Genomic DNA, 115,222 nt, shown 5'->3' on the forward strand with positions numbered 1-115,222 from the left:
GCATATGCACTTGTCTTATCCTTGGGAGCTAATATTTAATTCAAGCTATAAGTCAGAGTTTCGGGCTATATTAAAATTTAGGTAAAAATTTGTGTGAGACGGTCTTACGGGTCGTATTTTGTGAGACAAATATCTTATTTGGGTCATTCATGAAAAATATTACTTTTTATGCTAAGAGTATTATTTTTTATTATGAATATCAGTAGAGTTGACCTGTCTCACAGATAAAAGATTCGTGAGACCGTCTCACAAGAGACTTATTCTAAAACTTATTACATGTTTTACAATTCATATTTTTAGATAATTATTTGAATATCACAACAAAACTGAAATCGGCCACCGCCTTTGATCGTTTGGTCGAGTGGCATCATCATCCTTCTCAATATGAGATGAGGTCATGAGTTCGAAACTCATCAATCATCAACTCGAACTTTATTTTTGAAAAAAAAACTTAAATCGACCCAATAAGTTTTGTTGTGTCATTCAAGACAAACTTCTATCATATCACCTCAAGAAGGAAAAGCAAAAGATATATAATGAACTTGAGAAGACATAAATTGATGAAAACGCTAGTAGCTGAATTTTGGAACTGGTGAAATAGATATAATCATGTTTTTCAATATTTTCTTTCAAAAGCGTGGGCTCCCACTTCCTGGTCAAATTCAATATAGGATATGTTAATTGTCTCACATCGATCGGATAAAATATCTTGGAGTTGTATATATGGGTTTGCACAATCCTCCCACTTAGAGCTAGTTTTTGGGGTTGAGTTATGTTCAAGTTCCAATCTTAACATGGTATTAGAGCTCAGGTTCCACCGTTATGTGTTGGACCACCGGTTCTGCCCATAGTTGGGTCATTTGTAAACTTCACGCTCCAGATGTTCATTCCTGGACGTGAGGGAGGTTGGATAAAATACCTGAGAGTTGTATATATGGGTTTGGACAACCCTCCCCTAGAGCTAGCTTTTGGGATTGAGTTATGTCCAAGTTCCAATCTTCACAGGGTCACTCCCATTTCATATGTAATATTTTTTATCAAAAAAAAAAAACGTTTATCCAACACAAATCATGCTGGAACTACTTGTTCGTTTGACCTGCATGCCGAGAACACGAGCACTCCTGCTCAGAATTTTGCGGCACGTTCTCAAGATCTTGGGCTTGGGCTTCTACTTTCAGCAACAATTCAGAGACCCACTTATTTGGGAACATGCGTTGCAATTCAAGAATCCCTTCACCGCAGCTGCCACTCTCCGGGGGTGGGCAAGGGATGGCACCTGTTTCCGTAGATTTCCATGTATATTTGAACTCGCTTACATCCTTGGTGACAGTATCAAACACTTTACCACAAGTCTTATCGAATTTAAATCAACAGGATCCCTGGTATTAGTATTGCAACAAGATGTCTTTTCATTCGTGGAAATATTATCATGCATGCATCCGGCTTTCTGAAGAGTATGATATTTCCTTAGCACCTCCTCGTAGAAAACCATCTCGAAGCTCACTGCAACAAGTGAGTCACAGGTTGTACAAACACTGAGGGCAAAGTTAAATGAATTTTGAACTCAATCTCTTTCCAAACTTAAGATTTTTGTATCAGATTGATCATGAATCAAAGACAATTTTGTTTTTAATATTACTTGTATGTACGATGTCCCCATAAAATAAAGCCTATATTGTTTTGTTTCGAACATACAACTAATATAAATTTCGACGATAAAAAAATTTGGTTGTGTTAAAGTGTTAACATATTTCGTCAAGTACTAAGTTAATAAGTAACCAAATAAAACTTAACTGAGTTCCAAAACTTATTCAAGTCTAGCAAATTTTTGGATCTTTCAGCATATCTCGTTGTTTGATTATCCAAATAACGTACTTTTAAGTATTTTTCTTCTCTTATTCGTATCATGCCTTCAACCTCTCTCATTTGATATTAATAAAATGTTGTATTTATAGTTTTAAAGATACAACCTTTATAAATTTTTTTTTTAATTTCCTAAACTCTGAGGGTTGAGAGGACTCGAACTTGAGCCATTACAGGGAGAAAGTGGGTGATACCATTTAGACCAAAGCCCGATCTCATAAAATAATGTTTTTAACTGTTGTGTTGAACGGGAATTAGTGAAGATTTGTAAATTGTATAAATAGTGGCGTCTTGTCTTGTCTTGTCTTGTTTTGTCTTGTAAATTGTATAAATAGTGACAAGGTAATTAACACAAAAACAGAGCAAGTTTACTTCAAAGAACCCCATATCGAAAACAAACACAGAAACAAGGCAAATGCATTATTATTGCAATACATTCGGATAATGACTAACAGTAGGATTATGGGTATACACTACGAAGCACCAATCAACTTATTGTTCAGATTCATACCCTGAAGATTTCTGACTGGCTAAAATATCTTTTTCAGGTCGTCTTAGCTTTTTGTGGCGACGGGAGTAACTGCACAAGACAAGCAAAATAAATTCAGCATTGAATAAAACAAACGTATCACATGAAAAATGCTCTCCATTTTTATAAACACGAGTAATGTGAAATGAGGGCTTTGCCTTTGCCGGCATACATTTTGAATCTATTTTGATTGATTGATAAAAAAATAATTATGGTAATGTATCCTGGCGCTACCATCAAGCGAATTTTCAATATCCACTTTCAAAACTATTTGCCGTTTGAGATTGTGGGAGGGTTGCCACTTAGAGTGGAAACTTACCCTCTTAATTCTCTTCATACTCTCCAACAAGGATCAAATGTGTAGTTTTTAAGACTCTGTCAATTGTTTTTGAGCGGCCAGCAATGTTCTCATAAATATTAGGAGAAGGTAAAGCAACACTGATGTTTTGGCTCACTGGGCATGAGGTTCCCCCTCAGAGATTGGTGATCTACTCAAATTTGACAGGATCCGACTTCAGTTTCTTAATATTTGTTAATTAGTGGTAGTGATTTTGTCAGTAGCCGGCGGCGCTTTTTTTAATTTTTGGAGATGTTCTAATCCACTTAGATCATGTACTTTTTTGGGCTTCGTTTTAATTTACAAGTACGGGTTCGTGCCAAACCTCCACCTACATGCACATGGCTTTTTCTAATAATCAAAACAATATGAAGCAGAAAATGCATGCAAACATGTCACTACAAATAAAATACCTGGTAGCAAGAGATGAGAGAGCTTGTGAATCCAAAGGCACCAGTTACGCGTGGAGTAATTTTCTTGGGTGCCAGTTGAAGCAAGCCAGCCGCAACGACCAAGTCCATTACTGCTTTAACAAGGGATATTGACCTATCGTTGGATTTTTTAAGCTTCCTTCGATATTCTTCATTCTGCAGTGAAACAATCCAAGAAGAAGCACAAAAGAAGGTATTAACAACAAGAATTCAAGGTTCAAACAGTCGAGTCATACTGACAGGTGTCCTAACAGCAAACCTTATATTTATTCGTATTCTTCAGTTCCTTCTCTAATTTCTTCATTGAAGAAGAAAGCCTCCAGATTTCCCCTATCTGAGTAACAAATAGAAAATTTAAATAAAACTTATTCGTAGCTTTGATAATGAGTAACATTAATATCACATTACAAAACTATAGCAGAGTTGGCAATGAACCTCAACCAGGGATGAGCAGAAAGAAGCACCCAACCATGAGAAAAGAGATATTCTTCCAATGAGTTCAAGACGTTCTTTGTCCTACATAACATAACTTCTTGTTGACTCCTACTCAAAATCACCCCCATAAATGCGAAAAACTAGAGAAGTTTTAAGACATACCTTGTAGATTCCTGTCCTACCCAACCATACAATTTGATCCAGAAACAGGAAAGTGGACAAGAGCGCATTTTTTGACTGAAATAAACAGGAGTAAAACACCAACGGGGATTAAGTACAAAGATCATAAAGTAGAATAAACAATACCTTTCCTAGGAAAATTAGAGGAAGTGGAGTTCCTGGAGCGCTTGGACTGATGAGAGCATGTAGATCATTGATAAACTACAAAAAAAAAAAAAAGCATCCTTAAGCCATGCATGCAATTAAGACACATGATCAAAATAAATATCAGCGACAGGAATTTTATATCCAACCCACATCCAAAGAAGGGAATGTTTATGCAGACCTTAAACAAGCGAAATACTTTTCGAGCCAAGCTGGTTGATTTGTCGACATTTTGTGCAGTGCCAGGCTCTCCATTACTCAAGAATTTCGAACCATATTGTATTGCCCGGCATATCTTATCCCTAGCTTCGGCCTTGTTCAGGTATAGTATAGCAAGAGCGAGCTCTGTTCTGGCAACATCTAAAGAACTCATGCTTCACCTTGAACAGCTGAAAAGGTAAAATCATAACCGACTCCATCACATTTACGAAATAGCAGGCTGAGGGGTGGATCTAGCAGTGTCTGATGCATCAATCGTCCCATAACCAGGTGTGAAGTGCAGTGCGGTGTTCATACAGATAAATAACATCTTATCGAATTCAACAACTAGTATGATCAATCTTAACCTTGTTTTTTTCCCTTCTTTGTAAGTACTTAGAACACAAGAATGAAGCAATTAGAACACAAGATTGAAGCAAATTCAACCATTAGTCGATTCTTCTGTCAATAAATCATTTCAAATTTACTTATCTAATCCATGTTTAGAAGCTTATTTCATATCTAATATATTTGTTTTATAAGTAGGCAAAAGGTTTCGATGAGCATAAGACATAGGGCAAAAAGATAATCACACTTCATGGGAGCCAGCAGCCGAGCACGCACAAAGAAAACTCAAATTTTATATATACTTCTCTACAAAAATAAATTCCCCAAAAATACACTAACTCGCTCCCCTTCTCCCACTTTTGGTTGAAAGTGACAGATACTCCATGATCGTTTCATCACTAGTGCCTCCAAAGTTCATGAAACGAAACAAATCACAGATGAATCATAAAATAATCCAAGTATAACAACAGAAACCCATTGACTTGCCCTAACAAAACACAAAACAAATAATCGAACAGCAGCAATAATTAACGCAGTTACGATCCACTATTTGGCAAAAGATCCAGCAAGAGTCGGTGGCTCACTCGTAAATATTTAAGCCCATAACATTCAAACAACAAATCTAACCAAAAGCATACGTATTACAAACATCCCATTCTACGAATCTCAGATTTATACGAATCAAACCGACCAAAATCCATTAACGCAAAAGAGATTCAACAGTCATACCTGAAGTAAAGATTTGGCAATTATACTGCGGGAAAAATCCCAAGAATTTCTTTTTATCGTGTATATGCTTACAAATATAGAAGGGGGTGGCGATCATTACCGGGGTTTGTGCCGAACCCTTTTCTTGAAATTCACAATATACATTAATTAATTTATATTTTTTGTTCACACCGAGCCGTCGGTCTTGTCGTGAGAGCGGTGGCGGTTCGCGGCTACCTCTTATCGTAATTCCACAACAATTCTTTTTTTAAAAAATTATTAAATGTTAATGATAATTCGTAAATATTAGTTAAATCATTAATTTGTATTATTTTCAAGCTGTAAAAATAAATTTTAGCTCGATCAAAAATTTATTATTAAAATTGCAATTTGGATAATTTGAAATATTGAATATATGTATCGTACGTGGACAGGACTAATACGGATAAACATTTCTTTTATTCCAATCTTCCATAGATATATAAATTATATTGATTTAATTTTACAAAACTAGTATTTGTACGTAAAGTAATTGAAACGAAGTATGGTACGTTTCTTTCCAAATTAATTTGGATTCAAAGTTTATAAACTTTGATGATAAAGATGGCTTTGGTCAAGTAGTAGTCGAAATGATTACGATACTTATGTAATGGTCTCACATATCTATATTCGTGAAACGAATCGATTTCATTCATATATGCAGAAAAAAATAATAAAAATCATATTTTTTTATCCAAATCAGCATGTATCACACAATATTTTTAGTTAATATTTTTTCTTAGTATAACTAAAAATATTGATGTTTTTAAATATTTAAAAATAATATTTTTCATTCCGTCTCGCACATATCATATTACTTATGTTTTAATTAGTTAAAAATTATAATAGTTTATTAATTAGAAGAAATAAAACTTCACTGGGTTGAAATTTAATTTATATAAAAGCAATTCAAACGGTATAAGTTATTGTTTTTGTTTATTTTTATGGTAGTATGTCGTTTTCAAACTACATTCATCATCCCTAACACATGCATTATTATGCAAAATAGTGTTGATTATATTTCTAATTATAGTGCAACACATGGTGTATTTAAATCAAATCCAGTATTACAACATTAAGAAACGTCCATGTAACAAACCTTATCTTATTCCATATTATACCGTTCTTTGAGTTAGTCTATGCTACATCGAAAGTAACAATTTTAATTTTGTTTACATGTATTCGCTATAACAAACCTTATCTTATATGATATTATATCGTGTGCCATTGAACGAGCTTATGTTACACCGAAAGTAACAATCTTGGTTTTCATATAAGATGCTCGCGCGAAACAAAAAATATGGATTTCATCAATAATTTTTTTATTTTGTAGTGAGATATTCTTGCTAATATTACGCATATGGAATTCTACTCTCGGTATAACATAAACTCATTTTGTGCCACTTTTCTTCCAATATCGCAGTACAAACACCAACTTAAACGTGAGAACTACTTACTCCGTTGATTGCATCCATTGTGTGCCACTTTTCTTCCAATTTCGACCTCTCTGTTTGAGCTTAGAGTCAATTTTTATTGCTAAATCGATGAGACCATAATTTTATGTATTGCTCCAAGAGTAGCATCAAAATTTTCATTTTTATGGTTGATCATAACATGTCTGAGTCCGAGTGGCACACAACAATGCTCGACTCGGGTTTATATCATTAACGCATACACATATACTCGTAGTTGATCTTTCTACTCGAGCAACCGCTGCTGTCGCGCTAAAAAAATAAACGATTTTAGGTTCATTAGATGAGGTGTGCAATGTATCAGATAAAATCCTAATGATGGGAGAGGCAAAAACACAAGGAAGTTAATTTAGCAATATAATTTGAGGATTATTCCTTTGTACACTGAAGAAACATTGATGAGAGTTAACGAGCTTATATGCTGCTTCTCAGCTCATTCAATTGTCATCGATTCATGTCATTCAGAGAAAGAAAAATTAGCCAAAGACCAAAAAAATAGATTTCCATTGTACAACAACTTCCCCTCCTCCTACTTCCTGTTAAACAAGCTTTTCAGTTTACCTCGTTCTAATCGTTCGAGTAGCTTCTTTGCACCTGGGACTCCCATTTCCGTAAGTTTCTTGAGATAACCAATCGCCCCGTATGAAACCATCAGTTTCTTACATTTCTTGCTCGAGGAGAGCAACGAAAGGCAAGATACGGCATATTTCTTGGCTGTGTTGTGAGGGCTTGGATCAAGTAGGGCCACTAAATTTGGTACACTTTTATTGTTTCTCTTAACTTCTCGACAATTATGGGAAAGTGTCATCAAGCTCGAGATAGCTTGTGCAGCGACTTCCCTGGAATTATTCGCTTTAGCCTCCAGCATTTTCACGAGAAGAGGAATACATCCAGCTTCACCAATTGATCGTTTTGTTTCTGTCGAACTGCAAATTCGACAAATTGCAGATGCAGCTTCTTGTTGAGCACCTAGAGAACCAGATTTCAGTACGTGGACCAACCTCGGGAGAAGGCCTAAAGAAACCAAAACTTCAATGGAGACTGATCCAACCAAGTTTCTTAGCGCCCCAACTGCAGATTCTTGAGGCAGTTGGCCGTCTAAATAAGCTAAAAGGCTCCTTAGCCCGCCTTCTGAGACGACAGATCTTCTAAGATCATCGTTGCTTGAAGTTACGTTATGCAAACATTCTGCTGCATACTCCTTAGATCCAAGCAGAATCCCATGATTGAGAACATTGATCATTGCCTTTACGATTCCTTCTTCAGCGAGTACTTTCCGTGTCTCTGGCACAGCCGAAATATTTTTCAAGGTACAAGTTGCAGCAGCTTGTGAAACTGAATCACCAGTTTGACAAATTTCAATCAATGGCCTAACTCCACCATGCCCAACTATGGAACGAGCTGTTTCAGCTGACATGGACAACCATTGGAGGGAAAGTGTAGCCTTTTCTTTGCCCACGGCACTACCAGATTCAACTAGCCTTATAATGGGTGGAAGAACACCTTCTGATACAAGCCAATTCTCGCAAGCCCCGGATTCTGCAAGTGAACAGATGACAGTTACAGTTTTTTCTCTGATTCTTGGAGAAGTGGCGGTAAGCAGTTGGACTAAAGCTGCAATATTACTTCGTCCTACGACGGACAACACGTTTTTTTCGTCATCTTTCATGGCTTCCACAAGCCTATCAACAGCTTTATGCTTCGCCTCTAAATGACCAATCTGAAGCCGAGCAAGCAACTCTCGTATATTTCCGCAAGTTGCAGTGTCAAGTTCTGTTGAGGCAGCACTTGCTGCCACTGATGAAAAAGTAACCTCACCGAGTACTCCGGTTTTGATCAGTAGCCCACAATCACGTAAATTTAAATCGAGTTTGCCAGCCAATGCATCAAGATCACTTTGCATACGAAGCTTACCCTCGAATGTCTCTTTCACACACAACTCCGCCAATTCAATTGCTTCCTTTAATGTATTAGATATAGCCTGCAATTGCTCTTTACAAAGAGTATTCTTCGAGAAGCAAGGGTGACTAGATAAGTCCGATAATCGACCTGGAATTGATTCCAACTTCGTGATTATCATCTTCCACCGCCCAGCAAACCCCTTAACTTCCTTTGCCTTCTCTAACGCCCTCGGAACAAGTCCTTGCGCTTGTGATAGTGATTCTTCTGTTGAGAGGGTGTCATCCATGTATTCTTGTCCTCCATGTTCAATCATGATTCTAGTATGATAAGAGGATCACTTTTCTACCAGAGCAGTAAAGGACTGAAAAACCAAAAAGACAAACAAACCTTAATAAAGATATCCCAGATCAAAACATTGCAAACAAGCAAGGGCTTTATTAAACATCATAAATCCTGTCCATGGATCAATATACTTTACTGATGCAGAAAATTCAAAATTTAGAAGTACAAAGATGAGTGAATCTTGCATACAGATGAACTGTAAGGCAATAATAAGCGAAAGAATTAGATTCCACAAATATTAAAAACTCTTTGATGGGAGATGAATACGGTGTTAAAAGACTTAATTTTTCTCATAAAAAAATTTAAAGTTGGGAAGTAGTCGTATTAACCTATTATTAAACAAACAAAGGCTTAATAATTAAAAATGGCGACTAAAAAAATACAGCGGTGGGGCGGATTTATGATTAGGGGGCTTCAAGAATCTTGCACAATCACAAAATGTTCGTGTACTGAAATGAAATCAGACAGAAAATACGAAAATACCAAACAAAAACCCCCAACAACTTTCTCAATAACTTTTGTCACAAAATCAATGGCCATAAAAATTAATGCCATCAAATTACTTAAATCAGACAAAACAAAAAAGACAATGATGAAAAAACGAAGAAGGGGCTGGGTGAAAATGAAAGAAAGAAACTTTTTACAACAGCAATCACTAAGATACTAACAAGTTCAGTGTGACAATATCACCCTTCACCAAATATATGTAATGTAATCAGAAACAACACAATATATCCACTGCTAAGGGTAGAATCGCAATAGCAAAAGCTTGTAACTTTACTACACAACCACTGAATCGGATCTTCTAGAAGATAATGACTTGCATTTTTCTCAAAATTTAATGCACTTCCCTGCAAATTTAACTAAAAATCCATTTTAGCTTCATATTCATACACACAACAGATAGGGAAAAAGTCTTTGCTTTGAAGAGAAGGTAGGGGTCTCCATCTCCAGTTGTAAATATACAAGAAGTGTATATGAATAAATTTCTGATATGGGCCATTACAAAAAGGTTTAAATCATAAGAAATTGGTTCAATAAATACATATATGATTAAAATAACACATAGCAACCTTAAATTGCTTTGTCTTTTGCCTACCATTCAAGGCACTCAACACCTTTAATTTCCAGCTACCAAGTTAGTGCGTCTCTACTGGTTCTGTAAGCAAAACTCACGGTCAAAAAATCAACCCACAAAATGATAGATCAATCAGTACCCAGTACTCATCTTGATTACGAATAAAAATTTAAAAAATCAGGGAAATGTGAATATTTTACCCACAAACCACCCCCCCGTCCCTCTTTCTTTCCTCGTCTGTCACTCTCTTGAAACAGGTTTTCTGAAAGAATAAGTATGACAAGACGACTTAAAAGATCAATCTTTAAGAGAAAGAAATTAGTAACAAGTGGCTACAACCTTTTCTTTACACAAAGGAACCTTAATTACTTGAAACCCACGTGTCTCCCCCTTTTGTGTTCAAAGAGAATCCTAATACATATTTTTTCCGGAAAATTTTTTTTTCCAAGACTTCAAACTTAAGATGTTCAGATCAAAACTCCAGCCCAGAAATTTAACATTTTTCAATAATATTTGTTTACGATTTTCATAAAATAGAAACGAATTTTCCTTCAAGACTCGAACTTTCGAAATCCCGACAAATCCATGATCGATTCAACCTTGTAACAAAAAAGAAAAAAAAACCTTTACACAGAAACACGCACTCTTACACTCTCACGGGGGTGATCACACAAAATGGATAAAGAAAGGAAATGCCCGGAAAATTATACCTTTTCAAACAAGAAAGCTGAAATATTTTAGAACAAAAATCTTTTTTTTTCGTCGAACAAAAGTGAACCAAACCCAAGGAAAATGGAATCAATACGAGAATCTTGAAATGAGAAGTCTCGGCCAAGAGTAGTCAAGTTGCTTTAGTGATTCATCCACCCAATTTTGAAAATGGCTTGCTTCCCCAATTCCAAGTTGAACGAGAATAGCGAAAGTCATAACACAACCAGACAAAGTCCCTAGAAAGCGAACAAACACTCGGATTCAAAACCCAAAAAAAATTCAAAACCCAAACCCATTCTCTCTCTCATGTCGAAGAAATTGTCAGAGCTGTCTCCAGTATCACCTGTCTCTCTCTAGAATTTGCTGTATACAATGACATTAAAACTCAAGAATGCATTTGATAAACTAACGAGTGTACGCTGAGTTGTGGGTTAACCGGGGTTCGGACAAGGGACGATAAATGTCGAACAAATTGAGATATCGGATGGCCTGGATCAGGTGGACTGATGATCCGACCGTTGAGATTGATATGACAGGTTTATCGTGCCACATGTACTATTTCTTCAAATCTTTTTACAACTATATATATATATATATATAATATTTTTTTATGAGTCGGATTAGATAGAATATTCTTATCACAAAATTGATTTATCTCACAAAATTATATCTCTAGTATAACTTCCATTATTTACAAAAATCTTGAGCAAATGATTGAAAACTAAAAATGATAATTTTTGTAAAGTGAAATTGGGCAAATCTGATGGTTGAATGCCAACTCGGGTTTTGGGTATTTGGGTCCACGGACCCGGCAACAGCCAGCAGTAGGTCCGATTCAAGGCATTAATTCGGAGTACCAAATAACTTTTTATAACGGAAAAATCCAATAATCTTCCAAGAATATTACCAAGAGACAATGGAGGTTGACACAGAGACATCACCTTCAGTACAAGAACTCGTGTCATCCTTAGAGCAAGCCACCCTAATGGCACGACGAATCCCAGCCACAGCCGACCCATACCAACTCCACCAAATCCGCTCCACCCTCCTCTCCGCCCACCGGCGCCTCTCTCTTTTCCTCAACCAACAACCATCGCCGCCAGCAAACTCGGTTGCCTCCGCTGCGGGAGTTGCCGGTGATGATAATGATGTTCAGATGGGTGATGAAGAAGATGAACAGAATTCCAGGGCTGCTACGACCAGTACTGTTGCTGTTGATAAGGTTGAGGAGAGGATGAGGGATTGTTTCATCCAGAATAAGAGGCCCAAGAGGGCGCTTTCTCCGTCAGCGGAGCAGCGGCGGAGCTGGGAGAATGAAGGTTTGAGGGATGGTGCTGTTGTGGCGGAGTATGATCCTTATACCACTAAGTTAAGGTCCCTTGATCTTATTTATCAGTTTCATGGTTGAAGGAGGTAGGAGGTTTTCTGAAAATCCCTTGATTAGCAGATCTTGTATTATAGATTTTCATATGGTACGATTTCTTGTAAAATTTTGGAGCTTATATCTTACATGCAATACCATTGAATATAAAAAAATATAATAATATAAATACAGGGATAACAGCTCAGAAATTTCGGGTTTGTGATCTATAAGCCTTTGATAATCAAAATTACCAGACAAATACAAAAAGTCCTGAAACAATTTCATGCCATTCACTGATTAATTTCCCAGTATATAATCTATACTTGCAAGTGTTCATACAGTAACCACGGGTAGCCGAACAACAAACTGTGTTAAAACCCAATAATAGTTTCTAGCTTCTACACCAAGCATCAGCGACACAGTCGACACGGACCACAACTTATTGGCTCATGTTCCAAATTTCCTATTTTTCCCCGTTGATGGAGGCCGAGAGAACCAACACATGCCAGCATCCCGTATGTGAAAATTAGACTGAAATAATATTTCGTTTATAGGTACTAGACCGAGAAATGCAGAAATCCATTCTGGTGTAGCACTTGTGGCGCACTCAGATCGACCGTCCCAAAAGATTTTCAGATGTAATGAACTTATCAAATGAAGCCAGTATCATTTATGTCTTCACTATAAGGTTATGCAGCTTGACGAAATCTTCTAATGTGAGCTCTTCTGGTCTTGACTGTGGAAGCGATACAAATCGAAATGGATAATGACAAATCAGAAATGCACTTCAAATCATTCCTTGCACTTAGTATTTTGACACATGGACAATATTTAGTTAATGTAGCCGATGATAGATTTGTACTAAAGAAAACTGGTGTCGAGGTATAAATATTACAAAATAGAAAATTGAAACTTACAGTAGCTGGAAGACCAGCATTACATAAAGCAGCTTCAATATCAGGAGGCGAGCATATGTGCTGAAGCGATTTTCTCAGCATTTTTCGCTTACCGTTGAATGCAGAATTCACCTGATACCAATATTATATACAGTATGTAAATGTGACAATGTGAGCTTAATCCTCAAGATGCGGAAGGAAATAGATGTAATAGCACAAAGTCTTCAGGGTGGGCAATATGACGGGGAAAACATAATGTAAAGTCTGGTATAACAGGATAGAACCATTGAGAAGAAGCTTCTGATAGACGACACAGGAGGATAATCTTCAGTTTGCTTTAGTTTAAACGAAATAACAGCTGCATCGACCTACCAAATACAAAAAAGATCGGGTCACCAGTCCGTGATTACCGGAGCTTAAGCCAAGAACACGCTTCAAAAGAAACTTGATTAGGATAAAATACCACTGCTTTTATCTCATGGAATCGTTTTTGTTGAATACTAGGGAACGTGTTTGGATGCATAAGTTTTTCGATCAAAAGGGTCTTTTCTATTGAAAAAACTGACGTGTAACGCAATAACACTTTCCCATGAGCCAGAAAATGTGATTTGGTGTTCTGCATGAACTTTTCAACTTTTTCTTAAAACAAAAAGTAACTGTTTTCCACTGCTATATCCAAACATTCAAATGGCTTCTGTTCCTTTTCAATAAAGCACTTAAAAAACCAAGCTTGATAAAATGTTTTCTGAATTATGGTTTCTATAATCAAACTGACTAAGCACTTCTAAGCAGAGCTTTTTTGAGTGAATTTTATTTTTTTTAAATGCAGATGCAGCTTCGTTATGGATAAGGTAGTATACAAAGAGATCATTTCAATACCCACGTGGAAAACCATACAAACATCCTTTTGCTTAAATAAAACAGTGCTTTTGCTCCAAAAGCTTCTGTAAACTTGATCTATGAACATAATGGATTTCAAGCAGGTTAGAGAACAGCTGGAGACCACAAACTTTTGGCAGGCCCATCATTTATTCAAGAAAAAAGACTTACTTTAGGTTGGGGGAAGAAATTTGTTCTTGAGACCTTTGCTATGTATTCTGGATCTACAAGTAACATGTGATATTAGATAAGATCTGAATAAGAAAAATAAGAGAAGACTGTGACAGACTGCCAAAAGTGACCATCCCCCCACCCCACCCCCCCAAACATGATATTTTTATTTAATATGTATTTTTTCTTACAATCGAAGTATCACCCATTTCCCTTGAATTTCTAGGACCACCCTTGGTCAAGAGGCATAAATCAAGGTCAGGGATACAAGTGTTAAAATTCATAGCATGAGGGGACCTTTAATATTTTTGAGGTATTCTGCGAGCATCAAGATCGTTGACACGATACAGATTCATTAACTTTTTCCTTAATATATCATTTCCACCTACATCTAATGATCTCTCTGCTTAAAAAATAAAGATTCAGAGAGTGGTTTCTATGTTAACAAAGATGATGGCACTCGAATAGTACAACACTTAAAACACTACTTCTTCTCAATGGAGTGCCTGAATCACCTGAATAGAAATTGACAAATATATTAATTGGCCGATAGGCCGATGAATTGATAGAAGAATCCACCAGACGCAAGCCCGCTTCATCCTGAAAAATTACGAAAACACAAATAGAATCAATCACTTTGCACACCAAAGAGCAGAGCTTTTCTGAATAGGCATACATTCATACATACAAGTAAATAAGCACATACAACTCGCAGACCTATGATACGTATACAGCTAAACAGATATAAAACAAACATAATAATGGTGAAAGTTGAATAGTAGCAACCTTGAAAAAGTATTTTTTTAAAAATGAAATATAATGCCATATCTATTTTAAATTCCATGTGGCTAACATTTCGAGCAGATTCCTGCTTATGATAGCAATAATTTGCGCGTGAAATGGTTTCAAATAATATGTTTCCTAATGTTCCATACCTGAAGTAAAAGAATAACTTCTGAGAAAATGTCACCCATCGGAAGAAGTTTTTTCACCACATCAGTACTAATGTTGAATGGTATATTGGCAACCACCTGCACAGTAAAAATTTGGATGGATTAACCGCTTGACATTCCAATCTTAACAGGAGAAGATTATACTGTAGATACTATAGGTAGCATTTGCTGCTTACATAACTGGTGGCAACAGTGTGATTTGCGATTTCAATATTTTAAAAATGCAAACATAATGTTCCAATCATTGTTCATGGGTTAATTGTTGATCCCATATAAACACGTTCACCTAACGCACTGGAACAGACAGAGGTATTCATGTTATTCCTGTAAACAGTCAGACTTCCTACCTTGGCAAAAAATGGCTCTCCATCTGAAGGACTTTCACTATGTAATAATGTGGACATGTGAGACCGTATATGAGATCTTGCAAAATCCTCTTCCACAACCTACAAAGTTAAATACATCAGTTTTACAGCTATCAAGTCTCTGTACTACATGAGGAATTGATATTTCATTTCACAGAGATAAAAAGTAACTTTTTGTAGCACGAAAAGAGGTTTTATTAACAACTGCCTATGTTGGCAGTGTATCATCAACCGGTTTGGATCCATCTATGAATTTGTGATTTCAGCTCATGAGAATATTGCATTTAGATGTGATTCAGAATTTAAATTCCGGATTCTTATCATATTTGTCTACCAAGTTTCCCAAATTTAGCCCTCCAGACGAAGTCCAAATTATTATAGAGAATAAATAATTTCCTAAGCGAATTACTTAAAAGAAAATTGGTGTACCTTCACTCGGTTTATTCCGGCAAAACGTTCCCTCACCAGCACAGCCATATATGGATCCTAAAAACTCAACAAAGCAAGAGCTCATACGGCAAAAACCAAAATGAGGAAAAAAATAGAGTTTAAAATTGATTAAACTTCCAATGTTTGGATGCTCATCGCATATTGGTAAGCAAATTGGTTTGTCCTAATTAATACACACGTTCACTACTCCACATTTCCAACTTTCAAAAGTTTTCATTCCTCCATCAAAGCTAACGTAGTAATGTCCAACCGATACAATAAAAGTACTCTCGCAACCTAAAATTGCTACTCCATTATATCCCTACCCTACACAGGTTCAGTAAACTTAGCCTATAAACGAAAGCAAGGCATATATGTCAAAACCAGTACCTCCATAGCGAACTGAGTAACTTGCCAAATGATCATATTACAGATGATCGTATTTCCAGCATAAATGTGGTATCTAGGGGAATGAATAAAGTAACTATCAGTCAAAGACCGCAAAATTCAAACCTTTTCAATAGCAAGAACAGTTGCACCGGCATTCACAAGCACATTAGTCAAGGAGCCAGTCCCTGGCCCGATTTCCAGCACTATATCCCCTTCTTTCACATTGGCTGCCGCGGCCAGCTCCTCATTTATCGAAGCATTCAACATATAATGCTATAAAACAAGAAACCCGACATTTTCCAGGAGGAAACCCAGATTAAAGGAATTCAAAAACAAAAAGAAATATTACAAGTTCTGTAACTCTTAACACGGGTACCTGGCCGAGGGTTTTTCTGGGGAAGCGGCCTTTGGAGTTGAGTGCTTCAAGGGTTGAGTGGTAATCATCTTCTTTCCTTTTGGCATTCTTTTTGGGGGTAGTGCAAGCTAGTGAGGTTAATTTTGCAGTGGTGAGGCAATCGTGCAATGACGGAGAAGGCGAAGCCTTGAGCTGAGCGAAAGAAGGCGTTGGCGGGACAGAAGACAAGATTGCAGTCATGCTGCTCCCTGCTGATAAAGGTCGAATCTTGGATTCTTGGTGAACTTTTTTTTTATTTTTATAGAAAAATCTTACCGCGCTATTAATATTCACAAAAAAAATATTTCTGATAAAAAAAAATGAGATAATTATATGTGGTTTCATTACATAGGCTAATATTGGTAATGGTCAAAAGTGTCTCAAATTAATTAGAAAATCATTTTACATGTCATTAATAAGACGATATCTTGAATTTTGTGAGATAGATGTTTTATTTGGATCATACATAAAAAAATATTAATTTTTATATCAAATATATTATTTTTTATTGTAAAAATGAGTAAAGTTAATTTGTGTCATGAATAAAAATTTATATGACGAAAAAATCAAATGACAATATTAAAAAAATAAATTATTTTCAAGCAACAAGTATAATGGGCTTCCATATTTTATGGGCCAATATATAATGAGACCACTCGTCAAGAATAGTAATATTGGCAAATTGTGATAAAATCTTTCATTCTATTTTTTAGTCAAATGGAGACAATGAACTTAAAATGTATATTTGAAATCATCAAATTCATTCAAATTCTTCCATCCAAATTTAATTTGGACATTCACCACATAGCATCTGATTCAAATTATTACAAAATGAAAATATGATACTACCATATATATAATAACATCATTACATAGATTTGACTAAATGACATTAACATCCCAATAAAAAAGACGTATCTCGAGTTCGAGACCTTTACTTATAATCCCTTGTCACAAAAATCGCAAACACAAACAATAGCATCGCGCCGTAAATTTGCTAATTTGTCAACTCCCGGCTAGCTTCAGAATCAATTTAGCTATCATGACATTAAAAAAAATAGTTATGTTACCGTAATCACATGCACTATATANGAAACATCCATGCCTCTATGTGCAATTTGTCATTTTCCCCACATTCATCTTCTCTTTCCAACTATATATACAACACTATCCCATTTCATAAATCTCACCCACACATCTCCATCAGTGAAGCTACAAATTTCTTATTTCACTTACAATTTTCAGGAAAGAACATTGTGTTTGTTTTTCCTTTAGAAAAAAAAATGGGTCAATCACATAGTCCCCACACAATTTTTTGAAGCCTTCGAGAAGATTTGGATCAAAGGCCATTAATGCTCAAAGATTTTCTCAGAGATGATCATAGCCATTCTTGTTCTTCTTCATCCTCACCAATCGGTTCTGATCAGTGGTACCCTGTAAAAATATCTCGAAAGTCAAATGACCCGTCAAACGTACAACTCTTGAGCCGATCCAAATCGGCTGCGATGCGGACCATCTCCGCCTTCCACAAGGTGGTTAACTTAAATAGAGAAAACGGAAAAGAAATCTAAGAGATGAATTTCATTGCTTGATTGATTCTCAGTTTCACGTATACATTTATCCTAGATCCAACAAATAAAAGATTGACACCTAACCCCTGTTTGTTACAACTAATCAAACAATATTCTGTTACATTGAGTGATGGGCTTCTTCATGGGCTTTTAGCACTTTGGGCTTTCTCTTTCATTGATTTGGGTCATACACTTTGTGGGCTTGTTCTGGTAGATGGGCTGTTGTTCTTCTCCTTTAACTTTCCCCCGCAAGCTCAGCAGGGGATGATCTTCCACTCTGAGCTTGATTCTAAGATTATTGAACGTGAGAGCAGACAATGGCTTAGTAAACACATCAGCAATCTGAGCAGAGGATGGAACATACTGAACAGAGAGATCTTTGAGCAACACCTTTTCTCGGACAAAGTGAATATCTAGCTCCAGATGTTTAGTTCGAGCATGTAGTACCGGATTGGAACTCAGCGCAATTGTGCTGATGTTGTCACACCACACGACTGGTGTGCGCTTTAAAGGTATATGTAGTTCAGATAAGAGAGATTTAATCCAAAGTAACTCGGCTGTTGCATTAGCAAGACTACGATATTCAGCTTCTGTGCTGGAACGGGAAACAACGGATTGCTTTTTAGAACTCCATGAGATCGGGGCTTTGCCAAGGAACCAACAAAATCCAGACATGGAACGGCGATCATCAGGATCACTGCCCCAATCAGCATCACAATAGCCTTGCAGAGAAAGATCAGAGGAGGCTGTGAGAGAAATGCCAAACTGAAGTGTGCCATTCAAATATCGAAGAATGCGTTTTACGGCCTTCCAATGAGAAATAGATGGAGATTGCATGAACTGACAAACTTTGTTGACACTGTAGGCTATGTCAGGACGAGTAATCGTCAAATATTGAAGCGCCCCAACCGTACTCCGGTAAAGAGTAGCATCAGAGAAATGCTCATCATCAGCTGAAGATAATTTAACACCAGTAGCCATTGGGGTAGGAAAAGGCTTTGCATCATTCATCTTTGTACGAAGTAGCAAGTCTCGGGTATATTTAGATTGTGTTAGAAAAAGCGAACCGGAGGAGGACTTGACCACTTCAATTCCCAAAAAATAAGATAATTCACCAAGATCTTTGAGAGAAAATTGACCGTTCAATTGTTGGATGATGGCATCAAGTTGAGTCTTGTTATTACCTGTGATTAAGATATCATCGACATAGACAAGAACATAGAGAACTGAATTAGCAGTGAGTTTAATGAACAAGGATGCATCAGCTTTGGACTCAACAAATCCCATGGATAGAAGAGAGTGACGAAGTCTATCAAACCAAGCTCGCGGAGCTTGTTTGAGACCATAAAGAGCCCTGTGCAGTTTACACACTAGATGCTTGTTTGGATGAACGATCTCGAACCCTGGAGGTTGTGTCATGAACACTGTTTCAGATAACGTACCATTTAGAAATGCGTTATTGACATCAACTTGCTTCACATTCCATCCTTGGGAGATGGCAATAGTTAACACAATTCTGATGGTGGTCGGCTTAACCACTGGACTAAATGTTTCAAAAAAGTCTAGCCCCGGAGTTTGAGAGTAACCCTTAGCAACTAGTCGAGCCTTATGCCGTGCAACTGAGCCATCGGGATTGGTTTTAGTCTTGAACACCCATTTACAGCCGATGAGAGGTGTACTCAAGGGAACCTCGACTAAAGACCATGTATGGTTTTGCATCAAGGCAGCATATTCAGATTGCATAGCAGCGCACCATTCAGGACGTGATTGAGCATCTTTGAAGTTTAAGGGTTCAGAATCTGCTGAGGTGGTAGTTACCAGGACCTTGGGTTTGTAGATACCATCTTTAGCACGAGTGATCATGGGATGGTGATTCACATGGGAAGGAGAAGCAGTTGCCACTGGAGAAGGGGGAGCAAAGGAAGTATCAGGGGGCAGTGTATGTGTTTGAGAGTTTGTGGTAGAAGGTGATGAGACAGTAGGCTCAGGAGAGATGGGAAGAGATGGGGGTGATTGAATATGCGGTAGGTATAAACAAGAAGAATCTGAAGTGATGTTAGTAGAGATGGAGCTGTTAGAGTTTGAAGAAGCAAAGGGAAATGTGAGTTCATCAAACTTTACATGTCTTGAAATATAAACTCTTCCTGAGCTGTTAATGCATTTATAGCCTTTATGAAGATCACTATACCCAAGGAAAGTGCATGGAGATGATCTAAACTCAAGTTTGTGAGCATTATATGGACGAAGGCAGGGAAAACAAAGGCAACCAAAAGTACGAAGAAGAGAATAATTCGGAGCTTTGTTGTAAAGTTTCTGGAGTGGAATTACTCCATGGAGGCCTGAAGTGGGAAGCCTGTTGATAAGGTAAACAGCAGTGGAGAATGCATCTTCCCAGTAAGAAAGCGGTATTGATGCATGAGCAAGAAGTGAAAGTCCAGTTTCGACAATATGGCGATGTTTGCGTTCAACAAGCCCGTTTTGTTTAGATGTGTAAGGGCAAGAAAATCGGTGAATGATACCACAATTTTGAAGAAAAGGGGTCAAACATTTAAACTCCCCACCTGAGTCAGATTGAATGCACTTGATTTTCTTATCAAACTGAAGTTCAACATGTTTCTTGAAACGCATGAATATTTGTGCAACTTCAGATTTAAGTTTAAGAAAGTATATCCAAGTGTAACGGCTATGAGCATCAACAAAACTTAGGTAATACCGAGAACCATTTCTGGAAGTGGTATGAGCAGGTCCCCATACGTCACAACAGATTAATTCAAGGGGCATAGAGACAGTAGTGTTTGAAGAGGAAAAGGGTAATTGATGACTTTTTCCAAGTTCACAAGCATTGCAAAAATCAACAATCTCATTTCTGGAAAAAGGAACATTACAAGTACGTAAAATTTTCTTGACTACAGCGAAAGTGGGATGTCCTAGCCTAAGATGCCATTGTGCTAATACTGAAGAGGGACGACGATCAGTGAGTAACTCTTGATCTGAACTATTGGCTGGAGGAAGGGCAGAGTTGAAACAGAGTGCTTGTGAGGAAGAATTTGAGACTGGCTTCCCAAGGTCAAACTTATAGAGACCTTCATGCAAAGTTCCATGGAGGATGATTGCTTGTGTCGCTAGATCCTTCACAAGACAGAAATGAGGATGAAACTCAAAGAAAACATGATTATCTTGAGCAAATTTGCTCACACTAATAAGATTTTTTGTTATCATAGGAACTCTAAGAAGATTAGTTAAAATGAAATCTCGAGAGGAAGAAGGGGAGGATAATTTAGACTTGCCAATGTGAGAGATGAACAAACCTGCACCATTTCCCATGTGTATCTTACCATCTCCAGTGTACTCGCTCTTAGTGGAAAGATTGGAAAGATCATGAGTAACATGATGGGATGCTCCAGAGTCTGGGAACCACCATTCTTCAGGTGAGGATTCAGATTTAGTGGTGGTAAAGGCAGCTGAATAAGCTTGAGAAGTGCGAGGAGGTCCGGAAAAACGCTGAGTTGGGACAAACTCTTTGTCAAACCTGTGGTAACAAATTTCAGCAACATGACCCTGAATCCCACAAATTTGACAGGTTGGTTTGCCATTGTTAGTGAACCATGGTTTTCGACCTCCTCCTCTACCATATCTTCCTCTTCCTCGGCTTCTTTGTGATGAAGGAAAGGACTGTCGTGTAGGGGTTTGATTGTCTATTTTCCGTTGCTGGGGAAATATAGCAGTGTTTGCTGTTGGTGGAGATGTAACATTGAGGTTGTGAGAATCGAGTCTCCCTTCATGAGACATGAGAAGTGCACTAGCTTCAGAAAAATTGATAGAATCAGTTTGGGAGGTAATATGCACTACAACCGAATCATACTCAATTCCCACACCACCAAGAATATGTAAAATTTGATCCTCATCAGAAATGGGATGACCACAAGCAGCAAGTAAGTCCATGAAACCTTTCATCTTACTAATATAATCCTTCATTCTCAAATCCCCTTTTTTGAACGTTTGCAGTTGCAGCTTGTAATGCATCACCCGAGCCTTTGAGCGTGTAGCAAAAAGAGTGGACACCCGAGACCATAGCTGAACAGAAGTATCACAGCCAATCATTTGGGCTTGAACACTTTCACTCATGGATGCCAACAGGAAAGAAAACAGGAGTTGATCCTGACGGCACCAAGCAATGAATGCTGGATTAACAATTTCCGAAGCTCCATCACTGAAGATAACACGAGAAGGAACAGGGGGATGAGTTGAAATGAAACTTTCAAGACCAAGTCCTCTTAGTCCAGCTAAAACTTGTAGATTCCATAAGAGATAATTTTCATCTGTTAGTTTAACAGAGTTGATCTGATTTGCTGGATTTACGAGTATAAGATTTGGATTGGGAGAAGCAATATTCGGTGACGATATGGAGCCAGGATCAAGAGAGGCGTCAGCCATTTCTTGAAGGCTCTGATACCAAAATAGAGAAAACGGAAAAGAAATCTAAGAGATGAATTTCATTGCTTGATTGATTCTCAGTTTCACGTATACATTTATCCTAGATCCAACAAATAAAAGATTGACACCTAACCCCTGTTTGTTACAACTAATCAAACAATATTCTGTTACATTGAGTGATGGGCTTCTTCATGGGCTTTTAGCACTTTGGGCTTTCTCTTTCATTGATTTGGGTCATACACTTTGTGGGCTTGTTCTGGTAGATGGGCTGTTGTTCTTCTCCTTTAACTAACTTAGTTAAGATGATACCATTTGCCACCAGAGTGAAGGATAAAAATGACATTTCACGAGATTTCACGGAGCTCAAAGTCAAAGTCAAGGATATTTTACGATGGACTTCGTTTAGGGACGTGGTCGTGGACATATCTACACAGTTAGATCATTTGACCTCGACCACCATCGTGGACTCAAGTAGTCGTCGTAGTAGTACCAGTGATTCGTACTCAGGATGCACGAGTTCTAGCTGGAGCCAAAGTGATTTAACAGCAGAAGATTTACCATTTTGGTGCTGTGAAAATGAAGAGTAATGCAATAATAGAGATGATATGTTGAGGAAGATTCCCAAGGTGATTTCTTCTTTATTTTTATTTGGGGGTAGGAGACAAGAACATTATATTATTCGAGGTTCTCTGCTGACTAAATTTTATTTGTAAGAATATTTGAGATCAAATGCTAACATTTTAATTTGTTTGACTTCTAATTTGTAGCTGGCTAAATTTTTTATCACAAAATATAATATAAATGACACGCCGTTGTGTGTGCAGGAAGAATGGCCATTTGAAGAGAGCGATCAGCAAAGCTCAATTTCAGTGCTTCGTGATTCTTTTTTCCTTGAAAATGAAGGACCCGTTAGTCCTTATCATACAAGCCTTTCCAACACGAGCTTTCTACATTCGGAAAGGATAACAGATGAAGTTGGAGAGAAATCTAAGAGGTTACTGAGTCAAGTAAAGGAAACAGATGGTGAACCCCATGATGATCATTTGATGCTAGATTTCTTCGAAGACGAGCTTTCTATATTCGGAAAGCTCGACGTTTAGAGTTTGATGGAAAGATTCTAGAGGTTGCAAAGTCTTGGAAGAATGGAGAATGTAAGGAGTTGTTTGAGTGGGAATTGGAGGATAGAAGAGATGCTTTTGTTAGAGATATGGAATGCAAGGGGTTCACCTTCAAATTTAAATTAATTTTTATAAAAATAATTTATTTATTTAAATAAATAATATTTTTCGTATAAAAATAGTTGTTCGTTGTTAAAAAGCTTGTAGAATTTATTTCATTTTAATAAAAATGTATTTCGAAACGTAACAACCTCACACGTGTAGATTAGTAAATCTTGACCTACTTGCAGCCAATTGGGGTATCGACACTTGGCCTGCATGCTGGCATGGCTTTTTATTCTTCCGCCCAAATCTTTATATTCCAGCCACTCCACTGAAAAAGAAGAAGAATAAGGTTAATCGAACACACTCGTAGCACCGAAGAGTTTCGAGAACAATCGATGGCTGATCCTGAAAGCAGCGTCCCATTTCTGAGAGGCGAAATGGGTGATCGAAAGAAGAGGAATGAGCGGCCGAAAGAGCCGTGGAAAGGAGAATTCGCGAAGAGCATTGTGTACGCTGGGCTTGATGCCATTGTTACATCGTTCTCTCTTATTTCCTCCATCTCCGCCGGCCGCCTATCTTCTGGTACTGTTGCATACTTCAAGCTTAATTCTAGTTTAATTTGCTCCTTTAACAATTCATCTCGATGAATCTGGTGTTTGACACTTTGTGATTGTTTGACGAATATTGCAGTGGATGTATTGGTTTTGGGAATTGCAAATCTGGTGGCGGATGGGATATCGATGGGATTTGGAGATTACATGTCGACCAGTACTGAGAGAGATCTCGCCGCGAACGAGAGGTCCCTCACGGAGTGGGATGTGGAAAACCACCGGAGGCTTCAGCAGCAAGAATTGCTCCACCGCTATCAGGAACTTGGGATGGATGCTAATGATGCGAACACGGTATATACGTATATGCACACGCCTTGTTTACTCATTTTCTTGCACGTTTTATGGTTCATCCACGATATGATGATGTAATTGCAATGCTAGTAACAATCCCCTCTTGTTGTGTCAAGGTTGTGAACATATTCGGCAAGTATAGAGACATGCTCGTAGACGAAAAAATGGCGACGGTGAAAGGGATGCTGGCGCCGGACCAAACAGAGAAACCATGGAAGAACGGCCTCGTAACATTCGTGGCGTTTCTTATATTCGGGTCTGCTCCAATCTTGTCCTTCATAATCCTCATCCCATTCACTCACAACCAGAACGTTAAGTTCGTTGGAGCCTGCATTCTTTCGGCTGTGGCCCTCGCTCTTTTAGGCACTGCAAAGGCAAAGATCGCTGGTCAGAACTACTGGGTCTCAGCTGGCATAACAGTTTTCAACGGGGCTATTGCTGGTGCCGCTGCGTATGCAATCGGGTGGACTCTTAGGAATGTGGCTGGATTGGAAGAATGAACTTGTTTTCTTGGTTTCATTTTTCTTGTGCCGATGATACATGAACAAGGCTGGTCTTTGAGATATTCCGAAGAAAATCAACTATATATTTTGGTCTACACTCGAGAATTTTCGATATTTGAACACGCACGTTCTTTGTTTCATGAGATTTAATGTCGGATATCATTCGAAAATCATGGCAATACATGTAAAACAAGTGCACACATGATTACGTGTATGCATCATGCACGTTATTCTGACTAAGACGAGAAATTACTGGAAATATGCAACTTTTTCCATTGAAGCTAACATCCAAATAGTTTCCAAATCAAGATGAATAATGCAGCCAAAACTCAAAACATACTTCTTCAAGTAACGATGAAACCTCGTAAAGCTCGTTCTCTCTCATTGATATTGTTCTTAAGGCACTCAAAAAGTCTTCGGGAAAAATAAGTTTACTGGCATAAGAGGGCATGTTGCGGTGGCCACTCCAACTATAATTGCAACCTTGACCATCTGTCCCCTTGCTATTAGAGTCTCCAGATGAACTTTCAGGGAAAAAAACCATTGTTTAGCAAATTCCTAGGCAAAAGACATCTCCACTCGCAATTCTATATAAAAGAAGAAAACAATAAACCTGTTGGAGTTATCGAAGTAAAATCTCAGAATGTTAATTCGATTGGATTACTTCAAGAGTTTGGAATTTGTGCCTTCAATTCATTCTTCTACAATTAAAATCTTTAATAGTTAATAACTTTCTCATGCATGTAAAAATTTGAGCACCGTAGAGCTTGTCAATATGAGATTAAAAAACTGGAACACTATCTTGACCTGTGCTTCAAGAAGCTGCCTTTTGGCCTCAGATAAAGGAACGTCAGAAATAGCTTCCAGAGGATAATGAATCTGTACCATAGAAAATATAGGTTTCTATCAAGCATTCCTAATAACTACTGTTGGTAAAAAGTAATTAAAGAACAAATATAGGAGATAAATTACCATAAGATAGTCATCTGGATTATCCTTTATAAGAAATCCATACAAGTACAGCAATTCCTGCATCAAACTCGATTTGATCATGGAATGTTGAAAAAGAAACAGAAAATTCCTGATTCTCTTGCTGTATTCTGAATTTCTGGTCATCCATCTAGAAATGGTTAGTTTCACAACAAACTACAGCATCATAGCTTTTGTTTCACCTTTATCAATATTAGTACCCTCCTACAAAAGAAAGCTGTAAATTCTTGAATACAAAATGCGAATTATTTCTTTTCAATCATTTATGGAAGCATCAGAAATGGTAACCAAATTATTGCCTCTCCCGACAAACAAGATACCTCACAAATTAACAGAGGTTAGATTACAGGGCCCCATTGAGAACAAATGCAGCAAAACTCTCTATTCAAGTCTTATAAGAGAAAAGCAAGAAACATCATGCACATTATTATAGTTCAATTCAAGTTGTTATTTCACTCCTTGAAGTGAATAGCAAATCTGGTTTTTCAAAAGTAAATACACATTGTCTTTCCCTAAATAGATAGCAATTTCTGGTCATAATGCACTGTTTACTAAATTTCAATAAAAATGAGAATATATTTTATGCTCCACTTGAAGAAGAAAACAGGTAAGTGTTGTAGTTTGTATCCAGTTCTCATAAAACAATTTAAATTAACCTGCGTGAACAATGTTAACGTCTCCGGGAAAATTCGGCACAGAAATTTAATGTACCTCGTTTCCCTTTTTACCATAACTGATAGAAATCTCATTCTCGACTTGGAAATTATTTTTCCCAACTGAAAACAATCATTCTGTCAGCTACACGGAAATCAGGAGAAAAAAATAAGAGGGAAACACAATTAAAAAGGCACCATATGTCAACAATAAAAAAATCGGTCATCACAATCTGCATTGATAATTTCTAAAATGAGTAATAAAATCATAATCGAAAGAATTTTGCACATAGCAACTCAAAGAATAGCAATTGATTTGGTAAAAAGAAAAAAAGAAAAGTAAACTTTTCCAATTTTCTTATATCGAGAAAAGAAGCAAATAACAGTCACTTGCCCAAGAATCAAGCCTCGGTTCGTCGATTCCTACCTGAAAGTAGGTACATGGAAAAAGGAATTCCGGTTGTTGATCCAGTTCCATCAACTTCCCAAGTTGCAGCAGCTTTTAAGTCTTCAGAGCCAAGTATGCAGAATTAAGAAAGAACGGCAGCAATCAAGATCAGAAATTTCCAAATTATACCAACTTGATGTATAAGGTGAGGATGAACAAGAAATTCACATTCAATACGGAATTCATATTATGAAAGTAAAATAAGTAGAGGGGTAAATGAAAAATTTTGATGGGGATGGTAAATCACTAGCTTCGAGATATAGCTAAGAAAGCTAAACAAACAGTAGTTATAGGCGGCAGAAAATTGTGAAATTTGTTGACAGATATTTAAAATACACATATTTCAATTAGCAGTCTGCAAATAATGGAAAAATCATCTAAGCGGACATATTACTATGATTGCAAAAACCAATTCCAGGGACGAGACCCTCAACCCATAGATTCTCTCCTTCTAAAGTGGAAGCAACTGTGAAACTTGGCTAGCAGAGGCATTTACGGGGAGATCTGATTCAATTATGAGAAGGTCAACTCTAACATATTTTCTTGGAGAATGAGAAGAAATTTTACAGAGATAATATACAGGTGGAAAGTGCAACCTAACTTTTTCCACTTTCTATATTAACCAACTTTTTAACAGAAGCATGTTCAGAAGTTGCACCAGGTTCATGCTGCTTGTTTTGTCTTGCTCTTCTGTAACTCTTGGAAAAACACATGCATGTGGAAAGGGAATATTTAATGCCCTAGCCCAAAATATAGAATTTGCCCTTTAAAGACATCCACTTTGCAATATCAGTAGCCAATAACAGGAATCTTGGTCGTGTATAACTAGCAAGCTGAGGGAATCATACCAAAGGAAGTCTTCAAATCTCACTTCACTGCCAAAACTGAAAGAAAGAAAGAAAATTGTGAGCAACGTTTGACTAATCTAACAGCTAAGTACACAACTCGAAAAAACATTAATACTCCATTAGTACGGAAGTGTAGAACACACTAGTATAACTCAGAAGCACAACGGTTAAAGAACCATCATATAACTAAAATTCCATTTTCCCAAATATCCAATTGATTTTTTTCCAAACCGACTGTATAAATAACTTCCGATTATGATCACCTTGTCCTTCAATAACTCACACAGTTAAGAAGTTGAACAGATTTGCTGTATCAACTCCCTTAGTTTTTTTAACCTTCTTTAAAATCGATTAAGGATCGCTAACATTTGATTCATGTTTAGATAATTTTACACGGGTTATTCCCACTGATATTTGAGCTCACGTGGTTTGTTTCCCTCTCCCTTTCGTTAACTTAATGTGGAATTTATGCTCATATTTCTGAACCTTATGGTTTCTTATTTATGAAGGTGATGTATTCCTTCACTTTCCATAAGTGCCAAGCATTATCCAACAAATGTTTGTCGGGTTTACCAGTATGTGAGTTCCCCTCTAATTTGCTAACTGAACAAGCTATTATGAATCATAATTCTTTGTTGTTCCATTTTATATGCTAAAACAACGTTTCTTTGCAAGTTATAGAGTTTTAATGCACCTTCCTGAATTGCCATCATGAGCCAAAAGCTTCTCCACCAATTTCTTCACTTTTCCTTCAAACAGTGACTTCAAAATTTTCTTCTGCAATACAAACCTATCTTCAGTCTCCTATCCTGAATTTTATATAATACAGAACATCAAAAGAAAAAAAATAAACATGTGCAAAGAGGTTTAAAAAGTAATTTTATGAACTCGAGAATGTGCTGAGTTTCATTACGGTGCATTACAAGGTGATCATTTATACAAACTGAGTAATGGAGAAGTGTACTTGAAAATCCAAGAAATTAAAGCCGAACAGTTGCATGACTTACATGAATTAGATGATACCTGCATTTCAGTAGCACGATGCAATGTGGTTCCTCTCAGCTCCAAAAGGTCATCTTCAGAAAACCAAAGCGGATTTCCAAATGTATTAGGAAGCATATCAAGATACCTGAAATAAGGATCACAAGTTGATATCATCATTCAAATTAAAATCATGCCATTAAAGACTTTTTTCAGCAGCTTTCCACTTCTTGTAAAAGAAAGGAGACGATAATAAAATTTTCTGCGCACGGCTTCCAATAAGAGTTCTTTCGTAATGTTCCACCATAAGAAACAGCATTATCAACAATCGATCATCTACACCCCCTTCACCAAGCATTGCCCTGCATTCAGGTCCAAGTAAAGGATCTTGTAGCACCCTCATAGGAGTAATTGCTAAATCAAGAGGAACCACCAGCAGAATTCCTGAATTCAGAGCAAGAAATCACACGAGTAAGTACCTCATCTTGAATTTCAACGTAATGATAAATAAAAATGATATCTGTTCATTTACTCGTTTACCCGAAAACGGTATTGCAATTGATCATAATTAACATGTACATGCCATTTGATTTATGAACTACACGTATCATGATTCATGCGAGAGGGAATATGCTGCGGCTTTTACACCAATTGGTTTTCAATCTAGAGTGGGGGTATTATCAGCGCAAAGCCGAATATCTCTATTCAAAGTTCGAGATACTGACTTCAGAAAATTCCCAGTTCCCCAAAGGATTGGAACTTTCATGTTTTAATTAATTGCTTTTCATGATGGATTCCAAGATTTGAACCCTTTTGATCCCTGATTGTTTGGGACTCAAAGAAAAAAGGTAAATATTCAACATTATCACCCGGGATGGATTTTATCCAATGATGAAGTCGCAGGTCAGGCAGAAGGAGATTATAATTGTTGAAATAATATTATAATACAGAAAAGTTTCGAAATTTTCTTCAACTGCGAGAGATTGTCAGCTTGCCTCTGTCCTTGACATTTGTTAAGTGCACAGCAATGAATTTAATTCAATTTAATTTAAATTCGCTAAAACACAGATTACCATCAGGAGCAACATCAGATGAGAAAACTCCAAAACCTTTGCCCGAGCCACAATATTTGATATCACAAGCCCGTAGCTCCACTCCATTCACCTGAATTCAAATGCCAAGTGAAATGTTTCTTCAATTAGTATTATATCACGAACAAAACTCACAAAATCAAAAACAAGAACATAAAACATTGGCTGCTTGAAGAGATATCAAAGGACGTTTAGCCACTGAAGAAAAAGCTCAAGCTTTGCTTCTTCTGAACCCATTGCTGAGGACACGCGACGGTGGACTCCGGAAAAATAAATAATTAAAGGATTTAAATAAATATGTGCTTTTCCAAATTGCAAAATGGCACTCAAGGTTATATAAATATTAATTTTGAACCCATAATATTTTTACTTTATAAAGTACTCAAAAAATTAATTTTGAAAATTATAATGAACTTATTTCTATTTTTCTAAGTGTAGAAAGTCATATTTAAAAAAGACACAAAAATTTTTAATTTTTTTAAATTTAAATGTAATTTTTTTTTTAGAAAAAAAGAATATTACGATTTGGAAACATCGTTACATTTCCCACGTTTCCAAGTCGTTTTTGGCATAATGCAGTAAAAAAGGGAAGTTGAGTCACGTAATACCATAGTGGTCACCCCTTTCTTGCTACCTCCCAAAACCTATAAACCTCCCATCTCTCCAACTTCTCGCCATCCCCTCCGGCGGAGCCACCACCTCTCCATGACGGCAGACATCACCCGGAAGTTCCCATCAACCGTGCTCTTTATTCTCACCCTCCTCCTGATACTAACCACGTCGACTATCCATGGAGATGGAGACCATGATCATGTCTATATCAGAGGAAACCAGCTGACGAGTCGGGCTTGCGAAGAAATCTATGTTGTCGGAGAAGGAGAAACGTTGCACACCATCAGTGACAAGTGCGGCGACCCTTTCATCTTGGAGCGGAACCCTCAAATCCATGATCCCGACGACGTTTTCCCGGGGCTTGTAATCAAGATCACTCGGTTTTCCAGGTCCAGGAAGCTGTAATATTATTGTAGGTTCGTTTTCTTTGCATATGACTATGGGGATTTTAAATCAGTCGCCTGCAAAGAATTGTTGCTCGGTTTCTTAATTCTGGTCTTTCTAAATCGTGTTTGATTCATGAAAAGTCTCCTTATCTAATTTTTCTCTTCTTCTTTTTTTCAGACAAGTGCTCAAATTTTACATGCTTTTTGGATTTCTTGAAAATTTTAAAACGGTCATTAGTCTATAAATAAAATTAAACTCCCTCGTTAGATACATAAGTGGTCGGAAACTGAGTTTTGGGCCGTTACTCTTTTTTAACAACCATAATTTGGTCATTTATAGTGTTTTCTTGTGGTAGCTTGATCTCGGACGATTAGGAAATTAATTTTAAAATCAGAAATATTTAAATATGCGACCTGATTCAAGAAAAAATATATATACAAAAGTTGTGAAAATTTAAACATTTTTTGAATATGGCGATTTTTCATATTAATTATTGCAACGCAGCTAGTTTTTCTTGCTTAATTCATGAAAGTCATTGGAATTCACCCATGCCCAGCCAGCCTGTTTGACAGCCGCTCAATTTCACATCATCATATGAAGTATTAAAATCAATTGTATAAATCACACAAACATCTTGTTTGTAAAGTGAGAGAAGTATTGTAATGACCGATCTCATGAAAAGCTCTCGTACGTCGAGTTGTTGACGTTTTGCCGTTTGATGAGGTTGATTAGGTGAGTCGTAAAAAAAACACCATATCTTAAAAGTATGATATTGTTTCTGCTGGGATATAACTGACAGTAAGAAAATAATAAGACTAATCTCGTAGAGATATGAGACAACACTAACAGTAAGACACGTCCATCCTCGGAGTAGATTTAACAACTTGATCCGTCTGCATCTAAGTAGATGCACCCTTTCATGTCCACCAGTCGCTTAATATGTGACTATGTGCTTCCACAAATACAATAAAACAAATTTACATCTTGACTAAACAATTATAATTTTTAGCCAACTCTAAATGCTTGATTGTAACAACTTCAATATGGTCAATATTATTATTAATGGAAATAAATATGTTACCTCGTAGCTGTCGAAATTCTGGCACGCCATGGTTACAAATTTCTTAAAATTTGGCCAAGTTTGGTTTTTATGTACATTCTTAAGCCAGACTAGTCATTATACGTATTTTTGTCTGCACCAATAGTATGCTCGTGGTGTCCTAAATCTTTTAATTTAATATTTGGCATATATATATTTTACAAGCCAATTTCAAATAATATTATATTATTTTTAAAAAATATTATGTATTTAAAATATCTCTATAAAAGCATTCCTTTTAGTTTTCATCACTCTCAAAAAACATATTATCATTTCATGAAATATACTATATTTAAAAATTTTAACATTTAAAAAAAACCTGAACACATTAATTATGACATGAAATATACGATAAAAATATCTTATTCAGAATGTAAAAGGGAAAAAAAAAATTTTATATTCTCCAATATATAAAAACACGTTTTTTGAAATTTCACTATGAAAAGATTGGCAACAAAATGAAACACTATTTCCTTCTTTTGAAATATAAACTATACATAGGATATAAATATTAAGAAAATTTAAATATAAATTATAAATTAAGAAAGTTTTAATTTTTAATTTTTAATTTTTTATAAACACAATTTGGGGTGAAGGAGACTCCAACCAACCATATCTCCTACATATAGAAGAAACCATGGCATCGAACCAATAGCTTTTGACGAAATAAATTTTTTTAAAAAATATTTTAGTGATAAGTCTATTTTGAGTCGCGAATATGTTAGATCCGATCCGTATTTAGAGTGAAAAGTAATATTTTTTGACATAAAAAATAATATTTTTTCATGTTTGAGTCGAATAGGATATCTTTTTATAATATTAACTCGCGAGACAATCTCATGTAAGTGTTTATGTTTAAGAAAAGAAAAAAGATCTCACCAAGAAACCAATAAGAGACTAGAATCGAAGAAATCATAAATTCTTAAAACTTATTAAATAATAATATTATTTAAACGACTCGATTTACATAGAGTAAATTGAACCTTGTTTGAATTATAATTAAAAATGAAGCAATTCACAATGTTTGATATCATAAATATAAAATAATTAAATTTATCATGGCTGTACTGCTAATTTATTTTTTTTACCATAAAAATAAAGAGAATGAACTTTGCTTAAAATTATTACCAAATAAGAACCAGAATTAAAATGATTAGACTAGAAATTGAAGGTTTCAAAAAAAGAAAGAACTAGAATTGAAATTTCCAATTTTAGAAACAGAGTATGAAGTACGAATAGTAAGCATCCATTTATTTTTTAATTTTTATTTTTGTAATGAATTTGACTGAACGAACGCTTGATGACAAGAACACAATGACATGCACAACTATGAAGTTTCTTCGAGACTACTGAACAATATAACGCTGAGAATCTAAGAACAAAGAACAGGAACACAAGAATTACGTGGTTCGATCAATACGATCTACATCCACAGAAGAAGGAAGAACAATATTATTTGATTGAAATCCAATTACAAGGATTTAAAATACAACTCGAATAACCCTTCAAGATCACGAATGATTCACTCTTGTATGTCAACTTTTGGTTTATAAGTGTATACACTCTTGAATCAAACTAAAGCTCTCTAGCCTCGTCTCCAGAACTCTTCATGTTGATCTTGATGCAGGTTATCTTCTTGTTGCTCAACTGTGTATCTTTCTTGTTTCAACTAACTCAACCGAATCCCTTTTATTTTCTATTTCTTCTGTTTTCTTGACTCTTGCCAACCAACTTCTGTTAAGTCCACACACTGGTCCATATAGCCGTGATTCATGACTCACATTAAGTCATGCATTGACATGTAAAAGATTGACCAACACATCTGAATTACATTTTTCATATAAGAAGAGAAGCCATCTATTTTGGTTAGCAAACTTGTAAAGTGGTCTACTCGATATTTGATCAACATTTTGCCGAACGAACCTGTTACACAAAGTTTTTCAATTCAATTTATTTTAAGTTTAGATTTTTTAGCTTCCAGCAAACATGTAAAGTGGTCTAGTCGATATTTGATTAATATTTTCTTGGACGAATATATTACACAAATTTGTACTATGGAATTTATCTTAAGTTTAGACTGATTTTATAATATATTAAATTAACTCAAGAGTTTGCTAAACTTTAGTATATAGCCTATGCAAACATACGACGTCACCGACGAGTAATAATATCTGCATATCACGTCACTGATTTCTTACAAGTTCGTCGTATAAATACGCGCACACATATCAACAATGAAAACCCACTAATGGATTCGATTATTGCACTGTCGTCTCGCCTGGGTCTCATTCAATACCTTAAAAGATTCAGAGTCAACTGCAATTAGGCGGTGTCTAGGGTTGCAAATTGCAATTGTATTGGCATAAAATCCTGTGGGACAGAGCTTAAATTGCTTGTTCTTCGTGGAGATTAACTTTTTGTTCAAATGGATTCTTACAAGAGATGGGTTAGGAGGAACAGAGATTACGTGCATTCCTTGGAGTCATTAGCTAATGTAAGCCTGCTGAACTTTGTTGTTTTGTTTTATTGCTGAACTTGCCCTCTTGTTCATCAACCACCCGAGTATCTTTGTTTGTGTACTTGTTTTTCTTTGGAATACGTGTGAAATCATTGAAGTTTGAGGGGCCGCAAACACGCTGGATACCCCTTATGAGCATATGATGATTGGTTAATGCATAAATTGTTTTTCTGAAGATTTTTATGCAGGGAGCGTTTGTGCTTCTGCGGTCACTGTGAAAGTCCTGATGTTTCTGAAGTTAATAATGATTTAACGAATAATTTATATGATCAGATGAATTTCTCGGTGGATATATGAGTAGCTGCCTGCCTGGCCACTATTGCATTTCTTGTTTAAGTGGTACTATGACAATTTGAAGCTAAATCAGTCATTTATTTAAGTTTGACTTACAGCTATGACCTTTATGAGAAGATGTGGATAACTTCGCGAGAAGTAATCACAGATACCATTTGAACTCAATCCTTTTGACGACTTGTGCTCATGCATGGATTTCTTCATCTATGTTGCATCTCAGGACTGAAGTCTCTTTCCATGGCTTTTTCGGTTTTTTGCAGTATATTTATGCAATTAGTAATGTATTGAGTATTCTGATCAGGGCTTTGGATTTGATTGCATCTATGCAGTTTATTCTCTTATCTGGAATGTATTCGACCACGTCCTTTCTATTTTTATTCATATAATTTATTTCAATTGGAAATGTTAAATTTAGTTCATCTGTTGAAGATTGTTGGAAATTCACTCTCTTGGGCTTGTTTGAATGGTATTTCAGGGATTAACCTGGCTTCTTCCTGAGAGGTTTTCGGATTCGGAAATTGGACCAGAAGCAGGTTTTGTAAAATTTTGGTAACAGTAGCTTCTCGCCGCCACTCCATGATGTGTTTTTATGCATTCAATTTTATTATTTTTTCAGCCCTTCAAAAATTAGTTTAAAGTTTACAACTTTTCATAATAATTCATCTTTCAATTTCAGGATATTCTATAGCCTCAGTGTTTTGAATTCAGTATATACACTTCATTACAATATAAAATTGTTTAAAAAGTATTTGGGGTAGCAATGTGCTTCTGTAAATATTTGATAGCATGATCCCCATATATCCTGGTTTGTTTTATTGTGTGGCACACCTATCGAGTAAATTCGCATATCATCACTATCATCATTAATTTATTTGCAATTCTTATTCCCATATGCCATTTGACTTTATTCTCATACTTCCATCATAAAAAATCCAAAATTTTATAGTTAGTCTATTTGCAGCAGGTGACAATTGAGTTCTCGATTTCATAATTGATATGTTTTGGTTGATAATGTTTTCTACTGCACATTTACAATGTTGTGCACTCTAGTAGTTTGAGGGTAACTTTGGCCATTGGTTTAATCTCAATCAGCCACAGTGATATATGTAATTATAATATTTTTTAAAAAAAACTCTAACCTTATTGCCTAAAACTATTTTTTATAATTTTAGCTTATGTATGGATTAGGTGTTGATGTTTTCTGTCACATCTTTTACAATTTTTCCTGCAGTGACATCAATTCTGGGCATGATTACTGCTCTCAATGAACATATAATCGATACCACCCCAGCGCAGACTCGTACGGGGGGTGGAGAGCCTTTATCTTTCCCATTTTCATTATGCATAACTTTGCTCAAGGACTTGGAAACTCTTGTTGAAGTTGTGGCGCAACAATTATATGGCGAAGAAAATAAATGGAATTTCATTGCCATAACTGAAGCTACCAAGTAAGCGCCTCATATTTTGTTGCTCTTTCTTCTAGATAACATTTATGACTGTTGATAGACTGTTCTTGACTAATCACTTAAATTACAGGGTATTGCTTAGATTGGCTGTGTTGCAAAAGAGTGGATATAAAATGCTTTTGCATGGTGGGGAGAGTACAAATGATGGTAGGGACACTGATGATTTTGATGCCCGCAGAAATGAGTTTGCATCCAATCCTGGCCAGCGCGGGGTTTCTGGTGTTTTAAGCAATAATCATGGACAGGACCCATTTAATCTTGAAGGGAGGGCTTTGTTTGCATTAAATAGATTCGGCGAAAATGCCCGTACGGTTACTGGCCCGTCGTGGTTGCACAGGGTTCAGCACCAGGAGGCGACGATGGAGCCTCCGAGTAATTTTTCTCCCTACACCCCTTGTTGCTGTTGGCTTACATTTTGCTACTTTTAAGCTAAATTGTGTTTTTATTTCATCCCAGCGACCGTGTCAGAGACACCAACTCTCTACACCTTGTCCAAGAAGGGTACTCCTGGGGGTTTATTTTTTATGGGAGAAGTACTGTTTATCTTAAGACCTCTCATTTATGTTTTGTTAATAAGAAAGTATGGGGCACGGACATGGCTTCCTTGGCTTGCTTCATTGGTAGTGGACCTCATCGGAAATGGAAGTAGTTCATTGGTCTCAGTTTTGTGGCACAATAGCAATGTTTTTCATCTTTCCAACCTTGAAAAACATGAGGTTAGATTTTCAATTTTGTTGATGTGTTTTGTCTTTCTTTTTTCTCTGGTATCTAGTTTCTTTATCTCTGTTATGTGTATAATCGACCTTACTTGTGGCACTTTCTCAGAACTACAGTGTTTGGAAAAGTTTTTTGTGTTTTTCTTTTTCTTATCAATCTGAATGGAAGAGTGAAGACAGAATATGCGACTTCCAGCACACTAGTGAGATTCTTTGGTTAATAAATTTATAGAAAGTTGTATTTTCGTCCTCTCTTTAGCATTCAAGAAACATATCTGGCTGTCCCTTCTAATATTTACTGGTTTCACGTTTCTTTCCAATATGTTTTGATGTCACATTGACGCTGTGGAGCAACGTGTAAGTTTCATGGCTCTCCAAATTGATTGACTAGTCTTTCTTCAGCAAAAAAAGGAAATTTGACTGACTAGTCTTTTGGATTTGAGTCTTCTATTTACAGAGTAGCAAGATTTATATTAAATTGAGATGAAATGTAATGTGATTCTCCAATGTTGTGAATGCTCCCGAGTGGCTAGAGGTGATATGTACTTCACCTCTGTAATAAAAAAGGGCTAAATTTTTTATTTCTGAAAATGGGTGCAGTTGAAAAGACGGAAGCTGCTATGGGCGCTTTATCTCATGAGAGATCCTTTTTTCACAAAATATACCAGGTAACACCGCAACCTGCAGAATATTTCTTCGTATTTTCCTATTCCCTCGTTTCATCCACCTCCAAAAATTACATTAATGCTCTTTAAATCCTTCAGCCAAAGACTCGCTGGCACTCAAAAGCTACTAGAACCGGTTCCCATCATTGGCCCTCTTACTGGTATGCTCAGCTCTTTGATTACAGTTTCTGCAAGTCGATAATACTCGATTTTTATTATAAAAAATTGCTTTGATATTTCCTTAACATGCAGAGAAACTTGTTGAACTTCTTGTCGGAGCCCAGACACGATACACTTACATGTCTGGATCATGAGATCAAGTTTTGGCCGGAGTTCTTTTCATTTTGATGGTGTAAGTTTTCCTGAAATTCTGTCCATTAATATATGAGCTGGTTATAATAAGCCTAGGTTATAGTGTCTCATACATATGGCTATCAATATTCGTCATAAATAGTGTATTCGAGCAATGTCTGAACTCTTTGCGCTGTATCAAATTGTTGGTTTCTTGGGGATTGCGTCGTTCTTCTGTTATTACATCTGCACACAGCGGAGATTGGAATACAAGAGAATCTGAAAGGAAGACAAGTAGACCTTCGTCCTATTTGCGACTAAAATGTTTGCTTTAACTTTCTGTCACTCACATTCAAATGTATGGGTGTACATTGAGGACAAATTTGGATATAGAAGTTCTCATTTTAAAAAATCATTTAATAAGTACAACTTTTTAAATGTTTTTATAAAAAAAAAAAATACTAGTGATTTTGACGTTTAGATAAATATTGAAAAATAGTAGCAGAATCCAAAAAAATTAAAGCTTTTAATAAATCACTCAAGTTTTTATGAAACTATATTTGTAACCAAAACACATCTTTTTTTTTTTTAAAGAAGCAGTTTTTTTCTAAAAAAATATATATTTTAGTTTATTGGTTTCTCCAATCAAATATATTCTAAAGATTTGCTAGTGTTTTTATGACCAATATGGGAAATGAATAGAAGCGGAAAAAACATTAGGGAAATCAAAATTTTAAATTTCAACATCAATTAAAATTAGAAAATTTTCAGATTGTTGGATGTGTTTCATAATTTTCTCTTTTCTTGGTGTTTCCAAAACATAATTTATATTATATCCCATCTTCTATTATTTTTTTTAATAAGACCGTTAAAAATTATTTTCTTTTATAACTTATGAGACTTTATTATTTAATTACTTAGTTTTATGACATTTTTATATGATGCAATTTTAAAAACACAAAATCCTCTAAATAATTGAGCTATAGAGGATGAAAATTCTATATAATCATTATTTTTCGAGAAATGATAAAACCAAAAGAAACATATTAAATACATAGATAGCAGTGTCGCAAATTGTATTGAATGAAATATGTTGGAAGCCTTTGCATGTGGAAAAATAATTGACTGAACAAACATTTATTTAAAATAAAAAGAGACGGAAACTTTGATATATCATAAGCGAGGAATTTACAAGGTGGGGATAGTTGCTATGTAATAATCTAGTCCAATCCGCATTTGGGGACATCAGTTAGGAACATAGGGCTCAAACAAAGTCACACACGGATTGGAGTCATACTGCATTATTTCTGCAGCTCGTTCGAACTCTTCTCGCAGGACTCTAATACTGTACTTGTCCACAACTCTACCAAGATCATGGGATACCTCGAATGGATCCTCGATACATATCAGGTGGCGGTCATTACCGACCCTTCTAGTCCAGTCTTTAGCTCTCTTGCTGCAAGGGAAAAAAAAAAACAAAACATGATCAGTTGTTTTCCCAAGCTTCAAGCCAAGTTAATGCATCCTCGTTTTTTTCTCTCCAATGACACGGAGAGCGAGTAAAGTTTCACCCCATGACGTTAGGAGACTGGCCAGATCCGATATCCTTTATTTATCACACATTGAACCGACACTTGACATGGTGAGACAATTACCCCAAGATGTTGCCAAGCAATCAATTCTGTTAGTAAATAACCTCTTTTTAACTAAATGGAGCACGTGTAGGTCTAGAAAGTGTTTCTCACCTCAGAGTGCATCCCATGCGAATTGATATAACATCATTTGCATAATCATGGCAATACGCCCAGTAAAAGAAAAAAGCCCACACCAACTGAGCAATACTTTCTCCATTCTGGTCCCCGAAATTCGAAAGCTTTTCCACTTTATCAAAGTAAGCATATTCAACATTGTTTACAGTGGCAGAATAAGTAACATCCATCGCCTGTCAAATTGGAAAAGCTCATGAGAGTTAAGTAAAAAATTCACGTTATGTGCAAGCAATCATCAACAAATAATATGCGCAAGCATCCATAGCCTGTCAAATTGGAACAGCTCATGAGTTGTGTAGAAAAGTCGGGGCATATCTGCAAGCCAAAAGATATGCCATTCACACCTCACGACCAGAATGGGGCCATTCTGTCCAAATCATATGAGAGAGAGGAAAATGGAAAATGCGGATATGTAGTAGCTGGACAAGTATTAGTGATAAAATGATAATCTAGAAATTTTCAGATTGCTCCTGCATATACTCAAGTGTTAATAAATATTATGGACTTTCTTAACAAAATATTAAACATCATGAAAATTCGAATTATACAGATAATCATATACAAATGAATATCAGAAATTCACAGACATGAAAAGAAACAAAACATGTTTGAAGGTACAGAGGCCGAAAACGGGAGTCAAAAATTCAATTTCAAGTATAATCACACCTGCAAGCATGGGAGAATGGCAGGCCTTCGCTGTTGTAAGAAATGAATGCACATCAACACATACCTGGTAATATATACATACACAAGGAATTAGTCAAACACCAAAGGGAGGCATAGGTAGAAAATGAAGAATATTGAGGTAGTCAAAGATGGCTTACGCATAACTCGACAACGTTCCTTGGTATGTTTCATTGACAGCACGTGATTTAGCCCAATGTTTCACAATGAAAGCCAGCTGTCGGAGTCTACCATCTATGTGAGCATAATCTCGAAGCAGCTTCGTGTTAACAACTGCCAGAACGTTGTTCACACAAATGTCACATGAAATACCAGTGTCTGGATCCATCAGCTTAACTATAGGGACTCTAGCACGGGTAAGTGCCTGTATATAACACACAGATCGCAAAACTAAGACACTTATCCAAGGATAAGACCTACATTTACGAGAACATGACATCCATAACAACAAAATCTAAGTAAAATAGATGGGGGAGATTATTGACCTGTACATTCTGAAAATTGTCAGACTTCAAAATATCAGCCAATTTTAACAAGATCTCACATTTGTCAGCATTCTCATCTTCCATTGCAAGGCAAATATCAAGATCGCTTTTTGAAAATCCAAATGAGTTGGCACATGATCCATAAAGATATAATCGAGCCTCAGGCCATTCCTTAATAACAAGGTTCTCCAATACTGTCAACAATTGTTTTTGTTTGACCTTTTCTTCCTCAGATGGGATTAAAGATTCATAACGAACTATAAATGGCACATTCAGCCTGTTTATGTCACTTCGACATGGTGTCAGCCTTTTCTGATTTCTCATTCTCTGACCCATAATCCACTGTCCTCTCTTGTCAGATCTATAATCCTGATCATAGAGAGAAAAAGCGAGTTGGCAAGAAAGGAAAGTTTGAGCATCTTGGATAGTTCCTCGTATACAAATATGATATTTGAAAGCTCGCTCTAGAAAACATATAGCAGAAACTTATTTCCATGGCCTCATATAGTAATGTAAAGGTTGGGGTGTCTGACCAGAATAAATATTAAACACCAACCAAAGAAATAACTGGCAATAATTAAAACGTCATGGTATAACAAAATTTGATGAGAAAGAAATATGTTTGCTTGTGTTCAGTCATTAACACTAGAAACAACATTCAAAGAAAAGAAAGACAACCGTTGATATCCGTGCACACTCAAAATATAAGCACAACAAAATAAACATTACCTTGTCACGGACAAAAGTTGCTTTATCACTCTTCTCATCAGACTCATCCCCGAGTCCCAGAGAACTTACAAGCTGATCCTCTAAATCATCCATCTCACTCCCCCTCTGATCCTTACTCATGTTAACCGACCCACTGTTCCTCGATTCTTCCTGATCATCTTCATGAAGCCCCATCATTGACCCCTCGATATCAGAAACTGAAACAGAGTGAAAATTGCTACCCGCCGGCAATCCGGGGGAATCAAGTTGATTGCTACATTTATCAGTCCCGCTAAAACCACCCAAACTACCCTTACCCTTGACCCCATTATGGTTTAAAGTCCTCCTATTTCCATACTCCCCGTTTCTCGGATCCTGCATCTTACTTGAAAATCCTTGCGGCTGTGGCGCCATGGCCCTATAGTTTCCATTATAACTTTGCTTCCCCCGGTTATTACCATTAACTCTTCTTTCGTTCTCGAAAGCCCTCCGTCCATTAGAATTTCCACGTGTCATTCCATTGACTTCGGCTGAATTTCCAATAAAATTATTTGATCTTCTATCCATCCCAAAACCCTCCATAAGATACGAGTTTCCAAGTTTTCCCCTTTGACCAAAGCTTTCATTCATAGCATCCCCTCCTAAACTGGCACCATTGCGTAGCATATGGTGATTTACCGATCCAAAAATTAAATTTTGCTCTGGTTGATAAGCTGGGGTAGGTTTCGAATTGCCAGCAGTAAACCCTGATTTTCTCATATCCTCACCGTGCGATGAACGATTCAACTGTACACCGTATTGATCCGTAGAGTGATTGTGTCTCCGAGGTGGAGATATAAAATCAGGGTTTAAAACAGTGTTTGCGTTAGGGTTTTGTGGGAAGAAATTGTGTGGAGCGAAAGGTGGTGGTGGATTGTTACCCCATGGACGATAAGGTAAATCTCCACCCTTGGATTGATACGGCAGCTGAGGCATGGCAAAATCCGGTATCGTAGAACCCACCGACGCGACAGCCGGGTCAAGCGAGAAGGCTTGTGAGGACTGCGGAAACACGTGAATTGGCGGGCGAGAATTCGATGGCTTGCGGAGGAGTTGGAGGAGAAACTCGCCGCCATTCACGGGCTGAGCCGGCGGCGCATCGCCTCCGTTCATGATGGTGAAAGAGTCGTCTTTGGGTTTAGGATGCAATCGTCAGCGTAGATTTAAATTTAATATCTTTATTATTGCGTTGGCAGACTATTTATAATTAAAATCCCAATTGCAATTGAATTGGGATTCTTTCTTAAAATTAACTAATAATCGTTAAACTTACTGATCCTAAATTTCATCTTAATTAATTGAAAATTTATTATTTAAAATTAGACATTATCAAAATTGTTTTTTAAATGGTTTATTCTCCATAATAATATAATCGCATTAGTATCAGAATTCCACAATAATATTTTTGTTATATTTATATTTCAGTTTATTATTTTATTATATTTTTTTATGGATTTTTTGAATCTCGCTTAAATAAAATGATAAAAAATTATTATTTTTGGTTCTTTAAAAGATGATGTATAAGAATTCACATATCTCAATAACAAAAAAAAAAAAAATGATTTATATATTTTTTGATATATATATATTCTTAGTTTTTTCTTTAAGCAAAACTAAAATAATTCGTCATTTATAAATAATAAGACAAAAATTTGTGTGAGACGGTCTCACGGGTCATATTTTGTGATACGGATCTCTTATTTGAGTCATCCATGGAAAAATATTATTTTTTATGCTAAGAGTATTACTTTTTATTGTGAATATCGGTAAGGGTGATCTGTCTCACATATAAAGATTCGTGAGACCGTCTCACAAGAGATTTACTCAAAAAATAATGTTTATTGATCCTTGTATGCATGCAAAAATGTTTTAATATTCTAAGGTATTGTTTGGTTCAAGTACTTGTAAGTACTAATATAAATAGTCCTATCATATCACTTGTTTTGTACAAGTATTATTTATCTCGATCAATCAAATTATTAATTATTTATTTCACATCAATCAAATTCGTAATAATTTATCTCACATCAATCAAATCAATAATATAAAATTAAGATATTACTCTTAATAAATAATATTATTAATATTCTATTAATATTTTCAACAATGACAAAATGATAATATCATATTATCTCAAATTTAATCAATCAAATCAATTAAATCAAACACTATATTAACTATCATTTTCTATTTATTTTATTATTACAAAATATTACTTATCTTCATACTATATATCTCATACCATGAACCAAACGGTACATAAATATCTTTAATTTTTGTACAAAGTGTAATTAATTTTAATGTTTTAAGGTGCATTGAATTTTGGAATCCTCACAATATGGATTTATTTTTTAAAAAAAAACCGATATAAAATAGATGCATAAAAAAATATTATATTATAATAATTTCCGAAGAATATATGTTTATTTCAGTAAGTTGAAGAATAAAAATGATCAAACCCATAAATAAAAACATTAAAAATGTGAAATCAAACAAACTCTTTTATAAAATTAACAATGGCGTTAGCCCGGCGCGTGTCGATCATATCGATCCCATGGAATCCGACGTCGTCGAAACGCGCCTCCACCATCACACCCTGCTCCACTAGCATCTGCACGAATTTCTGCTGTCGATCGATTAATGGGTCGCCGCCGAACCCTATGACAAGGCATCTCCCCACTGATTTAAGCTTCTCCTTCACTTGAATATCCTCAAAAGGATTGCAGAACCGGTGGTCGCGATCCGTCCCTAGAGGCAGCGCAAGCTCCCACAACATATCGATCACTGGCAATGGAAAGTACTGATCAGTCGCTAGCTTCAGCTCACTCCTCGTCCGCGCCTTCCCACCGAAGAACGGTTGGTTCAGTATGATTCCGACGACAGTCAGCGGGGCGAGGTTGAGATCATGTATCCGCATCGCGGCATTGAACGCGATGTTGGCGCCACAGCTCGAACCGTAGAGGTAGCATCTCGAGGAGTCACCGTAGTCCCTTATCCACCGGTCTCCATCACCGTCCGTTAGCTGGTTTCTCACCCAGTGTATGGCGTCGATCGCGTCTTCGTACTGAGCGGGGAGGCGATTCTCCGGCGCGAGACGGAAGTCCACGGCGACGAGGATGGCGGGGACGTCGCTGGAGATCTTGTTGCTCATCTCATGGAGAATGGTGTTGGCGAGGCTCATCTGGATCCAGCCGCCGGCATGGAAGAACAAGATGATGGGGAGACGTACGACAGTGTTGTCGTTGGATGGGAGTTTGGCGGGTCGGTAGATTCGCATCCATGTTTTCTTGTCGGCGTCGAGAGTGACATCTTTGCTGAGCACTGGCGTGCCGGGGATTTGGGGGACTTCGCCGGTTGGCGGGGAGGTTGGGAGCTTCATGTAGCGAGTGAGTGAGCCATCTGGATTGAGGGATACGTTTACATGTTCGTAGGGATCAAATCTGGACATTGTTTGTTAATGATTATTTGTTTGTTCCAAAAAGATACGAAGAGAAATGTGGTTTGATCGACGTTGGAATTTGATTAATCTCAGGCAATTGTTTGTGGGGAAATAATCAGTGGGCGTCCTTAAATTTCGATATTCGAATGTTTGTTACATAATTTGAGGAGTAATAGTTATTGCAGATTTTGAATCTGTCTTCTTGATTTAAACACGTGCTCGTGCCAACAAGCAAGCAAGTTTGGATACAAGTAAGGCCCAGTTTTCATTTCAATAATTTGTGCTTATAAAGTTTAGATACAACTTACAAGTACGAGCCCGTGGACAATTTCAAACCCGATAAAAAGAGGGAATCGTGTCGAGGTACATATTTATTCTAGTCTATGTGTTGTATTCCAAGAATTAATCTATTGATTATTTAAAATCTAACAAATTAAATTTTCGATATTTATCATGTTATATGTGAGATGACGCTAAAATATTGTATTGGATTGAATTGATGGTAATAAATTCGAAATATAATATTTCATGACATTGTTAGAAATGTAACATACTGAAGAACTAAATTCGATCTAACATATGCACAAACATGATAGTAAAGATCAATATGTGAAAAAAAATATATATATAAAAGAATTATTAACTCCAGCATATTGAATTTGAGACTGCAACTAACTAGGTTCTAATTTTAATGCAATTTATGAGATGATGAATAACTGCATCAATCTAGAGACCATATATGTCGTAAATCAAATATCAAGATATTTATCATCTTTAACATATATAATATTCTTCATTTATTTTTTAAAAAAATTGAGATGTATCCTATATTTATATTAATAAAAATTGAGATGTATCCAATATTTATATTAATAAATATGTTTATCATAATTAAATTATTTTATTAACTTAAATACAGTAATCTGAGAGATATCTCATTTGTTTGTGTTACTTTCATGCATCTTCCATTTGTTTATTATTTCTGTCATTGAAAAAGAAAAAAGTTTAAAATATTTTGACTACCTATTCCTCATTGGTGCGACCATTGTTAGTTCTATATTATAATATAATGTAAAAATAAGTGAAAATAGAAAACATGAGAAATGGTATCATAAGCCTGACCCAAAAACTGGTTTGTCATTTGGCTCTTTAAACCGGCCCAAGTTAATAGAACAGGCCTCTATCATGCCAAAGCCGAACCAGGTTTCACTCATCTGTATCTAGACAGACTATTCAAAGATTCTGTGCAATACTAACTAGTACATAACAAGACAATTTCAATAAAAGATGCTGAAACTAAAAAAATAGTCCGCATTTTAAGACATTTAAAACCGGGAAAGTCATAGCACCTACTACTTTCAACTGGACCTTCAGCTTCAGACCCCTTTCCATGCTTCTTCTGCTTCGATCCTCATTTCCCAGAGGACTTCAAGGGCAGACAATGCTGTGTGAGGTTATCCACGTACACTCGCCAACTCAACTTCATATACAAGCCATGAATTTGGAGGTACATTTTCTCCAGCTCCATGCTTTCCATAACTATACCGCAAAAAGGAAAACTTTCATATAGAAGCATATGGGTTCGCGACAATCGAATTTTTAGGCAAAAATTTTGCCGTGTATGGTGTCTATGGTTTGGATGATTCAAAACATACCCCATCGATGGTGGGATAACGAGTCTCCTTTTATCCCCAACACGCATACCTGCAATGAATATCGATGAATATAAAGAATTTAAGATGAAAGAGTAACAAGAGGTAAGGTGATTGAGTTTTAGTTTCAAAAGTAACTACCATCAATGCCCAAGTTCCATCCTCCAATAACTTCTTTATCACCTGATTGAAGAAGAAATATAGATAATAAGATAACACGTCAGTAATGATACTATTAACAATTTTCTCAGAACTAAAGCGAAAACAAGACGAAGAGGGTGAGTGTGCGCATGTTTGCAAAGGCAGCTGTCCAGGTACCTAACAAAAACTTGCAGGCAGGTTTACCAACATTTGAGTCAAAGATGCACCCGCTCTCCTTTAACATAGCTGTGTAATAAATTTTGACCTGATAAAAGGTTTGTTTAAAGAGATGATCATGAGCAAAATGAAAATAAATATTCCCAACAAAATGCGATATATAAACCAAACCAATAGTAGTACAAAAGACTCTCTTACTCTTACAATTGTAGCAAGTATACCTTTTTCCCAGGAGCAGCAACTTTTCCATCAGGTGGTCCATGGGTCACTTCTTCAATAATCAATCCATTTGATAAAGCACTTTCTTGAATCGGTGTGTTTGTAGTCTGATGCTCATATTTCATGGCATTGTTCTCTTTATTATCTGTCATTTTGGGCATGAAGACATCTGAGCTTCCATCCCCTTCATTTTTCTTCTGCTTCTTCTTTCTAATTTTCTTATTGGGCTTTTGATCACTAGCTAGTAATTCAGAGTTTGTGGTGATGATGCTGCAAGTAGAATTTTACAAAAAAAATCAAACAAATGAAAATGAGGAGTGAAAATTGTAGGTGCCAAGTACTGTTCAATGAACCATAATTCATTCATGGTTGGGGAAAACGAGGCCCCTAATCATGATAAGGGGCATGGAGATCTTAATTAACTTCTTTCCAGTAACATTGTTCAGAAGTATAAACTCTTTAACAAGTTATATCCTAAACCTACAAATAATTTAAATTTAATCAATTAATCTTTTTTATTGCAGTTGAAAATTTACATTTGGTCAAGGGAAGAATAGCTGAAGTGAAATTATGGAGATTGTTATGTCATCAATGAGGCTCAACACTCCTAAAGACTTTTCAACAAAAGACCAAGTTATTAAAATTCCAATAAACAGCTTTTTCGGATATCGAACACAAGGTCTTTGTAATCTTTCCAGAAATCTCTCATCAAAGTAAAAAGATGTGGATACTTCAGAGTTTTGACTTCCTCGTCATTTATCTTATAAACATATACTCCATTACAATTTCAGATCTTCTCAATTTGCTTCACATTATCAATGTTTTAGCATTTAGATTTATATCAAAAAAATGTAATCTGGGAAAAGAAAACCAAGAAAAATAAGAGAAAACTAGATACTAACTTGTCATTTTTTGGTTCCTGGTGTTTCCCATTTGCTTCCAACAGTTCATTTGACACACTGTCAGCATTTAATAAACCCTGCTTGAATTCATCATGTTTAGGAATATTATGACATTCTGAATCAGTTCCTTCACATATCCTTTCTAGCTGTACACCTTTCTTTCTCTTCTTTGATTTCTGACCATTTTCCGCTCCGGATTTTCGATTTGTTGCAGACCAATTAGCTCCCATCTCCATCCTAGAGTATCAATAGCAGGATGAAAGCAAGTCTGAATCAATAAAATGAAATGCCCATACAACAAACATATCCTCGTGAAATAAAATTCTTAATTGATCAAAAGAAGAATAAAGGAGAAAAAGAAGTCTTACAAATTTGTTGGGGCCTCAACTTCACCAACCTTCTCTTTTCTCTTCTTTTTTGCTTTTGCACTGATCTTAGGCCAAGTACAGCAGAACATAAATAGATGACAATAGATAGGTGTAAGTGTGGTTCACAAAATGAATGAATTAGGTATTTATCTCATTAGTAGATGTTACTCACACGTCAAGGGATTGCATCTGATCGTTCCCGTGTCTCATAAGCAGATTTTGGTCGATGATGTTAACCTCTACCTTATTTCCAAGACAGTTACTATCAGTCAAGGCCTTCTCATTGTTGGAAAGGACTTTGTTACGAGTCTCCAATTCCTTTACAATTTCTAGTTTTTTATTCTTTTGCTCGGTCCCTTCATGAAGGAATGGCAGCTTTGCCCCGCTTAGTCTGACGTGAAAAAAGGAAATTGAATTATAAGATTCAAACAAATATGGCTCATCTTCCCAAATGGATCCAACTTTTCCTTATACACGTAACACATATCTATAATTTATAAATGCATAAACAAACAAACACAGCCCACCCATAGTTATCGATTATGTGTCTAGATGTGTGTATGCAAGAGTTAAAAAGGAGGGATACACTCTTCCAAAAAATTTCATAATAAAGGATGCTGAATTATACACTCTTCCAAAAAATTTCATAATAAAGGATGCTGAATGATAAGTCCAGTCCTATTATCACCTTTCTGGTTCAACATTCACATCTGGAGGATTGCCCTTTACCGGTGATTCGCTGCCACAGATTCCACCATATTCGGACCTGCTAGCTGTTTGTTCTGTAACCTGGGAACTCTTTTTTCCATCCTTTGACATGGTTGTCTCCGGAGATCTTTTGTTCTTAAATACAGATAAAAGGTACCCGTTGTCATCTTCACTATCCGACTCAATCACTTGGTATTTCTTCTTGCGATTTTTTCGACGTCCCTTTCCATCATGCATTCTATCATCGTCCAGTCTAGCCTCGTCCGTTCCTTTGTTAAACCCAAAAATGCAGAACAAAAGGTGAAACCCCTGTATAAATGTTGATGATGTGCATCTAGATGACAACCATCATAATGACCAAGACAAAGATCGACAAATCACATACTAAGCTTCAAGTTTCATGGCAAGAATTATAGATTGAAAAAGACCAGTATCCACTCAATGATCATCCTTTTTGAAGAGTTTTCTGGATAAAATATTTTACCCACCAGAAGCATCCGGCGATTAAGGGAGAGAATTAGAGGCTGAACCATGCAAAAAATTACCTTTGTCGCTTGAAACAGGGGATGGTGGGGAAACTTGTAATTCGTCATCATCAATAAAACTGTCCTCATACCTATCATCAGCACTATCATGACTAGATCCCTCCGTATGAGAGTTTTCTATATCCACTCCATATGATTCTCTATGGGTGAAAGTAAAGGAAAGCTGAAAATTCCAACTTAACTTTGACAGAATCACATGTTTTCCCATTTAGGAGAAACCTACAGATGGTGATAAAATTATCGATCTTGTGTTTCGTATTAATTAAAATGACAAATGAAACAATTAAGTTTGACAAATGAAATTATTTGCAATGGGTTCCAACTGTGATATAACTAAAAAAAATTACTTAAAAGGATACGTATCACTGTGTGTATTTGACTGCAGACTTCGTTGGATATAGTAACCAGTAAGATAGACACTTCGTGGGCCAATAACAGAAAAAACTACATCATCCGCCTCCTCAAATTCCAAATCCAAGTGGCATGACTCTGTACTATTGGGCAGCAAGGCGCAGAGCAAAACCGGACTTCTGTTACCCACATTACACTGTACTAAGCTCTTCTTTGTTGCATCACTGATTCCCAAAGTAGCCTATATAATAGATCACCGCACAGACAGACCAACAAAGTTAATATTAAATATCACTTCATATCAAACGTAGAACTGGATAAGAAGCACTAATAAACATTTTTTTCAGTCATTAACAAGTAACAACCCAAACCTAATATGCAGTAAAAGGATTCTTTACCAGATAAGAGCAACCATCAGAACAAGAAATCTCTTACCAACAGGGAATGATATCTTACAACATGAATTTATAAAATTTCAAAAGAAAAAAAAAATTAAACCAAGCATGGAAAAAGAAGTAAAATACCATCGTCAGTATTCAAAGTTAAAAGTCAAATTACAATTTGAAGTTTGCTTTCCAGGACTATGAAAAAAATTACCTGCGAAATTCGAAGCCTTCCTCTAGCCTTTTCACAAGAATGAGTAACTGGCTTTCCAGGTTTTACTTCAACGCCTGGAACAGAGGGAATAATGTGAGGTGAGTATAACTTTAATGGGCACATACAAAAAAAAGAGTACACGGGCAGCACAAGATGCCAACACACAAAAATGAGGAAAACACACATATTTGACACCGCTCTTCGTAAAATCAATCCAGAACATCTACAATTGCTTGAAAGTTAAAATTATTTCATTCTTCTGACTCCGAATCACAATGAACACAATCTCCAGATTACACACACACATAAATACATAGAAACGGGATTTTAAGCATGACTACAGAGAGACGCGGCAAAAACAAAGTATAACTATAATATAATATAAACTATAAAATGGCTAAGTAGGGTAGAAACAATTGAATTTCCAGACGGCGAAAATCTCAAAAAGAGCACAATATTTGCTAGCTCACACAAACGAGTGAAGAAAAAGCCGCAAAGGCCAAAGAACAAACCCCAGAAGGCCATTGTTACAGGAGGCAAGTATCAGGCTTCGGATTCTTGAAACATGATGTTCTTTCTCGAAATATAAAACGTCGTCCGAAACCCTAGCGAAAAAGCGGGAGCGAGGGAGGGAGAGCACTTGCGCTGAAATCTTTAAACCCTCGGTTTATATAGGCTAGTGCCGGCCCCGCGGGAGTCGATCATTTGTATTATTTTCGGGTAATACCTAATAATCATGAAAGAATACATTACTTAATATTTGAAAATATTTTAAGTGTTATTTTATTTTTATATATAATTTTTAAATATTATTTTGTCTAAAAACTTGAAAACATTTAAAATAATATATTGCTAACAATAAACAATAGATATTTTGTGAAATGATATTGTATATTTATATCAGTTAGATATATAAATTGATCTAATCCATATCTACCGCTCAAAGCATAAAAATAGAGTTGGTCTCACGATGAAAAGTAATGTTTTTAATATTAAAAAAATATTTTTATAAGTCATACAAAATATTTATCTCATAAATTAACTATTGAGATGTTTTTATGAGATATTTTTGTGTGAATAATAATATTTTTTGTAATGAGGTCGATGCGAGATTTTCTCAAAATTTATATATACATTTGGATTTATTCTAAAAAATGCATTAGCATTTTTTTTGTTGCGACTATTGCTACTATGAAATTTGATTTCTCAATTGATTCGTAATTTTTGAGTTTATTGATTTTTTCAAATATTTTTACGAGAACAATGAGAAATCACAAAAAAATTAGCTTTTTTTCTTATCGTGTCTCGACCTATTGTAATATCAGTATGTTTTATTTTATTTTTATTAATTAGTAAATAAAATTAGTCGCAATTTGTTATGTTACCTTTATATCCAAATTTAATGCTAATAAAGTCCTTGCCTTTTCTAAAAATTTAAATATAAATTATAAATTGATACAAATGTGTATTCTTATCATCAAAAGTCCAAACCCACTTTAGTTTTTTTTTTAAATACAAATGTAAATTAATAATTGATGCAAATGTGTATTCTCATAATCAAAAGTCCAAACCCACTTTAAAAAAAAAACCCTCTTCATGTTTTTGCTCGAGAGTGGACTGATTTTGTAGTAATCAAATCAAAGACACTACAACTCAGACTCGACAAAAGAAAATAATATTATCGATAGAATTCGAGTTACAATTAAGTTTTAAATTTAATAACTGAGATCTTTGTGTCGGATGAGTTGAGAAGTCCATTGGCTATAGCTTAACTTAGTGATAATTATTTTCAAAAAGTGTCAATTAATAATATAAGATAAATCAGGAATAAAATAAATAATTAATGTTTTAAAAATTAAAGAAATAGTTTCCACGACATACATGCTTCAATTTCAAGTGGAGTCTCGGTTAGTATGCATCTTTTTTACTGGACCACGTTTAGAATATGGATTTTATATTATCAAAGCCCAGTTGTTGGACTAAACAGTTGGGCCCAACTAAATATAAAAATGTCGGCGCTGTCTCTTCGATTCGCTCTTGAGAAAGATCAGTTGATTGGTTTCCTTTTCAATTCCAGGAGGTAATCGATTCATTATTACTTTCATTAATTTTCGTGGGTTCCAGTTTTGTTTTTCAATTATTTTTTTCATGACTTGCTCGAGTAACGAGGATTGAGGAACAATCAATTTGTTTTTATGGGATTTCTCAAACGCGGAATAATCAATCATACAATATCATGAAAATTTATTTGTTTATTTGGTCTTTTGTTCATATTCTGTGTTATGTTTCTTCCTCGTGAATTGTTTGGACTCCGGGACAATCGTATTTTGTGAGACGGATATTTTATTTAGCTTATCCATGAAAAAATAATACTTTTTATGCTAACAATATTCTTTTTTATTGTAAATATCAGTACATATAAAGATTTATGAGACTGTTTCATAAGAGACCTACTCATATTTCAAATTTATAGTTAGAACTAAATGATAAATTAACAAAAAAAAGTGTAATTATAAATACAACCTCACCGATTTTTTGAACTGTTAATATGTATTAAATATTAATGAAAAGTGCGATTCTAATTTAAATAAGATATTATATAAAATATAATTATGATGTGTGATTTTTGTACTTTCTTTTCCCCATAAATTTATAACAGGCCAATTTCTCTGTCTCCAGGACTTGGATCGATGGACAACAGGAACGTCGTCGTATGCGACAATGGCACCGGTGTAATTACTCCCCGCTTAACGATTTTGCTATCTTCTTCATTTCATTTCGATGAGTTCTGCGATGATTCGATTTCATCTCTTCATTATTATTTGTTTAACTTAATTCGATGTTGACTCTTTGATTCTGGTAATTGAGCTCAGTATGTTAAGTGTGGATTTGCGGGTGAGAATTTCCCCACGTCTGTGTTTCCTTGTGTTGTTGGAAGGCCAATGCTTCGATATGAAGAATCGTTGATGGAGCAAGAAATCACGGTCAGATTTATTTCTCTCTTTATGGTTCAGATTGGTGTTTACTTGTATATTTCAGAATTATGCAAGACTCGGAAATTTTACAGGCACGATTTGAGCAGGGGGGAAAAGAACTTTCTTTGAGCGATTTTCTTTACTTCACGACACGACACCTAGCTGAGATACAAACAAATTGCGTGTCGAAAAAGCTATAACTTTTTTACTTGTTTTGTTTTAAACGAAGCCAAATTAGTGGGTTTCTTGGCGTTCCACGTACTGGAATTGCATTCTTTGTGATCGACTCACTAGTTTGGAACACATTACAGCTCTGTAGTTGTGTTTATATTATTCCCATACGTCGAGATATTGTTCCACTTTTTGTGCTCTCAAGTCAAATGTGGCAAACACGTGTTGCTTTCTATCAGTTAATTATTTTTTCTTGTGTCCACAGGATATTCTCGTTGGAGATGCTTGTTTGAAATGGCGGCATCAGTTAGACGTATCTTACCCTGTTAACAATGGTATCGTGCAAAATTGGGATGATATGGAACATGTGTGGGACCATGCATTTTTTAGCGAACTAAAGGTTTCTTTTTGTTGCTTTTAATCTCTCAGTTAACGCAGAAAGTTTTACTTATCCGGTGTATTGTCTGATTATTGGTACGCTCTCTCCCTCGGTTTCAAGGATGTTGTTTTACTCTTCATTTATTTTACTTTGTCTGAAGGTAGATCCTGCACAAAGTAAAATTTTGCTCACCGACCCACCTTTGAATCCATCTAAAAACCGCGAAAAGATGGTAAACTACCTAATACTAGAATTATAGATTTGAATTTCTATTGGTGGAACTCATTGTTGTAAGATGATACGAACCAAATCTTAAATTGTCTGTTTCCAGGTTGAAGTCATGTTTGAGAAATACAACTTTGCTGGTGTTTTCATTCAAATCCAAGCTGTTTTGACATTGTATGCCCAAGGTGCTTTAAAGCTAAATTCAAAATTGTGGTTTTAGTCACTGGTCTACACGATACTGTCAACAAGCTAGTCACTATGAATATGGTGTCTGCAAAAAAAAAACTGTGTCCATCACAGCACATTTTATTTTTATGATTATGTTCACTTTCTCCCTGTACTTGCATTGAATTTTCGATAATGTGCTATTCGATGTCATCTTGAAATGACTCAGGTCTGCTGACGGGACTAGTAATTGATTCCGGCGATGGAGTTACTCATGTGGTAACCTTTCTATCAAGATTTTTCATCAAATGTTCAATCTTTTGTACATTTAAATTTCATTGGCAGTCTTTTATGTGAGATAATGAGCTTCTAGATTTGAGGAAGCTAGCTTGCTACTTGAAGAATGGTGATATTTATTGTTAGGTTCCAGTTGTTGATGGATACTCATTCCCTCATCTCACAAAGAGGATGAATGTGGCTGGGCGCCACATAACGTCATATCTTGTTGATTTACTTATGAGGAGAGGGTGAGATTTGTTAAAGCTTCTGAAATCATTTGAGAGAATGTATCATTTTGTCGAAGCATTTTGATTGATTAATTCTATGCCAATGGTTATGCTTTTTCTACAAAGGTATGCTATGAATAGAACTGCTGACTTTGAGACTGTCAGGACCATCAAAGAGAAGCTTTGCTACATAAGGTGGGTGAATTAATAATTGTTTTCAATGACCGGTAAATCGATACCCCTTTTTTAACCTTTTTCTTATTTGTTGAAGTTATGATTACAAAAGGGAATACCAATTGGGACTTGAAACTACTATCCTTGTTAAGAATTACACTGTAAGTTAAATCTCTGCAAGTTCATATCTTTTCAAGACTACCGAAATAAAGTGACTTCAATTGCAAGAACCAATATAATCTTGCTGCATACTCACAACTTAAATATTTTACCAGGGTCCTTACTTTTCAAATGCAGAAGTTTGTTTGTTATGGAAGTTTGTTTTAACTTTCAGAGAAGAATAGTTAGATTTAACATTTTTGTCTCCACACGTCTTTCTATGGGTATATTACCTTCTTATCTTTCAGGCATGTCGGAAAAAGATTAACAATTTTAAATTTATTACCTGTAATAAAAGCTGCCAGATGGAAGGGTCATTAAAGTTGGCACCGAACGCTTTCAAGCACCGGAGGCTCTTTTTACTCCAGTAAGCATGAATCTGTGTCCCGTGATTACTATATTAGGCTTTGCAAATTAATATTGAAGCGATTATTTATCTGTTGTTTCTGGATGCCGTTGTCTATCAAAAGATGAATGTTTGTGGAATAAACTATAAATATAGAGATTATTTGTCTTCGACTCTCTCTCGGGATAAATGCAAACATTTGGTTCATGTTGATGCATTGTTCCAATCCTGAGATGTCCAGAATTTTCTATCTTCAATAGCTTTGCTTAGTTTATATGACTTGTCTGGTAGTATTTATTGAGTCCATAACTTCCGGAGAAGTGGTGCCTCCCTCCTCACAAAGGGGTTCGCGGTGACCAGGCTTGAACGACTGTTTACCAAACATACAACTCTTTATGAAAGTCACAAGACCATGAATGGGGGTTGTTGCTTGTCAAGTGCCTCGAATGTTTGAGCGCTGATGTCTGTATTGGCAACCAAATGACAGGGGAGGGCCACCGAAGCTCGGTGTAGGGCAGCCATAACTATAACTATAACAGTTGTCTTGTTTTTAGTTGCCTGTTACTGAAGGCTCATCAATATCATCTTCATTAGCTGTGTCATGCTGTTGTGACTTCTTAGATTTGCGTAAATATGAAGTTTCAATGTTGTGTCACTTCTACAGGAACTCATAGACGTAGAAGGAGATGGAATGGCTGATATGGTATTTCATTGCATTCAGGAGATGGATATTGACAATAGAATGATGGTATTAGTTGTTTTCTTAATGTCAGCATCTTACTGTGCTCGCATTATTCTGCAGTCATTCATGCAGATCGAATCTGTTTTTGCAGCTCTACCAGCATATTGTCCTAAGTGGTGGGAGTACAATGTACCCGGGATTACCTAGTCGGTAATGCCTACATTTAATGACACGATATGTTTTTATCAGAATAGCGTTATTCTCTGTAAAGAATCTCTATGTTGATTGATTTTCAGGACTTGGAGGTAGCCTGGGCTCCTTGAAGGAGATTGACCCTTCAACTTAGAGAAAATATAATACATTTCTTATTTTATTGGATGAGTAAAATAATAGTTGAATCTGCTCCTAAAAGATCATTTCTGGTAAATTTTCTAGTGCAATGCTTAGGAAACACGAGAAGAGCCTGGTGTGTGACTCAGTTACGCCCTTCATTTGACAACAAATCAGTACAAGAGAAAATGGGTCCTCTAATACGTTGCTAATTTCATATACTGTTGTTAGTTTTTGGAAACTCTTACATGTCAATGCATCGTTTTGTGCTAATGTGAATAATTTTTTTTTGTTTGAGAATACATTACTAATCAATTCCCCTGTGGATATGTCAACTAGAAGACCTGTGCTTTTTTGCTCCTGCTTCATCTTGATCTCCATTAGTAACCTTTCAAATTGCTTAATTTGACACCTCAACTTTTGCAACAGTTTGGAGAAAGAAATATTGGACCGTTATCTCGAAGTTGTTTTGAAGGGAAATAAAGATGGCCTGAAGGTGTGTAAGTGGATAATCATGTTGTTATTTGTAACAGTAATCTTTTGTTGCAATGAATCTAGTGTTTATTTGTTTTTTTCCTCCTACCTAAGTGTATGATTTCGTGCTACTGTTAGAAACTACGTCTTCGGATAGAGGATCCACCACGAAGAAAACACATGGTATATCTTGGAGGCGCGGTTCTTGCAGGAATTATGAAGGTGCAAATTCTTTCTCCTCTTCCCCTGACACTAATTCATGCAAATTTATCATCCCTTGCTTTAATGAATCAAGATCGCTCTCAAGGCTATTCATGCAAACTAATTTGAATCTGATAGAAATTACTTAAGATATCATCAAATCTCTTTTCTAGTTGGCATAGAAAATCTGTTTTACCCTTCCTGTGAACTTTGGGAATTGAATTACTCGATTTGGCAAAAATTATTTGGTTAATTTAATTTCGCCCCTAAAACTGTGGCCAATGCCTACTCACCCCTTCAAATTATTGATTCATCTTGCCATTCAATTCTAAACTGTGTTGCATCATGTTGCTTCTTTAAACTACTAAATACCATTTATTTAATATTTTATAAAAATCATACTTACTGCGTAAAAAAATAAAAACGTATTTGACCTGATTATTAATTATTACTATGGAATTATAGAGGCATTCATGTGAATAAAATATTTGGTATTTAGTTAATTTTATAAAATATTATCGTTCTTATTATTGAAATATTATGTTGTCATATTATAAGTATAATTGTAATATATAATTGAAAGATATTTGGAAATGTGATATACCGGTTGTTGGAAAGTTGGGTGTATTCTGACCCACCGAGTAAAATGCTACTTCGATAAAGGTTCGAGCTTTTTTAGATCAAGCAACTCGGTGCACATTTGGGTTGAGCTCCAGTGTGTAATGACTGTCTGCTCGATCGAAATCCCTACTGCTATGAGGTTGAGATCAAGCAACAGTGATTTAGGTTCAACAGTTTCTAAAAGACTTGAACTTCGAAATATTTATAAATGTTGCAGGATGCACCTGAGTTTTGGATCAACAGGCAAGATTATTTGGAAGAGGGAGTCGCTTGTTTAAGCAAGTGTGGCGGGGCGTGAGGACGGGAACAAAAGTATTAAAGATGTGAAGTGCGTGTGTAGTTAGTTATACATAATCTTGTCGTGGTAAAAAGTATGTTACTGATTCTGGTGGCCTCTGCATGAGATGGATTTGTCTATGTTGTAGTACGTATGTTTCAAGAAATAAACACAAAATAAGCTGTGTTCCCATTTTGTGTGTTGGAAAAGTTACATACGAAGTTTTAGATCCTACTAGTATATATAATGGTGTTTCCATGCAATTTTTCATTTTCAAACTTCTTCCTCTAGCTACAAGAACCTGATAGTTCTATTTTCTTTCTTTCTTTTTTGTGACAGGTAAATTAAATGTATTCAGAACAAAAAAAAAATCACACAAATACGATTTTCGATTTTGGTCATGATTTTGATATCCATGATAGTGCGTCTTGGCTCTAAGTTGTTCAAAGGAAAAGTTGTCGATGATAAGTTGTAATAAAACAGAGACTTTTGGGATTTTAAAAAAGGTGGAAAATGCAAAAAGATAGAAAATAAAAAGCAAAAAAATTTCCTCTCCGACATTTCTAAAACGTGCCTTTAAACCTGTTAACACCTGGGCAACTTTTGGGCCTAAGAAAACCAACTCAGACAAAGAAAAAGAAGGCGAAGTATTATGGGCTCCTTATTGTTGGATCGATGGGCGTTCTTGTACTCTTCAGATCTGATAGCCCAACATATTGGATGGGCTACGAGGCCCATTAATGTTTCTCGCTAATCGATCTATCTAAGCAAACGGCCAATCAGCTACGATCCCACAAGACCACAATAATCGAAGATTTACCTTCTGAAATCAACTTTTAAATCTCCACGCTCCGGTTTCATGGATCAAAGTGCAGGTCGTTTTTGCGGATGAAATCGCGGTGTTAGATTGAGATTCCTTTGTTGCTGGAGTTTTTGGATGCTTCATTTGGTTTGAAGAGGGGGGTAACATGCAGTGGAAGACAATGTGCGTTGGATGGAAGCGTTTGCTTTTGTTTCTGCCTGCAGTCATTATAATTCCTCATATGTTATCAGGTTCCTAGTCTGATGGTTTCAGATTTCCTCGCTGAATTTCTGACGTGTTGTTATTATGTATGTTTGACGAAATGAGAAAATTCCGTTCCTTCCAGTTTTGGAGTTCCAGAAGCAGACAAATTTGGGGGATTTACGCAATGAAGAGCGTGTGAAATTTGATCATCTTGTTCTTGGACCAGCAGCTGGTGAAGGCCTGCCTGATCGTCTTCATTGCCAAGGTATTTTTAGTCCCTTTACTTTCTAAGAAAGGAGGAGGAGTTACTGGTTTACTGACAAATGATTAATATCCATGAACTCATTTTCGGAACCTTCTTGCTACATTCTTGGTATTTTGTAATTATAGAATAAGATACCTACCTTGAGAAATCTCTCAATATCCACAGTATTTTTTTCTTCTTATTTATGCTTCATTAGCTAAATTTGAGATATTAGCATATACAAGGTTTTTTATCCTATTTTCTTTACATCTTGATTACTCATGGGAAAAAATGTTGAGTCATGCAATTGGTATGTATTTATGGTATGCTTTGAAATGATGCATTTCATTTGATCAAGGGACTGACAGATGGCTTAAATTGACAAAATTGTGAATCAGGTACCAAGGCTCTTAATGAAACACTTTTTCGATTACTTCCAAACAATCCCAACTCTGGGGAGCATGTTGCTTTTGTCTCGATGTTTGCTGCCTACAATTCTGCTGTTGATGGACTGGTCAGTGGTAAACCGTCTGACTTGGTTATTGTAGGGAAAACTTCATACAATAAGGTGGAGAGATCTATGGCAATCTTGAATGTGTTTATAAATTTCATCCAGGTACATCCTAGTAATATATTATGTTCTTTTTGTTTTTTTGGAAAATTTTTACCCATTCACATACCCCTCTCGTGTGAGTTGTGGCTTGCATTTATGATTTTGAAAACTGAGTGTTTGACAACTGAGTTCGTTGGTTGGCCATAAGTAATATGTTTTCTGTTGTGCAAGTTCAATCCTCTGAAGAATATGCATTTTCATATTTATTTTCTGAACAAACTCATTTGTTGAATCATAGCACATATTCTGATGGAAGTCTGAATGTATATTTGACTCAGCCCGTAAGGATAAAAACAACTAATCCCAACAAGGATAATTCATGTCTAATCAATGTGTAGGTGACTATGCCCAAAAGCAATATCTTCATTCTTACTGATCCAGCGTCGGAGCTTAATCTGCATAGAGACATGGTTACTATACAACCAACACAAGGTGAATATTCACGAGACAAGTTGATGCTTCAAAGAATCAGGTCTTACATTGTAAGAGCATTAGGCATGCTTGAAAAAAGAGATGATTTTTGTTTATATTTTTTATTCTACCTAAGTTTCATCGTATATGTTAATGTTTTTAAATGTTTCCTGGGATACAAAAGCAATTGTTTTTATATAGATGTTATTTGACTTGAATTTGTTGGATTAGTACTCAAAATCATTGGTGCATACTTAGTGTTATAGAACAAAGTCCTGTGAGATTTATTTGTGATAATATTTCATGTTTTCATTTTTTAAGAATGTATTTGTTTCTTGTTTGCTACGTGTTGTCTCCAGGCTTTTCTAGAAATACAGCTTGAAAAGATGACTCAGAGGCGGGAGCAAGTCAGTCATTTCATTTTTACTGACTCAGATATAGCAGTGGTGAATGACCTGGAACATATATTTACTGACTATCCTAGTTTTGATCTTGCTCTTACCTTCCGGAACAACCACGATCAACCTTTGAATTCAGGATTCATAGCAGTAAGGGGCACTTCTGAGGGAATTCGAAGGTGCACTTTCTATCATTTGTCCGCTACAACCTAACTAGGCAAATATATTTAAGAAGTAACAAATCATCAAGGACACCTAGAAGAAAATTTTGTGGGCAGAAAATTACTCAATAGAGGGGCAAAATTTTTTTTTTTGGGTTTTCACGTGGTGATGAAGGGACACAAAGCAAGCCGCAGTTTTAACTTGATATGAATCCCAAGAATACCATGAGAATGTTCTGTGAAAAAAACTCACCATGTTTTCTCCTTTTTTTGCTGATTATGTCAATTTTGAAATATTATTGTTATAGTTGGTGTCAGTATACTTGAATTGGAATTTTCGTCACTAAGTTGTACTTTCCCCACTCCTCATAAGATAATTTTATGTTATCACAGGGGAATGGCTTTCTTACAGGAAGTGCTGGAAGTTTACAGTTCAAAATTCATGAAAGCTTCCCGGATGCTTGGAGATCAATTAGCGCTTGCATGGATTGTAAAATCTGACCCTAAATTTAATGGAAGAAGGTTTTCTAGAAGAGAGGCTTTCCTAGAGAATATCGGTGGTGCTTCGGTCCTGTTCTTACCATGTTCTAGTTACAATTGGACACCACCTGAAGGTGCAGGTCAATTTCATGGAATGCCCTTGGATGTGAAGGTAAGAACATTTATATCACTTCTCATTAAATAAACAAGGGTAGAAATCACTTTTTCTTCCCTATAAGATGGTGGGCTTCTTGAATAAGATATGCCATAAAATTTATTTTTGTTTCTGGGTTTCAGGTAGTTCATTTCAAGGGATCACGGAAACGACTTATGCTGGAGGCTTGGAACTTCTGGTCGTCCTATTCCGACATGGCGGATATGTTGTGCCTTATTTTGAAGAGCGGAAGGACAAAATACGATTTCTAATCATGTACATGCGGAGATTTTTTTGGTCATGTATCTAAAACGTGCCATACAGTTGCTAGGACATGCTCTAGTTTTTTATAACAAAAACCGAGGGGAAAAAAGAAGCAAGAAAAATTAAACTAAACGTACGTCTGATCAAATTAAATTTAAAATGATTTGTATGCTGAGGGTTGAATGAAATTAAAAAAAAATATTTATGACGCACCTATTTTAGGAACACAAGTACACGACAAAAATTCACTACCTCGGTTCTCCGATTTCTACAATCTGGCCAACAAAACAAATTAAGGGAAAAAATTTTGACATTCAAATAAATTTTACAGAAATAGTCCTTTCAGGAAAAATATATATTAAAGAAATAATAACACTATAATATGATATCTCGCTACCTTATTTTTTCCATCTCGTCAAACCCCATGACCAGGGAGTAAAATTTGATCAAAATAAAATATATATCAATCGCATCGGCGCACCCTAAAAATTTGCATATAATTTTGTAAAATTTTCATATATTTGAATTCTTGAAATTGTGACACCAAATTACACCCCTTTTGACAAGCAAAACCAAGACTAGTCCTTAACGCCCGAGCTCCGCTCCTTCCTTCGACTAATTCCCCTCTCACTGACCACCTCGGTGGAAGATCGAGTACTACTACTGTTGTTCCATATGTGCCTGAATTAAAGAGGTTAGAGATGGGTGAATCCTAGCAGTCCTTAACGACCGAGCTTCGCTCCTTCCTTCAACTAATTCCTCTCCCAGTGGCCACCTCGGTCGAAGATCAAGCTGATTCATTAAAAACACAAATGTTTAGGAAACGAAAGAAACGAGGCAATTATCGAAGTTGCAGACGAAAACTCAAGGCACAACAACGTATATCTACAAGCTATGCAGTCATTGCTGATGAAACTCGAATATCATAGTCGTGAACAGAAAACATACACCGTGATCAATAGAAAACAACACCATACAGTCTTTACAGAAAAAAAAATAACATCCCATTAATCCAATGCCCATATTCAACAGAAATGGCAAATTTATAGCCTGGGTTTAAAACGTTACGGCTTCGGTTAACATTTGAAAGGGTAGAGGCGACGACATGAAAATTGAGTCGTTTAACGGTGAGAGAGTTGGACATGTAAAAAGTGCTAGCAAACCAAATGCAGTGTCACATACTCACATTATAAACTTCCAAAAACTAAAAAACAGGAAATCAACAAACCAAGGCATCCGCAGGTTCACAGGCAGGTGGTGGAGGATCGTATCTACCCATCTGAAAATGCTCGATGCCAGTCCAAGCAATCATGACACCTACCATAGATGACAGTGGTAACAACGATTTCGTTGATTTTGAATTTTATGATAAAACGTCATGTATCTACTTTTAATCGGGACTATAGTTGACACAACTTAATATTGCCATGGCTTACAATGCGACAAATACAAACATGAATTTCTCACCATTGTCTGTGCAAAGACTAGGTGGAGGGAAAACAAGTTGCAGACAGGTCCTTCCCACAATCTTATCGAGCCGAGCTCGAACATATTGGTTGGATGCAACACCACCAGACACTACCTATCCAAGGCAAAATAGAGCATGGAAATCACAACATTTGAGATTGACTAAATTATGAAGGAAAAAAAAAAAAGAAAAGTAGATGCATTTTTATGAAATATGGTGGATAGAGAGCAGTATGAACGTATTTCACAAACCAGATGCTTTATAGAAGGCTCGATCTCCAATGCCCATTCTATTGCTCGATCACACTTTTCTTCTAAATGCAATACTGCAACTCTCTGCATTAGGCATACTTAGGAGGTAAGCAATTCAAGACATCCAACTATGAGTCTATGACAATAGACATGATAAAGATGCTACATAAAAATTGCACGCTTAATTACCTGAAAAGAGGCAGCAATATTGGCCCTGGCCAATCTGTCTTCAGTACTGGCTGAAGAGATTGGGATTCCAGCATCACTGCAGAACATCAATGATATACAATTGTGCGAAAGTTTGTAGGATAATACATGTATACTACCTGAATGAGTTTGAGCATAAAACATAATATGTAGAGGACTTTCATAATACACCATATTTGACATATGTCATGCGCAGAATTGAGCATTTACTGTTGTAGCAAAAGTAGAACCCAAAATTTTAAAACATATATTAGCAGTTCAAACACTACATTTCGACTGTTATGTCATGTAAACAGTCACATAGGATAGTACATGCAATTGCTGCTTCTATACGTTTCCTTCCTGATAATTGTGCCAGTTCGCAATTCATGATAATCGAATACATAATTTTGACTGAAATTCTAAATGTAGAGCCGAGCTTCCACCACTATACCGTTACTAGTGGTGACAGTGCAACCAAAATCTTTTTGACCACACAACTGTTTAAGTATCACATTTTAATTGTTGTGCTAAATAAACAACAACAAAAGACTATAGATGCAATGCTTAGTTCCCAACACGATATATATACATGACAGCTCCTACAATGTGCTAATTTTTGCTAACTAGGGGGGAAAAATTCTGAAGCACTAGATACACCGTTTACTCTCAATTATGGATAAAACAAGGGCATAGACAGATATACATCATATATTTGGCAATTAACCCCAGTCTTGATAAATAAAACAAATATCAGAAAAGATAGTTATAAATGATATCCACTAGCAATATCGTGCAGTGGCTATGATCGTGAAGCAGCAAAACAACTGATTGAGTAAAATTAATGACAATAATGTAGTACATGCTTTTGGATTCAATTGCCAGCCTCACTTGAGTCTTAAGACCTGCGTAGGAGAAGTTGCAGTCTTTATGCTGTTTCATAGGGACCTACGGCACAACAAACTATTATCTTATTGTAAAAATTGTACAAGCACAAAATAATAAAAAATAAAGATAGATACACGGAAGATAGCTTGCCTTGAATTTAACGGAATTTGGATCACCCTCTCGAGCTAGCTCCTCTAATGCAGGGCCCCCACTCTTCCTTAGATCGAGACCGAGCCATTTTGCTGTCTTGTCATATGCCTCACCGACTGCATCATCAATCGTGGTTCCAAGTTGTATATAATGGCCGAGATCACGAGCAAGAATAAGAAGATTGTGGCCTCCTAAGAAAACACACAAACCATACATACATGATAAACATCCTAAGCAGATGCATACCAAAAGGACAGGTGAAAAGAGCTAAATGGCTGTCATTTTAAGCAGCACCCCAGTTGCAGTAATTACCAACAATATTGGGACCCGTACATGTCATAATGCAAGAGCAAAATTAAGAGAAAATTGGGGGAAGAAAAGAAAAAGAATCTTAAGGATAAAATTATCATACCTGAGATAAGCAAGGCCATGAAAGGAAATTTTAATTCTCTTTCCACTAACCTAGATGTGAGCAATATGTAAGTTTTCAGATTTCATAAAAACCTATCTCTTACCTATATAATTCTTCCAAAATAAGAAAATTATTCAACAAACGATTAAGTTCAATTTGTTTCGGTAAAGAGCACAAGCATAATGTACAGTTAGAAACCATAGCATATGATTTATCTTTATTGTCAAGGTACATTTACGTAAAGAGAAACAACAAAGTACAACATTGTTAAGCTGTAATAAAACAAATCTAGGAGACAAGTTCGAGTTTGTGGCATTGGTTAAATAACAGCGTGAGGTTTGTACATACAAGAAATATATCTTGTCAGTTGTCGTTAAAAGTGAGCAAACTGAGACAATCATGAGATCACACTATAACCTTCACTAATAGAATCTTACCAATCAATTTTAAAACTAATATCATTCCTTGGTCAATCAATGTATGATGGAATACTGAAAAACACCGATAAAAAGTAAGCATTAAGATTTAAACTAAAATAAGTAAGTGTTTGTATGAACCGAATGATCCATGCATACTATTCCTCCAGTGATGAAGTCTAACTTTCACACAATCCACGGTTACCTAGCCACCAAAGCATGTGCTTCCATGTGATGTACACCAATGATTGGTAAAGCAAAAGTTCCAGCAAGTTTCCGAGCTTTCCTCACACCAACTGCATGAAAATCCAGTAAACTCAGGTGCTTTTCTCTCACCCACATGATTAAACAACCAGGTATAATCATATAAAACCAAAAGAAACAATGATGTTTTTATTGTTTGCTTTTTATACATTTAATTATTTTGAACAATTTTGAGTGTAAAATGAACTAAATTAATAAACACAACACCATGTTATGCATTTAAAGAGTCACGTTTATTTAATGTGTAGAAACTTGTACCGTGAAGGAGAAACAAGATAGAGTTCAAGATAGGCAGACAAAAGACTTGAGGCATATCATGAAAATACCACGTAGACAAAGGCTTAAACCAGGACCAATAGTCACAGCAACTGCAGAAAGATCTTCCTCATTTAGTTTAGCAAGGTCAAGAGCCTCTTGCACCACCTGAAGTTAAGAAAAAATCATACAAGTCTGGATGAATTATATATATATATATATAGAGAGAGAGAGAGAGCAATAAAATTCCACAATCTGACTTCCATTACAGGCGTGGTATCCAGAGCTGAGAAGGTTTTCTCTGGATTGAGTGATTTTGTAACAGATTATCAAAACAATTACCAAGTTACTAAGTTCTATACCTGATCAATCACTTTGGCATGTGCTTCTTCTGCCATTTTAGGAGCAACTCCTCCATATTGGGCAAGCAAATCTGCCTTGATGAAGTTGAGGAAAAAATATCCTAATTGGTTATTAAATTTTTGACGAAGTAAAATACGATAAATTAGTGAGATTGATCATCAAATATATATTTTCTAAATTGCAGAAAGTAACACGATATAGCAGTATACAACCAGATTTTAAATAGATGCTGACAGAGGAGAGGACTTTTAAGATTGCTTAAGAAGGGTAGAACCAAAAAAGTAAGCTTCCAGTAATCGAAATACATGACCCAATAAGGCAAGATTGTTGCTGGAATTCAGGTATCTTCCATAGCACCAACAGGAGAAAAATAGAACAAGTATTTAATGACTCCTCTATAGTGAAATGTGTGAATTATTATGAAATCCTTTGTTTCTTCATGACATGTTAAACAAGCAACTTTGTGCCCACCAACCAGCACAGTGAGTGATATTAAATCAAACAAAACCACCTTATATTGGGATTCAAGCACCCTTATTGGCTTATCAGACACTTTAAACTGGTACAAAGGTCTGTCACATGGCCCATAGTTTTTTGTTTAAAGTTTTGGTCATGTGCATAACTTGGGTCAAGACAAGAATGTCAATCTGTCGGTAGCCTAAAAAGGTGTAATATGAATACAAGTTCACAGCTTACACCAAGTAGACCAATTTCTTCCTGTGGTAAGGCTTCATTTAATATCTTCATTTTACCATCAGTGCATAAAAAGCAAATAGTTTCTGATGAGAATACTTGGGTGACACAGGTTGGGTCAATTTTTTTAATAAACTCGAAGGATCTCTGTGCATCACAGAAGAAACAAGGCAGAAGTTTAAATTCACTCAATCCATGTTTATGAATTCCACAAGTTCATAGATACTTGCATGCATTTGCACATTTTACTCATACCTAAACGATGTTGTATAGATAAATAAAATTTTGATATCATAAGAAAAAAATAAACTCCAATGTATTAAAAATTATTCACCCTTGAAGAAAACTCACGTTAATATGCACCAAGAACGGATGACAACAATGGGGGAATTAATTAATTAATATTATTTAATATGTAATGTTCTCATCGCTGCATTGTTCTCCCACGAAGAAGAATTGATGACGCACTGAGGATATGGATCTATAGAGATGGAATTAATTATCAGTCCATTACATTTGGTCAAAAATCAATCAGATTGATTGGGTACCCTTCTTCCTTCAATGGTCAAATTCTGCAAGGTCCTATCCTGATATATGGGACTTAAGGAGTTATATTAAAAAAAGTTAAAAGAAAATCCTTAGTAGTATCAATTAAAATGATGGTTTCAATGTTGCCAAAGAAGTCAACAATGAAATTAGATGATGAGCCTTGAGTGTCTGATCCAAGTCATGTAGGAATTAGGTTCAATAATCAGGATATTGTTGAATTAACTTTTAAAAAACCTTATAATTAATTAAAAAGAAATGAACAACTAAATGAAGGCAGGCTAAGCATTCCACCAAGGTCACACCACAAAACATGTTTCCCATATCATGTGTGGATTATGTGCAATATGATAACACTTTAACCCAAACTAGTTACACTATCAGCGCAATTGCAAGATCTTAATCCTCCAATGAGTGAAAAGCTCGGAGTATACACACACACACACACATATATATATATTTTTGATATGGTGAAAACCAACCATGGACACCTATGTGATAATGTGAACACCGCTAAGGTGTGTCCTGTACATTCAATAGATAAACGTTACCTCAGTCGGTGCTCAATATNTCTAAAAAGGCAAAGCACAAGCAATCATAACCACCATGCTAGAAAGGCTATTCCCAATATCAATCTTTCCACCCCGAAAGAAAATGCCAGGATCCACGCATATATGCGAAATAATAGTAATAAAAAATGCATACCTGAGAAGACACAACTTGGCTGAGAATTTCACCATTGCTTCGAACCTATCATCACACAAAAGTTCAAAAGAACCAGACTTTCATCATTTCTTTCACAGATATCCAATACCCAAAAACAAGTTACACAATATATCCAATACAAATAAAAGAATCATCCCAAAAAAAAAAAAAAAAAAAAAATACACACACAATGAATAACAACTAAATTGTGGGGTGCGCTGTCGCTCGACCGCGCTCTACAAGCATTAAAAACGTCTTACTATGGCTGCACCAGTGTCGTCACAACTAGTCTCGATGCCCAGAACAACTAAATCTTCAACTATGCCTGATAAGTTTATTGCTTGTGCTTTTGAGAAAAAAGATAAACGGACTGAAATTGGATTGAAATAATTATGGAGAGCTGGATATACGAGTCTGCTAAGCTTAGAGTGGGCATAAAGTGAGGGCTTGCCCAAAATAGTTAAGCGGGAAACAGTGGCAGATAGAGTGGAGACCATTGACGCCATTTGAGTTTTGGGAGAGATTTTGTGCAGCTCGTCAGTTATCAATGTTGGATTAATTTCAAATCGGCCCCCAAACATGTTCAGTTTTTTTTAATACATCACTTATTTCACTATAAAAAAAAAAAAAAAAATTTTGTCAGTTTCGTAAATTAGAATATCAATTTATATATTTGTTTTTAAAATGAAATAGGGTTTCTGTGTTAGAAGAGTAGGTAAATTTTTTATTATTGGATATGAGTTCGATTCTCCTTATCAATAGTTTTTCGAGTGAGTCAGTCGCACAGAACTTATCATGTGTGGTTACTAACTAACTTGGTTTAAGGGCTATTATGTTCAGTGTCATACTGAGATTTTGAAAGACTTGAGTCGAACTTAAAAATTTGGATTGTTTGAAATAAGAAGTCATCATTTTTTAATTAGAAAAGAGTTTTTCAAAATATAATGTCATCATTTTTATTTAGATCATTTCCAATGCAGAATTCCCTACTATTTTTATCATTTTTTCACTATTATGTGGTTATGAACATTTAGAGAAAAATTGACTCTCGTAATTCATATTTCCATGTTAAACATCTTCGATAAAGTTATAAAACAAAAAAAAAAAAGAAAAAAGGAAAAATTTGATAATTAGATTTCATAGTTGTCTTATTCATTGATTTACATATACATTGACTATACAAGAATTAATCAAATCATATTTTTGCGATTATCTAACAATTTCGTTCCACCATCGTAACAAATTCATCAAACTCAGACTGAACATGAGCTTCCAATTGATAAATTGTAACATTATATTTTTCATTCGGTCCGTTCATAACAAGAGCTCGAATAACTTTTATCATCAATATAATTCACAGATGATCAAAAAATTCTTTATCATTATTGTTGTTTTGATTTTCTCGTTACACATTCGTAAAATTATCAATTGTTTCTTTTTTTATTATTTTGTTATTGTCGCTAAAATATTTATCAATATCTTCAATCTGACTTTGAGTTAATCTTATTTTTCTTTGTTTCCTTTCTATTTTTTGTTACCCAAAAAAAATACCTTGGTTTAATATATTGTTGGCAATATCTATTTTTTTAAAAAAATATTATACATGTTATAACTTAGTAAATAGAATCTTTGAAATATATTTGTAAATTAATATGTGTGGATACCACACACAAGTTTTACTTATTTAATATTAATTTCATCAATGCAACTAACCAAATTGACAACCGATGCAATTAACCATTTCATAAATAGTGTCATCAAAATTAGATGAGAACGTTCATTTCATTAAGTAATTTATTTTCTTATCAAATATAATTTTTTACATAAAATTTATGATTTGTGCAGTATAATACAGAAACAAAACATAAAATAATGAAAGTTTGCAAACAAAATTGCTTCAGGAATTCTCAATGTCAATTTTTGTAATTAAAATAAAAATATAATTATGATATTCGATTACCTAATTAAATAACTGGTTAGTGTGAGATCATGCCTAGTAATAGGATGAACAAATTTACTTGTATGAGAAAATTATATTCTTGATCTTGTAATTTTGTCTTATGCTATTTTAGTTTTTTATGTTGTCAAATATCAGTTTTATTCTGCTACCTTTGATTTTTTTGCAATTTTCGTATTTTTTATCAAGAGTATTGATGTGACACTACATACGACAACAACACGTCTGTATTATATATGTGTCGCATCAATTTCTTGTCAGAAAAAAGACTAAAATTACAACAACAAAAAAAGATAGGGGGATAAAACTGAATTTTTACAACATAAAATACCAAAATCGCAAAGAAACAAACATATAAAACAAAAAATAATAATTTTCTCTTATTTGTATAAATAAAACCAATTTACAGTTAAGAAAAGTGAAGTCTCCTTCTTTCTTTGACATTGTTGGTGTCTTGTAACAAAAAAATTTTGGGTGTGCATTTGAACCAATACTATCTTTTGGGCACCTTTACATTATGAGCCCTAAGCAAAATATTGATTCATGAGATTCACCACTTGTACGAGGTTTTGTTCATACTATTCATATATGTATTGTTCTTATCCACTCAATACATGTTATATGTGCTGAGTTGATAAATTATACACATTCATTCAACCATGATGTATGGATGAATGGTCATGATTCATCACTGATCATACGTGTCATGAGCTGAGTAAATAAAGACACTACTTATATGAGTAATATCTACCAAGCCAGAGACGAGGCTAACTACAGTATTGGGGTACTTTGGGTTGGGGAGAATGATTTTTTTTTAATGATAAAAAAAGCAATTAATTAGCAAAAAAATATAGACATAATAAACATTGATATGTATGAATAAAATAACGTTGATGTAAAAAAAGGAAATGTACTTGTTTTCATCTAAAAATTAAAGTTCAATAACCAAGATGATACTTGGGAGTTTGATGCTCAGTAACATTGTATTAATAATAAATTTGTACTCTCCAAAATTTAGGTTTATTCTATATATCTTAAGTACTTTAATAAGGGAAATTTGCATTCTTAGGTCATGTATGTTTATCTTTTTGTAATTTTGATTTTCTGTATTGTCAAATTCCAGTTTTAATATGTATATATCTTTGTTTTTTTTTTTTTTGGGCAATTTTGGTTCTTCTTTCGACGTAATGTTGATGTGGTACTAATGCGACATTTATGTATGTAATTCCACATCATTATTTTCGATGAAAAATGATTAAAATTACTAAAATCAAAACATACATGAGTAATATTGAAATTTGATAGTATAGACGACTGAAATCGCAAATATGTCCGATGACTAAAATTACAATTATTATTTTTTAATTTATACCAAATAATATTACATGCACAAACATTAAACAACAAGGATGTATGTTTGTGTGTATATATAGATATATAGTGGTTGAATGTGAACAACCATATTTATTACAAGTAATGGGTTAAAGGCATGCAGTTAATTAGAAATGTTAAATTGTTGACGAAATGATTCTCAAAATGTGCCCCCCGACCTTTCAACTGGGGAGCATCAGCATTTGCATGGGAGCTAGTCTCCCTTATTCTCAAAATCATGTCTTTTTGCCACTCGGAGCCGTCGCTATTTGCATGCCAACCACGTATCCACTCTCACAATTTTCTTTTTTTCAAATGCAATCAAATTTATGCACCAAAAAAAAAAAAAAATTTGTTATGGACCATTAATTCAACCATGGCCACTCGAATTCAATCATCCCAAATTACTTGTGAAATCCATTTAAAATCTTAAAGTTCTACATTTAATTATACATATATTTTACTAATATCTCCGTATGCAGTAAGAAAAACATGTAACTATTTTTTAAATAATTTAAAAAAAATAGAGGAGTTTGACTGTAAACTCGGGTATTACAATAATTTTGTAATATGTACTAAAAAACAAATAAGTCTTTAGGACAGAGAAAGGACTATTAATTATATTGTACTATTTAGTTAGAAAAGCTAATAAATAGGCATGCAACTGCCTCTTTTGCCTTGCTTGCCATCTCCGTTTTGCTATAGCTTTCCAAGAAATGGACATGGAGGCGACCGCACCTCAGTGCAGCGCTTCTACTGGCGTCGTTTCGGCTGTTGCATGCAATGATTCTGAGGTACGCGAGGAGAGCAAAAATTAATGCCTCCAAATAAATTAAGGAAAAATAAGTGATTTATTCATAATTGGATTCAACCAAAGAATTAATTATATCCGAAGCTCAAAATTAAATTGTGTTTTTTTTTAATAAAATAAAAAATGATTCCTCTACTCAAAACCAGTTGGGGTCTACCTACTAAACAAAATGCACAACATAATCATTTGGAATTTGCATTTTACTGCAGGTGCAATCATTTTTATTACTAATTGTTTTTTGTTATTTATCTATCTTTTCGTTTGTTAATTATTATTAATTAAGAAATGTACAACACAATCATATTGCAAAATCCAATCAATTCATATATATACTTTACCAAGATTTGGTATTTTAAAAAAATGNCCAACATAATCAAATGGAAGTTTTCCTTTGTCTTTTTTGTTTCTTAAAAGGTGGTGTGTAAATTGACAGCAATTATTTGTTGGAGCCGATTCAAGATTTACGAGATGCAAATTTGGAGTCGAGTAAGATTGGTTGGAGTAGTCAATGGGCTAAAAGTATATTGATCGATTACAAAAGTTATTTTTTTTTTAAAAATATTTAAAAATTAAGTGTTTTCTTTTTAAATTAGAATTCATGGTTTTTAGGCTTCTATTTCTATTTAAAAATAAAAACAAAACCGCGTTTTATTAATTTTCTAAACACCAAATTCGTTTATGTTTTTTTATAAAAAAAATAAAATAAAATCACTTTAAAAATCTGGTGTATTTAAGTAAATATTTTGAAATGATGCAGTTATAGATTATATTATTTCTGCAAATTTTCACTATCTCCAATATTTTTTTGTTTTGTTTTGTTTTGTTTTTTGGGTACCGACACTAATTTCATTTAGTACAATCTTGACTTTCTACCAACATTTTCCATTTTCCCCATATTGTGATTACCAAGAAATTAAATTGACTGCATGCATTAATACAGTTGGGATAATAGTTAATGAAATTCATATTTTTTAGATAAAGTTAAAATTGGACTCAAGTAGTGGCCTGTTGACTGCAATAATTTGGATTTCTCGAAAAGGACTTAAAAAGTACAAATTTAACTCGATGGAGTATAACTTGGATTCTTTTTGTTTTTTCCCTCACAGTTTTAAATCATGTTAAGTATAAAAATATATAATATAATGTTGATCGAATGATTTAATGGAAGCGCCTGAAGAAATAGAGAATTTTTGTTATATTATAAATTTGAAATTTTTGGTTCTTAAACTTTTCTCAAAATCTTTCAATCCAAACACATTCCAATCCAAACACATGGTAAGTATACTAACTCAATGTGTATAAATGGTTTTGTGATAATCACAAGTTTCATCTTTATTGAGCCTGAACGATTTGTTACACTCAGGAAACCAAAGATGGGACAACTGATATGTATGGCAACCCGGCAATGAAAGGGAGGACTGGTGGATGGAAAGCCGGAATGTTGTTGCTTGGTATCGATAAAAATTACATTGTTTTGATCATATATACGCAGTACTCGGGATTAGCATTTTTAGTATTATATTTTGTATTGTTGAACTAACTGGTTGCTTTGGATCGAATGCTTGTTCCTCAGTAAGCGAAGGACTTGCTGCACTCGCATTTACTGGTGTGGAAGTGAACATGGTTCTGTTTTTGAAATCGGTTTTGAGGCAGTCGAATGCGGATGCAGCCAAGAATTTTAGTACTTGGATGGGAACACTTAACTTGTGCACGCTGTTGGGTGCATTTCTCAGCGACTCATACTTGGGAAGATACTTGACTTGTGTTGTGTTTCAAGGCGTTCTAGTTGTTGTGAGTGACCTCTTGACTTGATAAATGTTCACGTTTTAGTACTTCCTCTGTTTCTTTTCCTTACTTGGTGTTTTAATTTCTGGTTATATAAATAAAGACGTTATCGTTTAAATTCAGGGCACAGGGAAGTAAACAAGGAGATAGGTTGATAATTGTTTTAGTATTGTATATAATTGCTTTTGTTGGTTTGCTAAAGATGCCTCAAATATGATTTTTAGTTTGTCAATACAACTACATATGATTGTTCCTACTTTGACATATCATATCATGCTTCAAGTTTCAACCACAAGGGTCTTTATAATCTGTGATCATGTGTTGAATGAATTTTTCTTTGTAATGCTGTTGCAGGGATTGGTGCTATTTTCTTTGTCAACTCAGATATTCTTGCTTGAACCAAAGGGTTGTGGGAAGATGGGAGACCCATGCAACCAACCGTCCCCAGAAAAAGTTGCGATTTTCTATGTATCTGCATATTTACTAGCTCTAGGAAGTGGGGCTATAGAACCAGCACTTGCAACCTTAGGTGCAGATCAATTTGACGAGGAAGACGCCCAAGAAAACAAGTCAAAAACCACGTTTTTTAGCTATTACTACGTTGCATTGAATCTTGGATCCTTGATTGCAGAGACAATATTGGCTTACATCCAAAATATAGGGGAATGGGTGTTGGCATTTTGGATATCAACCTCTTGTAGCTTTGTGGCACTGATTTTCTTGTTGAGTGGAACGTTAAGGTATAGACACACTAGGCCTTCTGGCAACCCCGTATCAAGATTCTTTCAGGTGGTGGTTGCTTTTGTGAGAAAATTGAAAGTAGATTTACCATCACGTGGAGATGAGCTATATGGAGTTCGTGACATCAACAAAAAGGGCGATGGTAGTCGAAGAATATCACATACCTACGATTTTAAGTAAGTTAATTTAAATCATAAATCCCACTTGTCACCTGCTGCGGATGATGCCACCACTGAAAATCTTTGTCTATGCTATTTCTAGTCATATATGTGTACTGTTGATCCACAATTCACGAGCATGACCCACAAGGTACTAACGTGGGATCTACGAGTTTAACAATAGCCAATGCACGTATTCCCTTGTGGTTACACCCACGTATACACCTGAAGTGACTCCAACCAGTCTCTGAGTTCTTCATATAGCTCTGCGTTAAACTTAACGATTGGCCGAAGTCTAAACCTCATGAAACAACTGCTTTGCCCCATTGATGCTAATGAAAGTATGCTGCTTCTTATGTCGACAGGTACCTTGACAAGGCAGCTGTTATAACTCCATCAGACAAGATCTTGCTGCAAAGTAAAGGCCAAGCTCCCAATCCATGGCATCTTTGCACCGTGACACAAGTTGAGGAAGTAAAATGCGTCCTAAGGCTTCTCCCAATATGGTTCTGCACCATCGTAGCATCAATAGTATTTGTACAAGTCCTCTCTCTTTTCGTCGAGCAAGGGACAGCAATGAACACACAGATCTTCAATTTCCACATTGCCCCAGCCAGTATGACAGCTTTTGACATCATAAGCACATCGACTTTCATACTCTGTTACGAGAAGGTCATTGTACCATTATACATCAAGATGACAAAGAAAGAGCCCAACCCTCCGAGCGAGCTGCAAAGAATTGGTATAGGAATGATAATCTCAATCATAGCCGTGATATTTTCTGGCCTCGTAGAGCAATATAGACTGAAATACGCTAACGAAGGAGACACGAGTTCTTTGAGCATCTTCTGGCAGATTCCACAGTATGTGCTCGTGGGAGTTTCTGAAGCATTCATTTACGTTGCAGAATGGGAATTCTTTGCATCTCAAATACCGGACGGGCTGAAGAGCTTAGGACTTGGCTTATCCATGGCATCTCCAGCTTTAGGTAGTTTCTTGTGCAGCATAATAGTGACTTTAGTGATGAAGATCACATCAAAGAATGGGAAACCGGGTTGGATACCTACGAATCTGAACGAAGGCCATATGGATCGGTTCTTTTTCTTGTCAGCAGCTTTGATAGCCTTAGATCTTGTGCTGTTCGTCGCATGTGCCAACCGGTTTAAGTGTATCATACACGAGAAACGAGAGGAAGCAAAGGAATTAACAACAGCTCTACCTTGATTTCTAGTTTAAACTACAGAAAATGCAGGGATCCTGAAATAAAAAAAGTCATCGTTCTTTTCCATCAGTCATTTGAACAAACGCAACAATTTAAATAGCTGATGTAAAGTAACATTTCATTTTCTTCTGGTTATAGCCAAGAGACTGCTTTAGCAGATACTAAGATTACAGACAGTACTGTAAGGCCCATGAATTCAAAGGCGAAATTTCCGCAGTTCATTTATTTCCGGGCTGCTTGTTTAAAAGAATCTTGTAATTCTTGGAGTGGACACATCAGTCAAAACTAGTGAATCATTGAATTCTATAACTGCATTAATCTCCGAATGTTACAGAGCAAGAAACAAGAGACACTTCCAACTGAGATGAATCTCTCAACGAGAAGCAAAATATATATATATTTGTATTATATATATTCAAAAAGATCCTTGGTTTTTGGCGTAGATATTTATTTTTTTCTTTAATGGAAAAAAATTATTTCTTTATGTGCATGTATACTCCATATTTATTAGTTTTTAATAATTAATAATAAATAATAAATAATAATAATAATAATAATAATAATAATAATAATAATAAATAAATAAATAAATAAATATATGTGTGGTAATTTCGAGAAAAATCTGGAACCCCGAGGGGACCCATCGGGAGAAGAAAGAAAGAACCGATTCCAACTTCCACCGCAATTCTGCACCAGTCCCATGCCTCTCACACATCACAGTCACAGACTCCCTGTTTGTCTCCACCACCGCCAATCTTCCACCCATTTCTCCTCCACTGCCGCTGCTAAAAAGCTCGTTCCATTTCTCAACATGTTCACGTCATCCCAGCAAATCCCCGCTGCTACATCACCGTTACAGGACAGCAACGAAAAACAAGAGCAAGTTACCCAAGTTTTGAAATACCATAATCAAACGAAGCATTCCTTCAACAACTATGCACGTGGCCCTCACGGTCTCGACTGGGCTAACCAGCCTAATCCCTTCTGCCGCTACCTTTCCGCTGATCTTCTACCCCTGCTGCACCCCCGTGAGAATGAGGTGAATTCCCCTTCCTATTTGACTATATTTAATTCTTTACCGAAGCCGGGGCCTATCTCGAAATCTTCCATGTCTAAGTTTTTCTATAATTCCCTAGCATTATCTGCGTAGAAAACGACTGGATTCTCAACCTGGTCGCTACGCGTGAATCCTAGCAGCGGGAATTTACATCCTACGGAGGCTTATATCATTTCGCGTCCCGTCAATGCTTTATCTGATCACTCTTTCGTCCCGCATTACGCGCCAAAAGAACATGCTTTGGAATTTAGAGTTCAAATCCAATCTTATTTTTTCGCGGGTTTTTTCCCGAAAACTCTTGTTGATCGGGTTCTCGTCTATTTTTTGGCTGGAGGCTTGTAAGTTTGGAGATAGGGCGTTTAGGTATTGTAATCACGATGTTGGGCATGCCGCAGCTGCAGTTTCTATGGCGGCAGCTGGGCTTGGGTGGGATGCAAGGATTTTAGACGGGTTAGGCTGTGAAGAATTGAAGATGTTGATGGGGCTAACAAATTTTGCCGATTTTAGTATTCCCAGCAGGCCCATCAGAGGGAAGATGCCAGCTATTGAGTTCGAGCACCCTGATTGCATTCTGTTGGTTTTTCCCAGCGGTAGAGGTGAGTTCGAGGTGGATTATGAGAAGTTGAGCATTGCCTTGTCTAGATTTGCGAATCTCGAGTGGAAAGGGAAGCCGAATGCTCTTAATAAAGAGCACTTGTTTTGGGACATTATTTATAGAACCGCCAAGGCCACAGAGAAGGCATTAATTACCTGTAAAGGACTGGTTTCCGAGCCTTTCAGGAGGAGTAGGACAATTAGCGAGAACTCATATGAAGGGTTTAGCTTAATTGAGGTTGCGAGGAAGCGGAGAAGTGCGGTTGATATGGATGGTGTTACTTCCATGGCAAGAGAAACATTCTATCAGATTTTGTTACATTGCATGCCTTCAGGTTTGGGAGAAAGTGGATTGAAGCAAAGAAAGCAGCTAGCATTGCCATTTCGAGTACTTCCTTGGGATTCTGAGGTTCATGCTGTTTTGTTTGTCCACAGGGTTGTGGGCTTGCCTAATGGTTTGTACTTCTTGGTGAGGAATGAGGACCACTTGGACGAGCTTAGGAAGGTTACAAGATCAGAATTTTCGTGGGCGAAGCCAGATGGCTGCCCCAATGATCTTCCTCTTTATGAACTCGTACAAGGTGATTGTCGGGAACTTTCAAGGAGACTTTTGTGCCACCAGGTATGCATGTCTTGATTTTTGTTATCAATGTCTCATATAAATTTGCTTTTACTAGTTTTTGGATTGTACCTTAATCTATCTTATATCCTTCTTTATTGCCATTTCTTCAAAGAGCGGTCTAATATGATTCTCATTTTTCATTAGATCAATCAGCATTTTATCGTTTTTTGTGCAGTCATGTTTTTCATCATTTCTCATATCCATGTTTTGGCCTCGAAACCAATAATTCTCTTTATTTGAGGAGCAGTTTATGAGACCTAGTTGACCGAACATTTGTTGACATCGGAAAACGAGCTTATTAAAATTAATGTAGGAGGTAATTTTTAATAATAAATGACGAGTGTATCTGTAATCTTCAAGATTCATATTGCAACTTTTATTTATCTCCATGCTCTTCACTGATGGTGGCCGTATATGATCACTTGTACATTGAATATTGGAATTGTAAATGTACATTTTCTGATTGAACTAAAATCAAACTCCACTTGTGTGGCATTTTGTGCTGCATATGTACATGGCTGTTTTATCAGTGCGGTGACCTGAAACTATTATGGCATTACTCTTCCTCGTAGTCCAATTGGTCCCTCCAAATTTTTAGTTATGAGAAAGATGACTGAATCTGTCCTCCGTGTCTTTTAGAAATTGCTGAAAAGTATCTGTAAGGTATAGATTTGATGTATACCATTGGTACATTGTATATGTGTTGTTTTCAAATTTTCATCTGAAAGATCTAGAAATTGTGCATAGGACATAGCTAGTGATGGCTGCTTCAGCCTGGGTATGGTGGCTCGTTTTGAATCCAATCTACATGATAATGGGGCTTGGATGTATCTACGGGTTTTCTGGGAAACTGGAGTGCTTGGTCAAGTTCGGTATATTGAAGCACATGCAGTGGGTGTTTCTGCTACTGGTATAGGTTGCTTCTTTGATGATCCTGGTATGCAGTCCTCTTCTTAGTATCACCTTCAAATTTCACATCTTTCTGGACCCGGATGTTTTTTTTTTTTATATGTTTTTATCTGCAGTATTTGTTTCCAATTTAAGATGATAGCACTAAGAAGTCGATATGACTTTTTCTTTGGTTTCAAGTACCTTTTATTTGGCCTCGACTAATTAAAGCTTAAATGAAGAACTAAAGATGTGTAGGCAGGATGTCTGACATCAATGCTTACAGAAAATAAATCCAAACAGGATTTAGGCAGTATTGAGGTAAATCCGTGCATTTCGGATGAAAACTGTATGGTTGCGTGCGCCATCATTCATCCCATTAGTGTTCTTCAGGGAATAATCCCTCCAAATTTTGTTATTATTATAAGCATGAGTATTCTATTTCTGGCATGGGGGAAAAGTTGTTACACCTGAGAAAGTATCCATTGTAAAAGCAATAGCTTATTATGACAATTGAGAAAAGTATCCATAGTGAAAGCAATAGCTTAAAAAGGATTATTTTGGACTTGGATCACATTGATGAGTAAATCATTGACACTGCAGTAAATATGAAAATTGAGGAGCTTAAAATATTAGAACATTCATTCTGGTCTGACACCCCTGCCTTCTCATAAACAGTTAGAACATATGACTCTGGGTTTTGTTTTAGTAGCATGAACAAGCAATATGTTACCACTCGCCAATATTTTCTGCCCGAAGTGGATAAGTTATTAATTAAATATTAACCGAATTAATCGTTCAAGGTTCTCAATATTGATAATTTTTTTCTCATTAAGACACTGGTATAATTTTCAGGTTTAGATATTCTCACCTATGCTCATTTCATTTTCTTAAAATATTTAATTTAATACACTTTTCTTAAGTATTGCAGCCTGAATGAACTAATTTAATTGAAACAATAGTTGTCCCAAGTTTTCCAGATCAAGAGTCTCTGTACTATTTATTCTTTTATTTATATTGCTAAAAGGCAGGTTGATAATCGCTGCATCTGCCTGAAACATACCACCGAATTCAAGGAAAATAAATTGATGGCCATACTTGATTGAGGTCATCAGGAAGTTCTTCCTCATTTTCCACAAAGGAGTGACTAATTTCTGTTTGTTTAGGGTCTGTATCCATGACAAAACCATTGCTTTCACCTTCAATAAAGAGTTGCCCTTGCTGTTTCTCAATATCATCTTTCCTGTTTTCAAGCATTTTTATCTTCTCATCAGCCAACAAAAGCAGACCATTCAACTGTCTTTCATCAAGTTCATCAATGCTAGCACCATTCATCACTTGATTCATAAGGATTTCCATTTCCTTTTCTTCGTTCTCTTTCCGAAGTTTCATTAATTTATTAGTCTCCTCATCCACTCTCCGCTTTAAGAAATTTTCATGCAAGACCATTTTCTTGAGTCTTTCCTGTTTGGGAAACCTCAAGAACCTTGAAAGTCCTTGTTGAACTTCACCCTCGGATGACCACGTGATTAAATTTCCATCTGAAGGATTCAGAATGATTATACAGATGTATACTCCGCACAGTATTGATAGTTCTTTGGCTTTTTTGAACAAACTATCAACCCTTTTTTTGAAAGTGGATGCTCTCTCATTCTCATCGGATATTTTTTCATATCTGGTTCTCTTCCTCGGCATTTTTGTGTTGGTGTTTTTTACTGGCACAAACTGCTGGTATTTATAGGAGCAGACACAGAAAATTGGGTTAATTAGGTCATGACCAAAGTTAATTTGGTGAAGCAATATTAGTTGACCAAGATGGTACGAATTTGGGTTGGATGGTCCAAGATTTATCTATATTGCGAGGTGACTCATGATGTATTTACATTTTGAAAATTGCATTTAGAAATATTGATAATATATTTGTTCAATATGAAAATTTGCATCAGGAATCAAAAGTGAATGTTTGCTGTCAGATTCGAAATAGCATACATATAGTGTGATATATGTTATATATCGACTATCATTATATGGTAAGATGACTTTGCACGTTTTAAATACACATGGTGAGACTATTGCACATTTGAAATTATTTTATATGGTAATACAACTAATATGCTTACTATTTTTCATTGAGTACGGATAAATGAAAGCCAAATGTCGGTTTCTAGCCCTCCATAATTTACTTACATGGAATGATGAATGATTTTTAGAGTTGTCATTGAAACTGGATTAGAACTTTAGATTTTTTTATGTTGTAAAAGCAAATGAGACAAGGTTTTGTTGTTAATAATTCTTCTTGCCCTTTCCTATAAAAAGACAATGATAAAATAAAAATGAAAATGAAAACAATGGTGATATGCAAAAATTAGCTGAGAGTGACAGAGTTATTATCTTTGATTATCTAATCAAAAGGTCAAATATTGCTTATAAGAATGAATTCTAATTCATACAAGGCATTGGAATAAAACTAATTAAACAATCTCCTTTGTTTCAAATTTAATGCCATTTCTTTCGGTCTGGTTTAGTTATTGATATTTGACCATACATACTAGTTGGTGGAGCCCAGGGCAAATGGTAAACCTTAGTGTTGATGTAGTGATCTGCTTAGCCCTTGTTAACTTCAAGATAATCATCGCATTGCTAGGAACATCTTTTCATGGATTTACACATTTCATTACCAATAATGTTCATGTAATTGGCCGATACTGGCACCTCATCCCACAAATGTGGAATGTCTTGGTAACTAGTTAAATTTCCCTAGTCACTTCCAATTCTGGTCCCTTCATTGTTTGTGTAAAACTAGCATTCTTGAAATTGTTGTCCCTATCCCCCTTGGTTCATGGTTGTTCTTGTTATCCTGAATTTTGTATTTTGCAGAAATTGCCTACATTTTGTTTGATGAGTATTGTACTTTTTAGGAGTAAAGGCTCGATGCTCTTATAAATTTACTTCTACCTGTAATTTGTTGTACTGGTTTTTATTAAGATACTTCAAACTGAAATTTGTTGCACTGGTTTTCATTTACCTATTTTCGTGCTTATTTTCACTATAGTTGACATCACGAAGATCATTTAATATTTGTTGTCATTTTATCAATCATTTCTGAAATAATTATTCAATATCATACACGAGCCAGTCTTGGTGGTGATTACCTGGTAATGTGATTGCTAATGTTTGAATATGGAGTTCATAATGTAATCCCTTGTTTTGGGATCATACTCATTCTGGAACAGCAATCTTTTAAGCTTTTCGTGCTATCAGAACTTCAGGATCTTTACAACTTTTCTTCCTTGAGATCTTCAAAATTAGCAATTCAACTTCTCTAATTTGTTATTAATTTTGAATCGGGTTGTGTTGTTGGGATTGAGCAGTACAGTACCATGATATTTTTCACTTATATGTACCACTGATTTTATGTCTGCTATAAAACATGCCAAATTTGTTGGTATTGTATCAGATTTCAATTACGAGTCTTTACCATCATTCTTGATTATCATATATGGTTGCAAGAATCCTTAAATCATCAACTTTCTATGCATTACTAATTTCTTGATTTACTAGGAAAGAAAGAACAAAATAAATGCAATCTTGCTGATATAATTTTTTTTGTGAGTTTCTGCAATTTCTGCTTCCAATCGTGAGCAGTTTATTTCCAGTTCTAACTCGTTGTGAATTGTTGACAGTGCATGAGATTCTTGGATTAAAGGGATTGAAGTATCAAAGTCTTTATCATTTTACAATTGGGAGCCCTGTGCTTGATAAGCGTATCATGAGCTTAATTTCTGAAGAATAAACAATTGGAACCTCCTATAGGCAAGGTTCGGGCTCCATTTTCCGGTGATAACGAAAAAGCCTCCACCCTCCTCATTCAAAAAAGAAATATATGATTCAATTTGCAACTATTTTTGGCATTGTAGGATGTCCATGGGAAAATATATATCAAAGACACTTAATAGAACTTAAAAGTCGCACTTTGTATCTTTAACATTCAAACTTAGGTATATATACCAAAGTCGTTTTCGTTTTATTCGAAACTAAAGTTCTAATTTCATAAAAAAAAAAAATTGTTTAGTTTGGATAAAACGAATTCGTTGTTGTATGTTACGATATAAATAAAAAATATATATAAGAAATTAAACAAATTCTTAGAATATTAATAATTTCTATTCAGATTTTTTAAAAAGATAATAATTTATATTTTGTACGTTCCAAAATATAAGTTTTATACTTTTACATCTCATTCTTACAGTTCTTAGCAAAAATTTGTGAGAGATGATTTTATGTGTCGTATTTTGTGAGATATATATATTATTTGGGTCATTCATGAAAAAGTATTACTTTTTATGTTGAGATTATTATTGTGAATATCGATAGGATTGATTTGTCTTACAAATAAAAATTTGTGAGATTGTCTCAGCAAGAGACTTACTCTTAGTTTTTATGTTATAATTATAAAATTAAATAATCGGTCAAATTTTTGAAGGGGGTATGGGCCAAACTGCAAATACTTAAAATTGGTTCCCATTTGTCAATTCACATATCGTTCTCTCACCATCTCGTCGCCCCGCCTCCGCCGCCGGTTGTCGGTGGAGAATTCTGTTAACCCTGTTGAGTGGGTTTGTCTATCATTTTTTAAGGGAAAAAAATCAGTTTACCCCTTTCTGAGGTTTAATTGATTAAGCGCTCTGAAAAGATGGACTCAATTATAAAAAAATATCAGCAGAAATTCAGAAAAGTCAAGGCCGAATTGAGCCGCTGGGATGAGCTTCAAACTCGTCTGACTTCACAATTTTCTAATGCCGCTTCCATTATTCAGAGGTTGCAGGTTCAATTCTTTCGCTCTAAATTTCTGTGCTCGAATCAACTTTCCTTGTATTAGGTGAATGCATCCAAGCAAATGATATTCTAATAAGCGTGTTACATGCATATAATTGAATTACACATGGTTTTTCATGTGTATATTAATGACGTGTTTTTATCAATGTACAAGTTTCATGCTAGTGCATGCATGTAACAGCTTATCGAAGACTGCTATTCTATCTTTGTACGGTTTGTATTAATTTGAAGTTTCCCATTTCAATTGTCTTTCTGGAACTTTAATGCTTAGGTAATTCAAGATCCAGGAAACTATGGAATCTTGAAATGCGTTGAGGGCATTGAAGATGCTGTGTTGGGGAAGCAAATGGAGTCACTGCAAAGCATCTTGCTCTCAATGAACACCACCTTGTAAGTATCGTTCAGGTGTTAGATTATGTTCATGTAACAGCATATTGAAGACTACTATTCATTTTTGTAAAGCTTTTGGGACACAAGCTGTTCGTTGCATACATTGACCTTTGTAATGTAAAAATAAGGACAGTTTTGTTTTTGTTTTCTTTTCTTTACTGGCAATTGAATTCAAGGGAAGAATTTCGTGGAGTTGTGTCATCGCTCGAGAAGATAGTTCATGATAGTCGGCAACTGGCAGGAGCGGGTTCTTCCCGGTCAACAGATAAGCAGCTGAGGCAACGGATCGGCATAAAACCAAGTCTTAAAGATTGTTTAGATGGACTTAGGCTTCTTGAAGATATGCATGAAGCAGAGTATGTGCGTCAGAAATTCTGCACATTTTTAATTTTTTATTGTTATTCAAATTAGTGGTTTTTGGATCGTACATTGCGAGTTTCAATTTTTTAATTAATTCTGTCCCATACTTCTAAGATATATAAGCGATGGGAGGGTGTGAACTGACTTTGTGCATTTGAGTTCTGTGGCATGGTATGTATTCACCTATATTCTACTCTCCTGCAGGTATCTTCTTAAACTATCTGTGGTATCTGCACTTCCGGCTCTTGCACTGAAACCCAGGTATATTGATTTTAGGATCCATAAGGTACCATCTGGCTCAAAAAATGTAATTTCAATTTGGAAGTAAGGTTGTTAAAACCTCGAGTTGAGCTTAGAAACATATTGCTTAAGTGTGGTTGTGATTTACTATCAAGCTTGAGCTTATATTGACTGCTTGAGTGTCTTAACAAGTCAAACTCGAACAAGTTTTGATAGCATGAAACTGGAGCTTCATTTGAGTTGGACTCAATTTAGTTCGATGTATTTCTCTATTCCTGTAGGCCATGCTCAAGTTGAGCTTTAAAAATCAGCAAACTATATGAAGTTGCCAAACCAAGCTCGAATAAGATATTAAGGGTGAATCTCAGTTCGGAATTTGAAATTGTTAGAGTCATTCTCACTTTTGTCATTTTAACATTTTGCTCTTTTCGATTTTCTAATGCTTGTTATTCTTACATATCAACTAGCTTATGCTAATTTATATTCATGCATTATTGCCCTTTTCCGATTCAGTGCAAGTGCTGATTTAGGAGCCCTTCAGCAACTCCTGGTTGATCAACCAAACATTCATCAAGAAGAAGGTGAATTCAAGTTGCCTGCGGAAATCCAATGGTGGAATGTACCATAATGTTCCTAACTTGAAATCCAATTTTAGTTAGCAGTTACATGATTCATGATATCATGAATTGCATCAGATGTTAAAGAAAACAAATGTTTTTAAACTTAAAGAAGACGAAAATAGCATACAAGGCGTCTCTACTTTGTGTTTTGTACACTCTATATGACATTGAAACAGTAGCAATTACGTTCAATGGAATATGTATGTGTTACAGGTTCTTCTGTGTCATAGTTTTTTTTAAAAAAAATGACTCGAGCGTACAAGTTTTCTCGTGAAAATGCTCAGAGGTTAACCTTTTCCTGAGTATATTGTTGTTAAGACTGTACAATAAATACTATGCGTTCATTGTTCTAACATCCCAAATTTTTCCTCCAGTCACCCTTATTTCTTTATTTTGTTCTCCAATTTCGCACAGTTTAACGATATCTTTAGGTGAACCGCGTACTGATATCGACACTTTGCTGTTTCAGGGCAATACATATACGACATCATATTTGCCGAAGAAATCTCTTGAGATGATCAATGACAGTGGTCTCTGCATATCGAAGGTGTCTTGATTATTCATGACCTTCAAAAGGTGGGATTTCTACCTAGTGAAACTTTGGAGGGCAAAAGGGTTTAATTAGTTATGATTCATTGCTGTTGAAAGATGGTCGTTTTGTAGATTTTTATGAAGTTTTGATGTCCTACTGTAAAGTGAGACTGCAGATTTTGAGACTTGGTGCATCAGAAGAAGAAAATTGGTGATCGAGTTGTGCAAAATCCAAATAAATCGAAAATCGGGGTGCACGATTTTTCGACAATTAAAACTTTTGTCTTGCACACGGTTTCATTTGAATGGATCTGATGCCGTACCAGCGTTCCTATTTCAAAGTACCTACCATGAATTATTGTGCATTAAAATGTACGTTTAATTTTAATATAAAATATCATATTATGTATACTAAATTTTTATTTGAACATTTCATTGAAAAAAAACAGAGAATTTCATTCAGCACTTTAATTCAAATAGAGTACATTGTTTTGTGTACCAAGAGAGAAATCCAGGATACAACTGTCTCCAAATTAACCAGATGTTTTCCTTTGTTTGCTCTATTAATTGGCTACATTTCGTATTCTGTTACATTTGATATTCTAAAATGTGTCATATTTTATTCAAATAAGTTTTGTTTGTACAAATTATTAAAAATTAAAGAACTAAAAATCATATATGAACAAAAAAAGTTAGTCATTGATAAATAAGGCTAATTTATACTGGAAATATAACTTCCCAGAAATATATATATATATTAAAATATAATCACCTCATATGGGAAAAAAGTGTTTTTATTCCACTGAAAAGATAATAAAATTTTGGAAATGAATTCCACAACAGTCAGGCCATGTCATGTATTACAAAAGTGGTACGTAGAGTGTGATAGGCATTCAAATTATGATTTATTGTCTATTTCTTAAAAATAAAAATAAAAATAATTTCACTTTTCGTGAAATCTTTTTGGATCTATAATATTTGACATTTACTTTTGTTAATTCTGTCATTGGTTGAATTAAATATCTAAGAGTTGTATATACGAATTTAAACAATCTTTTTTTTAACTAGTTTTTGGAGTCGAATCCCAAAATAACATTTTTCTTATCGAATTATCCCATTAGATAATTTTAATCAATTTATCAGTATTTGGCATTTTCTTACCATGTAATAGGCATAACATGAGCATGAGTTAGTGACTTACATCGACATGGACCCTTTGCTAATCCATTTAGCTACTTCGATTATCTAGAAATCATTAATCTTAGATAATAATTCCGAGGAAAAAACATAAATCTAAAAGGAATCCTTGTAGAGCGTATCGAAAACTAATTTCAAAATATAAAATCCATAAAATTAAACAAATAAAATAAAAATGAAAAAATATAGAAATAATATAATATATATTTTACAAAAAGCTAAATATTGTTTGTCGTCAACTCATGCGGATGGCGGCGAGGTAAGGAGGCCCATCACTTTTTATCGGATCTTCTTCCGGGAACAATGAACTGTCGTGATTCGGGTCTGGATCTGCTCAAACTCCGACATCCTACAGGGTATGGTAATCCCACCCGGGTGATCGAATCCGTATTCTTTCTCTGATTCTTTCAACAAATCACAGAATAAAGGGTGATTGAAATATACAACAGGCACCACAATCCTCTGAAAATCCCCATCTTTTTGGCCCACGTACACCGCCAGATGCCCTTTCGGAACGGGTGCGGGTTTTTCAAGAGCCGGGACTTGTTCAACCTGGGCGATACCTCGACCAGGATCAAGTTTCTTGGATGCTGTAGCTTTGGCTAATCTACTCCCGAGGCGATGTGTCCAGCTGATGAGCCTGGAGATGGGTTTTTTGACCCCGCAGGCTTCCTGACGGTCCACCCGGCCATGGTGGTGCCGGGAAACCTGCCGGAGAATTGCGACGACCCGGTGCTTGAACAAGAAACCTCGAGTTCTGCCCATGTCCTTTTCCCCCTTGTTTTCAAGAAAATAAGTTGAAACACGAAATGGAAAGAGAGTAAAACAAACGAATTCAGAGAGGTTCTTGGATTTGAGTTGAGATTTTGAGAATCCTCGGAGAAACGCTTGGGTATTATTAGCAGGATTTAATTGGCTCCGCAGCAGTTACCATGACACCAGAATTTTCCAACCATGGAAGTACCTCCAAGGCCAAGATTTTGTGGCGGTGGAAGAGATGGTTGCCGGCGGAGGAGGATGTAGGGAGAAGTACTCAAAATGGTGGAGGAAAACTGCAGGAGATTCGATAAAGGTGTGAGACATTTAAACGAGAGAGAGCAGTGAAAAAGTCAAACGGACCCAAACGATTCTTGAATTGCCGAAGGTATAAAGAAGTTTCTTCCATGAAAAATATCGACATGAATTAATTGGTTAGGACTAATATAATAAGGTTTCTTGTATTACATATTTCTAAAGAAAAGAATCTTATCCTTTTTTAATCTTTTTCGTTATCTTTTGATATTTATCTAATAAACTCTCGTGTTTAACATTAATCTAAAAATCAAATGAATCGAGATAAATCATACTAGACAAATCTTATCACTTATGCGTCAAATTTGAACAAGAAAATGTTGATAAGTTAATCAAATTCAAAGATCACTTAATTCGTGAAGACCTACTCTAGTAACTCGTTAGTCGATATCCATAGAGCATCTTAATGTCTACTTTATATGAATATTTGATAAAAACTTTGATATCGAATTTCATGTAGTCTCGACAATGAACACATACATTTTATTAATTTAATTTAATTTAATTAGTTCGTCCATATTGACATCAGACAAGCATTGCAATCGAACTCACTCTCATATAATGTTTACCATCGATCTTGTGTTCAACATCGGGACTGAATGGTCAACTTGAGAACTGCGATGTTACATGTACATCCATATTTGTACATCAATTTGTACAACACAAAAAATTCAATGCAAAAATTCAATTTATCAAAATCTCACTATATATTGAATATAAAATCTTACAATATAAAAATGAAATCTCGCGATATAATGTTGTAAATGTCGCCGTAACGATATATTGGTGATACATTTAACATTATTCTTATTTTATTATCCCAACCTCCAACCTGAGCCACATCTTTCCTACCCAAGCGTGTTTTTTCCACAAATAATAAAATAAATAATGCTCGAGTATATGTATAATTTTAAATGAGTTCATATATTTTAAAACTATATATATTTTATCCACATCTTGCATCTATTAATTTCTACACATCGCTCAAAAATAAACTTATAGCTCATTTAAAATCAAATTCTCAAGTTTGAGACGTGGTATTTTGTTTGAGACACGCATTGCCGATAGAGGGCTGGATGAACGATTACTTTTTTTTTAAAAAAAAACACAAAATAAATGTGTTTTCAATTTAATGTAAAATAAAATTCAATTTGATACTGATGAAATTTTCCCTATTTCATTTACGATTTTTTTTTAAAAAAAATAACGATTGTGAGAGAGATTATTATAGTTGAAAAGACTACGAAATTGAATCTGAATATTTAATGAGATAAAGTCAATGCGGGCGTGCGATCATGGGAAGATCGATCCAATGTCGTTCCGATGTCGTAACTTTTTTACAAAAATGACCACAATATTGGAGCCGTCCGATGTACAAATTGCACGAACATCCGTACACGATTGTACATACTACATAGTACTGGGTCCGACTTTGAGCTCTCTTTGACGAGGAAGAAGATAAAAAAAGTGGGCCCGATTTATTTTTGTCGTATTGGGCCAGAGACCCACATATACTTCAACATGTCAACCCAGTCGCCGATTTATTTGTCTTCACTTGTAATTTTGTAGTCCACAAATCAAAAGCCTTTATGGAGCAATGGGATTTCACATCCCACCGTTCTCTCTTTGAATCACTCGATTGGTTTACGTAAGATGATCGGATGATTAAATTTAGACATATAAATTTGTGGTTGAGTTTATGTTATATTGACAAGTAAAACACTCGATTTGTTTATATAAGATGATCAGATGATCATCTTACTGCAAAGTTAAAACCAAGAAAATCTATTCTCGATGGAACATAAAGTAATCTCTTCTCAAATTTAAGCATTTATCGATTTTTATTAAATTATTTGTACAAATTTTTAGTTATAACTCTTACGTGCATTTATATTTAGAGGAAAAAACAGACACATTATGTTATTAAAACTATTATGTTTAAAATATTCAATCTTGATATCAGTTTATTATAAAATACCTAAAAATACAGAACTACAACAACAATAATAAAGCATTAATATTGAAATTTTGGAATACACAAAAGACTATATATTTTTCAGTAGCGAATTCAAATTCAAATAAAATGTTACTAAAGCACGTTTAATAAAATAAAATGCGACAATATTTTTAGCTCGGGATTAACCCGTTTTCACCCCTCCCTAGACCCTACCCAAGACTCGTTTGTCAGCATCTCTGACTCGCGGAGAAAAAAGCTGCAGCCTTTATTGTGTCAGTGATTGCCCATTGTCGAGTGGTTGATTCTCGCAACCCGCCCCATTTCAACCGCATGGTCGGAGATTTACCCGATTATGGACTAATTGAGACGGGTCGGATCTTCGTGGTCCGGTATCCGCGAATGGATGCGTTGCAGGAGTCGGGATGGGAGGAACTCCGGAAAGAGGTAAAACTCTCCTCGTATGCGAAGCTCGGCGCTCGCTTCACCCAGGGAGGTATGCTGTTTATTTGCATCCTCGCTCTTGGATGATTGTCAAATTGCTTTTGTTTCATTATAATTTTTTTAAAAATTTTACGCCATTCGCTACTGCCGAGAAGATGTATTTGGACGGTGATATTCAAGTGCTTATTTCTTTTTGTTATTGTCGTGTTATCTCTGTGACCTTAATATACGTGAAATTTCATGGTTTTCGTGTTGGAGAGGCTTGAGTGGATGATTTGAAATATGGAGCTTGAAACTTATACGACTTGCTACAAGTGTGATCAGTGATTATTGATCAAGGGAAACGGGCTTTGGTAGCGGAAGGTCGGCCCTTGCTTAGTCGTTTAGTTGCATGGATGGAACAATTTGAGGTGAAATTTAAATGTTTCTCATTGGCACGATCTTGGGTCCTCCCCGGGGCTGGGGCTGGGGCTTGGGCTGCGAGAAATGCAGATTCTGAGCCACACACGGTGCAGTGAGGGCAAATTGGCCCCTGTTTAGAAATTATTTCTTGATATTTTTTTATTTCTGCCCATTTTTAGCTTGAAGGTAAAAAATTATAGAAGTGAGTAATTAAAAATTTTGCAACTTTCGTGTCCCAACTCCACTGCAAAAGAAATGTATCGTCTCAAGGTAGTGTTGTGGTAATTAAATGGGCTTTAAAGATTTCAATGTAATGCATAGTAAGTTATGAGGCGCAGGTTTTGAATCTGGATGTCATAAATTTACATCTTCTCTGTTTAGCTTGGTGTTTGGGTTTTTGTTGCTTGAGTCGGTTTTCAGGTTATGTAGATGCTACTTCACCTACTGTTGGGTCCAGCAGATCTTGGAAGTCCACAGAAATGGAGATTCAGTCATTGCTTGAGAAGCTGCTTGATAAAAACGATTCCATGATTAGATGTGCAGCATCAGCCGCTCCTACCACTTCAGTCACTCAAAGCTTGCCAGGCATAGGGACATACTGCATGACCCAGGTTATTTACTCTCACCAGGCATCTTTTGACCATCGTATGATACTTAGGCCTTTAATCTATACGCTAAGATAGAATTTTAGAAAACGGATAATGGTTTTAATTTTGTTCGCTTGTTTTGCTTTTTGAAGTTAATACTAAGGTGGGCAAGCTGGCTCATGTTATCCTAGATTCTGTTAAATTATTTTTTAAATCTCTGTATAATAATTTTGATCATATATTTGCATTATTTTCCGTTGTTAGATACTAGAAAAAATTATTTCTTTCAAGATAATTATTTATAACGATCCGAACATGGTCATATTATGTGAATTGACTTGAGAATCTGAGATATTATGTAGGAATTTAGGCGTATCCAGGGAAGCATTATCTCATCGAGTAAACAAGCGGAGCTACTTAATTATGTGAGAGATGACATTAGTGAGTACAAGGTGAGAAAAGTTTATTTAACCACTAGTAATAAATTGTTGCTATGCTTATTAAAGCTGTAAGTTGTGTTCTATGCAAACTTCTGGAAGCGGGTCAACAAGAATGCAGTTGCTGAGCATATCTCAGGTAAGGCATCTAAAGCTGCTTATTATTGTTTGGATAATTTCACACAGCAATTCTTCGGTTTTGCTATTGTGAACTTATGTGGAAGGATTGGAATTTGTTCACAATCATCTACCTTATTTTTGTGCCTAGACTGACTGAGTGACTTCCAATCTGATATAGATTATCCACTCATATTGTGGCTAATTAAAAAAAAAAGATATTCACCCAAGTTCCCTACGTCGGTTTCAATGGCATTAGAGTTGTTTGATATGGTTCTAAGGATGCAATTTCAACATGTTTGAGCTTTCCTAAATTTTGAAGTATATTTCGAATGTTCATCTCTGGTATTGTCTGTTTAAGGATTTTGTATTTCTGTGATGGTTGTGAAGAAAAATACTCTAGCATCCATATTGTTATATTTTCCCTTGGACGCAGTTAAAGTTTATCCTTGCCTCGTGGTTGTTGCATGGTGGAATGGTGCATTAACATTAATAACTGAGACCTAGTAATGTTGATTTTTAGGGATTATCTTTATCGAAAAAGCACTTAGTGGTGTTGAAATTTCTCAAAATTAATCTTATTTTGGATAAGGATGATATCTCATCAGGCGCTTAGGTATACATCTTCAATTGAGATAGGGAGATGGAAGGATTAGGATGCAGGGATGAGTAATTTTTGTGAAATAATTCTCAGGTGATAACATGGCAACCGTAACGGTCAGGTTTGTAAGCTGGTTTAGAAGTCTGTTATTAAATATTAGGATGAATTTGTTGCATCCATTATTCGTCAAGTGGAATTTATTTGGCCCACAAGAGACTACTCATAGATCTACCCGTTTTTTACACATGCTTTTGTCATATTTTTTTTAACTCAGTTACAAATGATGGCTACTTAGTTGAATCACTGCCACTATTCCTGTTCGTGTTCTCATTTTTGTTCTTCTTCTTTGCCACTTATGACTTTCACTGCTCGTGTTCTTTGGCCATTTTTTTTGGTCCTTGTCTTTGTTATTTTTGTCCAGGTAGTTGTTTAGTATAGAGGTTTAGGTTTGTTAAGATCAGGCATGCAGTATGCTTTATCCCTTTAAACATTTTTGACATATTCTTACAGATCGATGATGTGATAAGTCAAGCTCAAGCAACTAGGACCGCATTGGGTTCTGAAAGGACCTTGTTTGGTGATGTTCAAGGAAATGTCAAACTGCTCGGTGACAAATTTTCTGCCATTCGTGGCCTACTTGGTAAATATTTTTTTTCGAAGAAGCCTACTTAGTAATTTTCAAAGAAATTTTATATTGTTTTTTTCCCTTTTGAATATTCATTCATTCTTGATTTTTTATTACACCATCTCAGGTTCAATCAGGAGAAAACGATCAAGGGATGCTTTCATCCTCTCCGCAGTTATTGCTGCTTGTACACTTTTTCTTATCATTTATTGGCTTTCAAAGTAAAGATCTATTTATTATTTTGTCAAAAACAAAAGAAAGAATAAAGGCTTTTCGAAGGAATTTTCCATGTACTATTTTCTACAGAGTAATTGGTATATCATTTCTCATGTTCCCATTTTTCTACGTCTTATCCACTAAACTTTCATTGACACAGTCTGCTGAAATAGTTGCTTAAGAGAAAACTCCATTTAGATTCTAAATTCTGAGAATCAAGGCACTCCCCTCCCTTCGCAGCTTTGTTATAGAAAATCTAATAATGATCTGTCCCTCGCTCATTGAATTTCATTTGGTTTTGTCTGTTCGAACTAAGGTGGACAATCGGAGCTTGAACTTGTTAACAATAGATTGTTAGGCTGATTAAGTCACCTGATTTATATTTTGGTGTGCCATAAATCTGTGTTTCTGTGGGTTCTTCAAACACACACACACAAAATTGAAATATCTTTTCGCAAAACTCGGCGATCCAACGATAGTATTTATACTTTAGTAGTTACGATGGAGTAGATCTTGATCAGTAGAGATTTTATGGAAGCACATACCTCGTGGGATGAATATAATTCACTAAAAGTCTTGGTATGTTTGTGTTAAAAGTTAAATATTTACTCAATCCAACATATGTATATCTAATGTCCGAAAAAGTGAACTTTTTTTTTGTCAGTGGGGTGTGGTAGCTGAATCACGGATGTAAAGGAGTTCTGAGACCAATTAAGTTTGACATTCATTTTTGTGTACAAAAGCTCAGCAACAGACAACAGTCCTTGTCTAAAATTTTGGCACTTATGCTGAAACGTGGGCTTTTTTCTTTTTTCAACTTGGCAAATATCAATTGCAAGATATGATGACAGCATGGCTCTTAACTTTTCTTGGGGAATCTGCCGTAACATATCCTGTTGAACCCGTGCCGTTCAAATGGCATTTATATATCGTACGTACGGAGTGTAATCACACACACACACACACACACACACACACACAAAAACAAACGTAGAGAGAGAAGAGTGTGTGTATCTCTCTCTCTCTGTGTGTGTGTGTGTGTGTGTGTGTGTGTGTGTGTGTGTGGGGAGGCATAGATAGGTAGGTATAGAGGAAGCTAGTAAGGGGGGAAGAGGGGGGGGGGGGGGGCTTGCTACAGTGATATGCCAAGTCACATTCGTGTAAGGTTCCACTAGCACACACCCTTTTCCATTGTTCATAATAATTTTTGGGAAGCGACAATACGAAGCACCACCACAAATCCATTGGATAAACTTCCTCCTCCAAAATTTAATAAAATTATCTCTGGCGCCATAGAACCCTTCCACGATCAATGCTCATTAGCCAAGGTATCGGCACCGCAATTGGTTGCATAGTCGCCTCATTTACGTTCTTCATTTTCTGCAAAGCATTCGACGTGGGAAATCCAGACGGAGACTACAAGGCCCCTTACGCTAAAATATACCCAAACATGGCAATTCTTGGCGTGGTGGGCATAAAACCGTGTATTTGAAAATCATCTCAAGTACACAGAGCCAGTTAGCCACCTCTGCCGCCTCTCTCTCCCCCTCACATACTCACATTCCATTGGGAATGCCAACACAACCTTACATTTTCCCCGTTCTCTTTTGCAACTACTCGAAAGTGCCTCCACCTATACAAATTAAATACCACTCACCATGTTGCCACATATATGCATGTAATGCTCGACTCGGCTCGGTTTGATTTTTCTCAAAATCTATTATTTTGCTAAATTAATGTAATTATAAGTCCCCTCGTTAACAAATGTACGTATCTTGCATTCCTCTGCGAAAACACTGGGACCACTATGCAGGGTTCTAATTCATGAACTTGTCATCTTGTTTATGTGTTTCATAGCTTGTTTTCTAAGGCCTGCCTATCCATTACAGTGAATTAATTCATGTAAGATGTAAACTTCAAATGATTCAATTATCAAGTATATGTGTATGTGTGTGTGTGTGTGTGTGTAGGGAGGCATAGCTTGTTAGGTAGGTATAGAGGGAGCTAGTAGGTGAGGTGGGGGGGGGGTGTGTGTGTGGGAGTGTTGGGGTGAAGATGGTAGATGAGATAACTTATTTGAGCACTACCCTCACTTCATTTCAACGGATAAGATCTTGCCACACATACAATTTAAAAAAAAAAGTGGGTCCTATATATGTATGGACAAATCTTGGTCATCCATCCTATCATGGGAGCAATGCCAACGTGGGTAGGATGAAATAAACCGGTGATGAAGATGCCGAAAACAGGTTTCAGAGTCCACAGGTCATTAATTACGAGTATTACCTTTCCATCTTTATCGATTTCCACACTCTCATGTTGGTGTGTGATTGTGAGTATATATATTTGAAAACGATGGCACATTTTAGTACACTACAAAGCTGACCCCAGGGCTCACCTATGTATTAGGCCTTTCTTTTTCTTTAATATTCTACCTGAGTACAATGTACTATGCTGGCTTAATAAAATTCAAATAATTTTGTTTTCAAAGTTTTATTTTGCTACGCTTAACTTTTAATTTAAAATATTTTGTTCCGATTATTTATAAATTATTTTGTTCCGATTATTTATATGGTACTGTTAAAATTGGAAATTTCTGACTTTTAAGATGACACATACATCAATAATTTGATCACAATAATTGAAAATAAAAAGTTAGAATATCAAAATCAAAATTTGAAAATTTAATAGACCAAAACTCAAAATTGGACAACTTAATATACCAAAAAAAAATCGTTTTCCACATGCATGTACGTTAAATTTCAATACAAAATGTAATTATTTTTTTTTTTATGTAGGAAACTTTTGTTAGAAATGTATTGATTGTAGAATATTATAGACATATCATGAATATATACTATCACTTATCTCATTTCAAATTGGACCACTACGAATTATAAATCCTAATTTTTGGTTCATTACGATATGGATCTCTCGTGATATTAACGTACACAATCGAAGTGTCCTAAAATACACGAATTAAATCGTGCTGAGTAATTTCATTTCAAATTATATTTTTGGTTTTTTTCCAAAAGATGAACTAATTCACAAAAATACTATATAAACTACAAATTTCGGTGAACAAATTAACTTAGGTTGCGCTTGGATGGATGAATTTGATTTTTAAGAAGTGATTTGATCGATTTGATGAAGGATTTTAAGGATGTATTTCAAATGACACTTATCTTATGTGTATTTGAAAATCATCTCAATTACTATTACAAATTACAAACTTGATTTGATATATTTGAAATTCACCGAAATATTATTTATCCAAACAAGTCAAATAAATTAAAATCCATGCATTTTAAAATTCATCGTTCTCAAATCCATCATTCCAACTACAGCATTTGATAGATTGAAACCCTATTTTTTTCCTTTATTAACAAATATATACACGAAGGTTTGAATTTGATGTGATAGTTTCGGTTGTATATGGTAGTTAGAAATGACAGATATCATGCCCATCTTTTTCAGCCAACCTAGCTAGGGTTTGTGTCTCTCCTCTAATGCTAAAATGGCAAAAGGAAATTAATAATAATAATAATAATAATAATAATAACAACAACAACAACAACAACTACACTCTCCATTTTCGATCTACCGGGTCACATTCGCTGTTTATTCAAATTTAATCTCAAGATTATTGGGAATTTAATTTCGAATGAAGAATTTTGGGAAGATATAGATCAAGGAAACATGAATGTTGTGAGGAAAATTGATTGTAAGTTAGGATTATGTTTTGAGAAAATATTTTTTACGGCGAAAAATCACATTATAATTCACACGATTTAATTTTAGTTGGTAAATATATTTGATTTTAAATGTATGTAATGGTTCCCATCTAGGGGTGTAAATAAAGCGAATCGAGCCGAATATCACAAAAAATTTAATGTTCAAATTCGGATCGAAATAGTTTTATTCGAGTTCGAGCTCGATTTGGAACTCGAAAGTTTTCAACTTTTTGGCTCAAATCGGTTCGAATTAAATCCTGAATTCGAATTCGGCTCGAAAGATTCGAACATATTTACGAAATATTCGAACTATCTCTAAGAAATTATAAGTACTTGAAAGGCTTAGAATTTATTTAATTAATATATAATTATATTATATTAATAAAATATTAAGGCTCGTGAGCGGCTCACAAACTGTCGAACAAAATAATTTTAGACTTGAGTTCAGCTCGAAAAAAATTCAAACATATTCAAATTTGGTTTGAATTCGATAAACGCGAATGTGAATCAAATATTTTCGATTCGTCTCGAAAAAATCTCGAACTAGCTCGATTTGTTTATGCCCTTATTCTCACTTATAAAATTTGAAAGGCTAATTGTTAAAAGTGGTCCAATGCTTGGCTAAAAATGTAAAATAGACAGATCTACTTTTGGGGAACATGTCATTGAAGACATAATAAATGTGGACTTCAAATTCATTTGAGTTCGTTATTTTTCTTCCCCACAAATTAAGAAATAAAAAATAATGCTTCTTCACTCAAAAGATAATAATGATGATGTTATGGTTCACAATTAGCTTGTAAAAGACTGAAAAATCACTGGCTCGCGAGGAAGTTCATACGCTTAATCTGTGCTCACAAATATATATGTTCGCGATTTAAATGAAAATGTTTCAATTCGTCTCAATATCTTTATTCTCTTTATTTGTAGAACTAATGATAATATTTGATTATATTCTTAATCTAAATCCGAATTCTACACACATATATATAGCAATTGCGTTAAAAGTAAAAAGTGATTGATTTTTGGGCACATCATGATGATGGCCTCGGTAGCAAAGTGCTAAAATTTTCCAAAACATATATAAATTCGGTTCAAGTGGTCTATGTTTCTGTTTCCGAGTCAAACTATTTAGCTGTTTATTATTTTTGGAAAATTACGTTTTCTTATATATCTTGAAGCTTTTATTTTTTGTGCATGTCGTCGGTCAATTCACCGTCTAACACGGTTTTCGGAATACATGTATTTCATGGACGATCAAATAAATGATCAATCTTGGAATCGAAAATAGAGGAAATAATAAAGGGGAGCTAGCTAGGGGGTAATAAGTTTGAAAACAACAGATGAATGGAAAAAATTAATAAGGCCCTCCATGCACACGTCCTTATCTCAGTGTCCCTCGCCCCGATCCCCCACCTCTGCCGCCTCTCTCTCTCTCTCCCTCACATACTCACATTCCATTGGGAATGCCAACACAACCTTACGTTTTCCCCATTACAGTGAACTAATTCATGTAAGATGTGAACTTCAAATGATTCAATTATTAAGTTGATCATTCATATTTTATCATCAGGACGCATGGCAAAATCATCTGTTCGAAATCGCATTACTAAAAATTTTGAAACTCACATTAGCTCGTTAATATATGTAGTGCTTTGTATCTTGTAAAAGCATAGGAAATGGATGTGCTGATTGATTTATTTGTATGATTTAGCTTTGTTAATGCCAGCCTGCATTAGAGTAAATGTCTGAGTTTGACACTTGAACTTATTTGGATACAAATTGAATGAATCAGTTAAACAGCTCCGATAAACACAATCGAATGTTAATTAAAAAGACAAATTAAACCTTAGCATCGTGAATCATTAATTAAGGTGAGATGCAATCGAAGGGTCCCAATTTTCAAGCATATATAAAATCACATAGCATTCAAAACTCGTAATTTGCATGAACTCTCGGCAGTTCATGTCGATAGATTTGGAATAGACCACTGATCAAATTAAATCAGACATAAAGATTCACTCATAGGAGATTATATCATTTACCAATCTGTTATCAATATTTAGTTTTTAAGATAATGAGTAGTATATATGTGCATGTATGATAGTAGTATATATATAGACTTGTTAGGCCCACACATATATGCATACCCCTCACTCGTTCACTTCAATCTTTTTTAACAATTCAAACCTACATTCCACAAATAACAATATCAATAATAATAATAATAAAAGAAAACAAAACATTGAGAAGGATCAGATCCGAGGCTGTTAATGTGTATAGGCCCAAACCCTCATATCAAATGATATATACATACACAGAAACCTTGAACTATCCAATCTAATCATCTCTGTGGATCATCAGAGAGCTAGCTTGGGAAGCTAACTACAGCATAGGAAAAACAAGAATAATTAGGGTAAAAGCCATGTCCTCTTCATCTACTTTCGCACAGGACCACCACCACCACCACCTCTTCCCCTCGGACCAGCTTTACTATGTCCACTGCAATTATTGTGACACTGTACTCGCGGTATACACATATAATCACCGTGATCTTTTCAAGTTTTGCATACCCTTTTTTTTTTGTTCCATGTATTACTTGAGCACGAAATCTCACAAACCCTTCAAGCTCTTGACTCGTTTTCTTGGGACAAGTGCTTCGTTTTGATCCTAGTAATCGTTGCCTGATTTCTTGAAAAATTGTTCCTTTTTCTAGAAATTTTGGGTTCGGTTGAAAAATTTTTTGTTGCTGCAAACATATAGTTTGAGAAATATACATTTTGTGTAAAACTAGGAGTATGAGATATTTTTTTATTTGAGTTCCATGTTTAGATCCACACTTGATTAGTTAAATATTTAAGGGAAGTCTTAATCACTTTGCTTATTTCATGGTAGCGTTTTGTCAAAAAATTTTGATATATGTTTTTTTCTTGAATTAATTCAGGTGAGTGTTCCTTGCTCAAGCTTGTCCAAGACTGTCACTGTGCGATGTGGGCATTGCACCAATCTTCTCTCAGTCAACATGCGTGGATTGCTCCTTCCAGCTTCCAATCAGCTTCATCTCGGTCATTCTTTCTTCTCCCCTCAGAATCTTCTGGTATTATATATAATTTATGATCTGATAACTGTTTAGGGTTTCCAAATGAATGTGACAGCAAAATTTGATATTTATAATTTAAATCGTATGATCTAAGAAATTGTACCATGCTAATTGATTTTTCTTCCGATTTAATATTTATGATGTTGGAATGAGGAAAATTTTGTCTTTCCTTTTGTGTCTTTTTTCTCCTTCTGAACTTACCATTCAAGTATGAGCGCTTCACTCTCAGGACGAGATTAGGAATTCGCCATCCGGCTTACTCATGAATCAGCCAAATCCAAACGAGTCGTTGATACCGGTTCGAGGACTCGAAGATCTTCCTCAGCCTCCAGTAGCTAATTAACAGACGTGAGATTTTGCAAGTTTTCCTCAGCTAATTTTAACTACATTCTTCAGTATTTACCAAATAACCATATACATGTTCCATAAATATAATTTAGTTTTTCTTCTATTTCCCTTTTTAAAATTGATTTATGTGAAAGACTGATTTATCCCAACTCGTGATTCCTCCCGTTGCGGCTTTGAGTGTTTGGAATGGTTTTCATATTTCTAGCTACCAGTAATTTCCTTCATGTTTTGCTAAATTAATCTTGTGCTTTTTTATATTTATTTATTAAAAGTGATCAACTATTGCCTTTAATTCTACTGCGGTTAACACAAAATTTTCTGCTAATACTAACTCATGTTCACCATTTATTATCGATTTATGGTATCTTTTGGATATTTTCGACGAAAACACAGGCAGTAGGATGGTATAACATGGTGTTTTTATTAGCCTTTTTCCATATCTAAAGCGATGTTTAACAATATTGTACTTTTATTCTTCCGGAACCCTGTATTCTTTTTTTCCATGAAATCTTATTTGGTCGTCTGATTCTTCCCAATATTATCTGGGTTTTTGTTATGTGAGTTGCCATCGTATGTGTATTTAATTTCTTTCCTCTACATGCAAGCTAGGTCCTAGACAAATAATATTTTTCGACGAAAAGTACTTACATCTGGATTTTTTTTTCCCAATTGTTTGTTTCCATGATGTGTTCAATAGTGGGCTCATTTCCCACACATTCACTTCGGGATGATGCCTGATCAACCAGTGAAGAAACCAAATGTTTGCCAGCAGATACCAAAAAACCCTAATTTTTCACGAGTTAAAATTTGCGATTGAGATTTAATTTCGTTTTTCCATGTTTGTAGGATGGAGATGATGTTCTAATGAAGGATGGCTTTCTTTCTGATGCTAATGTTGGGATTTCTCCCCATTAATTATTGGTGTTTAATTTGTATGTGAATATGTACGTGTTGTCCTTAATCTGAGAATTTCTCCATTTGATGACATTATAATTATGCGTGGTTCTATACGTATATCTTCTTAATTAGTTAATTTAGCTTCAAAATTTGGATTATTAGGCTGATAAGTCACCTGATTTATATTTTGGTGCGCCAAAATCATTGCATCTGTGGTTCTTCAAACACACATACACACAATTGAAATCTCTTTTCGCAAAACTCGAGTTTATACGAGGCATAATCCAACCATAGTATATATTTATACTTTAATAGTACTTACGATGGAGTAGATATTGGTATGTTTGTGTTAAAAGTTCAGTATTTACTCAATCCAACATATGTATATCTGATGTCCAAAAAATCGAAACATTTTTTGTCAGTTGGCGGGGCATGGTAGTAGTTGAATCACGGATGTAAAGGAGCTCTGAGATCAATTAAGCTTGACATTCATTTTTGTGTACAAAAGCTATGCAATAGACAACGGTCCTTGTCTAAAATTTTGGCACTTTCACTGAAACGTTGGCTTTTTTCTTAATTTTTTCAACTTGGCATATATCAATTGCAAGATATGGTGACATAGTATAGCTCTAACTTTTCTCGGGGAATCTGCCGTAACATATCCTGTTGAACCCGTGCCATTCAAATTGCATTTATAAGTTGTGTAATCACACACACACACACACAAACACAAACACAAACACGTAGAGAGAGAAGAGTGTGTGTATATGTATAGGGAGGCACAGATAGGTAGGTATAGAGGGAGCTAGTTGTTGGGGGGGGGGGGGGGGGGGGGGGGGGGGGGGGGGNGAGTGAATTGACTTATTGGAGTTGTATATATGATTTTGAACAATCTCTTCTTGAACTAGCTTTTAGGATTAAATAGAATTCAAATATCAATCTTAATAAACACTAGTTACTCTGCACACGCGATGCGTGTGTACAGTCTTTTTTATCATTATCAATGGAATAAAGTGAAATTTGACAAATTATGGAGGGACTAAATTGATATTTGAATTGTTGAAATTAAAAAAATAAAAATAAAAGTGTGTGTTGAAATTTAAAAAAACAAAAAACAAAAATGTAATATTAGTATCATATAAGGGTAAAGTTGGAAGAAAAAGTTGGTGTCCTTCATATATGGTTATTATCATGTCTTAAACTTTAATAAAATAGAAAAAATTAATGATTTATATCAAATTAAAATCACATATCTAATTATTCAAAATTATATCAAGACTAGCAAAATTACATATATTTAGGAAAATTGTTAAATTACCACCTTGATGCCAACCCCAGGGATCACCTAGGTATTAGGCCTCTCTTTTTCTTTAATATTGTACATGAGTACAATGTACTATGCTGGCTTAATAAAATTCAAATAATTTTGTTTTCAAAGTTTTATTTTGCTACGCTTAACTTTTAATTTAAAATATTTTGTTCCGATTGTTTATGTGATACATTTTAAAATTGGAAATTTCTGACTTTAAGATGACACGTAATTAACAATAATTTGATCACAATAATCGAAAACAAAAAGTTAGAATACCAAAAACAAATTTTGAAAATTTAATAGACCAAAATTTAAAATTGGACAACTTAATATGCCAAAAAACAAAAAAAAATCTTTTTCCTTGTACATTAAATTTCAATACAAAATGTAATTTTTTTAGGTAAGAAAATTTTGCTAGAAATGTATTGATTCTAGAATATTATAGACATATCATGATTATATACTATAACCTATCTCAGTATAAATCTTGATTTTTGGTTCAATACGACATGGATCTTTCCTGATATTGACGTACACAATCGAAGTGTCCTAAAATACATTAATTAAATTGTGCTGAGTAATTTCATTTCAAATTATATTTTTCTTTTTCCCAAAAGATTATTAAATCACATATATACTATATAAACTACAAATTTTGGGAAACAAATTAACTTAAGTCGCGTTTGGGTGGATGAATTTGATTTGTAGGAAATGATTTGATTTGATTTGATTTGACGAAGGATTTGAATTATGTATTTCAAATGACACTTATCTTAGAAATATTTGAAAATCATCTCAATTACTATTACAAATTACATAACTTGATTTGAAATTGATTTCAAATTCACTTGAATTTTGTTAATTATCCAAACAAGTCAAATAAATTAAAATCCATGCATTTTAAAATTCATCGTTATCAAATCCATCATTCCAAATACAGCATTTGATAGATTGAAACCCTATTTTTTTCCTTCATTAACAAATATATACACGAAGGTTTGAATTTGATGTGATAGTTTCGGTTGTATATGGTAGTTAGAAATGACAGATCATCCCCATCTTTTTCAGCCAACCTAGCTAGGGTTTGTGTCTCTCCTCTAATGCTAAAATGGCAAAAGGAAACTAAAGAAAATAATAATAATAATAACTACACTCTCCATTTTCAATCTACCGGGTCACATTCGCCGTTTATTCAAATTTAATTTCAAGATTATTGGGAATTTAATTTCGAAGGAAGAATTTTGGGAAGATATCGATCAAGGAAACATGAATGTTGTGAGTGGCTCACAAATTATCAAACAAAATAATTTAGGCTTGAGTTCAAATATGTTCAAGTTTGTTTTGAATTCGATAAACTCGAATATGAATCAAATATTTTCGAGCCGACTCGAAAAACTCTCGAACCAGTTCGGTTCATTTATACCCCAGTTCTCACCTATAAAATTTTTGAAGGGCTAATTGTTAAAAGTGGTCCAATGCTTGGCTAAAAATGTAAAATAGACAGATCTACTTTTGGGGAACATGTCATGGAAGACATAATAAATGTGGACTTCAAATTCATTTGAATTTGTTATTTTTCTTCCCCACAAATTAAGAAATATATAGATAATTAACTCCCATCACTTACTTTCTTTGACCCTAAAAATAATGCTTCTAGCACATTTATCTATTACCAATACAGGAAAACAGATAAATTAGCACTTTCAAATAGTGGTATGATTAAATTAATCCAACTCAAGTAGATCATAGAAATCCTCACAATTCAAGGTAGAGCTAGCTTGGACGACCAAAAAAGATTAAGCTAGATCATGGGCACGCGAACAAGTTCATACGCTTAATCTGCGCTCACAAATATATATGTTCACGATTTAAATGAAAATGTTTCGTCTCAAGATCTTTTTTCTCTTTAATTGTAGAACTAATGATAATATTTGATTATATTCTTAATCTAAACAACTTTGAAACTAGTCAAACGGACTCGTTCTACATCCAAATATTATAACCAAGAATAACGAAATAACTTCGACTCGCAATAATAATAACGTTTAGGGAGTGTTTACTATCTCTAAAAAAATTATTCTTATATTTTTTTTAATAAATTTATGAAGAAAAATATATAATTCATTTTTTTTCCAGATGTTGCAAACACTCAATTCTCAGAAAAAAAATGAGCATTCAAAATAATTTGCAATTAAATCTTCATATTAAAAGACTCCTTGCTTATTCAGAAAGAGTAAACCGGAGGGGATACTCCTTAATTACCAATCAAACAATTATTTTCCACCAAAATCCGAATTCTACAAACATATATATAGCAATTGCGTTAAAAGTAAAAAGTGATTGATTTTTGGGCACGTCATGATGATGGCCTCGGTAGCAAAGTGCTAAATTTTTCCAAAATATATATAAATTCGGTTCAAGTGGTCTATGTTTCTGTCTCCGAGTCAAACTATTTAGCTGTTTATTATTTTTGGAAAATTACGTTTTCTGATCTTGAAGCTTTTATTTTTTGTGCATGTCGTCGGTCAATTCACCGTCTAACATGATTTTCGGAATACATGTATTTCATGAATGATCGAATAAATGATCAATCTTGGAATCGAAAATAGAGGAAATAATAAAGGGGAGCTAGCTAGGGGGTAATAAGTTTGAAAACAACAGATGAATGGAAAAAATTAATAAGGCCCTCCATGCACACGTCCTTATCTCAGTGTCCCTCGCCCCGATCCCCCACCTCTGCCGCCTCTCTCTCTCTCTCCCTCACATACTCACATTCCATTGGGAATGCCAACACAACCTTACATTTCCCCATTCTCTTTCCCAACTACTCGAAAGTGCCTCCACCTATACACATTAAATACCACTCACGATGTTGCCACATATATGTATGTAACGCTCGACTCGGCTCGGTTCCATTTTTTTCAAAATCTGTTATATATTTTGCTAAATTAATGTAATTATAAGTCCCCTCGCGTTAACAAATGTACGTATCTTGCATTCCTCTGCGAAAACACTATGGGACCACTATGCAGGATTCTAATTATTGAACTTGTCATCTTGTTTATGTGTTTCATAGTTTGTTTTCTAATTAATCCATGGTTGCCTGCCTATCCATTACAGTGAATTAATTCATTTAAGATGTGAACTTCAAATGATTCACTTATTAAGTTGATGATTCATATTTTATCAGGACGCATGGCAAAATCATCTGTTCGAAATCGCACTAAAAATTTTGAAACTCACATTAGCTCGTTAATATATGTAGTACTTTGTATCTTGTAAAATTATAGGAAATAGATGTGCTGATTAATTTATTTGTATGATTTAGCTTTGTTAATGCCAGCCTGCATTAGAGTAAATGTCTGAGTTTGACACTTGAACTTATTTGGATACAAATTGAATGAATCAGTTAAACAGCTCCGATAAACACAATCGAATGTTAATTAAAAAGACAAATTAAACCTTAGCATCGTGAATCATTAATTAAGGTGAGATGCAATAGAATGGTCCCAATTTTCAAACATATATAAAATCACCTAAGCATTCGAAACTCGTAATTTTGAACTCCCGGCAGTTCATCTCGATAGATTTGGAATAGACCACTGATCAAATTAAATCAGACATAAAGATTCACTCACGGAGATTATAACATTTACCAATCTGTTATCAATATTTAGTTTGTAAGCTAATAAGTAGTATATATGTGCATGCATGATAGTAGCATATAGCCTTGTAATTAAGGCCCACACATATATGCATACCCCTCGCTCGTTCACTTCAATCTCTTTTGACAATTCAAACCTACATTCCACAAATAACAATAATAATAATAATAATAATAATAATAATAATAATAATAAAAGAAAACAAAACATTGAGAAGGATCAGAACCGAGGCTGTTAATGTGTATAGGCCCAAACCCTCATATCAAATGTTATATACATACACAGAAACCTTGAACTATCCAATCTAATCAACTCTGTGGATCATCAGAGAGCTAGCTTGGGAAGCTAACTACAGCACAGGAAAAACAAGAATAATTAGGGTAAAAGCCATGTCCTCTTCATCTACTTTCGCACCGGACCACCACCACCTCTCCCCCTCCGACCAGCTCTGCTATGTCCACTGCAATTATTGTGACACTGTACTCGCGGTATACACATATAATCACCGTGATCTTTTCAAGTTCTCTTACCCTTTTTTTTGTTCCATGTCTTACTTGAGCACGAAATCTCACAAACCCTTCAAGCTCTTGACACGTTTTCTTGGGAAAAGTGCTTCGTTTTGATCCCAGTAATCGTTGCCTGAGTTCTTGAAAAATGGTTCCTTTTTCTAGAAATTTTGGGTTCGGCTGAAAAATTATTTGTTTCTGCAAGTATATAGTTTGAGAAATATACATTTTGTGCAAAACTAGGAGTACGAGATTTTTTTATTTGGGTTCCATGTTTAGATCCACACTTGATTGGTTAAATATATAAGTGAAATTTTAGTCTCTTTGCTTATTTCATGGTAGAGTTTTGTCAGAAAATTTTGATATATGTTTTTTTCTTGAATTGATTCAGGTGAGTGTTCCTTGCTCAAGCTTGTTCAAGACTGTTACTGTGCGATGTGGGCATTGCACCAATCTTCTCTCAGTCAACATGCGTGGATTGCTCCTTCCAGCTTCCAATCAGCTTCATCTCGGTCATTCTTTCTTCTCCCCTCAGAATCTTCTGGTATTATATATAATTTATGATCTGATAACTGTTTAGGGTTTCCAAATGAATGTGACAGCAAAATTTGATATTTATAATTTAAATCGTATGATCTAAGAAATTGTACCATGCTAATTGATTTTTCTTCCGATTTAATATTTATGATGTTGGAATGAGGAAAATTTTGTCTTTCCTTTTGTGTCTTTTTTCTCCTTCTGAACTTACCATTCAAGTATGAGCGCTTCACTCTCAGGACGAGATTAGGAATTCGCCATCCGGCTTACTCATGAATCAGCCAAATCCAAACGAGTCGTTGATACCGGTTCGAGGACTCGAAGATCTTCCTCAGCCTCCAGTAGCTAACAGACGTGAGATTTTGCAAGTTTCCTGTTTCCTCAGCTAATTTTAACTGCATTCTTCAATATTTAGCAAATAACCTTAAACATGTTCCATTTAAGTATAATTTAGTTTTTCTTCTATTTCCCTTTTTAAAATTGATTTATGTGAAAGACTGATTTATCCCAATCCTCCCGTTGCGGCTTTGAGTGTTTGGAATGGTTTTCACATTTCTAGCTACCAGTAATTTCCTTCGTGTTTTGCTAAATTAATCTTGTGCTTTTTTATATTTATTTATTAAAAGTGATCAACTATTGCCTTTAATTCTACTGCGGTTAGTACAAAATTTTCTGCTAATACTAACTCATGTTCACCATTTATTGTCGATTTATGGTATCCATTGGATATGTTCGGCGAAAACACAGGCAGTAAGATGGGATAACATGGTGTTTTTATTAGCCTTTTTCCATATCTAAAGCAATGTTTAACAATATTGTACATTTATTCCTCCCGAACCGTGTATTATTTTTTTCCATGAAATCTTATTTAGTCGTCTGATTCTTCCCAATATTATCTGGGTTTTTGTTATTTATTTTTCTGGACTCACCATTTTAATTTTTCGGAAACCTTCTGGTTGGTTTTTCTGTGTTTTTGTGCCAGTGTACATATATACGTATGAAACTCTAGATAAATAATTTCTCCCCCGGGAATCTTGAGAAAGCCGAAAAAATATACTTGAAATCAAAGTCATTATTAGATAATGATGAAAAGTAGTAATGAAAAGAAAGAAAGCGACAGTGAAGAAAGTGAATGAATGCTGCAGAAAATTAAAATAAAGTCAGCCAACAGAACAACAAACGGTGTCCACTTTTTTGTAAGAGCTGTGTTTGTTTGTATTTCCAGCTCCGGAGAAAAGACAGAGAGTGCCTTCTGCTTACAATCGCTTCATCAAGTAAGTATAATTAACCACGAGAAATATGTAAATTATTTCATTTTTTTTGTATAAAATGTAAACTCACAAGATATAACGAATGCTGCACACTTGACAATATCATGCATTTCCACTGAAATTATATATATTCGTATTATTGCATATATGCGTTCTTTTGTATTTTCCCAGCTTCAACTCAATAGCAAATATTAATTCGTTTAATTTAATGCAGTTTTCAGACCCTTTAGATATAATAAATATGTTTTAGATATAATAAATATATATTTTAAAACATATACTTTAAACAACATTATTATGTAGCATCATATATTAAAAAAAATCATATATGAAACATATCATTAGGAATGAAAATGACATATGCTCGTGAAATTTTCAGGGACGAGATCCAAAGAATTAAAGCTGGAAACCCTGATATAAGTCACAGGGAGGCCTTCAGTGCTGCTGCAAAAAATGTAAGATATTCCAAGAAAATTATATATATACAAAACAAAATGTTGTTAATATACATACATACATACATACATACATAGATTCACATACCTATCCTCGAGTTCATGGACACGGAGGGGCGCGACACGATATTCGCCGGCCCTTCAATATTCAAAACGTTAAAGTATCAGGTTTTATGAAAATCTATTTTGAAATTTATTTTTTTTGAATTTTTCTACTAATTGTTTGATTTCTATGTTTTGCATGTGAATTGCCATCGTATATGTATTTAATTTCTTTCCTCTACATGCGAGCTAGGTCCTAGAAAAATCGTATTTTTCGACGAAATGTACTTACATCTGGATTTTTTTTCCCAATTATTTGTTTCCATGATGTGTTCAATAGTGGGCTCATTTCCCACACATTCACTTCGGGATGATGCCTGATCAACCAGTGAAGAAACCAAATGTTTGCCAACAGGTACCTAAAAACCCTAATTCTTCACTGAGTTAAATTTTGCGTATCGATTGAGATTTAATTTCGTTTTTCCATATTTGTAGGAAGGAGACGATGTTCTAATGAAGGATGGCTTTCTTGCTCATGCTAATGTTGGGATTTCTCCCTATTAATAAGTTAAATAATTATTCGTGTTTAATTTGTATGTGAATCTGTACGTGTTGTCCTCAATCTGAGAATTTCTCCATTTGATGACATTATAATTATGCCTTAATTAACTAATTTAGCTTCAAAATTTGGAGAGATTTTTTTTCAATTTTGTAATTAATGCTAATTACTGATCTTTCCTTGAAACCCCATCATGTTATATTCATAGGATATATTAATTCGAAGCTGATTTAAAATTATTATGTTATAAATTATAGCTTAATTAAATTTTTTGGATCAATTCTTTTTCTGATTTTTCTTTTTCCATGTTACTTTTTGTGTACTTACCTTTTTAAACGAATAATTCTTAAAATAAATATAGTATAATATTTAAACTTAATTTTTATTATTTTAAAATGAATTAATTGACGAAAGACATTCGATTGTTAAGTACGTATCTTGCATTTATTGAAGCAGGCCCATATGTTGTCTAATTAATAACATTCGAAGAAATTAAAGTTTGTCAAATCATATTACTATTTTCTATTTTGTTTTGTGTGTGTACTTTATTATACATAAATATGATCGACATTTTGCCATGCTTTGGTATAACTAGCGAACTTTAATTTTTAAATCATATTAATTTTACAAAATTTATTTGCTCGGACAAACATGGTATTGATCCATAATTAATAGTGAAATTTTTAAGACGATCTACGTTTAATAATATCTAATGTTTTAGCGACCATAATGTTTTTGGCCGGAAAAATCTCACAGCGGCTCTAAATATATATATGTTGCATGTTAATAGTATACTCAATAATATATCATGCTCAAGTATTTCCCTCATAGATCTAATATTGGAAAAGAATAAACTAAAATCGAATTCAACTCGAGTGCATGTCGAGTTACTTAACCCTCGATCTAACCAGACTCGAGTGCATGTCGAGTTACTTAACCCTCGATTTTTTCAGATTTTATTTGAATATTTTTTATGAATTTTAAAAAAAAAAATTCTAATCCAAAGAAAAATGGGTAATCGATTCAAGCTCTTCCATATGCAATACAATGTACCCACCCCTGCATAGGCCGATATATTGGGCCTCCATAGGCCTTGTTAAACTAGTCGTTTGACCAAAAAGTATATGGGCTACATCATGGGCCGATATATTGGGCCTCCATAGTCATTCTCAAACTCAACCTTTGACCCAATGTAAATGGATGCATATGGGTTTATATATTTAGCTTGGACCCAAACTGAATGCCAATCTGGAAACCGTTTGGGCTTCGATTAACAAGCTTAAAGATGTCCGATTGATTTTCCCAATTCTGGGTTGGAATTTTTGGTGATTCGTTTTGTTCGTACGATTATAGTTATATAGTATACTTTCTTTCTCGCACCAAATATATCCTTGACCTGAAAAAGATATACGGGAATAAATAAATATTGAGCCAAAATTGGATTACAATCTTTTCATTTCTATATTAATGGTTACCCTGGCAGGAAAGGGTATATATCACTAAATCCGTAAAAAATGTAATGAGATTTTGTCACAATGATAGTATTTTTATTAACATTATTGAATCGATTTACTATGACGAACTTAACGAATGTGGAGGGACGAAAAACCCTTTTTCCTATATTGTTATAGCATGATAGAAATACACAAAACTCTTGTGAACTCGTCTCACTGTCTAATTTTGTGAGACAGATATTCAGTCTCAACTCATTAAAAATATTATTTTTTATATCAAAAATATGTTCATTTACAATTACCATGTCAAATCAAATGTACTTATAATGATATGGATGGCCAGATGTGTGGCTAGGGAGGGAGAAAGAGACTCGATGCATACAAAGTGTTGTACCATCTTGCCAAACTCCAATTTGTCTACTCAATTTTTTTGAAAAAAAAAATTGGTACACAAATTCACCTGCCCCTCTGTGTTCCTTATTTGTGAAACAATTGTATTTTCTTGCCTTTTGTATCTCTGTACAAAGCATAAATTTCATTATTTTTATCGAACAAAGACAAAAGCCCATTAATGGTCCTGTGCATTTTCATAGCTCAGACTGTGTAGAGGAAAAAAGAAGTGGAAGTTTAGGTGTTTTAAGTACCCAAAAAAATAATCGAATGAAGAAAACAAAAAATAAATAACCATGAAAAAATGAATTGAGGAGTTGAAGTTAATTAAGTTTTTAAAATTTTTGAACTCAGTTCATTTAATCAAACAAAAGATTTTTTTTATTATTTTTTGCATTTATATGCTGGATTGACATTTTCATTTTTCTGAAAACCAAACTAAAACATAATAACATTTATCGGGTGTCGGACCTATGAGATTTGGGATCAACATTGAACTTATGTGTGGGAATTGACCTTTACATGTCCGTTTCACTTGCCATTTTCGTCTTTCATACACAAAATGACCTTTGATTTACAGTATTAAAAAAAGGGGAAATCGAAATATTAATTTAAAAAACAAAGCTACACTCACTCATTCTTTAAATATTTGGATGTGTGAGTTTTCTGTGAAATAACTTAAGCTACCATTTTGTATTTTTTTAACAAACCAAGCCTAACTGTAGGCTCAATTGCTCCGTCTATAAATTAGGATGGCATAGACTTATGAAGACAGAGGTTCAAACGAGAAAAAACTTAGTGTGGATACCTAAGCATTCGTAGACAAGGAAGGGTATAGTGATAGACGAAGATCATGAATGTTTGGAATTCATATTGCAAGAAGACATTGCTTTTACTAATTCGAATTGGATGGTGATATTTGATTCGATGGAGAGATAAACATGTGCTTTTTATTGTAAGGTTCATGGACCTATCTTTTATGGGTCCGGCACTCACAACTCACATGATAGTCCATGTAGTCCACTCACATAACTCTCACTCCTGGCAGTGGAGTACGTGCCTCCCCAGATCTCGAACCCAAGATGTCTGTCCAGGCCATAAGTACTTGGATTATAGAGACTTGACAAAGAAAAGTTTAATTCATAGGGAGAAGAAGAAGCAAAAAATGGAACAAAAATATCTTTGGATTCGTTGATCCTCTGTTCGTTTGTCACAAACGAAAAAAGAAATGTTGTCAATATAATTGGGACTAAGAGTATAACATGATATGTATCAAATTATTTTGATTTTAATTTAAAGTTTTTATCATTAGGATAGATCCACCTTTTGTTTTTTGTTTTAAAGAAAATATAAAATAAAAGGTTTTAGTTTTATAACTTAGTTGTAGAATCAAGATTCTTATATGGTGGTGGAGCATGATAAATGGGGGATTTTGGCTCCTAATGTAAGCAAACAAAGACATTAGAAGAATCCTAATGTTTTAAAGATCTGCATATTAGTACAGCTTGCTATCAATATCAAGAATTTTATTACTAGTTGTTATATGATCACGGGGGAGTCAAAAATCTAATACTAAAAAAAAATTAGTTCAGGTAGTATAAGATTTTCGACAAAAAAAATTATACGTATTAATTAACTTCATATCATTCGATTTTTCGGAATAAAATATTTTTTTTATTGGAATCTATCTTTTTTTTTCCTACTTAGACTACCTGAGCTAAGTTGAGTCGATAATAATCTAAAGAAGAGTGTTATATATAAGATATTATAGATGATTATTGAGATAAGATTTTTATTTTATCATGTTATCAACTATTCAAATTCTGTAAATCTGCTCTATAAATATAGGTCAATATAGGTCTCAAATGATGAGTAAAGTATTCCAAATCATTCTCTTTTATTTATATTCTCTACTATTTACAACACAATGATAGATTTGAAATTTATCTAAAATAAATTCATCCTAATAATCAAATGAATCTCAAATTAAGTATTTGAAATCTGCGATTTTGAATACATTAACCTAAACTCACCCGTACAGAATTCATATATGAAAAAGAAATTTTATGCTTTTTAAAGTACAAATATTTTGTGCTATCATGGTCAGTAAATTACTTAAAACATCTGTCAAA

At 35.0% G+C, this 115,222-nt stretch overlaps 18 protein-coding genes, 3 long non-coding RNA genes and 1 pseudogene across 50 annotated transcripts; 13 read left to right on the forward strand and 9 right to left on the reverse strand.

Moving 5' to 3' along the window:
• Window positions 1-2,209: 2,209 nt before the first annotated feature.
• LOC140962297 (peroxisomal membrane protein 11D-like) lies at window positions 2,210-5,429 on the reverse strand. Of its 3 annotated transcripts, none has more exons than XM_073421154.1 (8): window positions 5,295-5,429; window positions 4,101-4,308; window positions 3,902-3,976; window positions 3,758-3,832; window positions 3,596-3,676; window positions 3,420-3,494; window positions 3,143-3,316; window positions 2,210-2,443 (listed from the first exon to the last, which is right to left on the reverse strand). In XM_073421154.1, exons 2-8 carry the CDS (start codon window positions 4,290-4,292, stop codon window positions 2,408-2,410), a joined length of 708 nt encoding a protein of 235 aa, XP_073277255.1. In that variant the 5' UTR covers window positions 4,293-4,308; window positions 5,295-5,429; the 3' UTR covers window positions 2,210-2,407. The 3 variants fall into 3 exon arrangements, with proteins under 3 accessions (XP_073277255.1, XP_073277254.1, XP_073277256.1); XM_073421153.1 differs by having other exon boundaries at window positions 5,195-5,389; XM_073421155.1 differs by having other exon boundaries at window positions 4,101-4,299; window positions 5,187-5,347.
• Window positions 5,430-7,010: 1,581 nt separating this feature from the next.
• On the reverse strand, window positions 7,011-11,123 carry LOC140962967 (uncharacterized). Of its 10 annotated transcripts, XM_073422112.1 has the most exons (4): window positions 10,717-11,123; window positions 10,207-10,268; window positions 10,002-10,087; window positions 7,011-8,947 (listed from the first exon to the last, which is right to left on the reverse strand). In XM_073422112.1, the coding sequence occupies exon 4, from the start codon at window positions 8,897-8,899 to the stop codon at window positions 7,214-7,216; it is 1,686 nt and encodes a 561-aa protein (XP_073278213.1). In that variant the 5' UTR covers window positions 8,900-8,947; window positions 10,002-10,087; window positions 10,207-10,268; window positions 10,717-11,123; the 3' UTR covers window positions 7,011-7,213. The 10 variants fall into 10 exon arrangements, with proteins under 10 accessions (XP_073278213.1, XP_073278216.1, XP_073278211.1 ...); XM_073422115.1 differs by lacking the exon at window positions 10,207-10,268 and having other exon boundaries at window positions 10,028-10,087; XM_073422110.1 differs by lacking the exon at window positions 10,207-10,268.
• A 329-nt stretch (window positions 11,124-11,452) lies between these two features.
• LOC140963035 (uncharacterized) lies at window positions 11,453-12,494 on the forward strand. The gene has a single exon (XM_073422250.1). The coding sequence runs from the start codon at window positions 11,634-11,636 to the stop codon at window positions 12,123-12,125; it is 492 nt and encodes a 163-aa protein (XP_073278351.1). The 5' UTR covers window positions 11,453-11,633; the 3' UTR covers window positions 12,126-12,494.
• LOC140963034 (ribosomal RNA small subunit methyltransferase, chloroplastic) lies at window positions 12,276-16,809 on the reverse strand. 3 transcript variants are annotated; one of them, XR_012172649.1, is made up of 11 exons: window positions 16,540-16,807; window positions 16,287-16,436; window positions 15,774-15,830; window positions 15,327-15,425; window positions 14,962-15,057; window positions 14,542-14,626; window positions 14,027-14,079; window positions 13,261-13,344; window positions 12,998-13,108; window positions 12,375-12,816; window positions 12,276-12,312 (listed from the first exon to the last, which is right to left on the reverse strand). XR_012172649.1 is itself a non-coding variant. In XM_073422249.1 (10 exons), exons 1-10 carry the CDS (start codon window positions 16,756-16,758, stop codon window positions 12,751-12,753), a joined length of 1,014 nt encoding a protein of 337 aa, XP_073278350.1. In that variant the 5' UTR covers window positions 16,759-16,809; the 3' UTR covers window positions 12,276-12,750. The 3 variants fall into 3 exon arrangements, 2 of the variants coding, with proteins under 2 accessions (XP_073278350.1, XP_073278349.1); XM_073422249.1 differs by having other exon boundaries at window positions 12,276-12,816; window positions 14,027-14,073; window positions 16,540-16,809; XM_073422248.1 differs by having other exon boundaries at window positions 12,276-12,816.
• A 7,202-nt stretch (window positions 16,810-24,011) lies between these two features.
• LOC140962873 (uncharacterized) lies at window positions 24,012-25,190 on the forward strand. Its single transcript, XM_073421932.1, has 3 exons — window positions 24,012-24,307; window positions 24,416-24,627; window positions 24,744-25,190. The coding sequence occupies exons 1-3, from the start codon at window positions 24,121-24,123 to the stop codon at window positions 25,125-25,127; spliced, it is 783 nt and encodes a 260-aa protein (XP_073278033.1). The 5' UTR covers window positions 24,012-24,120; the 3' UTR covers window positions 25,128-25,190.
• Window positions 25,191-25,288: 98 nt separating this feature from the next.
• LOC140963245 (ribosomal lysine N-methyltransferase set10) lies at window positions 25,289-30,394 on the reverse strand. The gene is given in 15 exon segments (XM_073422533.1): window positions 25,289-25,660; window positions 25,662-25,717; window positions 25,938-26,009; window positions 26,103-26,159; window positions 26,832-26,896; window positions 27,201-27,281; window positions 27,616-27,700; window positions 27,838-27,985; window positions 28,070-28,105; window positions 28,764-28,846; window positions 29,093-29,198; window positions 29,321-29,348; window positions 29,351-29,494; window positions 30,124-30,214; window positions 30,331-30,394. Coding segments are annotated over 15 exon segments (1,326 nt in total). The 5' UTR covers window positions 30,379-30,394; the 3' UTR covers window positions 25,289-25,434.
• A 3,979-nt stretch (window positions 30,395-34,373) lies between these two features.
• LOC140963417 (peroxisome biogenesis protein 16-like) lies at window positions 34,374-38,567 on the forward strand. Of its 3 annotated transcripts, XM_073422734.1 has the most exons (9): window positions 34,374-34,733; window positions 35,150-35,400; window positions 35,527-35,584; window positions 36,283-36,499; window positions 36,588-36,889; window positions 36,974-37,233; window positions 37,834-37,901; window positions 37,998-38,059; window positions 38,151-38,567. In XM_073422734.1, exons 4-9 carry the CDS (start codon window positions 36,300-36,302, stop codon window positions 38,210-38,212), a joined length of 954 nt encoding a protein of 317 aa, XP_073278835.1. In that variant the 5' UTR covers window positions 34,374-34,733; window positions 35,150-35,400; window positions 35,527-35,584; window positions 36,283-36,299; the 3' UTR covers window positions 38,213-38,567. The 3 variants fall into 3 exon arrangements, with proteins under 3 accessions (XP_073278835.1, XP_073278834.1, XP_073278836.1); XM_073422733.1 differs by lacking the exon at window positions 35,150-35,400; XM_073422735.1 differs by lacking the exon at window positions 35,150-35,400 and having other exon boundaries at window positions 34,668-34,733; window positions 35,527-35,600.
• A 614-nt stretch (window positions 38,568-39,181) lies between these two features.
• Window positions 39,182-43,056, reverse strand: LOC140962889 (UTP:RNA uridylyltransferase 1-like). The gene is made up of 6 exons (XM_073421960.1): window positions 41,857-43,056; window positions 41,128-41,496; window positions 40,783-41,006; window positions 40,625-40,688; window positions 39,935-40,131; window positions 39,182-39,645 (listed from the first exon to the last, which is right to left on the reverse strand). The coding sequence occupies exons 1-6, from the start codon at window positions 42,985-42,987 to the stop codon at window positions 39,435-39,437; spliced, it is 2,196 nt and encodes a 731-aa protein (XP_073278061.1). The 5' UTR covers window positions 42,988-43,056; the 3' UTR covers window positions 39,182-39,434.
• A 1,201-nt stretch (window positions 43,057-44,257) lies between these two features.
• LOC140963320 (probable carboxylesterase 9) lies at window positions 44,258-45,457 on the reverse strand. Its single transcript, XM_073422608.1, has one exon. The coding sequence runs from the start codon at window positions 45,320-45,322 to the stop codon at window positions 44,363-44,365; it is 960 nt and encodes a 319-aa protein (XP_073278709.1). The 5' UTR covers window positions 45,323-45,457; the 3' UTR covers window positions 44,258-44,362.
• A 963-nt stretch (window positions 45,458-46,420) lies between these two features.
• Window positions 46,421-51,641, reverse strand: LOC140963321 (peptidyl-prolyl cis-trans isomerase FKBP43-like). Its single transcript, XM_073422609.1, has 13 exons — window positions 51,486-51,641; window positions 50,974-51,047; window positions 50,385-50,617; window positions 50,026-50,165; window positions 49,461-49,749; window positions 48,945-49,163; window positions 48,773-48,832; window positions 48,405-48,641; window positions 47,505-47,772; window positions 47,284-47,371; window positions 47,107-47,148; window positions 46,969-47,017; window positions 46,421-46,852 (listed from the first exon to the last, which is right to left on the reverse strand). The coding sequence occupies exons 1-13, from the start codon at window positions 51,496-51,498 to the stop codon at window positions 46,768-46,770; spliced, it is 1,797 nt and encodes a 598-aa protein (XP_073278710.1). The 5' UTR covers window positions 51,499-51,641; the 3' UTR covers window positions 46,421-46,767.
• A 1,959-nt stretch (window positions 51,642-53,600) lies between these two features.
• Window positions 53,601-58,928, forward strand: LOC140963376 (actin-related protein 2). 3 transcript variants are annotated; one of them, XM_073422678.1, is made up of 15 exons: window positions 53,601-53,705; window positions 53,847-53,957; window positions 54,385-54,519; window positions 54,659-54,730; window positions 54,830-54,908; window positions 55,118-55,167; window positions 55,312-55,415; window positions 55,521-55,589; window positions 55,666-55,729; window positions 56,026-56,094; window positions 56,738-56,821; window positions 56,907-56,965; window positions 57,515-57,581; window positions 57,698-57,781; window positions 58,599-58,928. In XM_073422678.1, exons 1-15 carry the CDS (start codon window positions 53,664-53,666, stop codon window positions 58,677-58,679), a joined length of 1,170 nt encoding a protein of 389 aa, XP_073278779.1. In that variant the 5' UTR covers window positions 53,601-53,663; the 3' UTR covers window positions 58,680-58,928. The 3 variants fall into 3 exon arrangements, with proteins under 3 accessions (XP_073278779.1, XP_073278780.1, XP_073278781.1); XM_073422679.1 differs by lacking the exon at window positions 54,659-54,730; XM_073422680.1 differs by lacking the exon at window positions 53,847-53,957 and having other exon boundaries at window positions 53,612-53,705.
• A 337-nt stretch (window positions 58,929-59,265) lies between these two features.
• Window positions 59,266-62,525, forward strand: LOC140963375 (uncharacterized). Of its 2 annotated transcripts, none has more exons than XM_073422677.1 (7): window positions 59,266-59,711; window positions 59,807-59,929; window positions 60,457-60,524; window positions 60,860-61,003; window positions 61,292-61,509; window positions 61,885-62,143; window positions 62,269-62,525. In XM_073422677.1, exons 1-7 carry the CDS (start codon window positions 59,627-59,629, stop codon window positions 62,395-62,397), a joined length of 1,026 nt encoding a protein of 341 aa, XP_073278778.1. In that variant the 5' UTR covers window positions 59,266-59,626; the 3' UTR covers window positions 62,398-62,525. The 2 variants fall into 2 exon arrangements, with proteins under 2 accessions (XP_073278778.1, XP_073278777.1); XM_073422676.1 differs by having other exon boundaries at window positions 59,274-59,711; window positions 60,307-60,524.
• Window positions 60,790-69,551, reverse strand: LOC140963374 (probable tRNA N6-adenosine threonylcarbamoyltransferase, mitochondrial). Of its 5 annotated transcripts, none has more exons than XM_073422674.1 (13): window positions 69,247-69,551; window positions 68,987-69,031; window positions 67,042-67,116; window positions 66,751-66,847; window positions 66,366-66,456; window positions 65,745-65,794; window positions 65,333-65,523; window positions 65,157-65,242; window positions 64,298-64,373; window positions 64,109-64,192; window positions 63,857-63,971; window positions 63,576-63,706; window positions 60,790-60,916 (listed from the first exon to the last, which is right to left on the reverse strand). In XM_073422674.1, exons 1-12 carry the CDS (start codon window positions 69,490-69,492, stop codon window positions 63,609-63,611), a joined length of 1,254 nt encoding a protein of 417 aa, XP_073278775.1. In that variant the 5' UTR covers window positions 69,493-69,551; the 3' UTR covers window positions 60,790-60,916; window positions 63,576-63,608. The 5 variants fall into 5 exon arrangements, 4 of the variants coding, with proteins under 4 accessions (XP_073278775.1, XP_073278772.1, XP_073278774.1 ...); XM_073422671.1 differs by lacking the exon at window positions 60,790-60,916 and adding an exon at window positions 62,762-63,181 and having other exon boundaries at window positions 63,618-63,706; XR_012172680.1 differs by lacking the exon at window positions 60,790-60,916 and adding an exon at window positions 63,039-63,181 and having other exon boundaries at window positions 63,618-63,706; window positions 63,857-63,967.
• LOC140963378 (uncharacterized) lies at window positions 64,318-64,559 on the forward strand. Its single transcript, XR_012172681.1, has 2 exons — window positions 64,318-64,411; window positions 64,450-64,559. It is a non-coding gene; the product is annotated as an uncharacterized lncRNA (long non-coding RNA).
• Window positions 69,552-73,000: 3,449 nt separating the features above from the next.
• On the forward strand, window positions 73,001-77,190 carry LOC140963134 (protein NRT1/ PTR FAMILY 7.3-like). Its single transcript, XM_073422382.1, has 5 exons — window positions 73,001-73,108; window positions 74,489-74,576; window positions 74,699-74,916; window positions 75,265-75,827; window positions 76,175-77,190. Exons 1-5 carry the CDS (start codon window positions 73,031-73,033, stop codon window positions 77,031-77,033), a joined length of 1,806 nt encoding a protein of 601 aa, XP_073278483.1. The 5' UTR covers window positions 73,001-73,030; the 3' UTR covers window positions 77,034-77,190.
• Window positions 77,191-77,677: 487 nt separating this feature from the next.
• Window positions 77,678-84,156, forward strand: LOC140962287 (uncharacterized; annotated as a pseudogene).
• Window positions 84,157-84,700: 544 nt separating this feature from the next.
• Window positions 84,701-87,509, forward strand: LOC140962311 (uncharacterized protein At5g43822). Of its 3 annotated transcripts, XM_073421170.1 has the most exons (6): window positions 84,705-85,017; window positions 85,300-85,418; window positions 85,595-85,774; window positions 85,983-86,039; window positions 86,532-86,599; window positions 87,108-87,481. In XM_073421170.1, exons 1-6 carry the CDS (start codon window positions 84,886-84,888, stop codon window positions 87,149-87,151), a joined length of 600 nt encoding a protein of 199 aa, XP_073277271.1. In that variant the 5' UTR covers window positions 84,705-84,885; the 3' UTR covers window positions 87,152-87,481. The 3 variants fall into 3 exon arrangements, with proteins under 3 accessions (XP_073277273.1, XP_073277272.1, XP_073277271.1); XM_073421172.1 differs by lacking the exon at window positions 85,595-85,774 and having other exon boundaries at window positions 84,701-85,017; window positions 87,108-87,509; XM_073421171.1 differs by lacking the exon at window positions 86,532-86,599 and having other exon boundaries at window positions 84,704-85,017; window positions 87,108-87,500.
• Window positions 87,510-88,452: 943 nt separating this feature from the next.
• Window positions 88,453-89,545, reverse strand: LOC140963044 (auxin-responsive protein SAUR36-like). The gene has a single exon (XM_073422257.1). It carries the CDS (start codon window positions 89,129-89,131, stop codon window positions 88,646-88,648), a length of 486 nt encoding a protein of 161 aa, XP_073278358.1. The 5' UTR covers window positions 89,132-89,545; the 3' UTR covers window positions 88,453-88,645.
• A 2,052-nt stretch (window positions 89,546-91,597) lies between these two features.
• Window positions 91,598-94,957, forward strand: LOC140962461 (Golgi SNAP receptor complex member 1-2-like). 4 transcript variants are annotated; one of them, XR_012172548.1, is made up of 6 exons: window positions 91,598-91,887; window positions 92,658-92,848; window positions 93,187-93,276; window positions 93,364-93,400; window positions 94,490-94,619; window positions 94,732-94,814. XR_012172548.1 is itself a non-coding variant. In XM_073421381.1 (5 exons), exons 1-5 carry the CDS (start codon window positions 91,725-91,727, stop codon window positions 94,827-94,829), a joined length of 672 nt encoding a protein of 223 aa, XP_073277482.1. In that variant the 5' UTR covers window positions 91,598-91,724; the 3' UTR covers window positions 94,830-94,956. The 4 variants fall into 4 exon arrangements, 3 of the variants coding, with proteins under 3 accessions (XP_073277482.1, XP_073277484.1, XP_073277483.1); XM_073421381.1 differs by lacking the exon at window positions 93,364-93,400 and having other exon boundaries at window positions 94,732-94,956; XM_073421383.1 differs by lacking the exon at window positions 94,732-94,814 and having other exon boundaries at window positions 94,490-94,725.
• Window positions 94,958-95,314: 357 nt separating this feature from the next.
• On the forward strand, window positions 95,315-95,729 carry LOC140962742 (uncharacterized). Its single transcript, XR_012172605.1, has 2 exons — window positions 95,315-95,399; window positions 95,485-95,729. It is a non-coding gene; the product is annotated as an uncharacterized lncRNA (long non-coding RNA).
• Window positions 95,730-100,683: 4,954 nt separating this feature from the next.
• On the forward strand, window positions 100,684-103,012 carry LOC140962307 (uncharacterized). 2 transcript variants are annotated; one of them, XR_012172518.1, is made up of 4 exons: window positions 100,684-101,084; window positions 101,499-101,651; window positions 101,884-102,002; window positions 102,849-103,012. It is a non-coding gene; the product is annotated as an uncharacterized lncRNA (long non-coding RNA). The 2 variants fall into 2 exon arrangements; XR_012172517.1 differs by having other exon boundaries at window positions 101,499-102,002.
• Window positions 103,013-108,102: 5,090 nt separating this feature from the next.
• Window positions 108,103-111,369, forward strand: LOC140962306 (axial regulator YABBY 1-like). Of its 2 annotated transcripts, none has more exons than XM_073421167.1 (7): window positions 108,103-108,256; window positions 108,774-108,926; window positions 109,159-109,273; window positions 110,145-110,193; window positions 110,570-110,645; window positions 111,028-111,102; window positions 111,183-111,369. In XM_073421167.1, the coding sequence occupies exons 2-7, from the start codon at window positions 108,852-108,854 to the stop codon at window positions 111,249-111,251; spliced, it is 459 nt and encodes a 152-aa protein (XP_073277268.1). In that variant the 5' UTR covers window positions 108,103-108,256; window positions 108,774-108,851; the 3' UTR covers window positions 111,252-111,369. The 2 variants fall into 2 exon arrangements, with proteins under 2 accessions (XP_073277268.1, XP_073277267.1); XM_073421166.1 differs by having other exon boundaries at window positions 108,107-108,364.
• The last annotated feature ends 3,853 nt before the right edge of the window (window positions 111,370-115,222 follow it).

The sequence above is a fragment of the Primulina huaijiensis genome, chromosome 17 (assembly GCF_012295235.1).
Source record: "Primulina huaijiensis isolate GDHJ02 chromosome 17, ASM1229523v2, whole genome shotgun sequence".
NCBI classification, from domain to species: Eukaryota; Viridiplantae; Streptophyta; class Magnoliopsida; order Lamiales; family Gesneriaceae; genus Primulina; species Primulina huaijiensis.

Coding starts and splice junctions, on each gene's coding strand:
- LOC140962297 (XM_073421154.1), bottom strand. CDS start 4,292: ATGAGTTCTTTAGATGTTGCCAGAACAGAGCTCGCTCTTGCTATACTA. Junction 3,677..3,757: donor GTAGGACAGGAATCTACAAG/GTATGTCTTAAA, acceptor TATGTTATGTAG/GACAAAGAACGTCTTGAACT. Junction 3,317..3,419: donor AGAATACGAATAAATATAAG/GTTTGCTGTTAG, acceptor GTTTCACTGCAG/AATGAAGAATATCGAAGGAA.
- LOC140962967 (XM_073422115.1), bottom strand. CDS start 8,899: ATGATTGAACATGGAGGACAAGAATACATGGATGACACCCTCTCAACA.
- LOC140963035 (XM_073422250.1), top strand. CDS start 11,634: ATGGAGGTTGACACAGAGACATCACCTTCAGTACAAGAACTCGTGTCA.
- LOC140963034 (XM_073422248.1), bottom strand. CDS start 16,758: ATGACTGCAATCTTGTCTTCTGTCCCGCCAACGCCTTCTTTCGCTCAG. Junction 13,345..14,026: donor ATTTCTTCCCCCAACCTAAA/GTAAGTCTTTTT, acceptor TGTATTTGGTAG/GTCGATGCAGCTGTTATTTC. Junction 12,817..12,997: donor ATGCTGGTCTTCCAGCTACT/GTAAGTTTCAAT, acceptor TCGCTTCCACAG/TCAAGACCAGAAGAGCTCAC.
- LOC140962873 (XM_073421932.1), top strand. CDS start 24,121: ATGGCTGATCCTGAAAGCAGCGTCCCATTTCTGAGAGGCGAAATGGGT. Junction 24,308..24,415: donor CGCCGGCCGCCTATCTTCTG/GTACTGTTGCAT, acceptor CGAATATTGCAG/TGGATGTATTGGTTTTGGGA. Junction 24,628..24,743: donor ATGCTAATGATGCGAACACG/GTATATACGTAT, acceptor TGTTGTGTCAAG/GTTGTGAACATATTCGGCAA.
- LOC140963417 (XM_073422733.1), top strand. CDS start 34,665: ATGGATTCTTACAAGAGATGGGTTAGGAGGAACAGAGATTACGTGCAT. Junction 35,585..36,282: donor GGAAATTGGACCAGAAGCAG/GTTTTGTAAAAT, acceptor TTTTTCCTGCAG/TGACATCAATTCTGGGCATG. Junction 38,060..38,150: donor CATCATTGGCCCTCTTACTG/GTATGCTCAGCT, acceptor CTTAACATGCAG/AGAAACTTGTTGAACTTCTT.
- LOC140962889 (XM_073421960.1), bottom strand. CDS start 42,987: ATGAACGGAGGCGATGCGCCGCCGGCTCAGCCCGTGAATGGCGGCGAG. Junction 41,007..41,127: donor ACAATTTTCAGAATGTACAG/GTCAATAATCTC, acceptor TGTTATATACAG/GCACTTACCCGTGCTAGAGT. Junction 40,132..40,624: donor CCATTCTCCCATGCTTGCAG/GTGTGATTATAC, acceptor CCAATTTGACAG/GCGATGGATGTTACTTATTC.
- LOC140963320 (XM_073422608.1), bottom strand. CDS start 45,322: ATGTCCAGATTTGATCCCTACGAACATGTAAACGTATCCCTCAATCCA.
- LOC140963321 (XM_073422609.1), bottom strand. Junction 50,618..50,973: donor GAAGGCTTCGAATTTCGCAG/GTAATTTTTTTC, acceptor TCTATTATATAG/GCTACTTTGGGAATCAGTGA. Junction 49,750..50,025: donor CCCTGTTTCAAGCGACAAAG/GTAATTTTTTGC, acceptor GGTTTAACAAAG/GAACGGACGAGGCTAGACTG.
- LOC140963376 (XM_073422678.1), top strand. CDS start 53,664: ATGGACAACAGGAACGTCGTCGTATGCGACAATGGCACCGGT. Junction 55,416..55,520: donor GATTTACTTATGAGGAGAGG/GTGAGATTTGTT, acceptor TTTTCTACAAAG/GTATGCTATGAATAGAACTG. Junction 56,095..56,737: donor CGGAGGCTCTTTTTACTCCA/GTAAGCATGAAT, acceptor TCACTTCTACAG/GAACTCATAGACGTAGAAGG.
- LOC140963375 (XM_073422676.1), top strand. CDS start 59,627: ATGCAGTGGAAGACAATGTGCGTTGGATGGAAGCGTTTGCTTTTGTTT. Junction 60,525..60,859: donor TGTTTATAAATTTCATCCAG/GTACATCCTAGT, acceptor ATCAATGTGTAG/GTGACTATGCCCAAAAGCAA. Junction 61,004..61,291: donor AAAGAATCAGGTCTTACATT/GTAAGAGCATTA, acceptor TGTTGTCTCCAG/GCTTTTCTAGAAATACAGCT.
- LOC140963374 (XM_073422671.1), bottom strand. CDS start 69,492: ATGGCGTCAATGGTCTCCACTCTATCTGCCACTGTTTCCCGCTTAACT. Junction 64,374..65,156: donor GCAATTGAATCCAAAAGCAT/GTACTACATTAT, acceptor GATGTTCTGCAG/TGATGCTGGAATCCCAATCT. Junction 63,182..63,617: donor GTGAACCTGCGGATGCCTTG/GTTTGTTGATTT, acceptor TTAATGAATCAG/CTTGATCTTCGACCGAGGTG.
- LOC140963134 (XM_073422382.1), top strand. CDS start 73,031: ATGGACATGGAGGCGACCGCACCTCAGTGCAGCGCTTCTACTGGCGTC. Junction 73,109..74,488: donor TTGCATGCAATGATTCTGAG/GTACGCGAGGAG, acceptor TGTTACACTCAG/GAAACCAAAGATGGGACAAC. Junction 74,577..74,698: donor AGCCGGAATGTTGTTGCTTG/GTATCGATAAAA, acceptor CTTGTTCCTCAG/TAAGCGAAGGACTTGCTGCA.
- LOC140962311 (XM_073421170.1), top strand. CDS start 84,886: ATGGACTCAATTATAAAAAAATATCAGCAGAAATTCAGAAAAGTCAAG. Junction 85,775..85,982: donor GAAGATATGCATGAAGCAGA/GTATGTGCGTCA, acceptor ACTCTCCTGCAG/GTATCTTCTTAAACTATCTG. Junction 86,600..87,107: donor AAACATTCATCAAGAAGAAG/GTGAATTCAAGT, acceptor TTGCTGTTTCAG/GGCAATACATATACGACATC.
- LOC140963044 (XM_073422257.1), bottom strand. CDS start 89,131: ATGGGCAGAACTCGAGGTTTCTTGTTCAAGCACCGGGTCGTCGCAATT.
- LOC140962461 (XM_073421381.1), top strand. CDS start 91,725: ATGGTCGGAGATTTACCCGATTATGGACTAATTGAGACGGGTCGGATC. Junction 91,888..92,657: donor CGCTCGCTTCACCCAGGGAG/GTATGCTGTTTA, acceptor GTCGGTTTTCAG/GTTATGTAGATGCTACTTCA. Junction 94,620..94,731: donor TGCCATTCGTGGCCTACTTG/GTAAATATTTTT, acceptor ACACCATCTCAG/GTTCAATCAGGAGAAAACGA.
- LOC140962306 (XM_073421166.1), top strand. CDS start 108,266: ATGTCCTCTTCATCTACTTTCGCACCGGACCACCACCACCTCTCCCCC. Junction 108,365..108,773: donor ATTGTGACACTGTACTCGCG/GTATACACATAT, acceptor GAATTGATTCAG/GTGAGTGTTCCTTGCTCAAG. Junction 108,927..109,158: donor TCTCCCCTCAGAATCTTCTG/GTATTATATATA, acceptor CTTCACTCTCAG/GACGAGATTAGGAATTCGCC.